This window comes from Phragmites australis, chromosome 10 (assembly GCF_958298935.1).
Source record: "Phragmites australis chromosome 10, lpPhrAust1.1, whole genome shotgun sequence".
Taxonomy (NCBI): Eukaryota; Viridiplantae; Streptophyta; class Magnoliopsida; order Poales; family Poaceae; genus Phragmites; species Phragmites australis.
Window position 1 is genome coordinate 5,772,302 of NC_084930.1, and position 115,205 is coordinate 5,887,506.

A 115,205-nucleotide genomic window follows, 5' to 3' on the forward strand; every position below is an offset into this window, starting at 1 on the left:
GATCCATCGAAGTGCATGGTCTATTGTTCGTCTACCTCTGGTCGCTGCATGTGCTCAGGCTGAAAGGACGACCACTCGACTACAAAATCAGCTAGCGTCTGGGACTTGATAGACGTTTGAGGGATGAACTGGAGATCGAATCCCCCAAGCTCTACTGCCCACTTTATTGTTCTTCACATCGCATCTCTATTATGGATAATTTCCCTAATTAGGAATGAGAAAATCACTTTGATTCTATGAGCCTGAAAGTAGTGTTTGAACTTGCGAGAGGCTATTAGGATGGCGTATCTAGTTTCTGAGCCTGTGGGTACCGAGGCTTCGCGTCGTGTAGGACCTCACTGATGTAATACACTGATCACTAGAGACCTTCTTGCTCGACAACTAGGACTGCACTCGCGACCTATGGTGTTGAGGCAACATAGAGAAAAAGCTCCTCATCGGGTTGAGGCGCAGTCAGTACAAGAGGGGAGGTACCTTTTGAGCTCTTGGAATGCCGCCTCTACCTTCTGTGTACACTGGAAGTGGTCATTTTTCTTCAGGAGTTTGAAGAGCAGCATTCTCTTCTCCCCTAGCCTTGAGATGAACTTGCTTAGAGCAGCAATGCTTCATATTAGTTTCTGAACCTCCTTTACCTGGTCAAGGATCTCATCTGATCGATGGCCCTGATCTTGTCAGGATTCGCCTCTATCCCTCTATGAGACACAAGAAATCCAAGCAACTTCCCTGATAAAACCCTAACGTACACTTCTCTGGGTTCAACTTCATGCGCTATTTCTGGAGATTGTCGAACATTTCTTGAAGGTCTGCGACTAGGTCGGTCTTGGTCCTGCTTTTGACGACCACATCGTCCACATATGCCTTGATGTTTCTTCTGAGCTGTGGTCGGAGAATGAGTTGAATACACTGTTGGTAAGTGGCATCGGCACTTTTTAAGCCAAAAGATATTTTTACATAGCAAAAGACCCCAGAGGGTGTAATAGAAGCCGTATATTCCGCATCTTCTCTAAACATACTAATCTGATGGTACCCCGATCAAGTATCTAAGAAACATAATAGATCGCTACTGGCCATCGAGTCAACTAGCTGGTCGAATCGGGGAAGAGGGGAAAGGTCCTTTGGGTATGCCTTGTTAAGATCGGGGAAGTCGACACACATTCTCCATTTGCCATTGTGCTTCTGGACCATGACTGGGTTAGCCAGCCATTTTGGGTACTGCACCTCCTAGATGAAGCCTACTTTCAGGAGCTTATCGATCTCGTGATGAAGCTCTTCCTTCTGGTTGGCTGCAAATCGACGTGCTTTTTGCTTTACTGGTCACGTGTCTGGTCGCACAGACAACTTGTGCTCAATCATATCCTTGGGGACTCTGGGCATATCAGACGGACTCCATAAAAAGACGTTTGCGTTCGCCCGAAGGAAGGTGATGGGCACGAGTCCATATTTGAGGTCCAGTGCGGCCCCTATCTAGACTGACTTGGTCGGGTCGGTGTCATCTAGGCACACTATCTTAAGTCGATCATCTGGGCTGGCGATGACATGGACCTTTACCGATCACCAGCTGGGTTCAACGGTCACAAGTTGCGATCTGGGAGTTAGCTCGACCATATCGAGGCTCCTCTTGTCGTAGTGCAGGGTCATTTTGGCATTGCCAACAATGGTTATGGCCCCTGTTGGCCTAGGGATTTTGATCGCTTGGTATGCGTAGTGGGAAATGACCATGATCTGGGCCATCGCTAGTCGTCCAAGGATCGCGTTATACGCGGTCTCAAAGTTGGCCACATCAAAAAAGACCCTTTTAGTTGTCCGGTGAGCCGAAGGTAACAGGTAGCTTGATTTGCCCTAAAGGCTTAGTCGAGGAGCCCAGGGTGATTTTGAAGAAGGGTGAAGATGACCTCAATGAGCTCCTTAGAATCTGTTGGGCATCCAGTGCGTCGGCAAAGAGGAGGTTGATCAAGCTCCCCCCGTCGACGAGTACTCAACCCAGTCGGATGTTCTGCACCATGGGTTCAGCCACGATGGGGTAGCGACCAGGGTGTCTGACACATGTGGGGTGGTCGGCCCGACTGAAAGTGATTAGGACCTCCTACCACTTTAGGTGTGGGATCGGGTCCGATGCGGTCGTCCACACCTCCCAGACCACCGACTTGCATTTCCTGTTAGAGGAATATGTCGTGATGCCTCGAAGATGTGGTGGACCATGTGATCGGCCTACTGGTATCCCAGTGCCAACTGGTCAAGGGTGGCCCCATCCTCATCGTCCTTGCCATGCTTGTCCTTGCGCTCCCCAAGATCTTGGTGAATGATGCCTCAAACGACCTTGCACTAAGTCAGGTCGTGGGCGTGTTTAGGGTGGATCGGGCAGTAGCCCTAACCCTTTTCCCATCTTTCTTCTTGAAGCGTTGGCATGTTAGGCTGGTTTGCTCGACCGCCAAGATCTTGGGAGGTCTGACCTTGCGCTTGCTCTTATTGTTCTTTCGGTCGACCCCTTTGGAAGAGGTGGGCTAGTCGGAAGCAGGTTGCAACCTGGCATCGATCTGCCACTCTCGGGTCTCGGTGGCCTACACGCACTTGTCCGCGAGCTCAAAGAGCTCGGTTGTGCTTCGGATTACCCGGGTGGCCAGCTTCTCGACAATTTTCTGGTCTTTGACCCCCCGCTTGAACGCTATGATCATAGATTCTCCCGTGATCCTTGGGATGGTGTTTCGGCATTCGGTGAAATACCGTATGAAGTCTCGCATCGACTCCCCTTATCGCTACCATACCTGATATAAGTCATCCTTGACCGTTGATCAGGCGTAGGTCTCTTGGAAGTTAACGACGAACTGATCGCACAAGTCCTCCCAGAAGTGAACCAACCCGCAGGGGAGATTCATCAGCCAGGACTAGGCGGAACTGGTCAAGATGGTAAGGAAGTAGGTTGTCATGACCTTCCCATGGCCTCCCGCAGCTTGCACTATGGTGGTGTAGATTTGCAGGAACTCCTTCGGGTTGGTCGAGCCGTCATACTTCTCAGCTAGGACCAGCCAGAACTTGTCCGGCCAGCGCACCTCCCTTAACCAGGAGGATAGAGAGTTGCACCTTGTTCTGTAACGGAGAGCCACTAGTTGTTGGGTGGCAACACACGCCCAGGAGGAGAGATGATGGTCTCAGGGTCTTGATGATAGGGTGGAGCCATCCAATGCCTCCCTACAGGGGGAACGCGTGTGGTAGGTCTTCTTGTCCTCTTCCTGCTCCCGCCTAGCTTGGTCCTATGTAACCCATCACAAAATCGTACTACAGGGCGCCTTAAACCTAATATGCAAACAAATTTTGTTACAGAACAAATGTTCAATCATATGCAACCTTACATTGCATTTCTAACTGTTCCAAACCATAAATCATCAACTAGAACAGAAAATTTCGCACCATAAATTACATCTAGGGTTTCCACTCAAACCCACTGAATATAGCATAATCGAAGGAGAAATAAGGCGAAATGGACAAGTTTACCTAGACAAGATAATTCTGATGACAAATAATGGTCAAAACCAAAATAAAAAACAATTTGAGAGGGGTGGTGAAGAGAGAGGGAAGTTATGTTCCCTCTCTGTGCGAACAGATAAGAAGAGAGGAGAAGAGAATGCGAACTGGCCCCACACAATTCTTAGTGTAGGGGTTCGTGCCAGAGCTCCTAACGCGAGACACGGAACATACGAGCCATAGTCATTGGAGCAGAATATATGCCACGTTGGATCTCCGTCTAAATTGCGGATCCGACGTCAGCATTGCTCCTCGGAGCTAGCCACGCCAACAGTAACATTCGCGCCAAGTATGATGACACGAATATGGTTAACATCCATGCTATAGCCTATGGCGTGAGGCTGAAGGTAAAAATTAGAAATAGTTTTACCGTTAGTCCATTATTAAAGGTAGTTTTTAGAATGGGTTAAAATATAAAAGAACACTGTAACATGAGGTCAGGACACAGCTGTGAGCCAACGAAAATGAATCGGCACTCCTACGACACGCCAGAGGGCTTTGGCTCGCTCTGACCATTGCCTAAAGGTCGGCCATCGATGTCTCTGCCTCTGCTGGTACATCAAAGCGTTTGTGTACAGGAGCACTTGGGGAGATCGATATCGTCGCTTGTCTTGAGTGCTGACCTGACCGCGTATGCAGGTACGCAGCTGGGCCAAAAATGCTGACACGATCGATGAAGTGACGCGTGGTTCCCCCTTGAACTTGTGGTTGGTGCAGGACTGCACGGCTTGATGAAGGTTTTGACTTGGGTACGAGGCGACCTCTTCTCTTGATCTGCTGTTTGATGCTTCTTTTGGATAACAGAAGACCAACTTTCGGTTTCGACATCAAGAGATGCACACAACAACGATTGTTTGATGCGACAGTTTACGTAAGCGGTAGTTCACACGGGACATTGAACGCATACGGTATGGTCTAAGGGTATGTTTTTTTTTTTATTTAAGGTTTTGTGGAGCTGTATATATAAGCAAAGTGAAAGAAAATAAGCTGAACTGTGTTATATTTGTTGAAAATAATTTTGTTTGATTGATCGTATCTGTTTGAACTGACTGAGTTGAGTTTCTGTTTAATTAATTGAATTTGAGATCATATAAGTAGACATAAGAGTTGATATTATAATTATTTATTCACATGAAAATATCTATGATACTAGAAAGTGAACATATCTATATGTGAATGTAAAGTCTCTGTTCACCGAATTAGATTGTGAAGTAAAACTCAAATTTTAAGTCAGAATAAAACTGTATATTCATATCTATTAGAGTAAACTACAACGATATAGAAAATCAAACGAGTTTCTTTTTAAATTCTACAAACCCTAAGATAAAGTGGCCATACGTGATGTCCGCAGTCCGGTACAATTGGTTCGCCCGTTCATGGCTTGGCAAGGGATCCATGTCAAACTCAGACCACCGAAAAAACCAAGGTGATCGATGATGCTAGAACTCGACCGTGACCTTAACGCACCTAGCTGGCTTGCTAGCTTTGAAGTGCTTTAGATAAAGTCATAAAGTCCTTGGATCGCCAAGTCTGTCATCAGTAATCGAAGCTGCAACATCTAATTAAATATTAATTAGATGTACAACTAAGAAAAAGATGATGTGACAATTAATTTAAAGATGTGAGAGAATAGACTTGTTTTTAGAAGAAACCAACTCTCTAAGTAACTCTAGATAATTGTAATATAATAATTTACCTTAGGAATCCTTAAGAAACTAAGGATACACGCATTGCAAGTTTGTTTTTAAGAGCAATTTTTTACTCTTCCTTCTCTTAGACATTATTAAAAAAACAAGATATTAGCAGTGGCCTAATGCTGTTTGGGATTTTGGGTTGTTTTCTTGTGGCGTTTTGGGTCTGTGGCGTTTCAGGGTGTTTTTGCGTTTTGGGTTCCGAATCTGGGCCCACGAATATAGCTTGCTTGGCGCCTGGGCCTTGGTGGGCTGATGCGCATACGGTAGTCAATTTAGTGTACCTATGCGGCCTGTGTTGGTCGTTCGGCTCTGGTTGGGGAGAATGTCAGATCGTGGGTTCCAATCTGCATTGAGTACGATCATGGAGCTGCTTCACAACCTGAACGAACGCAAAACAATAACAACTTTGACAAAATCCTTTGGCATACAGCTACCTGGCTAAGTAACAGCTAAAAGACCCAAGCATCATGTTCAATTCAGGAGAGCGTATACATAACTTGCATTATGACAGGCAAGTGGCAAAGCTCCCAATGCAGAATATAGGAGGTGCAGTCTGTAGTATAATATAAGCTCTAGGAAGGAGCCGTAAATCTGTAATGGATGGGCGGAAAAACCTTTGTATGACAGCACACAAGAATAGGAAGATCGGAAGAAGAATCCCTGCCAGAAAAATTGGAGCTTGTCAGGTCCATAAAATTCACCATTTTTTCTGTCCAAAACAACTGCGAAGCATGAACATAAAATGGTTAATGTTCAAATTACACAATGATCTGTACATATTATCTTCCCTAATGTAAATACAGCTACATTAATACAAAAGAACCTGCTCAATTTACAGGTGTCACAAAAGCCAACTGTTAGCTAATGTTTAAAAAGCCACACAAAACTGTTGAGACCTTAATCAGAAGCTACATATCATTGTAACTATTCCTTACAATCTTACAAAACTAAATGGCCAAATGTGAGATGCGCCCTTTGCTGCCAACCATTCAGAAACATCATTGTTCAGGTTCAGAGAAAAGTACATCTGCTCTCTAGTCTATTTGGTCGTTGCAAAAGCACCGATGATAGTAACAGGAGAAAAGTGATAATTGCTCCAGATTGACATATAGTGCTCCTATCCCCCCAAGGCCCCAAGAAGTGGATTGATCAAACCATTAAACCAATACCACCATGCAAAGTGAATAGATGAGCGAAGGCACAGCCAAGACCCTCATGTTCAGGAGGATGAAACCTTGGCATGCAATGTGCTGGAGCAGCAGTGAAGCCAGTGCCCTTCAAGCGGTTTGCAACCATATCAAAGAAAGAGTGTCCTTGTTCTAAAATAAAATAAAAGAAAGCGTGAGTATCTGAGTTAATGGTTGATTAAAAAAATAAGAATGCATCGGACGCTGCTGCCAAAACCATAGTAGGCACTTTCTTTGTGTGTCTAGCACACTAGATATAATTGGCATAGGATACCTCTCAATTGTACTGAGTATTGACTATGTCAGATACAAACAGTACGATGCTATACTTTAAGGTAATCTTCAAAAGCCATTGCAACTTGCCGTAGATTTCTAAGAAATGAATACCTAAAAAGCTTCATGGTACACCCTGCAAAGCAATGGAATATTGAAATCATACAGCTCATATGACCCACAAACAGGGAATCAATATGGCAAATAAGCAAAGCAAAATAATAACAATAGTAGAAAGAACATAAAATGCCTTTGGGGAGCACTAATATCATTTTTATGAAGGGACCACTCTTGGATCAAGATTACTTGAGCTTCTAACCAAAGGCTAAAAACATGAAATGGAGAGAGAGGCTACACATTAGATACAAAGATGGTATAAATGGCTACCAATTACAGCTCTGTTCCCAAAACCTTGGTCATCCCTGAATTTTTCTCCAGTTTAGCAAGGGAATTGCTCAAGGATGTGTAAGTAAGCGAAGATCATTGCTGACTGGACCCTAAATTAACAATTTATTTTCTAACATACAACATTCTGCGGCCGATATATGATACTACATCAAATTTCCATGAGAGATCTACTTCAATCCATATACATTGTTCTGTTATGAAGTCATCTATCATCCAAAAGGGAGTCAAAATTAGAAGAAAATTATACTCAAAAGGAACAATCGAAGAGAGTGCGGAGCAATTTGGAAGCAAGCAATCAGCAGCAGCAGCACCGAATTTAATTTGGAAGCAATTTGGATAGCTGATCTATTGTGCAATGGCTAAATTAAATAGCAGTATAATATCAAGGTCAAGAGAGAATTAAGCAAAAAAAAAAAAGACGAATCAGAGAAAGATGAAGGGGGAACATCTCACTGAGGCAGCCCATCTGCTGACCAGCGAGCGAGAGACACCGTGCTGTAACACCCTACTTTATAAGATTTTATAACTTTTAAATTTTTTTTAACTTTAATGAGTAGTTTCACCAGTAGAGCAGTTTAAAACCTATTTTTATAAACAACCAATCAGTATAGGTTATTATTTCTTGTGCATTGTATGCTGAATTTTGCTATGAGGCAGGTAAATTTATTAGAGTTGTTTTCTTTTTCTTTCTCTTTGGTGTTTTGAGTGAAAAAATTGAAAAGATTTTTGCAAAACTCAGTAGTAAATTAGTTAAGCATCTTAATGGTTAGAATTCAAAATTCTTGAATTCATCATCTATTCCATAGTTGATCATACATGATCATTCTCTAGTTCAATTCAAATGTTATCCAAAATCTTGTTTAAATCTAATCTCTCATCTTCCTCAAATTCTATCTAAATCCAAATTCAAATTCATTATCTACTCCCATTCTTGTTCAACCATATTTTTCGTTTATATTAAATTCACTTCAAGCTCAATTCAAATTCAAATTCTATTTAAATTTCTCTGTAAAAATTTCTTTTCTAGAACCTAGATATGCCTAAGGTGCCTTAGGACCTAATCCTACCCAAGCCCAAGCCATTGGTTGAAACTCATGTCATCTAACAGGCCCAACACAAAGGATCCACGAAATCTGTGGATATTCGTAGACTCTTGGACAGTCTTATCTTCCAATGTAGTTTTGGAGTTCAAGACAATCTTAAATGAAAATATTGATAATACCAAAGTTGTAGGTCTCGTCGAGAGCTTTGATTTGAATATATGAAAGTCTCCTTTTGGATAATGGAGCTAGAAGTTATGGCCTCTGAAATCAGTGCTGCGTAGATAAGTCTTAGTTTAAACAGTTTATCTTGTGACGCATGTTTTGAAATCAAAATGGTGTTTACAGAAATTCCAATGAATACCAAAGTTGTAGATCTTTTTGAGTGATATAATTTAGAGTCAAAAAATGTCCAATTTGGAGTCGTAACAGTGGATATATTGTCCTCGGAATAAAGAGCTGCGAAAAAAAAAATCCTAACCGACTCGAACTCGAACCTGATTCGTGTCCGGCTTGGACTCCACCTCAAACAACCGCCCCTAGCCCTATAAATAGGTGTTGAACGTCCTCCCCTACCCCCTTTAAATCCCTCTATGCCCTAGCCGCCAAAGTAGCCCTGCCCATGCGTCGCCGTTTGCCGGTGTCACCGCCATCGCCGTCCGTGATGCGCTACGTCGTCGTCTCCACGAATCCTCCTTCTCTGATCATTAAAGTAAGGTGAGAATCCCTCTTTTCTCCTTCCTTACCCCTGTTTTACCATCATACTAAGTTCCTAACTAAGCTCTAGCCCCAGCTAAAGCCCGATCTATGCCGCCACGGTCGTCGCTATCGCGGACAGTCGTGCCATCGCCGATTGACATCGACGTTAAATCGCCATGCCCTTTCACCACCGCATGACCCATGATGTTGTCCACATCCTCACCAACCAGGTCATCCAGTAGATCAGCCAAACCACTGGGATCAAGGTCGACATGCTTGTTGTCTGGTTTCTGGACACGTTCTGTGCGCACACCGAATTTTTTGTCACATTCTCCATCAATCCGGAAGCCGTATTGATGTGCCATCTGTATCTCGACATGTCCCATGGAGTCTTCTACATGTTCCTATATTCCCTTCACTAGTTGTGCAGCGACGCGACCAGAACACGGCTGCCAACTGCAGCATACCGTAGCCGTCACCCATCCCATCTCCGTTGTTCGTTCTTCCTCTCAGTGGATGATCTTCCCAAATCCGTGCTACAATATTGTGTTCCCGGGATAAATGAACGTCTCTATTCAAACTGTTTCTCAAATTTCATAGCCAATCTCCAGGAATGTGAGCATCTTCGTTGCTCCATCTGTTCGCAGTCAACACCAAACCTAACAGCAGTCGTCGTTGTTTTGCCGTTTCCTCGGATGACCCCTTCCAAAATCGACCATACCTTTGAGTTAGCTTTCCACGTTCTACGCTATGCTTCCCTCGCTTCACTGAAATGCCACCAAAGCCCAGTATCGATGTCAGTGGCCACGCGCCCGATCATCGTCTTCGACAAAACCCGAGCTGCCATCACTACGTAGAGTCACCGATAGTATCCTTAACCCAAAAGCGCAACCTCCAGCCATTTGATCCATCATGGACGGTTTAGTCTAGACCTCAGCTCACCTCTTCTTTTATCCAAGATGATGCTTATATAGCATGTTAAGTCAGCACCACACCATCCTCTTTAGTCTAGTCAGTGAAGTCTAGTCAGCCATATACCTTTTGAACCTTGCACAATGATGTTGTTAAGTCTGACACAATGATTGTGCATTAAACCATTTCCTATAGGAAGATAACTCTGGTAAACCAGCTTTTCCTTTTCAGCCTAATCCATCTTCTAAAAGCTGTTATCTTTCATCCTAACTCCGACTTAGGCGATTCTTGCATATGAAATTCTTCTTTAAAATCATACTCATCCAACCATAGTGTTTCTATAGTGTTTTGATTATATTTGGTATGTTGTTATTAGTATTTTCCTTTGTGTTGTTTGTCGGTAGTTTTCGCGATTAGTCAATGTTCCGAAAGAGCTAGAAGGACCTCAAAACCAAGACTTTTCTGAAGACCCAATTGAGTCGAGTGAAGGCAAGTTGGGCTCTTGAACATACTTATCCCGGTTTTTAAATGTTTTATTTTATAAACATGCATGCTAATAATTTGTTAGAAATCCTAAGTGTTAGGCTTTACTCTAGTTCTTTCTTTATCATCCTTGTCGCCTTAGTATGGTTTTGGGTTATGGAAGGGTAGATGATGCTTAGCCTTGCTTTGGGATGGTAATCATGATTAATGCTCTACGAACTTGATAATAGTCCTATGAAACAATAATAAAATATGATGGAATAACTTTTGTAGCAACATGGTATATGGATTTGAGCATGTGGTATGATGGGATGTATAGTTTGGAAAGTGGTAGTCTTACTCAAATCTAAGGACCGGTTCGTGGGGTGACCATTTTGTGTTTATAGTACAACCACAAGTCTGTTATGGGATAGGCCTAGCCAATTTATTTTCTACTCTTAGCATAGTGTAGACCAGAAAGAAGAGTGGTGAATGGACAATGTCTTGGGATCCGAAAGGCGCAAGAGGGGGCTTCCGTTGTTGAGGTGGAATCACGCTAAGGTTGCGGCGGTGAAACCTTAGCGGGTAGATATGTGCTGAGAGGAGCATTGTAAAGGCTTTGTAGTGATCTCCTGACCACACACCTTGGAAGTGTGCAAGTGTCTAGCTAACACGGGCAAAATGGAGACTTAGTCACTTGTTTGCGGGTGATGAAATCACGTCTTGTGGATAAAGTACAACCTCTGCAGAGTTAAAACTGAATATTCAGCCGTTCTCACAGTCACGAGCGGCACGGAAAACATACCATGATTATAACTTGATGGTTTGATCAGTGTGGTCAACTGTGGTGGTGGGGATCATAGTTGAGGTGTGGGTCAGTCACGATGGTGGGAGCCATGGTTGAGATGGTGGGAGTTCAACCTTGGTGGTTAAAATCTTGGTTGAGGTGGTCAGTTGGTTAAGTCTAAGATGGATGGAATCTTGAGGTGGTGGGTTGTTTACAGTCGTATATTTAATTACTACTATTTTCAAATTTTTTTACTTAAATGCTATGTTTTACAAAAGAGACAAACTAGCCTTACCTTATCAAAGTTGTCATATGCATAATATTTCCTTCACAACTTGCCGAGTACGACATGTGCTCACACTTGCTATAACCAAACACTCAGGTGGGAAAGAATTCGAAGACCTCGTGAAAGATGCATTCTAGTGAGGTGTTCTCCGTCTATTGCCTACGGAGTTATCAGTGAACATGTTGAAGACTATCAGGACAAGGTTGTGACGTTCTAGGCGCATGTCTCCCGGTTGGTTGCTTGCGGTGTTGTTGGGCACTAGTGCTTCTGTTCCGCTGCAGATATCTACATATAAGACAATATATGTCAATTGCTGTAAGAGTTCGACGTTTATTTCTTTAAAGTATTACTTTTGTTACTTCACCTGTGACGTCCTTATGTGTGATAAATATCCTGGGCACATATAAGCCGCATTTGGTTTTGTTCGTTAAAACCGGGTATGACATATGCGCTGCTGGTCTGCCGCTATTGCTCATGCTCCTCATGGCGTGCGCGCTAGTGGACCCATCCGCCCATTGCCTCGATGGTGTCAGGTTGGCCCGACGTAGGAGAGACAGGATCAACGGCAGCAACAATGTCGGGCGAATATAGAGGCCGCAACGACAAGCGAAGGAGACAAATCCCGATACGACGAGAGGAGCTAGAGGCAGAGACGAGGAAGGAGGCAGTCAGGGGAGGCAGACCCTCATCGACGCCAGCACTGCCTTGCTCTCCCCGTGCTCGAACCACCACTCCGGTAGGGCCGCGACACGCGGAGGGGGCTTGTGGCTGCTAGCCCACTATGCCATTTTGTCGAACATGCGGCACGGGGGGGGGGGGATGGGACGATGGCAGAGTGCGCACGCGCGGAGGACATCAAGCTTAACACGGAGGGCCGCTGTCCAGGGTTGAGCCCTGGGATTGACGACATGCCATTTTAGAAAGCACAATAATGGAAATAGGTCACAGAGCTACGATAGCGGCTGCTAAGAGCGGAGGAGTGTTAAGACAAAGCCATCCAACGGTCCAGATGAGCGGGTATCGGTTCTGTCAGGATCTATGGCGCGTGTCTCTATTCTTAATGTCAGACAGAGCACCGTTCATTGAGTTTTATCGTTATCAAGACCTGTGTAATTCGTGTTTACTTTAGCTAAACTCGAGATTATGCTATAATGGAGTTATGGTTGTAATCACACCAGGAAGTACTTAGCTGGCTAGTAGAGAAAGGAATAGAACATTCTGGAATATTATCAAAATCACTAAGCGATGAGCTATAGTACAACTCATCGTTCCTCCTAATTTCCTAATGTGTTCTTGTTTGATTTTTTATTTCCAGTCTGATTTCCCATCGAGTTGTGGCAAATTGGTATCAGATCTTTCAATTCTCGGATCCCCGACGAAGAAATCATCTTGGTGGAGGGTTGTGCAACGAGTTTGTGTGTAAAATCCTAGACGTTCGAGCCGATTTCAGAGCGGTGGCAATAGAGGAAGGTTGGATTCAGATGAAGATTTCGCGGCAAGTCCATGAGTAAAATCCACAAGTCGATCTCCAACCTTGGCGATGGTAGACCAACCGAGCTGACTGATCTGGGGAGGGTTTGCTAAACCGATTCGTTCTATTCTTGGCGTGATGACGCACAATACCAAGACTTTCATGGTGGCATCAGCAACAGCAGTTGCTGTTGCGACAACTTCGCTAATTGGAGTGGCGAACCTTGAAGATCTCAATGGCTCCAGCTTGGGCTTCATAGAGATGATGCAATACGAGGTAATATATCTGAAATCTCGTGTGGGTAGTGTTGAAGGGCATCTGACACTCATGCAAGAGCAATTGAGTTCTATCCATGCGGCCGTACTGGAGTTAGCTAGGAACTCAAAAGGAGGAATAGATCATATACCATCGGTCGGGAAAGTAGTATCTAGAATTGCAGATCCAATAGTAAGGAGGTAGGTGAGGAGAATATCAGAGAATTAGTGAAAACCTTCCTCGAGGAAAAAGAGGGGAAACACTCTAGTGACAATAATATGTGTGCTAATCACCATAAATCTGCACCACTTAGAGTTGTTTACACTGAATTATCTGCCAAGCATAACATCTTTGTACTTGAGATGGAGTTCACACATGGCAGGCCCATGTCCATGCATAACATGCCATGAACTAGATTCACCCACCCTTCTGTGTATGTGCCACCTCATGCTAGAGCGTCTAAAACACACAGGATGGGATCTGGTTCTACTCAGACTCAAGACAGATGGGGTCCCTAGAACCATGATAACTCATTCAGCCTCTCAATTTCTAGGCCTAAGCTCGAATTTCCTTCCTTCAATGATAACAATCCCAGTGGATGTACTAGACAATGTGAGGAGTATTTTGATTTGGCATTAGTACCACCAAAAATGTGACTCACTATAGCAACTTTACATTGCACAGGTGGAGCTGAGTACTGGTGGTCTGGAATCAGGGTGTCTTCTAGGCAGTTGAGATGGTCACAATTTTGCTCCATGATCTGCAATAGGTTTACTAAGCATATTGTTTATGATGTGGTGATCTTCCATTCTCTTGTTAAGGATAGTAGTGTGGCCTTATACATTAATAAATTTGAGGAGCTAATGGCTAGTATGCAAAGACAGCACCCAACCCTTCATGAAGACTATAATATAAGATGCTTTATTGAGGGTTTGAAGTAGCAGATCAAATACTATATGAGGCCACACAAGCCCATATGACTGGAAGAAGCTTATGGGATAGCAAAAGACTTAGAGAAGGCTACCATGTTCAAGAAGCACATTTCTACTTACCCAAATTTAGGGAACAAGGGCCACTTCTAGACTAGACCTTAGCAAAAGTCAGGCTGCACAATCAGTCTAGGACATAAGGCACCTTGAAAAGGTTATGTAGACCTTAGAAGACAACAAAGTTTCAGCAAAGAGGAGCAAATGCATATTTGTAGTACCACAAATTGAGTACCTAGGGCATATAATCAATGAGCATGGCTTATCTACTGACAGCTCTAAGATTGAAGTAGTCAATAATTGGCCCATTCTGATGAATATAACTTAGCTCAGAAGCTCCTTTAGGCTTACTGGATACTATAGGAGGTTTGTGAAGCATTTTGGCATAATCTGTAAGCCCTTACATGACATGTTAAAGAAGAATTTATTTAAATAGGGACAAAGCCAGATTGAAACCTTTGAAGAGATCAAACAAAGACTCATCACAACTCCAGTGCTCAAACTACCAGACTTCAAACAACCCTTTGTACTAGAAGCTGATGCATGTGGGGTTGGAATTGGAGTAGTCCTTATGCAAGAGGGTTAGCCCATTGCTTATTTCAGGAGATCCTTGAGTCAAAAGGCACAATCCCAATCCACCTATGATAAAGAGGCTTTAGCCATTCTAGAGGCTATGAAAAAATGGAGGCATTATTTTTTGGGGTCAAAGCTGATCATAAGGACTGGTCAACAAAGCATAGAGTTACTAGCTGATCACTAAGGGTATACAACACAAGCTAATGCTGATATTATTACTCTTAGATTATGTGATTGAGTAAAAGAAGGGAAGAGAAAACAAAGTAGCTGATGCCTTATCTAGGAGGAGCCATGAATGCCATGCTATCTCAACAGTACAACCTGTGTGGATACCTGAAGTTCTTAAGAGTTATTCTAGTGACAATTTCTGCCAACAATTGATTGCATAATTTTGTTTAACTCCTTACTCCCATCTAGATTACTCCTTGCACTCATAATTACTGAGATACAAGGGTAGGATACAACATCCAAGGACATATCATATATGCCTTACACTCCTCAGCCTTAGGGGGGATGTCGGTGTAATAGGTAAGGGGGATGCCCCACCAGGCAGGCCCCACGTTGCCAAATGTCAATCGACTATTGATATCCTCAAGATCACGGCTTCACCCCATGGCTAAAGCGGGGCTTAGTTGACTAGCCCCCTAGTCGAAGGAGAAGACCCTGCGACCAGCCTCTGCTAATAGCATGGCAGGAACTCACATAACCAGTCAAATCGCATTAAATGCTCACTCAAGTATTTTCCTTTTCCAGGCACATCTTTTCAGTGACCATGGTCATGGACAGGCGTAAAGTTGGAGTGACCCATCCTGTAGCATTTAGTGCTACAGGATGACCTCGCAAGTGAACATGACAACACTCGGCGGATGCGATAGGGCTTGCATGGGGACCAGGGCAGGTTGGGTGTGCATGCCCTCCGTAATGATGATCTAAGGGTAGTTGGCTTCGTCAGGAGTAGGTCTGTTATAGAGTTTGGCACGGTTCATTTATATGTACTCCTTTTCCCCTGTTATATAAAGGGGGATGACCCAGCTTGAAAAGAGAGAACATTCGGTAACAAGTTCATCCAATCCATAAGAAAATACATAGGATGTAGGGCTATTATCCCATGGGAGACTTGAACTTGGATAAATCCATGTGTTCTTGTGTCCATCCGATCCCACCACAAAGAAACGTTGATCAATACATCCGTCGTCCGATACACCCTGGATTCATTGTCAGGGATCATCCCCCGACAGTTGGAGCGCCAGGTAAGGGCGCATTTTTTTGTGTTTCTTCAGGTATTGAGACCATGGTTGGGTTATCCATGTTCAGATCTATGATAGTTGTGGAGTACTGTTTTGAGGACCTCGGCCGTCGCGATGTTTTTGTCATGGAGTGCGACCTAGACGAGCCCGATGTTCTCTGAGCATGGGACACCGAGACAAAGTCCATGGATTCGAACACCAAACATGAAGTCTGCATGACGGACCATGCAACATGAGGCAAGAGAGATGCGCATGCCTCGGGAAGCGAGGTGAGCCCCAGGCCATTGGCCAAGAGGAAAAGTAGCCTGGTACCAGGAATGGAGGCAGTCCTATACTGCCCCCAACGACTACAACGCCACCCGGAGGAGCGCCCACCGGGGGTTGAGCCCTTGGCATTGTTAGCTTCAAGGCTGTCACGCCACACCGTGGACTCATGTCGTACGTGGAACACGAGCGTCGGGGGCTTCCCCTCGCGATGTCTCGTCGATCCATGGTTAGTGGCTCGACTACGGGGCCATGACTCCCACGCATAACCTGGAGATTGCGCAAGTGCTTCTTAGCCATCTGTCGATGGTGGTACCAAAGAGTTCATCTCACACCTGGTTTTAATGGACAAAACCATGTGCGGTTTATGTATGCCCATGAAGTTTAACACACATAAGGGCATCACATGTGAAGTAGCAAAAGCAATACTTTTACTTACAATCGTTTAACTCTTAAAAAAAAAACTTCACCTAAACAACTCTATTAACCAAACGACTGAACTAAATGATGGCAACAGAACGAAAAGGCTACAAATACCCCTCCACTAAGTCATTTGAAGGTGTGGCATGTTGCTGGAGTCCAGAGGAAGCTCATACACACTTGAAAAGACATCCAAGCCACCAAAATGCTTAAAGTGATCATCCAAGATGATTAAGCACAAGATTAGTAAGTGATTAGTACTAGTAGGCCTAGAGATAGTGTTGCTAGGTGATTGCTACTTAGAGAGTGGATCAAGGAGTGATTCAAGCTAGTACCTCTTGTTACGCTGGCACCTTGGAGACCAACTGGATCTTGTTGCACCCGGTAACAAACATGCATAAACCATTTCTCGAAGTATGTGTCCGGATAGCCTCTTGGTGACTCGCAGGTAAACTTGTTGACCCTCCGACTTGGTGTGGAGCAGCAATGAGAAACGTGTACAAGGACGCGGAGAGTCTTGCCTTGGTGGCTCAAGCTCCGAAGTGATCACGGCGGTAAGGATCTGGAAGAGAGGCTAGTGGTAAGATCTTGCCTTGGTGACTTGGTGGCTTATCTGGATGGAGGCTTTGTCTTTGTGACTTGGTGGCTCAGGAGTCGTGACTGGGTGCAGATTGAGAGCATATCGTTTGTAAAGCTCTAACGTGAAGTAAGGGTGGCATTCATGCCATCGATATCACGGGATAAAAATCTCTTGTGCCGAGTTTGCTCTCTCTACCTTATTTACGTTTTCGTATTTACATTCTTGTAATTTTATCTTCTTAGATAGGTTGCAAGTGCTTTGATTGATAGAGTAGAATAGATAAACCTAGAGCACATCTTGATAGAAATTGATATAGGTTTATCTTATGTAGTTTTTGAAGCCGAATAGATTCTAAGTGTCCTAATTCACCCCCTTCCCCCCCTCTTATGACGTAACTGATCTCTTCAAAGACCCACCGAAGAGGCCTTGGCATGCTGTGTCATCATCACTGCCAAAGCTTTGCCGTCGACTTGATTCTCCATCGCTTCGATCCGTTGCCAGGCCCTTCTGTGAACACCATCGTGAAAGTGCATCTAGGCCCCCTAAGTGGGTTTTGGCTTATTGATGACAAAACGATTAAAGAACTAACATGCTTTGTGAGTATTGAACAGGTATGAGCATTAGTTGTGAAGGTAAATAACGTTTGACGCCCGTCGAAACAATTGAAGAATCAACGAAGGATATAAGATAGGGCTTAAATTCTTTTTACTTTTGCAATTGAGTCTAGGATAGATTTTTTCCTAGATGGATGAATTTATTTGCTTGATTAGTGTCTCAATGCTCAAGAGATCCTTTAGAATCACCCAATTGAGAGACACATTCACTCACGGACACGAAACTCTTTCTGAAAATCTTATGAGTCCGGAGTCTCCGGTGTTCACCGGATACTCCGGTACTCAGCGCTCAGCCGGAGTCTCCGTGCTAGCCTCCGGCAAAGAGTCTCGGCTTCGGGTTAATCGTTTCAAGAAAAAGACCGGAGTCTCCGGTGTTCACCGGATACTCCGGTAAAATGTTTTGTTTGCAGTCGGAGTCTCCGAGGTAGACTCCGGCAGAGGCTCTCGGTTAGCGTTTAATCTTTTTGATATTTAATAGGAAAGACCGGAGTCTCCGGTGTTCACCGGATACTCCGGTACCTGAAGATGCCGGAGGGTCCGGCTAGACTCCGGACTTAATCTTTTTGGAAAGACTGACAGGACCGGAGACTCCGGTGTTCACCGGAGACTCCGGTAATTAAACAGAACTGTAACGGCTAGTTCTGACACGTTCGGTGACCGTTCTGACGCCGTTTTTGGATTTAGGACCGGAGACTCCGGTGTACACCGGATACTCCGGTAAGCTCTGACAAAAACAGTAACGGCTAGTCTGTGAGAGAGTGCTATAAATGCCCCCTCTCTCCATAGCATTTAGTGCTTGCTGTGGCTGGTTTCCTTGAGACCTCTTGAGCACTTTAAGAGCATTCAAAGCCTCTCCAATCTTCTCTAGAGCCAAATTTGCAAAAATTTGAGAATGTGGGTTTGGAGAGAGTTCAAGCCACTTGAGCATTGAGTTCTTCATCGAGTATTTTCTGCGATCATTTCCTTTGAAGCTTTGGGTTTCTAAAAGGAAAGGAGTTGCCCGAAGAGCACCCAAAACTTGTGGTGTGCCTCGGGAAGTTTGTAAGCACCTTCATATTGAGTAAGAATTTCTAGCTTGATCTTTGTGGTCGCTAGAAGAGGATAGGGTTGCAGAAGACCCGGCTCTTTGTGAGCTCCTCAACGGAGACGTAGGCACTTCTTTGTGAGGTGGCCGAACTCCGGGATATATTCTCGTGTTCTATTTTGTGAAAATCACTTGATCGTGTGCATTTAATCATTTGTCATTTAAATTGCTATAGTATCAATCTTGCTAGTTTTATTTGTTGTGCTAGCTTAGTAACATCTACTTGACCTAGTGCATCTCATAGAATCTAGCTGTGATCCTCAGTGCAAATTTATTCTAAATTTTTCTGTCAGGCCGGAGACTCCGGACTAGACCGGATACTCCGGACCATACCGGAGTATCCGGACTTCACCGGAATATCCGGCAGTTTAATCCGCTGTTTTTAGTTTTAAATTTCAGAAAAGCCTATTCACCCCCCCTCTAGGCACTTTCACATCGTCATGGTCGACTCGTCGTCTTCTTCACAAGGCATCTTCAATGGTGGGTTTTTATTTGTGTTTGATCTTTACGTTCCTTTTGTTTCTCTTGTATAGCCAGCGTGCCACCCTATGTGGTGTTGGCACAGCAATTTGGTTGCCATCGGGCCACCAGCTTGTGTCACTATGCTAACATTCACCGCTCCCTAGTCGCTAGCCATGTGATCCTCTTTCTGATAATGGCCCAGATCTGTTCCGCTGTTGCTGGTCATGTTTTGTGGTTGCTCGGTGCAAAGGTTGCTACTATGCATCTTCTATTGTCTCATGGTGTTGATGTGCGCTAAAGTCTCTTCCCGCTGTTGCTGTTGATGATGACTTGGTTTCACCGTCGGTGCACATGTTGTCACCACCGTGCTGGCCGTTTGTTGTTGTGTATGCATTGTCTTTCTCTTCCCCTTTCTATTTTAGGTTAGCACAGCTGATGATAAATGTGAGGTCTGATCCTTGTTGATGGCAAGCTCAATTCACCGGCAGATTCAATTCACCTAGTTCTTGTGTCCCTCTTGTCGTGTCAATGTCTACAATTGATGATGAGGATATTCCTGAGACCCAACCACTCACTATGTCCTTGTTGAGCCCCTGTCGCCATGAAGTGCATCACTGCAACCTGACCTCTTGATGTTATGAGTAGCAAAGTCGGGGGGGGGGGGCTGCAATCCTTGACAGCCTTCCCCTATTGCATTTCCTCGTTGCATTCCTCTTCGACCGGTGATGATCAATCGAGGTCACCGAGCTATCATTCATGTCGCAGAGCTATTGAAGAGCCCGCTGTTGCACCACTGTTGAGATTTGGTTTGCCACTCAACATCAGTGCTTGCTGCTGTATGGATGCTGGTGCTCCCTGGCTAGTGCCATTAATCCTTGGCCAATGATGATATGAGGCTTTTCCTCCTTTGCCATCAATAAATCTCTGGTATGTATTGTTTTTTCTGTTGTGGGCCTTGATCTAGGTGATAGCAATGCTGGTTGAACTGATGCCCTAATGTCCATCACTATGCCACTCATGGTTGTCCTGATACTGTCATTGTGATGATTTGTGGGCTAATTTATTTCCATTGTCACTACTCTGATGGTAAAGTACCCCTGCCAAGGATTACCTGATGATGTTTCTCCTTGTTGCTGCTACTGTTGCATTGCCTTTGTGGTTCTCTGTTATTGGCTGATACTATTACATTACCTTTGTGGCTATCTTGTGCTGAGAACTATTGTTACCTTTGTGGCTATCTTGTGCCGAGCACTACTGTCACTTGTTGCTTTCAGGTATGATTGATGAAGTGCATACTAAGGTCCAGGTGGCTAGTGAGCTAAGCACGATTGCAGGCTCCCGATCGCAGCCCAGCTGCTATATCGGTTGAAGCTATGTGTCATGCCATGCTCCTAGTCCACCTCTGTTGCCTTTCACTTTGCTGAGGTCGATGATATGAGACCGATGATACCCCAAGTTGCCTACGGTCAGTGATGCAATGCTGAGACCAACCTTTAATCCCTAACACTATCACTCTACTTGTCTTGTGTTTCTTGTTTACAGCCTTGCAGCTTCAGAGATGACCTCAAGAAGACGACCACCCGTGTAGCCTAATCAAAGGTAGCCCTAGGAGCTAGGTGTAATTAACCGGAGAGCTTTGCGAAGCCCCAAAAACCAAGAAGATGCAGTTGCCAAATGATCATTTAGTCAGAGAGTTAGAGTGTGTGTGGAGTAACATGTTGTAATGAGAGAAACATGTACTTTATTCATTTGATAATGAATTAATAAAGATCAATGTTTACGTTACGTCATTCTCCTTTACTTGTATACTACATGCATATTAGCATGCCCCCATAGTTTATTCTTTTCAAGTTTTACGCTATTTGACACAAGTTTCTCGTGCGTGAAACACACACGGTGATTCTGTGGTCACTCAATGGCTTGTATAGTGGGAAGGATTGCCACCCGAAGAAACCTCTTGGGAAGACAAGTAATTCATCAAATCATCATTTCCAAGCTTTTACTAGAACATAATTAGGGAATGGTGGCTGGACAGCGCGCATCAGGCTGCTCTAGGTGATGGACAGCAAGCTAGAGATACTTGAGGGCAAGTGTTGTTTCAAGGGGAGGGAATTGTCAAGACGAAGCCATCCAACGATCCAGATGAGCAGGTACCGGTTCAAGCAGGATCTACGACTCTACATGGCGCGTGCCTCTGTTCTTAATGTCAAACATAGCACATTTAATTCAGTTTTACCGTTAATAGGACATGCGCAATTTGTGTTTACTTTAACTGAACTCTAGATTATGTTGTAATGGAGCTATGGTTGTAATCACTCTAGGAAGTACTTAGCTGGCTAGTAGGGAAAGGAATAGAACATTCTGGAATATTATCAAAATCACTATGCTATGAGCTACAATATAGTTCATTGTTCCTCCCAATTCCCCACTGTGTTCTTGCACAATTTCTTATTTCCATTCTGATTTCCTGTTGGGTTGTGACAAGGAGAAGCGGTGCTGGCTAGGAAGAAGAGGAACAGCACTAGGTTACTGTGGGAGGAGGTGACGGAGTGGCGCTAGGGTGTGTTGAGTCGAGGAGGCTGGCTCAGAGGAGGGGGAGGAGCGACAGTCACTACGGCGGCAAGAGGACGGTGACGATACCCTAGCCTGGCCTGGTGGTGACGATGGCCGCCCTTAGGCAAAGGAAGAGGGTGAAAAAAGGAGGAACGATAGGGAATGGTACGACGAGGCCATAGAGGGCACATGGCGGTGGCACATGCGAGGTTGCAGGGAGTCAGCGGTGGCAGGTGCGATAGGAGGCACCAGTGAGGTAGGGATCGAGAGGAGGAGCGAAGGAGGAGAGTAGCGCTCGCTTTTTTTTTGGGGGGGGGGGAGGGGGATACATCACGGGTGGAAGCGGTTCCTTTGACGTTAGGGATGAAAGCGGTATGGGAATATCCCGTCCCGTCCTGCCACCGTTTCTGTTTTTCCCCGATCATTTTCGTTTTTCTGGATCTTACGCAAAAACATGATGGTGATATATGGAAATAGAGTCGAAAACGGTTGATGCCTCATCCTACCCGTTTTCTCAGAGTCCCGTTTATAGCTTGTTTGCATCATGGATCGGCTCGACGCCAATGATGTTTGTGGCCGACTATGACATGGTGAAGAAGATCCTCTGTGACCATGCGGGTCTGTATTGCAAGACAGACCTGGCCGCGACACCATGGCGCAGCTCACCTGCAAGACAGACCGTTTATAGCCTGTTTCCATCGTAATAATAATTGTGCATGCTATTGTGAGATCTAAAACCATCTATAACATCTTGTAATTCACATCCAATCCATTCAGATCCACCGTTATTTTTATTTCAATGTTTAAAGTTATGGACTTATGGTTCTGAGGTTCGGTCTTCCTGATTTTAATTATCGGTTTCCATCTAATACCAATATTTTTCCGTTTTGATTGGATCGTTTTCGTATAACAGGCAATCATGTGTTCATTTCCATTTATGACTTTCCTGTTTTCATTTTCTTCCGATTAAAAAAATATGAAAGTAAAAACGATTAAAAGAGTTTTCCCGACCATTCCTATCTATTTTCATCCTTATCTGATGTAATATCACTCGCAAGACCCACTGAAGATCTCCTTCTGTCGATGGTGGCACGGGGCACGCGTCCACATGGCGCAGCAGCTGCCGTCTGAATCCATCTGCGCCAACCGGCGGGATCTGATGGTTCCGGGCTCTGGCTCACGGAGAGCGGGGTGAGGAACGCTAGGATAGAGATATACGACTTGACACTTAGGCTTGCTTTTTGTTTCAATTATGAGATAACGGTACATGCATGCACACCAATATACACACACCACACTCATACGTAGGCTAGTGCATCCCTATTATATATGTACATATAATACCTCTGAAAATACTATAAATCGTGAACACCAAAATTTAAACACTGCTGAGTAAAGTCTCCTACCCACATGCCTCTATCACCACATCAAAAGATGGTTCCCCACTCAGACTTACTTTGGCTTGTACAAATTCTACTCGAAATGCGTTAATGTTGTTATCTGCGTTTACCTTGGGTGGATTATGCTATATAATATTATTCGATTGGACCATTTGAGGTAGTTTTATGTTTGATAGTTGGGGTACCAACTTTCTTTCTGTTTTCTAAACGTCACTGCAAACGGCGATTTTCGCTCTTGAAAGAATTTCAAAAGGCAATTCATTTCTTTCAAAATAATGTAATAGATATATTGCTTCCTTGTGAAATATATGTCGCTTAGATTTTCACAATTGAATTTTAAGTCTGCACCGCATTGCATGGCAACTGCAAAGTGCAAATGAGGCCTTAACTAGCTAAGTGTCCGTGTGTTATAATAAAAATATAAACATTGGATATAGTAACATCAAGCACAAATTCAAAATATGATATATGAATACGTCATGGGAGCGTCACCGAATAATAAGTCGAGAGTGATGTCGTAGTTTGATTTTAAATAAAATCCAAAAAATGAGGACGAGATTATTCGTTAATTTTCTTTTTAATTTCTTGATTTATGTTCATTAGTAAAGCGAGTCTTATATCCGTAGTCGGTAATAAGGCAGAGAGACTGGAGGATGAGGTTGGATAGTAAAAGTGGGTAGTTATTCAAATTTTAAGGGTTTTATTAGATAAGATGAGAGTAGAAAAAGAAGTAATACGTGAACCTACTCATATTTTATATAGTAGAGACTAGAACACATATATTTGAAACTATCGTTAATCTATACTTCTATAAAATGGATGAGTTATGACAGATTTGAATGATCTTCACCGTACATTTTATATGATTAAATGGTCCACAATTAAGTCGGTCTCATCTCTTTCCTTCCTTTCTCGCTTATTTCCTTCTCTACTCGACAAATTAATTAGCAACTAATTTAGAAACCTCAATCAATATGCACGCTAATTTGAAAAGCCGTGTGAATTTGGCGTAATATTATTTTTTTCTTGTAAATTTTTTTATCTTGTTATGAATTATTTGGTTACCGGTGACTAAAAAATCACAATTCGTCACAGAAGTTGCTCCCCCACCCTACCATAGGTTCATGACAAAAACGCCATGATCGATCAGTTTTTGTCACGGAATTTGTCACTGTGTTCCACGTGGCCTACCATCCCCTGTTGCCCCCACCCTCGAACAAGAAATCTGTCACTAATGATTCACCATTCATGACGTTCTAGATTTTTTGTCACCCAAGTTTTTGTCACGGAATGACATATTTCTTGTAATCGATATTTGCTGCACCATTCATGTCAGAGAGTTTAGTTCTGACCATAGTGGGTTGCGGCACTCCTTCTAACTTGAAACTCCACATTGGGTTTTTTTTTTATTGTTGCTACTTTTGCACTAATCAAGTAGTAAGTTCAATATTCTTATTAGGATCTGAACCATAGGTTGGTTGTTTTTTGCTCAAGCTCCGCCACTCTTTCTCTACCAGAGGTATATAGAGCTACACAAATTTCCAATGGAGTGGCAGTACAAAGTGTAACCCTAAGGTGTTTTCTAAATTTTCTCTAACCGCCTCTTATAATTCATATGTAAAAAAGGACAAGGACAATATTTCTAACGCTAGTACTACTAGCAGTTGTTTGATGTATCAGTACTCCGTGGGACTCTCTTGTCCGGACAAATCCAAGCTCTCTTGGATTCTCCCAAGCCACGATCAATCAGTGACCACTTGCTCACTTAATTCCTTGCTGAAGTTTGAATACGTTTACACCACCCTTATTCAAACCATTAGCTTAGATAAAACGACTTCAACTGACCATGCATGCATGGACAACAGGTTGCTGTTTTGTATACACGCATGAAAGGAGCAATCACAACTTAAAACTTGATTAGCTAACACTAGTCTATCAACCGTGCAAGCGCACGGGCTAATTTTTTTTAATGTACATCGATAATAAAACTTTATGAAATACCTATGATTTATGAATTAGGATTTAGAGATGACTAATATGCATATATTGATCATATTTTCTTACTATATTACTCTACTGGGTCAGAGTATTGTGCAAAGTTATTTTTCTTCATTTTTTTCCTCATGCTCACAATGTTCATTAATATGTGTGTGGCCATCCATGATATAATATTTGTTAATATTTAGGTGATAAGCATATCAAACGCTTTAAGGCAGCGACATTTGGGTTGATTTTGCTATAATGGCATAGGTGTGTAATTTAGAGGTAGATATTGGAGTACTTTGGGCTAGTTTTCTCATAATGACAGAGGTGGATAATTTAGAAGTAGGTATTAGGGTACTTTGGGTTTTTTCAATATGGTAGATGTGGGTAATTTAGAAGTATGTATTGGGTTTTTAGGTTAATTTTTTTATAATGGTAAAATAGATAATTTAGAAACATGTTAGATCTAATAGCTGCTGCTGTCGGTGATGATGAGTCCATCAAATCGATGGTCGGATGTTTTACTTTTTTAGGATTTCTCTCATTTACTAGCGTGCCATTCTGTTGATCTAGTTTTGCCAAAGGGACTATTTAAACTGATTCTGAGGATTAACATAATAATAAGATTCAGATTTCTCTTGTTTTCTAGCGTGTCTCATAAAAAATAAACGTAAAAACTTTAAAAGGAGTACCTAATTAATAATAGAAAGATAAGATATGAATTATTTCATATCAATCATAGAACTATAGGTACAATCAACTAATTCATTGACGAAGCTACAAATCAACATAGACAAATTAAGTGACACCAAGGTGAGAGAGGGAGGGTGAAAAAGAAAAAGAACACCGCTATGCACCACAGCAAACCGGGAGTTGTCGCATGCAAACTAGCAATCCCTACCATCCCTCAAGCAGGACAGTAGGACGATCTGCTCTTGATGAACTCGAGACACTCGGCGATGGCCTCCGCATAAAATGAGCTCTGGTCCCTCTCGGGGCGCCGGCCGTGGCACTGCGCCGGCCCACGCGATCTCGGCTGCGGCGCCGACCACCTGGCTGCGCCGCCGGGGCGGCACCGGATCTCCTCCACGCTCCGGAGGAGCAGGCTGAGGACGCCGGACAGCCGCACTCGTAGCCGGAGCAGGAGGCCCAACCGGACGCCGCCGACGCGCGCTCGCAGCCGGCGGCGGCCCCGCCAGTTGCCGGCTGGCTTCACGTGGCAACTCGCCTGGCGGATCGTCATCGCTTCCCGCTTCTGCAGAGCTACAGCGTTGGAGATCAAATGGAGCATGGCGCGCTTGCTTGGAGGGGAGTTACGGTTTCTTTGCTTTATATATAGTGGCAACGTTTCAGAGCTCACCGCCATGGGGATAGCTGCAGCGCTAGGTCAGGTGAGTAGGTGACAATGTGCAGGTGGTAGGCCAGGATGTGAGCCCGGACGTACACACCAAGCGGACCCATGCAGTTAATCACCGTTTCAGAAAGTGTCGCCATGCATTTGGAGCTATACATTTTCTCCATTTAACAAACTCTGGTGAAGTGGTGATTTACTTCAATGATATAAGAGAAATGAAACACGACTTTAAATAGAACGATAGATCGATGCCATGTTTATATATGGATGTAATATTCATTCGGACCTAGTGTCGAGTTGACTTTTTTTTTCTTTTAATCAAGATGTAGAATTGATTTCCAGGGGAACTATACAGTCATGTTTACTTTCCTTTTTGTCAATGCTTGGGCGTCGATATCGTCATGAGATCTACACTGTATATATTCAACTTCAAAATCCCCAACCAGCAAGTGAACAAAATTGTCAATTTGTCATGCAGGCAAGTTGGCATGATATTTATTAAGGCGCACCTGCTCAATTAAGGCAGGAGATCTATGCATGGAGTGTATATCTAGTCATGTTTCATCTGTGATGAAAAATGCACGGCCCTCAGTCAGTCACGAGTCACGACAAAGCTCACAAGGCACCGATCGGGAGCAGAGGAGTTTGGCTGCTAGCTCGACAGGTAGGCCACGGTGGCGGCTCGCACGACGGCGACGCCGCATCGGCAGGTAGAGCCGCGCCGACCATGTTAGTTTCCACAGGATCTGACGCCCGGCAAGAGACACTGTGCCGGACAAGCTCCTGCTGCCGCGCAACATTTCTGCAGACAAAAACGCAGCCGAGATTGCACGGCACTTCCTCCGCACACAGAGCTGCGGGACAAGACTAGGACGAGCTGACGAGCCTCTCGTCGCCGTCGTGTCGGTACGTTGCCACTAGACGCGCGCACCGCATCCGGGCAAGGCATTTGACGGCCTCCCTGCGAACTCCCCCGTTGTCCCGGTTCCCTGACCCCCAATTGATCGTCGATCAGAGACGAGACGGCGCACAAGTTTCTTCTCGGGGGAAACTGAGCGTGCCCAAATTCGCACGAGCAAACATACAAAGGTCCCATGTAGATTCCTGACCTATGCTAGTGAAAAAAAATAGTGTGAATAGGTCTGGATGTATTTGGTGGCAAGTCATGTCAAATATATTCTGTACAGGAGGAAGAAAATGGTGATCGCTGTCATCTTGTTTCACTTGAGGGCCGGGCGCTGCGGCAGTGTACAGTGTGCGAAACCGAGCGGAGCGGAGCAGGCAGATTTAAGTTTCGGTCATGCTTTTTGTGTCATTTTGTGAGACCGAGCTGAAAACGCAGCTTGGTGATCCAACCCTGCCATAAGCTGAAAACTAAATGACGCCGGTTGATGAACGATCAGATGGGCTTACAGTTTACATTGACCTTGCCTTTTTTGGCGCAGAGGATACGAGCTTCAGAACAGAAGAGGCTGAGCTACCGTATGTCTGTGTCGATCGGTTGGAAGTACGAATCACTCTGCATCAGTGATGTGATCCTAAGCTCTGCATTTTGTCAACCAGTAGCCTTCAGGTAGCTCTCTAACGATTGTTGTTATCATCATCTCATGTACTATGCTGTGTAGTGTAGGATTGTAGGTAGGATCATAATTATATATAGAGTAGTAGCATGCATGACTAGTGAATACATTCTGCGGCGTAATGAGCGGCAATTAGTGGGACTCTATGAAACGTGACGAAATGCAGAGAGCGTAGCATTGCGACAGGCTCTCTACCGCCCAGTTAGTCACACAGTTAGGCTAGGTATCCTTGGGCTGGAGAACAATCTCTGCATATCGTCACGTTCCAATCACTTTTCAATCATCATCCAATCATCACACCTCGGGAGCATGAGCCAAGAAGAGAGACATGTGGCCTTGTTTAGTTGTGCGATTTTTCAAAACGAAGATCTATTTTTGCAAAAACAAATTACTACATCTGTTTTCGTTTACTTGTCACCAATTTTTTACTGTAGCAATTTTCACTTTACGTTTTTCCCTACGAAAAATTTATGAATACTTAAAAGTATCTAATACTAATAAAGTACATTTCATGTAGAATCTAATGATACAAAAGTTTTAGTTATTTATAAATTTTTTATAGAAAAAAACGTAAAGTCAAAATTACTACAGTAAAATGAAATTGCTACAGTACAAATGGGTATCAAGTAAATAAAACCGGAGGTAGTAAGAAATATAAAAAATCTTGAAAAATCTGCCGCCAGCCCATCGTGCATCTCTAAGCCCATGATGAGCTGAGTGGACGGCGGCCCACCACAGGCGTGATTGATTGATAACAGTTGAGAACTGCAGATCTTTCGGCCCAGTAAAATGGACTGGGCCGAGGCCGCTGTTACGGACCGGCCGCCCATGAGGAGGACGCTGTGTGCGAGAGGCCCGCTAATATGCCTGGTGCGAGGCCGAGGCGCGCGCCGCCGCCAAGGCAGAAAGACAGGTCTCGCGAGCAGCCCACAGAGGCGCGCGGTCCACCAGGCTTCGAGAGCCCCAGAAGAGATTGTTGGGTTGTGCAGACGCGGCCTGGCGGCATCGCTTGCGTCGCAGGAGCGCGCGGGGCCGAACCAAGCCCCGCCTCGTGGTCTCACGGCACGGCCCGGCCCGGCCCGAGCGGAAACCGCCCCGCCTCCCGGGCGCTGCGGCCGCGCGGACGTCCGAGCGAGCGGGGAAGCGAGTTGGTCACGGGCAGGGGCGCACGGGCACGGCTGCCCGGGGCCGGGGGACGGCGGCGGGCACATCACCCGAGCTACGGGTTGTGGCCGCTCCAGGCGGAAATTTTCGTGTCAAAACACGCAAAAGATAAGAAAAAACGGAGGCTTTTGCTCGTGCGGGCGGCACGGTGTGAGGACGGTTCACGGGACCGTTGGTTTTCACAGAACCAGCGTGCGTGATGGCCACAAGTAGGCATAAAGCAAGCCGTGGCGTGCACTCAATAAAGCCGCTAACGAGCTAAAATAATCCCTTGATACGTGTCACTGACCCATGATTAGCCGATTCGGATCGGATTGAGGAGCCTGGACTAGGACCGGGATTTATGGCGCTTTCTGCTGATGAGATCTGCAACCAAAAGGGGCTCGTCTCTCTCAGCCTCTCAGGCCAAACACCCATGAAATGCGGGGATGGGCGCCCCGTTTAGTTTGCCTCACGTAGGGCCATCTGCCATGTTTAGAGCAGGAGGTTTTAGTGGAGCAATGCCAACTTAGAGATGATCGAAGCAAGAGCTGCGTCGCCGTCATATTGAGAGGAATCTTTCTGCACTGAGTGTGGTAATCCTGCTGAATCTCTCTTCCACATTGCTACTGAATGCACTTATACTCAGAGGTTTTGGCAAACAATTAAAGAAATCACTGGGAAGAAATTTCCATCACTCCATCCACTATCATGGACAACTGACCGGCTGCCTGGGAAACTTGTTTGTCTCGGGCGTGTGGCACGTACCAATGCCCTGTGCAACCCGTGTGGCTGCATGGAGCCCCCAAAATTAGCAGGGCCTCCATTTGGATTTTCAATGTAACACTTTCCAGCAAATGCCCATATTGATTGCATGTTTGGGAGTCGGTAGAGGTGGTAGAGAAATCAATAGTGCCGGTGACTCCCTCCTGGCCTCCTCGATATTTCCGATTTCCCAAAGACGGCAAGGGCACAAGACTTCAGATTTTGGAAATTCGAGAAGCTTTACTCCAAATAGCTGATATTAATAGTTGATACTGGTGATGATCCAAAAACTGCTAGTGAAGCTAAATCTTTAGTAAATAATGAACCAGGTGAATTTGAGTTTTTAGTGACAATAATCATTTGATATGAAATATTGTATACAATAAATTTGGTCAGCAAGAACCTACAGTCAAATGATATTTTGGAGAATGTTGCATATGAAGATCTAATTGAAGATTTTATATCAAGAAATACTAGGAGGACAATGTGTTTTACGGAGAAGATAGATTATTTAGTTAAGAATATTAAGATATACATATTAGTAGTTAAGAATTCTAAGATGGGTTTATCTGACAAGATGCAATTCATAGAAAATAACTCATGATATGATAAATAAAAAACTTCTTATACACGGGAGCTAATTTTGAATTTCACATAGGGTCTCCAATTTCTCAGGTATAACCTTGTTTTTATGGAATGGCTGAAATGCGAAGGGTCATAGTAGAGAGACATGGAGTCCGCTACATGCAACCAGACATGTTTCAGAGATGATTCAAGATGTGCTTGCCATTGCTAAACCCAAAGGCAGCAGCAGCAACAACAATAGAAGGAGGTGAGTACATGGAAGCCACCAAGGGCAGGCTTTGTAAAAGTTAGTACCGATTGTGACTCATGAAGTCGACTAAAAGGGGGTTTGAATAGAAGTCTCACTAAATTCTTTGATGGGATATCCTAACATTTCATCCAATGCGCCTCAAATCAAAACGCAGAAGTTAGAAACCGAGAGAAACAAAAATAAATCACACCAAAAATCTTCATAAAAAACATAGCTCCAATGGATGAATCTGAACCCTAAGTTCCATAGAAAATCATTCTAAGTGCCATACCTCAAACAAACTTACAGCTGGAAGAAGAAAAACTTAGATCCAAAGAATAGGCACCATGTGAAGAAATTCTCTAAGGTGATGGATCTAGAGGAAAGAGATAGTTTAAGACAAACTTATAGATGATTATTATCCCTGTAGCAACAAGAAGAATAACTTTAACACGATGCAAAAATTCAACTCTCCAACATAAACGAAAATCGCAATAAAACCAAAAACTTGCAATCATGCGAGGGAAACTAGAAGGAGATGAACACAAGCGTAAGAGGAAACACAATATTCATTACTTACAGAGAAACACCCTATTTTTGGTGGATTGCAAAGTATTTTTGGATACATAGCTCTCACCTAAACCATAGGCTAAGCTCTCCTCTCTCTCTCTCTCTCTCTCTCTCTCTCACACACACACACACACACACACACACCACACACAAGTTTCCTAAATTCGTTGCCCCAAGTAATCTAAATTTCTTGCTCCCCAAGTAACCTAGCTTTCTTGCTTCCCAAGTAACATTCTTGATGATGACATATGTACTCTATCTTACGATCTCGACCGCCGGTAAGTCTCTCTCGAAGCCTCGGGACGCCTTATCACTTGCACCAGAATCCATTTCACTTGTCGTCTTCATGTATCTTCTCACGTTTTGCTCGCTCTTCACATGTACAGCTAGGATCGCCCTTGACTCTGTCTGACCCTCCTTGATCGTTTGGAACCAAGCACCCCGCTTAGCTCTGATCATCTCGCTGTCGACCGTCAAGTTACATCCATCACCTACACATCATAAGACAAGCACATAAGTTTCTCTAACTCCATTTCTATCCATCTCCAGTTAGTCATAATCAAAATTCTCTGTCAAAAGCTCATAAAAAAATCGTGAACACTGAATGTTCCGGCATTAGCAGTAGTACAAGCACCAGAATGATGTGTACAACTTCATTTCTTTCATTGAACCAATGGACACTTTTGGAAAATGCTCCAACGAAGCATCCAGCATCCATAACTTCAATCACCGAACCATCTGGCGTGTATAATTCCGTTTTCTATTGAACCGAAGGAATCTTTTGGAAATGCTCCGGCGCGCACAACCGCTAGCACTGGACCATCCGGCATGTAGAACACTTGAAACCCGACTTCTAGGATGTTCTGGCATGCACAATCTCTTCAACACCGGATGATTCAGTGTGTACAAACGTCTCTATGCCGGACCATCTGGTGTGTACATATTTCTTTGGACTTATCCAATTCAATCCAATCTTTATCCCGACTTTGGTGATTTCTTCATGTGTTACATCCATGAGATCTACTAAAGCATATCCTTGACAAACATGTTAGTCTCATTTAATATATTATCAATGACTCATCACATATAAACCAGTGTGCATATCCACTTAGTTTCTGAATCTACCCCTTAATGAGTCCATTGACAACATACATACAAACCAAAGAATGAATTGAAGCACAATAACCAATTGTCATATCTAAATGATCAAAAGACAAAGAAAAGTAAGAACAAGATCACTTAGCTTGGATTTGCAAAAGCCCAAACACTCTCCCCTTGTCGACAATGGATTCATCAACAATTAAAAAGACATTATTTTGATCTCTCTTTTGTTATTGTCATTTTCATTTTTTTTGTTATAACGAGCATAATAAATCATCCACATATGAAGCAACAACTTGGCCAAACCATACTATCAAAAATAATTGCACCAACCTGTCTACACGTGTAAAAATATAGTGTAAGCACAACTCATCAAGTATACTTAATAATTTATTTGTAAGACATAGTCTCCCAAACTTAACTACTTCAATCTTAGAAAATATTGAGACTCTAACACTTCATTATGATTGAAACAATTGATTCATTGATTGAAAATATATAAGATACAATTCATGTGTAAAAAATTATATGTACCATCAGCCTTACTTTTCAACCATGCTAAGCCTATGTCACAAAGATAATTGGAAGCTTAAGATCAATAGTTTTGGTCATACACAATTTCTTTCAATTTCATATCAAAGTGCATTGATAAGCAGTATTGAAAAGAAGAAGTGCGACAATGTATATTTTCTTTATCTTTTGCCTATCAACTATATTTCAACATTTAGCACATAACTTTGATGATTCACATTTAGCTCTTCTACAAAAGATCAAAATAGTCAAAAAAGTTTGAGCGTGATAAGATTTAATTCCGATTAAAAAGCTATAACTAAAACTACACAATGACATGTATAGGTATGAAAGTGTAACAACCTTGTAGCATAAACATGGCTTCACATATCATACATGAATAAAGTACAATGCTCGTTATATTTTTTTTTTTAGCATTCAAGAACTCCCATTCACACAAAACCATAGGGATGACATACTCCAGACTCTCCCCTTAGAAAGGCAAACCTAGTTGCATCTAGAGGTTTGTTAAAGATATCTATAAGCTGGTATTGGTTATCTATGTAACGAAAGTCAATGTCTCCCTTCTTATTGTGGTCTCGTAAAAAATGAAATATCACATCTATGTGTTTGGTTCTAGAGTGCTGAAGTGGGTTATTGTCTAAGCTTATGGCGCTGATGTTGTCGCACAAAAGTGGCATACTCTTAAAAATATAACCCACAATCTCTCAAAGTGGTAACCATCCACAAGATCTGAGAACAACAACTAGTGGCAACAACATAGTCAACTTCAGTAGTGGACTACTTATGAGAAGATTAACAAACAAGAGAGGTACCTAAGAAATGATAAGTGCCTAAGATATTCTTTCTATCAATCCTACAACCAGTAAAGTCTACATTTGAGAAGCCTTGAAGAGAGAGCAAAGGAGATCTAGATAATCAAAGACCATATTCAAGTGTGTGTTTGAGATACCTCGAGATGTGCTTCACCGTTTGGCGATGAAATGTCCTTGGTGATTCATGGAAACGAGCACACATGTAGACGGCAAAGTGAATATCAGGTCTTATCGTCGTTAGGTACAAAAGGGATCCAATCATGCTCCTATACTCCCGCTGATCTACTACCTCACAATCTTCAGCCAGATCAAGCGAGGTCGAGATAGTCATCGGTGTCGCCAAAGGCTTCGCATCACTCATGTCAAAATTCTTCAACATATCATTTGTGTACTTCATTTGGTGGACGAATGTACCTTACTTGCATTGTTTGATTTGAAGTCCAATGAAAAAGTTGAGCTCACCCATCATCGACATCTCGAATTCCCTGCTCATAGTTTCTGTAAATTTGACCACAAGAGCATGAGATGAGACAACAAAAATAATATCATCCACGTATATCTGAACAAGTAGGAAGTCATTGCCATGCTTCAAAATGAATAAAGTTTTATCTATCGACCCCATCACATATTCATGGTCTAACAAGAAAGACTTAAGCCTATCATACCACGACATAGGCGTCTGCTTAAGCCCATACAAAACCTTCTGAAGCTTATATATTCTATATGGGTATTTAGGGTGCTAAAAACAAGAGGGTTGCTTGACAATGATCTCTTCCTTTATAAATCCATTTGATATAACTTGAAACCCTTGGATGTCGAAAATGCAAGAAGAATTCTAATACCTTCTAATCTAACTACTGGTTCAAAGGTCTCTTCAAAATCTATCCCCTCTATCTATGTGGAACCCTGGACCACAAGTCGAGCTTTCTTTCTTACAATAGACCCATTCGCCCCCTGTTTGTTCTTGAAAACCTATTTGATGTCTATCGTATGGATATTTGGAGGTGGTTCTACAAGGACCCATACTTGGTTTCTCTCAAAGTTGTCAAGTTTTTCATGCATGACATTTACCCAATTTGAACCACAAAGTGCGTGTCCAACATCATAGAGCTCAAAGGAAGCAACAAATGCAGAATCTATGAAATAAACATGTTGAGTGGATTTAGACCTTGTTACCCTTTCATTGAGATCACCGATCATCTGTGGGGGATTTCTCCGTTGAATGTGTTTATAGGACTCATGTTGTGAGAAGATCTCCCTCTCAAACACTACTGGTGCAGGCTTGAAAGCCGCTGAAGTGAAAGTAGAGACTGCAGGACCCTCTGCGGGTGTCGAAGACGTAGGAACCAACTCAGAAGCAGGTATAATAGCTGAAAGTAGTGGATCATTCTCATCATTATTGAGAGCTGGAAGGTTGCCATCTACAAAAATAATTTCATTCTTCTTTTGATCACTGCACACTCAAGAATAGAGCTAGCACAAGTAGTTGATTCATCAAATGTCACATCACATGACTCCATTATAGTGTTAGTGTCAAGATTATAAACCATTTAGGTATGACCATGAACTAAATAACCCAAGAATATCCTATCGGAAGACCATGACTCAAACTTATCAAGATTGCCATACTTTAGGACGAAGCAACGATGGCCAAATACTCTTAAGTGTAAAACATTCAGCTTCCTCCCAAAGTGCAACTCATAAGAAGTCATATTCAAAATCGAGCGCAAGAAAATCCGATTTGATATATAACAATCTGTACTAATTGCCTCTGCCCAGAACCTCATATGAGTCCTATGCTCATCAAGCATTGTCTCATCCATCTCAACTAAGGTTTGGTTTTTTTTAACTACGCATTTTGCTGAGGAATACGTGAGGCAGAAAATTGATGCTTAAGGCTATGTTCAAGACAGAAAGCATCAAAAGAGAATTATTAAACTCAGTGCCATTACCGCTATAGATTGCTCTTAATACACCAGGGAGTTCCTTAAACAGTCTTAAAGCTAAGCTCTGAAAGTGTGAATACACCTCATCCTTGCTTGCAAGAAAGAACCCCCAAGAATAGTGAGAGTAATCATCAACAATCAAAAGTACATATCACTTCCCATCCGCCGAATAGACTCGGGATGGACCAACAATGTTCATATAAATAAGTTCTCCTAGTCATTCAGTCATCACAAGATTAACTAGTGGGTGAGAGGCGGCAACCGTCTTACCATGTTGATGAGGAGCACAAACAAGGTACATCTCAAACTTGAGCTTGGACAATCCTCAAACCAAGCCAAGCACACTCAACCGTGTGAGCAAATCGAAACTCATGTGCCCTAGCCTACTATACCACATCTAAAGCTTAGAAGAAGGTTGTGCAATCAAACATCGAGAAGAACAAAAAAAAACTCAGAAAAATCAGCTCAAAAAACTCCCCTAACTCGAGAAATCCGACAAACTAAAGCGCCAGAGGAATCAAGAACTCTAGAAGTATCGCGCTTAAAACACACTTCCAAATCCTCATCCAACAACTGAGATACAGAAAGCAAATTGTACTCCAGATGCTCCACCAAAACCACATCTTTAATAGTAGAACTCTCACTTATCTTTACTGTACCTTTGGCCTTTACTCTTCCTTTTCGATCATCCCCGAATATGATATACTCATGTTGCTTCGTTGGAGTGAGGCTGGAGAACCATGATGCATCCTCAATCATATGGTGCGAACAACTGGAGTAAATAAGCTACTTGTTCTCTAGGTATCCACCTGCCACCTATACAAAGTAAGAAGAGATCGAGTAGTCAGTGCTGGGGTAAGTAAGAAATTTCTTAGGAATCCAACACCGGGTCACTCGAGTTGAAAGAGTAAAAATAGTTGTATGTAAATCAGATCTAGTACGCTGGGGGCAGGTACGATGATGAAAAAAATATGGGCTGCCAAAACATTATGACTCAAAACCTCTGACACATGGACCAAAATCATATGAACCATGATATGGTCTACACCAGGCACCACCTTTAGAAGAAAACCGAGCATCGAAAACATGAGTGGGGGCGAGAAAAAGGCTCATGCACATCAAAAGAAAGATGGTACATGTCTCGAGTGCTCCACTCCCACTCACGTCGCTCATCTCTACTATGGTGAAAACAGAACTTAACTAGGTAGTCCTCTCTCTGGCGGTAAGTGTAAACATAGCGTCTCTCAGGAACTGCCATATTGATCACTCTAGAATCTCTCATGTGGGCTTTCTCAAGCTGAGGAGCTTTCTTAGGTTGTGTATGAAGATCTAATTGAATATTTAATATCAAGGAATACTAGAAGGATTATGTGTTTCATCGAGAAGATAGATTATTTAGCTAAGAATATTAAGATATGTATATTAGTAGTTAAGAATTCTAAGATGGGCTTCTCTGGCAAGCTGTAATTCCTAGAAAATAATTCATGATATGATAAATAAAAAAATTAATTTAGAAGTGTCTTTTCTTATACATGGGACCTAATTTTGAATTTCACACCGGACCTCCAATTTCTCATGTACGGCCTTATTTTTATGGAATGGTCAAAATGTGAAGGGTCATAGTTGAGAGACATGGAGTCGGCTATATGCAGCCAGACATGTTTCAGAGATGATTCAAGACGTACTTGCCATTGCTAAACCCAAAGGACAGCAACAGTAACACAAGGAGGTGAGTACATGGAAGCCACCAAGGCCAGGCTTTGTAAAAGTTAATCAGAGCCTTGCTGCCATGGTGGAAAGTTTGCATGGTCAGCAGCAGGACATCGTTTCACACAGAATGCTTAGTGCAAGCTCTTCACCAACCGATGAAGATCATCCAAATTTATTATCTTAGAGCATTCCTAGAAAATACATTTTGCGCTTGCACACTCACAATTTTTCTACAATCTTCCCCTAAGGACTGAGGAAGGCGACTAGAAGGGGCGTGAATAGGAGCTCACCAAATTCTTGGATGACCTATCCTAATATTTCACCCAACGCGTCTCAAATCAATACGTGAAAGCTAGAAACCGAGATAAACAAGAATAAATCACACCAAAAAATATTCGTAAAGAACATAGCTCCTATGGATGGATCTGAACTCTATGTTCCATAGAAAACTATTCCAAGTGTCATAGCTCAAAAAAACTTGCAACTAGAACAAGAAATACTTAGATCCAAAGAACTAGACACTGGGTAAAGAAATTCTCCAAGGTGATAGATCTAAAGGTAAGAGATGATTCAAGACCAACTTATAGATGATTCTTATACCTCTAGCAACAAGAAAAATAACTTCAACACGATACAAAAATTCAGCTCTCCAACAAAAAACAAAAATTACAACAAAACCAAAAACTTGCAATCGTGCGAGGGAGCCAAGAGGGAAACTAGAAGGAGATAAACACAAGCGTAAGAGGAAATACAATATTCATTACTTGCAGAGTAACGCCCTATTTTTAACAGATTACAAAGTGTTTTTGGATACACAGTTCTCACCCAAACCATAAGCTAAGCTCTCATCTCTCCCTCTTCTAGAACCCTAGCACACAACTCTCAAATGACTAGCTTAAGGAGGCTCTCACAACCCTCCTCTCATATTTATAAGTATTGGGAGCTTCCTTAGATGCCAACTTTTCTAGATTCCTTGTCCCCTAAGTAATCTAAATTTATTGCTCCCAAAGTAACCTAGCTTTCATGTTTCCCAAGTAACCTTTCTGATGATGACACATGTACTCCGTCTTGCGATTTCTACCGCCGGTAAGTCTCTTCCCTTCCCAATCCCTCGAGCCATCTTATCACTTGCACCATCATCCCTTTCACTTGACTTTGTCAGCACGCATCTCCATTCATCTTCTCACGCTTTGCTTGCTCTCCACGTGTACAGCTAGAATCACCCTTGACCCCATCCAGCCCTCCTTGATCGTTCGACATCAATCACCCTGCTTAGCCCGCATCATTCCACCATCAACCGGCAAATTACATCCATCACATACACATCATAAGACAAGTACACAAGTTTCTCCAACCTCATTTCTCTCCATCTCCAATTAGTCAAAATCAAAATTCTCTGTCGAAAGCTCATAAAAAAATCGTGAACACCGGATAATCCGATGTTAACAGTAGTACAAGCATCAAAATATCTGACATGTACAACTCCATTTCTCTCATCGAAACGACGGAACACTTCTAGAAAATGCTCCAGCGAAGCATGCATAGTCTATAACTTCAATCACCAGACCATCCAGTATGTATAATTCTATCTTCCATTGAACCAAATGAATCTTCTGGAAAATGCTCCGGTGAAACCTCTACCGTGCACAATTGCATGCACCGGATCATACAGCGTGTAGAACACTTGAACCCCGACTTCTAGGATGCTCCGGTGTGCACAATTTCTTCAACACCGGATCATTCAACGTGTACAAATGTGTCTACGTCAGACCATCCGGTGTGTACATATTTCTTAGCACTTGTCCAATTCAATCTAATCTGTGTCCCAGCTTTGGCGGTTTCTTTATGTGTTGCATTCATGAGATCTATAAAAATATATACTTGATAAATATGTTAGTCACATTGACTATGTTATTAATGACTCATTACATATAAATTAAGGTACATATCTACATGGTTTCTCACCTATGCATCCTTCAAGCTTGCTTATCGGGAAGGCACTTCGGGTTCAGTAATCAGAGATGAAAATGGAACCTTTCTGGTAGCTGAAGCTAAGTTCTATGCCAATTCACCGGGGAGGCGATAGCAGCTCATGATGGTATTCAGTTCGTTGTGAACAGAGAACACCGCAAGGTGGTACTAGAGTCGGATAATCTCATTCTAGTTAATATGCTGAAGTCCAAGAATGGAGAACGTTCGGTGCTTGTGGGAATTTGGTATGATATCCAGGAGCTATGTAGGTTTTGTTTTAATGTTTTTTTTGTACACAACCATCGAGATGCTAACTGTGCGGCGCATCACTATGCGAAGGAGGTCTCGACGGATTTTGCTTGTGTTTCATGTACTGGCTGTGTTCCAAATTTTCTTAGGGCAACAATACCCAAAGATTGTAATCCTGCTATGAATTAATAAAGCTTATGTGATTTTCCTAAAAAAAAACTTAGAGATGGTCGATGTACTCGTGTGTTAATTATTTTTAGCCTGCAATGAACCAAGGGTACATTTAGTTATCTGTATATCACTCAGCCTAGCTTGTAGTATGCAGGTAACCTTTGTTTGGTTGTTTGTATGCCACCATAAGTCTAGCTTCCGAGCAAAAGGGGTCTCTTGGCCTTGCTCTGCAGAAACATGGAATTTGGGTGTTTCTTCAGAGCTAGGCTTGCGGATGCAGGCAGTGCCTAGCTAATGATGTGATTAGTGTGTGATTAGCTTGTATTAAGTGATATTAATGTAAATATTATGGTAACACTTATTTGTCTATTTTTTTTATCTCATACAACATGTCTTCGTATGTATAATCAAATAATATCTCTTTTCAGCTAAACTGAACACATACGTACCACCAAAGTACAAAACAAAGTGGTATGCACTCAACCTGTTGCTGAGGTGAGCCTACCTTACATATACAGACCGGACTAGAGCATGCAGACTGCCAAACAAACCCATATGAAATAGACAAGGTAGCAGGATAGTAGCACATCTGAAAAAGAAGACCAAGCAACCAAGATCGATACGCGTGAAGATCAGTCAGTGTGAATGGTGTTGATTATGCTCCGTAACGAGTGACTAGACAAACGATTTGTGCAACGAGGCAAATGTGCATATGCCCTCTCGTTTCGCATAGAAGCACAACTCGTCTTCCTTGGGGAATAATTAGCTCAGTAGCTGACCCATGCTTTTACAATCTTAGAGCAACTCTAACTGAGTTGCTATTTACCTCCCTACCCTATTATTTAGTGAAGAAACATAAAAAATCACCTCCAACCAATTCTCTATTCCTATCGCTACTTCTGACACCTCACCATCTCGCCTCTGTCTTGTGCCACATCTAGTGAAGGTCTCCCTCTCGCCATTGACCAACGATCGCCAGGAAGTAGGCCCTTCTCGCCACCGCAGGTGCGTTTCATCCTCCTTTTCTCGAGTCGATTTGAGGTCGTAGGTGCTCGAGTTAGCCGGATCTGTGGGAGAGAGAGAGAGTTACTGGAGAGGGAGGCCGTCGTAACTCAGTGGCTCCATGGTCTGCCTTGAGCTCGTGCATGCTGCTCTGCTGCCGTTGCCCGCCCGTTAGATTTGTTTGATGCTGCCCTGCCATTGTCGCCTGCCTGCAATCGTGTGGCTGCTGTCGCCTGGCTGCCACCCTCGCCCGCCTGTTGTGTGCCCTTCCCCTGGCCCGCCCGCCTGTCACGCGCCCTCACCCGCCTGACCGCCCTCGCCAGATTTTTGCACGAGGAGCTAGCGCCACAGTAGGGGATGAGAGGCAGGGGCGGGAGCAGTGCGAGGTAACAGTCAGTTTGGGGTGAGGAGCCATGGATTTGGGGATGGATTTGGGGAGGTGGTTGCTACTACTTGTGAAGGGAAGGCCGATAGAGAGAGATTGCTCTGATACTATGCTTGGGCTTTGTCTCTGTGATGCTTTATGTGGTGCTCGTATGCTTCATGCGATGCTTGGGTACATAGGTAGGTGGTGCTACCACTTGTGCTTTGTCTCCATGATGTTGTGCTCTCATTTTTGTTTCTCGATTGCATGAGTATTGAGTAATGGTATATTTTGCAATACAGGAATGGATAGCTATATGCAGCTGTTGAGTGGCCAAAATATTAGTGACAGCCAATTTTAGGGTGATAGCCAATTGCAAGTCCATTTGAGGAACAAGGAGATGAGGAGGTACATGTTGTGGAAGCTACACCACCTATGAAACCAATCAAGAAGAGAACAAAAAATTTCAGTGAAAAGGAGGACGTTCTTTTGGTATCGGCATGGCTAGAAATCAGCATGGATACCGTTCACGGCAATGAACAATCTCACAGTACATATTGGAAAGGAATTTATGAGTACTTCCATGAGCATAAGGACTTTAAATCAGATCGTTCTTCCAACTCTATCATGCACCTTTGGTCCACCATACTAGAGAGTGTTAACATATTTTGTGAATGGTATGCTAAGATTCAAAATAGGAGGCAAAGCGAGGTGTCCGAGCAAGATAAGGTATACATGTTGCTTCTTTAGTTTGGTTCTAACCGTGTATGTTGCTAGTATGTTTGACAACACATATTTACTTGTGCAGGTACTTCAGGCATGTGAATTGTACAAGGCAAAAGATAAGTATGGCAGATCGTTCGGTATGTTGAATTGTTGGAATATTTTGCAGCATGAGCAAAAGTGGAAGGATAAATGCTCTCAAAAGAAAACAGAAGATATCCACCAATGCAAGTATAAGATCGTCTACTCCTGGAAGCAATGAAAATCATCATGATGAAGAAGGGAAGAAGGTCTTACTTCAGAGCCCGGCGATGAAAGGCCAGATGGTAAGAAGAAGGAGAAAGAATGACAACGTCGAGGTAAAAATTCAATTTCTCCAGGAGAGAACCTTTACATAGAAGCATTGAAACATATGTGATCCAAGAGGAAAGAGGCTGAAGCCTTGAAAGAGATTAAGAAAAAAGAACACAATGATGAGAGAATTGCATTGGAGAAGAAAAAGCTTGAACTAAAGGAAAGAGATCAATAGTTAAGACAGAGGGTCGAAGATGATAAAGTGGTGAATATGGACATTAGTGGTATGAGTGCGCAACAACAACAATACTATATAAGAATGCAAGATGAGATCATTGCTCGACGGTTTGGCATAGGGTCGGGTTGAGATGATTTAATATGTGTTGACTTTCTTTTGTGTTCTCTTGTATGAATATGTTCTTTTGTGTTATCTTGTATGAACATGTTGTTGAATGAACTATGCTTTATTAAGACAGTACATATTACATGTGTTATGCTTTATTTAAGACAATACATATTACATGCATACTCTTCTTTAATACTGCTCTTCACGACGTTGCCAGAGGTGCTCGATGAGATCTTTTTGAAGCTGGGAGTGAGTTTCCTTATCCCTAATATTATGATGAACTTGAATGAACTCATGTAATTTACGCGTACGAATTGTCGAAGGTCTCACTTCTCCAACACCATCATAATGGAAGTCTTCATCTTCATCTCGCTCATCTTCAATGATCATGTTATGCATGATGACACAAGCTGTCATGATTTCTCTAAGAGTGTGTTTATCCCAGAAACGGGTTGGTCCATGAACTGTGGCAAAACGAGATTATATAACACCAAAGGCTCATTCCACATCCTTCCTAACTGCTTCATGTACCTTGACAAAATATTTTTTGTTATTGCGTCTTGGTGATGATATGGTCTTCACAAATGTGGCCCATTGAGGATAGATTTCATCTGTAAGGTAATACCTCATTGTATAATTATGACCATTGATGGTATAATTAACCTCTGGAGCTTCCCCTTCGGCTAAGTTTGCAAATAAATGTGAATGGCGAAAAACATTGTTATCATTATGAGACTCTGGTAAACCAAAAAAAAGCATGACAAATCCAAAGATCTTTAGAAGTAACAGCTTCTAGAATGATTGAGGGCTCATTGCACATGGCCAGTATACTGACCTTGCCATGCTGCAGGACAGTTTTTTCACTTTCACTGCATACAATCTATACTATCAAGCATTCCGGGGAAACCTCTTTGCTCTCCAATTGCAAGTAATCTAGCTGTGTCATTCTCATTTGGAGATCTCAGGTACTCATCTCCGAAAACTTCAACAATAGCTCTAACAAACATTCTCAGACTCTCTATAGTAGTACTTTCACCTATATGAACATACTGATCCGTATGGTCAGCTGGTACTTCATAAGCTATCATGATGAATGCTGCAGTGATCTTCTGCAAAGTAGATAACCCAAGGCGTCCACTTCTATACCTTTTTTGCACAAAATAATCATCATGTTGCTCGTCAGCTTGAATAATGCGAAGAAATAGAGAATGATCAATTCTAAACCTGAGCGAAGAAAGAACAATGAATAAACATGCATGAAGAAAGAGTATGAATTAACAGAGGAGACAAACAAAAAAAATAGATTAACTGCAAACCTACGTCGAAAGAAAGTTAGGTCATAGGTAGGAGCATCCAAAAAATAGTCGTTGTACAACCTTCAATGCCCTGCTTCTCTGCCGCGGTGAATGTACTGACGTCCAAGTACAGAACCGGCCGGTCGTGGAGTGTTCATAAGATGATATTGTGTGTGCGCTTGGTGTAGTGTAGCAAGAATGAATTCGTCATCATCGACGGACGACGACGACAATGAATCTAAGGGAGGTCGATGACTCATTTTGGGGTGACAAGGAAGAAAGAACAAGATCAATAACTTGGTGTAGCAACCAGGTGAATAGACATGTATATATAAAGGTGAAAAACTAGCCGTTGGAATATAACCGTTGGAAAACTAGCTATTGAAATATAGCCATTGAAAAATTAACCATTGTCAAACTAGCCATTGAAATATAGCTATTTGAAAAATAGTCATCGGAAAAATAACCATTAAAAAACTAGCCGTTCGAAATAACACTATTTAAAATAAATAATTACTAGTTAGTTACAAGATAATAATAAAATAGAATCGATTGGCATATAGGTAGGCAAATTTAGGTATCAGTGTGAGTACACTGAGTAATAGAGGAGAATATAAGTAGAAAGCTCTCTACTTAGGGAAATAAGGAGGTAGAAATAGTAACTCTGTTGGAGTTGCTATTACGGTTGCTGCAAGTAAATAAAGATGCATCGTTAAACAATCCAAAGTGAAAGGTGCCATTACAGCAAAAGTAAGAGGTAAAAAAAAGGTATCTCCTTTCGTAACTGCACTTTGTACATGAGCGGTGGCACAAGTGCAATCCACGGCGAAGTGCGTGGGTACTCACTACCAAGTACGTGACTTTTATACGGATCACAACGGTCTGAATGGTGAATACACTATTCTCAGACGGATCAAGACGTCGTTTTGAACGGTGAGCCGATACTTTGTAAAATTGTATAGGTTCAAGATGCATATAAAATACCACAAGTTATGCTCTGTACTTTTGGTAAAAAGAGGAGAGAAAAAAAGATAAAAGTCTGACAACTAGATACTCCCTGCGTTCCTTTATCCGTATAGGCAAAGCAAATATTAGATCTGTACTATCATACTCCGACCTCCATAAGCATCCATGCTACATGGTATTCTATCTCCAAGATCGGACACTCTATTTGTCACGCTCTTACTAGCTGAGCTTTGCGTTGTTCCCATGCAGCATCATGACGCTTTGAACGTCTTTGTCTTCATATATGTTTGTTGCCATCTTTGGTTACGTTTGCGAGTGGGAGGGAGAAGGAAAAGTGCAGTTAACGGCCAGCCATTTCTCCAGGATTCCTGTTCAGCTTATTTCCCATACCGTGATCCCCAGTCACGGGCATTTGCAAAGTGTAGTACTGTAGATCGGGAGTTCCGGGAAGCTGGTTATTCCTCCCAACACTTGCAACGCGTCCCAAGCCCTACTTCCCTTCTATAGTTCTATCTGCTCGCGTGTCTCTGTCTGCTTGGGTGTTTGTGATGGCTTCTTCTCCGGGCAGTGCCATGTTCTTCCTCTTGTTCTCACTGGTGCTGCTAGGGGAGCTCTGCTGCTGTTCTTGCTCTCAGGTTCGGTTCAGCAGAATCAGTAGTACTCTTCCCATCATGCACATATCTGTTTGGTTGGATTCTATCCAAGCAAGTTAGCGCTTCTGCGCTTTCGTATTCTCGACGCTAGCTCTGCTTTCTTGAGGTCTTCCAATCGTGTAACTCTTTCTAAGTGGATGTCAACTTCAGGTGTTTGTGGTTTACATGGGCAAGGGATTGCAGGGAGACAGTGGTAGTCATCGTGACATTTTGAGGCTTCACCACCAGATGCTGACTGATGTTCATGATGGAAGGTCTGTGATAAATTCATCTTCATGCCTCGTTGTTGGTATCTATCCAGCCACCGGTGCGGTGTTGTTATATAGCTTGATTGGATGCTTCGTCTCCACAGCTTGGAGAAGGCACAGGCATCACATGTCTACACCTACAGCAGAGGTTTCCAAGGATTTGCTGCGAAACTGAGCAAAGAGCAAGCCATGAAACTAGCCGGTAAATTCCCTATACACGGCTTCTGAAATATGTAGCACTCCGCATGTGAGTTCAGTGGTGATGGCAGTGATGCCAAAACGCTAACTCTGCTGTGCATTTCCTCAGAGATGCCCGGTGTTGTCTCGGTGTTCCCAAACACAAAGAGGAACCTCCACACCACCCATTCGTGGGATTTCATGGGCTTGTCCACCAATGCAGAGGCTGGGGTCCCTGGATTGTACACCAAGAACCAGGAGAATGTTATTGTTGGATTTATTGACACAGGTGAGGGAAACTACACATACTCAATTCATGCCGCATTGAATCTTTTGGCCAGTGTGAAAATTTCTAGTGAAAATTTGCCCGTTGTAAGCATCATGTGACACCAGAAACCTTTTGTAGTGGACCATCTTCCATCAATTATTCCAGCTGTCTGCTCAGCCTGCAAACTGCCAAGGCATGTCAACGTTGCAAGATTAGATCAAGATGGGTTTAAGCTGTTAGAAATGTAGCACAGGCGTGTCCTACAGATGGTCTAATGAAATAGCATTTGTTTCTATACTCAACTTCCTTTTTTTTTTTTTGCTAGAAATGATAGAAATGCCATCATACTGACAGATACCTGTACATCATAATATCATGAGGTTTTTGCTAAACGTTTACTCATGTAAGTATCGTATCATTGCAGGAATTTGGCCAGAGTCCCCTAGTTTCAGTGACCATGGGATGCCTCCAGTTCCTAAAAGATGGAGAGGGCAATGCCAGAGAGGAGAAGCAAATTCACCATCAAATTTCACCTGTAACAGGTCCATACTTCGAAATTAACTCACATTATCCAGTATTGATTTCATAGACTCACCCATGCACCCTAATACGATAGGAAGATAATAGGAGGTAGGTATTACCTAAATGGATTCCAAACAGAAGAGGGTGGTTCAAGTACAAGCGCTGTCAAGTTCATATCTCCAAGAGACAGCTCGGGGCACGGCAGCCACACAGCCTCAATAGCAGCTGGAAGATTTGTCAGAAACATGAATTTCGGAGGTCTAGGCACTGGAGGAGGTCGAGGAGGAGCTCCCATGGCAAGGATTGCAGTCTACAAGGCCTGCTGGGATTCAGGCTGTTACGATGTTGACATTCTTGCAGCATTTGATGATGCCATCAGCGATGGCGTCAACATTATATCTGTGTCTCTAGGCCCAGACTATCCTCAGGGAGACTATTTCAGTGATGCCATATCCATTGGCTCGTTCCATGCCATGAGCAATGGAATACTGGTTGTTTCTTCTGCAGGGAATGCTGGGAGACAGGGCTCAGCAACTAACCTTGCACCATGGATGCTGACAGTTGCCGCAGGAACAACTGATAGATCCTTTGTCTCCTATATCAGGCTGGCAAATGGTACCTTCGTAATGGTAGTTTTCATTCTTAAATACCACTTTCAATCTTAATTCTGTATCCAACCTTAAGAACACTTGTCTGAACATGGCGCCTTTTACAAAGGGTGAGAGCTTGAGTACATACCACATGAACACTTCCATTAGAACTATTTCAGCTTCAACGGCAAATGCAGGCTATTTCACCCCCTATCAATCCAGGTAAAACAAGGAAGCATCTCAAATGAATACCTTGTTTTGAATTATCAATAAAATGAATTTTGTTCTGGCTCTTGCTGTTAGCTTTTGTCTGGACAGCTCTTTAAATAGGACAAAGGCCAGGGGAAAGATTCTTATTTGTCGCCATACTGAAAGCTCCTCCGCATCACATGTATCAACGAGTATGGTCGTAAAAAAAGCTGGTGCAGCTGGGATGATTCTCATCGATGAGATGGGGGATCATGTTGCTAATCACTTTGCTCTTCCTGCTACTGCTGTTGGGAAAGCAATGGGCGACAAAATTCTTTCTTACACCAAGAGTACAAGGTTGTCACACGAACAACAGAAAGGGCATTTTATTGGCATGTCAATCTTTTTTCTAAAATAAATTCTACAGGCATGCCAGTACAATGATCTTGCCAGCGAAGACGTTCTTAGGGTCCCGAGATGCCCCCCGTGTAGCCGCATTCTCTTCAAGAGGTCCAAGTTCATTGACACCAGAGATTCTGAAGGTAACCAGCATTAAACTAGGGAAAGACTGCTGGATCCTAAATTGATTTATATGTTTCTTACTTCCTTCTCCATATCTGCATTTTGTAGCCGGATGTCGCTGCTCCTGGGCTGAACATCTTGGCGGCATGGTCTCCTGCTAAGAATGACATGCACTTCAACATCCTATCTGGAACTTCCATGGCGTGTCCCCATGTTACTGGAATAGCAGCTCTCGTCAAAAGTGTATATCCATCATGGTCTCCTTCAGCAATCAAATCAGCAATCATGACAACAGGTATCAGTGGATAACTGGATCATGTTCTGAAGACAAACTAGGGTTGCAAAAAATCTCACGAATCTTATTTGCAGCAACTGTACTGGATAACAAAAGAAAACCCATGACCACGGACCCTGATGGGAGGACTGCAACCCCATTTGACTTCGGCTCGGGTTTTATGGATCCCGTCAAAGCTCTCAACCCAGGGATCATCTTTGACGCACAGCCTGAAGATTACAAGACATTTTTATGTGCTATAGGCTACGATGATCACTCCTTGCATCTAATTACTGGATACAACAGTACCTGTACCGACAGAGCTCCCTCTTCTGCTACTGCTTTGAACTACCCATCGATCACCATACCATACCTGAAGAAAAGCTATTCGGTCATTCGAACTATGACGAATGTGGGTAATCCGAGAGGCGCTTACCGTGCTGTGGTGTCTGCTCCTCGAGGCATCAACGTGACAGTAACACCAGAAGTTCTGGTCTTCGAGAAATACGGCGAAAAGAAGACTTTCACAGTTAGCTTCCATGTGGATGTGCCTCCTCCAGGTTACGTTTTCGGTAATTTCACATGGCATGGAAGACACGCTCGCCTGATGATGCAATTGGCAGTGAAAGTCCAAACTGATGACAAAGGCCTGATTTAATCTGATCACCTGGGCAGATTCTTGATAGAGGTTAGGCTACAAAGACACTGACAATGTAAAGAGGTAAAACTGATTAGATGAAAAGCTAGCTAGATTCAAGTCCTGTAAAATATGCCAGCTACAATATTTGATTGGAAAATGGCTTCGCTAAAATGGAACCACCCCTAGAACAGGCTTATTTTCTCATTGGAAAAAAAATTGGGCGATTCCCTCTGCGTGTACTTGATGACTAAATGCAAATGTGAAAGAGTGCAGAAGTTGATGTACCTAACAATCAATGAAGTCAGTCCAGTGAGCGGATACCCTTGAATTCATTCACCCCGATCGATTCTGATCCAATGAAGTCGGTCCAGTGAGCGGATTCCACCGTGTAGCTAGTGCAACGATCGTGTAACTTGGCAGGCGAAACGATCAACAGATCTGGAGATCGGGACTCAACTGTCGCTTGCCCAGCGAGGCGTCGCCCGTGGTGTCGCGCCGCCGTCGGCCTCCACCGAGCGGCAGCGGGGCGGGGCGGGGCGGCCGGCTGAGGGCTCGATGCTTACCGAAGTGCCGAGCAGCCAACGAAAGCCGGAAAGAGATATGGGCCACGGCCCATAATGGGAAGCGAAGGCCGAAAGCGGCCCATCGGCTCTACAAACTCTCTCGTCGTCATCAACCTCTGCAGGAGCCACCGCCCACCGAGCGTCTCCTTCGGCGCCGATACGTTACAGTAGAGTAGTAGAGGGCGGTCCACGGCCATGTCCGGGGAGCCGCCATGGCTGCTGCATTGGTGGAAAGAATGTGTTTGCAGGAGTGGGAAGGGAGTATGCTGCATGCGCCTTCAGTTACCGGGAGAGCGCGAAGAGCCGAGACCGAAGAGGAAAAGGGCGAGGAGGAAGAAGAATAGGCGCGCGGCGCGACGGGAGGCGCAGAAGGACGTGGGGGATACGGGTGAAGGTGGTGCCGATGGACGCGGAGAAGGAAGCGGAGGACGTTGCAGAGAGAGAAAATCTCGCGGGAGTGTTGGGCGATTTGGCCTCGGGAGGTGCGGATTCGCGAGCGCTGCGAATATGGAAGAAGCAATGGAAGGAGCGGTGGAGTTTTACCTGCGATGCTTGTGCGGCGGCGCGGGTTTCTCGGCGGAGGGGGTCTAATTTGGGGTTGGCGCGAAGAGTCGGGGAGCTTGGTTGGTTGGGCAGTGGACCGCGGCGTGGAGGCGGAGGTGGGCGCGCGCGTCGGACGGATGGACGCGGGAGGACTCGGGTTCCTCGTCGCGGGCTCCCGGCGCGAGTTCGTCGTCCTCAACGTCGACGATTTCGCCAAGGTGAACCGACGGCCGTCGCGCCACGAACTTTTTTTTTTCCCTGTTGGTTTGTTTTTCAGGGTATGGGGTTGTACCTGCCAGTTTTAATACGAATTTTCCATCGTTTTTACAAGAAAAATGCAGACTTAGCTGGTTTTGCAATGGGGTATTGTTTTGCAATGCGCCTGTTGAGCTAATTTATCTTTCGATGCTCTTTATCGATCTTGATACCTTTTCTTCTTGTTTTGATGTAACTTTGGCATTTTACTTCCTGTTTTTGCTCCAGAGTAAATTTCGCTGAAGTTTTGGTTTGGACGTCTTAGCTGTTTGTACTTGGGTATTGTTCGAAGAAATGTAAGGAGTGAAAGAAATGGAGCGGCAGCATTGTTTTACTGGCTTTCATATTGATTTTAAGACCTTTCTTATTATGTAACGTGTAGTGCGTAGGTGCTTGCGTAGTTGCATGTGGCCAGCAAATCATATTTTGTAATCAAGCTTTCCCTACTTTCTCACTTTTATTTCAATTTGTGCTTATGTCGCATTACAGCAAGAGTCGTCCCAAGGCTGTCCAGACTATATTTGCCAGATATGCGGAGATGATATTGATATACTACAAGATGAAAACGAGTTTTTTGTTGCATGCAACGAGTGTGCTTTCCCTGTTTGCCGCACTTGTTATGAGTATGAGCGTCAGGAGGGCTCTCAAGCATGCCCTCGATGCAAGACCCGGTACAAGCGCCATAAAGGTAGATCTTTTGCTCCTTAGTCCTGTGGAAATTTCTCAGCTCTGTTGTATCCAAATTGAGAAATTAAAGAATATCGACAATTGTTAGGTAGTCGTCGAGTCCACGGGGATGAGGAAGAAGAAGGTTCTGATGACATTGAGAGTGAGTTTGCTTCCAGTATAGTTGGACGATCAAACAGTGTGCACCCGTACCATGTCTTTGTTGCAGAAAGCGCCATGAATTCATGGGACATCGACAGTGTCAGTATTACAAATAGTGGAGCAAGTGTCCATTTCTATGACGAGGTAATGAACTTATGAAATCCAAAACTATCTGCCACTGATTCTAGTTAGACAGGTGATAAATGTCTTTGCTTTTGCAGCATGTAGGAACTCTAACAGATCATCATGCTCTTGTTGTGCATCCTAACACTGGAGAAATTATGCGATACAATCCTTGTATGCTTCCCTTTATGCTAGTCCTGCTTTCTTTTTTTCTTGTGCTTTTGTAATCGATAGCTTATCATTGCTTTGCTGTTGTTTTAGCACAAGCAAGACCAATAAATCCCAATAGAGACCTATCATTGTATGGCTATGGATCTGTTGCCTGGAAGAACAGAGTTGAGTGGAAAAGAAAGCAACAGCAGAAAATGCAAAAAGTTTCATCTGATGGTGAAGGATCTGACCAAAATGATTTTGACAGTGATCACGATATTCCCAGGTGAGTATATTATCCCGTATCAGTAATATCTGCAATTGATTGTGCAAAAAATGTTGTGCTAGTCATTTCAAGAATTTCTCTGCTTGGACTAGCTGAAGTAAGCCTAGTTATATAATGTCAGTATGGGTAGTCAGAATACATGCAATTAGATTAAAATAAAATAAAATTAAGTCATAAATTATTGTGGTGCCTTTTTCCAGACCTTCTAGAATCAATTATATTATTTTGTCTTGAGATATTTCCTTCTATCCTGCTAGTTCTATCTCTGCTATTTTTGGAGTTTTATCTGCTTCTTTTAATTAGTAAAGCAAGTACTTTTTTCTTTGACAAAAATGTATATTACATTTTAGGTGTGCTGAAAGCAAGCAACAACTATCAAGGAAGTTACCTATTCCTTCTAGCAAAATAAACCCTTACAGGATTGTAATCATTTTGCGGCTGGCCATTCTTGCCTTATTTTTCCACTATCGGATTCTGAATCCTGTTCGTGATGCTTATTGGTTATGGTTGACTTCAGTTATTTGTGAAATTTGGTTTGCTTTTTCATGGATTTTGGACCAATTTCCCAAGTGGTGCCCAATAAAGAGAGAAACATACTTGGACCGATTATCATTAAGGTAACTTATCTATCTAAACTTCATAAAGGCATAGAAGCAATTACATTTTGTCAACTTTGTAAAATATTCACCTTCACACCCTTAGGTATGAGAAGGAAGGAAAACCATCAGAGCTGGCTCCAATCGATATATTTGTCAGTACAGTTGATCCAATGAAGGAACCTCCATTAATTACTGCAAACACTGTTTTGTCCATACTGGCGGTGGATTATCCTGTTGATAAAGTTTCATGCTATGTATCGGATGATGGTGCTGCAATGCTTACTTTTGAAGCACTTACTGAAACATGTCTATTTGCACGAAAGTGGGTCCCCTTCTGTAAGAAGTACAAAATTGAGCCTCGGGCTCCTGAACGGTATTTTGCTCAGAAAATTGACTATCTGAGAGAAAAAGTTCATCCAGAGTTTGTTCGAGAACGTCGAGCAATGAAGGTTAGTTCATATGCAGGCTTATGAAGTAAGACTATTTTGCACTTTGTTTAATAGGCTTTTTGTTTGTTCGTGACTTGCTAGGCCTCTACTAAAATGAGACTCTACTTAACATCATGCACATAACTGGTACAGCCATAAGCATGCTTAGTCAGGGGAAAATTGAGTTGCAAGAGTGTGAGTGTCAAATGCTGAACTTTTACTTTCATGCTCTCTATTCTGCTATGGACAATCATACAATTTTGAACAAGCATGCTTGCGAGTTGTGACAATTACTTTAACAGTGTGCTTTGCCTATGAGTCCTTTTACAAGATTGTTTGGATTCTGATGTTAGCTTGGTTTAATAGATGTTGTACTTGTCGATGTATGTTTCAACTATTTTAGAGTATTCTTAACTTGCATTTTGATTTTTTCCTACAGAGAGAATATGAAGAATTTAAGGTTCGTATAAACGCGGTAGTTGCTAATTCACATAAAGTTCCCGAGGGAGGATGGTCCCTACCAGAAGGAGCTCCATGGCATGGAAATAATGTTCGAGACCATGCCGGAATGGTCCAGGTTGGGTGCTTTATTTGTCTTTAACAGACACCTTTTTGGAACTCCATCCCTTTCTTATTTGATTGTTTGATGTACTTTGTTATGCTACTTTTTTTGGTTCAAACTTTGTTGAGCCTTGAATTTCCATAGTAAAAACAATTTTCCCAATGTGATCCATGTTATTTTGTTTTGTAATATTAATTTAACCATCTTGATGTTGTCACCAGGTCATCACTGGCGATGATTGTGTTATCGATGATGCTGGGAATAAGTTGCCTTGGTTGATCTATGTTTCACGAGAGAAAAGGCCCGGATATGATCACCATAAAAAAGCCGGTGCCTTGAATGCATTGGTAATCTATAGTGTCCTATCTATGCCTTTTTTTTAGCAAGACCATTCATATGAAGTTGTTCTGTCAATTTCTTCCTCCAACTAACGATCTGATCTTCATTTTAGCTGCGGACATCAGCAATTCTCTCTAATGCACCTTTTATCCTTAATGTGGATTGTGACCACTATGTGAACAACAGCAAAGCACTACGGGAGGCAATGTGCTTTCTGATGGACCCAGTTTTGGGAGGAAAAATTTGTTATGTTCAGTTTCCTCAGAGATTTGATGGGATTGATCAACACGACAGATATTCAAACCACAATGTTGTGTTTTTTGATGTATGTATGGCATGAATTTATCCTAATTTTATCTGGAAGATATAGAAGCTGATATTCTGAGCATGTTTCTGCATTACCTGCTTTTCTATACAGATTAACATGAAAGGCCTTGATGGGATCCAAGGACCAATATATGTCGGGACTGGTTGTGTTTTCAGAAGACATGCTTTGTATGGATATGGTGCCCCAACTGCGACAAAACATCCTAGCAGGACATGCAACTGCTGGCCTAAGTCATGTTGCTTGTGTTGTGGATCCAAAAGAAAATGTTTGAATGCTAAGAAAAAGCAAGAAAAACAAAAGAAAGTGAAATGCATGGATGCATCTAAGCAAATACATGCTTTGGAAGTGGCTGGTGAGTTGGTTCCGTTGCCCTTTTCTTTTCTTCCCCAAAGTATTTACGGAGACTGATTTCCATATCTCAAAAGAAATAGGCAGAGAAACTGCACCTATGGTGCCCCAAGAAAAGTTTGAGAAGAGATTTGGCCAGTCACATGCATTTTTGGCTTCGACATTGCAAGAGAATGGTGAAGTTTGTCGCTTTGACATGCTCAAAAGTCTTGATGATTGCATCCATGTGCTAAGTTGTGGGTTCGAGAACAAGACACAATGGGGGAAAGAGGTAACTTTTCCCCGTTCTATCATTATCCTTTTCCCTGTAATTTTTGAATCACATGATTGTAGTTGTGTGTGTGTCCTAGAAATAAGAAGATTGCAACCTAACATCCAAGAATCCCTTTTAGCTAACTCAAAGCAAATGGTTAGGTTGGTTGGATTTATGGATCTGTCACTGAGGACATCCTCACGGGCTTCAAGATGCACTGCCATGGTTGGCGATCTGTTTACTGCATGCCCAAGAGACCAGCATTCAAGGGCTCTGCTCCTATCAATCTTAATGACCGTCTCCATCAAGTTCTAAGATGGGCACTCGGTTCTGTGGAGATCTTTCTTAGCAAGCACTGCCCTTTATGGTATGGGTATCGATGTGGTCTGAAGCCATTGGAAAGATTGTCATATATCAACTCCGTCATCTACCCATGGACATCAATTCCGCTGCTAGTTTATTGTGCCTTGCCAGCAATTTGCCTCTTATCAGGGAAGTTTATTGTGCCTGAGGTACTGAACGAAAAAAAAAAATGTTACTACTTTATACTACTTTTAACATAGACTTTGCTAGTACGTTTTTATTTCTAGATTATAAATGATTATATCTATGTATTTCCTTTCAGATGAATATCTATGCGAGCATATTGTTCATAGCTCTATTCGTCTCCATAGCGGTTACGAGCGTCCTTGAAATGCAGTGGGGAGGAGTTGGCATCGATGACTGGTGGAGAAATGAACAGTTTTGGGTTATCAGCGGTGTCTCGTCGCATCTTTTTGCACTGTTCCATGGGCTTCTTAAGGTTCTTGGTGGTGTGAACACCAAGTTCACCGTCACCCTGAAGGGAGGCGACGATAAAGGGTTCTCGGAGCTGTATGAGTTCAAGTGGACCAAACTATTCATCCCTCCATTGACGTTGCTTATGATCAATGTCGTTGGAGTCCTGGCTGGTGTATCCAATGCAATCACAGTCGGGTATGAATCATGGGGTCCTCTGCTCGGCAAGCTGTTCTTCTCTTTCTGGGTTATCCTCCATCTTTACCCGTTCCTCAAGGGTGTGATGGGCAAGCATGACAGAGTGCCGACCACTGTTGTTGTATTGTCAGTGCTACTTGCAGCCATACTCTCTCTTTTGTGGGTCCGTGTAAATCCGTTCACTGCCAAGTTTGATGGCCCAGTTCTAGAGGTTTGTGGCTTGGAATGTGAGTGAAAAATAGGAGATGACAGTTTAGTCTAGGGTTTCTTTGGCAGTGTTAGAGCAGTGGAAGCGTTTCATTCTTCCATTAGATGTGTGTTTATTCTTTTCCCCTATTCTTTTGAAGATTGCTGATTACAATAGGTGCTAGTGAAGTAGTGTTGTAGGAAGATATGTTCATAAAAAAAGGACAAGAAAAGAGAGAAGGTAGTAATGTTGTAGATATTGACACAGGCACAATAGACTGACATTTTGGTTTACTTTGTCTTGTGCATCTGTTACTAGAACTACGCATTTAAGTTGCATGCTGCAAACATGTCCGCGCTTCTTCAATTGATTTTTTTTCTGTTTGCAATTCGCATCAAAGACTTGTACTGTCCAGCTATTGTCGCTAGTTGTAAGTGAGAAATAGGAGAGAAGGTAATAAACCATGAATCAAGGAACAAGGTGATAGAAAAAGGAACGTTTTTTTATTTTTATATTTCGAAAATAAAAAATAGCAAAACTAGGTGTCTGTTTGAAAAATTTGCAAAAATAGGCTATTGTCGCTCGTTAGAAGGGCGACAACAATATAGCGCTCTTCCAATAGGCGATAGATTAAAAAAAAATAAAGATATCATTAAAAAACCAAAAAAAAAATTGTATTTTATTGATCCTGAAATTCAAAACATTATCAAAATAGTTATGAAAAATTCTTAAAAAACATACTGTAGATAATACTATGATCTAGCTCTAAGAAAATGTAAGTTTTTCAAAAAAATGTCTAGTTTTGTAATTTTTTATTTTCGAAATATAAACAGAACATCTGCACTATTGGACCTGTTTATAATTTTCTTCTGAGAGAAAATTGTTGTGCCTGAGATGATTCAGGCCCAAATATTGCTAGTGGGATGCACCTAGCCCATGCATGCAGCTGGACACGGCCCACGGCATCGTTGCGTGGATTGGACTCTTGCTATGCGTGGCCAGATGAGAGCCCACAATCGCAACCATGAATCTCAATCAGGAACCAGGCCTGCGTACGGCTCGGCTCTTCGTCTTGGTCGCCCCACGCTCTGTTTCCGATTGGACCTTGAAATGAACCCCATCCACCGCATTCCTCGCAAGATCCTGTCCGTAGCCATTGACATGGACCCATCACCTAACTAACCGATCCTTGCCGCGTGTACTGGCCGCACGCACTGTTTGCCACGGCCAACTTTAGGTGCTATCCTGGGTTCCGAACCCTAAGTATATGTGTCATTTTATAAGCGTGTGTTTAGTTGCCGAATAATATTGAATCGGATGTAGTCATTTATATTTTGTTGAATGAGCGAATTAAATTTTTGTTTGATAATATGGATAGCGTGAACTAATTTCTTGTTTAGTTGGACGAATAGAATTTAGACGAGGTTAGCTAAAATTTTGTAGCACTCACTTGTTATTATATTTAGTTTTTAATCGAAATATAATCATACGTGATCTTATTTTGTTAATTTAATTATAATGAATATAATGATACAATCGGATCGCAAATCAAATAAATAGTTTAGAAGGTAATATCAAAATAAATAGTTTAGAAGATAATATCATTTAAAGTGTGCTAAAAAATACATTTACTCTAACTAACCAGAATATAGCATATCAGTAGAAATAAAGCTCATTCAAAATATAAATAGCTATGCCCAATAATTTTTAGCGAATAGACTCATAAAAAAAATCCTTCTAGATAGCTATCGTATCCAACTTATTCTCTAACCAAATAATTTAAAAAATTAGATGATCATCTTTCATCTAAAGATATCCTTTCACTAAACACACTCTAAACCGCCTAATACACTAACACCTTAAGTCGTCTAATACACTGAGACACAATCTTAAGACGATGTACTACAACTAACAACCCCGTAACGAGTTATCTTTTTCAGCTAGCTCTATTTGAAATCCGTGTAAACACAGCGATTTTGGTTTACGTTGTTCTACGTATGTACCGTGCTCTTCTATCTTGAGTATTTCGTCTCTTCAACTCTATTTTCGTCTGTAATAACTCTTGCTTCGTGGTTTGTAATAACTCTTGCTTCGTGAAGCATATGCTTGTGATATTGATGCTTTTGGAGTAGTAGAACGTGTGGATAGAACCGTGCTTGTGATAGGCGATCAAGTTTCGTTAATGCCAAAGTAGAATGTACTAACGAGACATGACCTCTTTAGCTGTATCCAGGAGCACGGATGGGCTGTCTCATCAGCACGAACCAGCACATGGGACGCACGACAAATGTATCCATGTCTCGTCATGATACGGAGAAGGTTAGAGTGTGTTTCGTGGTTGATACGGGTTTTTTAAACTCCAGCTTATATTTTAGATAATTAGAAGTAGTCATATTTTAATTTTAAAAAAACATTTAGTTGCCTATATAAACGAATGTAATGATCGTGTATCTACGGATACAATAATTATATAAATATATTTAATTGTTTGTATTAGCAAATGTGGAATCTTGACATTTTGCTTAATCGAGCAAGAACAGCTCAGCCTAGATTTGGCGCATTTTGCTTCTTGATGCTCCATTTTCCAGTGGCATTCTTAACGGCTTTACTTCCGAAAGGAGTAAACTATACACGAGGGAAGACCAAAGGGAAAAAAAAAGAAGAGAAAACCACATCCATCAATTCACTTTCTTTCGCCGCCACAAGAAGTAAAAATCTTTAGTGTAAATAAGCAAACGAGTGTAAACATACCACCAGCGATACATAAACACTTCTAACTTGTAGAACGAAAACGGACGTAGCAAGGCAAAGCAAGAGTGACCATTCCAGAGAGCTATTTTTGGTCAATGCATGCCGCGCGATGAGACGAAGGGCTGCTTCTTTTGGCCACGAATTGCCAATCAAGCCCAACACTCTTCGGCACAAAAAGAAACAAGAGCAGCAGCGACGGGACGATCAGATGATTGATGCACACGCCGCGGAGTGGCCTCCGCGTCTGGCTCATGCCCCGTTCGTCAGCAGCACGTTGCGCCGGCCCTCGCGGACACGCGCTGGTTGGCGTCGGCCGTCGGCCGGGGCCGGGTGCCCATGCGCGCAACGCTCTGGCGCTCTGCTTCCATCTCGTGCAGCCGTCGTGCTTGGCTGACCCTGGCAGCGTACGGACCAGGGGGGCGTCTCTGTTGGCCACTTCCTCGGTTCTCGTTGCCTGCTGTTGGTGGCGTGTGCTCTTCTCCCAAACACAGTCGAGGGGGGTGGACGGAGAGTGTAGGCCGCGACGCGGTGCGGTGGTGCCCAGTGCGCCCTCCTTAATTGAGCCGCCGAAAGCAAGTTTGTCCGGCGGCAGCGGCACAGGACACGACGGTGTGCCACCGGAAAGTGTTCGTTAGGCCACATTACAAGTTCTGAAGCGCCGCATCCTTATGGTCAGTTGCTCGCTCCATTTCTACCGTAGTACTCCTTGAGTCCTACGCGTGGCACGAAAAAGTGCCAACACTTTACACTAACAATCGAGAGCCGACGCCAGGTAGCCATGTTTAACACAAACGCATTGGAGTACCAGTGAGCAGCAGCTATTATCCTCACTTGCCGTTCAGTATCAGTTGGGCGTTACGGGTAGGCGAGGATGCGTCTAGTAGCTTCCATTGATTAAAGAGAACGCCGGGAAACATTCCACGGACGAAACGGGCACAGGGACCCGACCCGAGAAGGCGCGCGCCGGGACTCGAGAGTCGAGAGCCGTGGCCCGAACCTTTTCGGCGAGAGGTCCAAGCAGCTAATTAATCCGCCACCCACCAATGGAAAGCAAAAGGTTTATTTTTGTCCCTTAACTTTTGCATTTGCCTAATTTAGACCCTCAACTTCAAAACTGTCCAAGTTTTCGCCCGAAGCGGTTTTGGCTCCACCTTTGCCACATGGGCTATGGCGTGGCCTGGCCTCCCTTCTCCCCTCTTCTTCACACCTCCACGTCTTGCGCGCTGACAAAGCTGACGACGGCGAGCTATGCTGTGAAGCCTGGACCTGGAGCATCCACCGTCACACCGCCAACGGTTAGCAAAACGGGCGATGGTTTCGATCGAATTGGAGCACCCCCGTCATCCATGCCTGCTCTGCCTGAGAGGATTTCAACTTCGCTCGTAGCCTGCTTCGATGAATTGCTCACGCAAAGAGGAGCCAAGGAGTCATTTGCATGCGATTCTTGGCAGGGCCTGCTACAGAGCGCGAGTGTCGCAGAGCAAACCTCCTCGCGGACGCGTCTAGGATTGTGGAGTGGTGCGGCAAGAGCCGCAAAGGCTGCACATGAAGTCACCACCCAGGAGCCACGCAGGCTTGAACTACGCGCGAGCCGGCTGGACTTGGACGCGCCCTGCTCCTGCATCAACTTCTGTGGTTGCGCCGCCGCTCCGTGTCGGAGGTGCCGCATCTTGCGCGCACGGCGGCCACGTTTATCACCGCGCTTTGTTTCGGGCGGTGACGGGAAGGAGACGACGCACAAAGAGAGCAAGAGAGAAGGGGATAGAATGCTGATGACTTGTGGGCCAACGTGATGATGTGACTGATGACACGGCTAAAGTGCCTCGCTTTTGATCCGAACCCGATGCTAGACCTGTCCAAATGAATCTATTGGGCTGACCGGTATAGGCTATATTAGGTATGGTTCAGCTAAGGTATAGTCTAATAGGTCTGGTTAAGTAAATGGGTCGTGCTATATCGGTTAATGTGTCGGAGGTATGATCCCTAACACGGCCTGTGGCCGATCGTGCCATGCCTAGTCAACTTGAGCACGTTTGTGGTATGGTGGGCCAACCGAGCGGAGAGCAGTATGGTTCAGCTAAGGTATAGTCTAATAGGTCTGGTTAAGTAAACGGGTCGTGCTATATCGGTTAATGTGTCGGAGGTATGATCCCCAACACGGCCTGTGGCCGATCGTGCCATGCCTAGTCAACTTGAGCACGTTTGTGGTATGGTGGGCCAACCGAGCGGAGAGCAGTAACCAGACGATTGGAGGTGGGGTAGGTTGTGACCAAGGGACCTGGACAAAGGGCGGGAGCGGCCAGTGGCGCGGCTTGCGAGGCGAGGGCAATCGGCTAGGCGACGAGCGGCTCGACGAGGCGAAGGTGACCAGGCCTAGACAATGATGACCACACCGTGCTATGTCGAGACACCGATCTAAGCACGATCCAACTAGCTATGTCATATTTAGACCGTGCCTACCGTATCATATATCAGATCAGCCCAGTAGACACATGTCATGATTTTAAATTTCAGGATCAAAATTAGACAGACAAAAGAGTTAAGGGCCAAAATAGACTTTTTCCCGGTGGAAAAGCTCGCGTCACGCGTAATCCCCACCGTAACACTCACATTCCCACTCCCACTCGCCATTCGCTACTCCCAGCCGCTAGCTAGCTCGGCCGCCGCGGCAGCAATGCGGAAGGACGCGGCCGGCCCAGCGCCCGCGCTGCTCTGCTTCGACCTCAAGCCCTTCCTCGCCGCGCTCATCGTGCTCACGCTGCTCGCCGCCGCATGGCAGCTCCGCCCCTACCATTCCCTCCTCAGCTCCCCATTCTCCGCCGCCTGCCCCCACCCGACCTCTATTCCCCGCCCGCTCGCCGTCCACGCCAAGAAGGCCTCAAGCCCGAACTCCACCGCTTCCTCTTCCTCCTCAGAGCCGCGGTCGCAGCTGCAGGAGCCGCACGCCGTCGCGCCCGGCCTCGAGCGGCGGGAGTTCCGCGCGGTGGGCAGCGCGGCGGCGCTGTTCGTGCAGATGGGGGCCTACCGCGGCGGGCCGTACACCTTCGCCGTCGTCGGCCTCGCCTCCAAGCCCATCCACGTGTACGGCAAACCTTCCTTCCGCTGCGAGTGGGAGCCCAACGCGCCCAAGAACGCCTCCTCCTCCACGCCGCCGATGCGCGCGGCCAAGACGTATCACATGCTCCCGGACTGGGGCTACGGCCGGGTCTACACCGTCGTCGTGGTGAATTGCACGTTCCCGCGGGTGCCCAATGCTGACAACGCGGGGGGACGGCTCGTCCTGTACGCGCACTACGGCCCGCCGTCCCCGTCGGACCGGCACGAGCGGATCGTGGCGCTGGAGGAGGCCCCGGGGGGCTACGACGAGGCCGCGTTCCGGACGCCACCGCACAGGTACGACTACCTCTACTGCGGCTCGTCGCTGTATGGCAACCTCAGCGCGCCGCGGGTGCGGGAGTGGATGGCGTACCACGCTCGCTTCTTCGGCCCGCGCTCCCACTTCGTGTTCAACGACGCCGGCGGGGTCAGCCCCGCCGTGCGCGCCGCGCTGGAGCCCTGGGTGCGCGCGGGCCGGGCCACGCTGCAGGACGTGCGCGCGCAGGCCGAGTACGACGGCTGGTACTACAACCAGTTCCTCGTCGTCAACGACTGCCTGCACCGGTACCGGCACGCCGCCAAGTGGACCTTCTTCTTCGATGTCGACGAGTACATCTTCTTGCCTGATGGGCGTAAGCTGGAGGATGTGCTTGCTGAGCTCGAGCCGTACACGCAGTTCACCATCGAGCAGAACCCCATGTCCAGCAGGTTGTGCGTCCGCGACCCTGAGAATCCACTGGAAGACTACTCCAAGTAGGTGACTGTTTTTCTCTTTCCCTAAGTGGCCAAGTATGATGATTTGGTAGAAACGTTTCTCCTTTTCCGCACCACGCAATTAGACAGACCCCATTGGAAATCGGTAGTAGTGATTGTGATCTTTGTGTTACCGATTAGAATATGGAGTCCCAATGTACCTTCTTGTGTCATTCTATATTGGCTTAAGGGCCAATTTGGTTGCGAGTTTGCTTCGTCGTGTTTTTGAAGTTGCTGCATTCTTGCAATGCCACTCTAATCTGAGCAATCCAGAGGCGGATTTATGCAATGCAGCTTCATTTTCACTTTCTTCTTTATGTTTTCAGTCGTCCAGAGAATAGACAAGTCGTAACTAAAGAAATCGAGTATCCAATTCAGTAATCTAGTCGCATGTTGCAATTCAATTGCTGCAGCCTACTCTGTCCTTCATGCAGTCTTTGTTGCATCAGTTCTGTTACATTTGGCTATAATTGTTTCCGAGAGACTGATTCTTCTTACTGGAAACTTCTGCAGCCAGTGGGGATTTGAGAAGCTGGTCTTTCGGAATTCGATCACCGGGGTGAGGAGAGACAGGAAGTATGCGATTCAGGCCAAGAACGCATACGCCACAGGTGTACATATGTCTGAGAATGTTATCGGCAACACCACTCACAAGACGGAGCACCTCATCCGGTACTACCACTACCACAACACCATCAACGTTCTCGGTGAGGTATGCCGTGAGTTCGTGCCCATACCACCAAAGGGTGGCCTAACATGGTCCGAGAAGACACCATGGTACTATGACGATAGCATGAAGCGCGTTGCAAATGCTGTGCGTGAATTCGAGAGGAAGACCGTTGGTGATGTGCGAGTATGACGATGACCACAGAGATAAAAAGAACTGATGTACAGTACATATTGGCATTAGCCATTCATGAAGCTTGGCAACGGCATACCTGATGTTATCAACCAAACGATAACTTATGATTTGGCGCTATATGAGCTGACAGAGATGCGATGAGAACGAAGCTCCAACCTCAAGGGAATGACAGATTGTATACTACTAATGGTGCTATGGTTTTGATTTATTTGGCAAAGGTAAGGTTTTTGTGAAGAAATATTGTCCGTGTAAATTCCATTGTTTTATTGTTCAAGCATATACAGTGTATTCTATTCTTGAAGGTCCAATCGGATGTGAACTATTTCATGAAAACTTAATCTACACCTTTGAAGAATTTCTACAATAGAAAGTGGAAGTTGCAGCTCTTCACATCATTCATTATTATGTTGCAACAATGTAGAAATGACATTGTTTCTACACCCTGATTGTAGGACTGAAAATGGCAATTAGAGTGGGTGAATAGTCACCTTAACAATTTTCTTATGAAATAGGTGGTCTTCTCTTATTTTTAATCACCCAACGCATCTCAAAATTTGAGCGGAAGCAAAATACTCATAGAGATAAAGCAAGATGGAAAGTCTCAAGGCAATATGACTCAACGGATGGAATATGAACCATAGTTTCCATTCAAAATCATCTCATATGTCTTTGTACCCAAAAACTCATGACTTTGAAGATGAACGAAACAAAGACGAGATCATCCGTCAAGTAAACTCTCCAAGATGATCTAAAGGCAAGAGAATTCAATACCCATCACATATGCATGTGATGTGAATTTTATATGTCTAGCATCAAGAAAAATAACTTCACAAGATGTTGAAATTTCAGCTAAAAACAAAACAAAAATCAACAATAAAACATCAAGAACTAAGAACTTGCAAAGAAACCAATAGAAGAAAACTAGAAGGGACAGAATTTAAGCATATGCAAAAACTTAAACTTCATTACTTAAAGAGATCATCCTTATTTTAAGCGGATTACAAACATTTATCTCTTAAACTGTCACATATTTCATAGGCTAAGCACCCCTCTCTATCTCCTCTAAAACCATAACACAAGGCTCTCATATGGATGGCTTCAAGGGGTGGCTTCACAAACCAGTCATACCTCTCTATTTATAGCCTAGGAAACCTGACCCTCAAGTTTCCTTAGCTATTCCCGAAATACTCTTCTCTTGTAGTACACTCCTACCTACCACCGGGGGCATTTTAGTCCATTTTCTCCTTCATCCATCGGACGACCATGGCGCTTTCACGAGCTTCGCCTTGACGCAAGCTTTGTGATGATACCACGTGGACCTCCAGTCCTCCCACGGTTTTTAGGCCAAACCGCGAAACCCTAGCACGCTTCTTAAAGCCTGATCAGTCGTCACTTGCTTCCATATGAAGCAAGCGATCCGATAATGACGCGTATCCTCTGTCTTGTGATCTTTACTACTGGTAAGTCTCTCCTGCTCCTAATCCATCGAGCCACCTTGTCACTTGCACCGGCATCCACTTCGCTTAACTTTGTCAACACGCCGTCTTCATCAATCTTCATCTCTTGCCTTGTTTGACCTCCACGTGTATCGCTAGGATCATCCTTGACTCCATTCGGTCTCTTTGATCGTCCGGCACTAAACACCCCGCTTAGCCCTGACCACCCGCGGTCGACCGCCAAGTTGCATCCATTACTTGCACACCATGAGACCAGCAAATATGCATCTCCAGAATCATATAACATCATCACATGTTAGTCCAAATCAAAATCAAGTTGAAAATATCAGACGTAATAAAAATATGAACACCGGATGGTCCGACGTTCACACTAGTGCAACACCAGACCATCCGATAAGTACAACTCCATTAGAACCCGATTTACTTTCCTCTCTGGAAAAATTAGTCCGGTGATCATAAATCTCAACACCAGATAATCCGGTGAACACCTCAACATTTGCCTCAAAACTGAAAGGCTCTGGTGATACTCTCTGGTGTTCACACGCCTATGTGAGGATCAGTGATGTCCTAAGAGAGGGGTGAATTAGGACGTTTAAAACTATTTCGACTCCAAAAATAACATAAGATAAATCTATATCAATTTCTATCTAAATATGTTTTAGGTTTATCTAGTGTGTCTACTCTATCGATCAAAGCGCTTGCAACATATCTAGAAAGGTAAATTGCAAGTAAGTAAATGCGGAAACGTAAATAAGGCAGATAGAGCAAACTCAGCACAAGAATTTTTTTCTCGTAATATCGATGGCATGAATGCCACGCCTAGTCCACATTGGAGCTCCACAAAGGATATGCTCCCGGTCGGCACACGATTACGGTCTTTGAGCTACCAAGTCACAAAGACAAGGCCTCCAACCAGATAAGCCACCAAGATAAGTTCTCACCACTAGCCTCTTTTCGGTTCCTCGCCACTGTGATCACTTCGGAGCTTGAGCCACAAAGGCAAGAGTCTCTGTATCCCTGCACAATCACCTTGTTGTCGCTCCACACCACATCAGAGGATCAACAAGCTTGCCGGCGAGTCATCAAGACTCTAAAGTGCCGGCGAACCAAGAGGTACACTGTTAAATCACTCCTTGATCCACTCTCTAGCCAGCAATCACCTAGCAACTCACTCTCTAGGCCTATAAACACTAATCACTCACTAATCTTGTGCTTAATCACCTTAGATGATCACTTTAAGCACTTTGATGGCTTGGATGTCTTCTCAGGTGTATATGAACTTCTCTGGACTGCAACACACTTAACTGACTGAGTGGAGGGGTATTTATAGCCTCAAAGTTGCGCACTAGCCGTTAACCCAACGACTCTAAAAAATTGTTAACGCCGGATGATCCGGTGAGAACAGTAGTACTAACACCGGACCATCCGGTGAGTACACTCTCATAAACTAGCCGTTGGAACCCCACTCAAACTTTCGTGAACACCGGATACTCCGTTGTATACTTCACCTTCATCACCGGACTTTCCGGTGAGTATACCTTAGCCATCCAAGCCAACATCTTCTCTGTGTAAATTGCTCCGGTGTACTCTCCGGTGCACATTACTTCATCACCGGACCATCCGATGCGTTATCTTCAGCCAGCGCATTGTCTCTTTTGTCAACAATGCTCCGGTGCATTCTTCCGATGTGTACAAATTAATCACCGGACTATCCAGTGGGGTCTTCTTCTTCGTCTTTGCACTGTTCATTATCCGGTGTATTATCCAGTGCACTCCTCTTCATAACCGAACATTCTGGCACGTTGACATTCGATTTTCAACAGCTGCAACCTTCTCTACTGGAAATGCTCTAGTGTGTATCCTCCTCTGAGCACCGGATCATACGGTGAGGTCAAATGCATCTGGACACAATGCTCCGGTGTGTTCAACTATGTGAACACCGGATTATCCGGTGAAGTCATTTCTCTTGAGACTTTTTCCAATTCAACCAAAACTTTGTCCCGATTTTGGTGGCTTCTTCATGTATTGTATCTATGAGATTTACTAACATATATTCTTGACAAACATGTTAGTTCTAATGACTATGTTATCATTAATCACAAAAATCACAATCGTGATCTAATAGAGCCATTTTCGCTATAGCCTATCACCGGACCATACGGTGAGTACATCATCACTAGAACTTAGTTTTTCAACATTCTAGATATCTTTGTCTAATGAAACATCTGATGATCACCTGTGCACACACCGGACCATCCGGTGAGGATACCGCACCAAACTTTCACATTTGCACCATTCTCTAGAAAAATTAGTCCGATACTCACTCTCAACCACACCAGACCTTCCAGTGAATGAATTTTTCTCTGTCTCTGTACTGAAAAGCTCCGACGCTCACATCTACTACACATCAGACTGTCCAGTGAGTGTAAGCTTCCTGCACCGAAACAACGATACAAACTCCAATTCTTTTCACCTTTGGTTAGACAAAATAAATATTGCAGTATATAATTATGCATATGCTAACCAACAAAAACCATATAAATATTAATCACTTATTACACAAGATAAATCAAGCCACCTCTTAAATTTAGTTTCTCACTGATTATATTGACCGTGGAGCCCATGAAATCAGCTGTTTTCGGTCATACTGGAATAATCTGTAGGGGTGAAGATGGTTTTGAAATTACCGCGGCCATAAAAGTTGTTGAGAACTGTTACGTAGTGTTGCAGCCAGAAGGCAGAGAGGTGTAGGGACCAGAAGATGGGCATGGGCTGTAGCGTTGCATGATTGGGGAAGGGCTTGGCCTATTGCATGGGGCTTGGTACGCTGGTGTCGTCTCCAGCTGCTGCCTTCTTTGTCACGGCATTTGATGTTTTCCCCGTTGTTTGGTGGGCCAAATTCTCATGGCAGATATGTTGGAATGTTAAGGGTGATTAAGGGCCTTCAAATCAACCGTCATGTCACTTTGCTTCAATGCCGCATCGACGTTTAAGGGTGGATTATTAGTTCGTGTCCAATCACTCATATAGATTTTTCTGCTCCTACTTGCTGAATATTTTCCCTTTTTTATGCAGTCCTAGCATCATTCGCTCTTCTGGAAAATGAAAATGGTATTATAACTGTTTTCATTATTTGAGGAAGCAGAAGTTTATATGATACATAACACAAATCTGTATGGCAACCTCCACATTAGTTGTCACTCCAGTTATCTTGCAGAACACCCTAATACGTCCAACAAGTCGGGACAGTTACATGCCTTTCCATTTTAGATTTTTGCACAGTCGTGTTTGGCAGATAAAGCAGCAGTGGTGATCTTTGTTTGATTTACACACTGCAACTGTCCGGCACGATCCTTCAAGTGTCATCAACCAAACATCCATGTGAAATTGCAAAGTAGTTATCCACCTTGGATTCAAATATATGCATTGTGACATCAATGCGATAGAATTAATTCTCTTTTTTCAGCTTCCTTTGTAGAACAAAGATAATTCTTCTGTGAAATATCAACTCTTGCATCCATATAAGCTCAATTTTGATCATGGGGATCATGTCTACTTTTCACTGTTCCATCAATGTTGTTTACCGTTTTACAATTCCAGACAGCTCTTCGTCCCTGAACATACCACCTTATCAGATGAACAATACGCCTCTGCAACCCCAGATCTGTGAGGTGTCCTGTCCTGAATCCTTTGGATAAATGCTCATTGTTTGTGATGATAAAATTTTATTGTCACCGTTGGTATCCAGAGAACTTGCAGCAGCAGACTACCTCTACCCGGGACCATGAGTACTCCCAGAAACCAGCTCGGCTCAACCATTCCCCATGCTGCAAAGGTCCAGATGCCGCTTTTGTTTTGTGTTCTGCATACTATTGGAGTACTATACACACTGGTCATTCCATAATCCATATCTATAGGCGTCGAAACCATAAAAAGCACTAAAGCATGATGCCCGGCGCGTTGGATTCTTTGGCTGGAGACCTTTTTGTTGTTCTGCTAGCGAAGGAGGCGCGAAAAGGAACGGGCATACGCACAGACCGCTTGTGATCCGTGGGCTCCAACGGGCGCCGGAAAAGCCGTTGTAATGCGTGGGAAACTTCCACAAGGCCGTGACGACCACTCCAGAGCGTCAGGAACTCTGAACATGCTCGATCAGCATCGCTTCGGCATTGTGAGATCTGAGCGTTGTGCCAATAATGTGTAGGCAAGAACATGTGAAAATCCGCAAACTTCGACGATTGGGACTCAATTGCATCCCTAGATCCTGATCCTACGATGAGGTATTTCGCTCCGAAAAAGTTCAAGTGCCTCCCCAGACGCATGATTGCAGTGAACGATCGATGCAGGAGCATCACTGGATCATGCTAACATTCCAACTAGATCAGGGCGATGATGCCACGGCACATACTGTTAGAATATAAGTTACTTTTATGTTTAATTTAATTCATAAATAATTCATGAGCAGATACTGATAAACTGATATGATCATATTGATAGAGCAAATTCTAGACATGTGTATGAAAGCACAACAAATGACTAGATCTATTATATTCGAAGTTAGAAATCGCAGAAAATAAAATACGAGTAACATGATTTTTACGTACTCGTCATCGCTGTGGAGGTTGCTGAAGATGCTGGTTGCACCGTGTTGATGGCACGATCGATCTTGCTGACGATACGTCGAAATTGTTGACGATGACAGCGGACAGCACCCAAGCAAGCAGGAAGATGAGCCGTGATGAAGAACTTGAGAAATCGCGCAGAGCGCTTCCAAAAAATCTTATTTGCTCTCTCCCAGTGCAAGATCTCAAAAGCGAGGGTTTCGGATACCTGCTCTCCTGGTTGCCGGTGCATGCTGACGCCGGGATGGAGTAGACTACAGCGGCAGCATAACAGAAAGAGAAAGAGGCAAAAACTCTAACTCTTATATATGAGAGTGTTCTCAATTTTAGAACTATTCTCAATTAGCAGTCTATATTTTCGTGTACCAAAGAGATGAGGTCCTTACATATATATAGGGGAAAACTCATCACCTTCACCTCCATTAGCAATATAGTAATAATAGAGAGTGGGCTTCAATATGGGCCACCTCACCACAATATGGGCCTTTGAGATTTATTAGAAATTATTACATAGGTCGGCCCTAATAATTCTAACAATCTCCCACCAGATCTCAAAGTCCTATAGAGAATTACCAGTTTCCCACTGTTATTTGATATACCAGTGTTTCAGTGAAGACTGTTAAGTTGAACATCCACCTAGAACATCAAGCTACACTCATTCACAACTTGAACAATGGACTATACCTTGAATTACAAGTTTTGTGCAAATAAGTTTCACTTAAAGCCATAACTGATACTTGGCTACCAGCAGACTACCCCGCGGGTGGAGTATACAAGTCATACTACATGGTCTTTTCATGAGTTTAATAAAGATCACCCAAATCTCATAGACTACGACCAACAGTCAGACTTATATAGGCGTGTTCTTTCAAAAATACCCTTTAGGTCAGCATCTTTGCTACTTAAAGCCAACAAAACACATTAAGGCATTAGCCAACCTGCCTTACAGATCTATGAGAGTATTACATCTTCACTCGAGTGGGTCAAACAACAAAGGTATTCTCCTTCAGTTAGACCAATAGCTTGTTCTTCCCAGATCCTAATTTAGGGGATCTCCGATCACATAGGTTGAGTTATCACTATGGTATAACTCACATGGATCTCATACCCATCTCCTTTGATGCATTATCTATCACACTCCATGATAGTTCTTTTGTAAAGGGATCTGCCAGGTTCTTAGCTATTTGGACATAATCCAAGGTTATCACTTCAGAGTTTCTCAATTTCCCGACAGACTTCAATCGTCTCTTTACGTGCCTTGAGGACTTATCATTATCTTTAGAACTGTTTACTTTGATAATAACCGGTACCGGTTTCTCAATCACAGGTAAGTATATCGACAACTCACGCAGCCATTCTGCTTCAATAGTGGCTGTGTCTAATGCAGTGAGTTCTGCTTTCATAGTTGACCTCGTCAAGATGGTCTATTTGCAAGACCTTCATGACACAGTAGCACCACCTAGAGTGAATACATATCCACTTGTGGTGTAAATCTCATCAGCATCAGATATCTAATTTGAATCACTATAACCCTCTAGTACCGATGGGTACCCTGAATAGTAAAGACCATAACTCATAGTACTAAGCAAATAGCGCATGACTTGTTCAAGCGCACACCAATATTCATCACCCAGGTTAGAAGTAAAGCGACTCAATTTGCTCGCAGCAAATGAGATATCAGGCCTTGTAGCACCAGCTAGATACATGAGTGATCCAATAATCTGAGATTATCTCAGTTGGTCCCTGCCACTTTTCTTATTCTTTTGAAGTATCACACTAGGATCATAAGGTGTTAGAGAAGGCTTGCTGTCCTGGTAACCAAAGCGACTCAAGACTTTCTCAACATAATGAGATTGTGTAAGACTAATCCCATTCTCTCCTTTGATTAATTTGATGTTTAAGATTACATCAACCTTACCCAGATCTTTCATATCAAAGCTTTGAGATAACAAAAACTTGACCTCATTAACCATGTCAAGGTTTGTTCTAAATATCAGTATGTCATCAACATACACGCACAATATAACTCCCTCACCCCCACCATGGCGATAGTATACACATTTATCTCCCTCATTGATCGAAAAACCTGCAGATGTTAAAATTCTGTCGAACTTCTTATGCCATTGTTTATGAGCTTGTTTAAGGACATAGAAGAATTTCAACAACTTACACACCATACCTTCTTGACCTTTTACTACAAACCCATCAGGTTGTTCCATATAAATTTCCTCGTCCAACTGTCCATTAAGGAAAGCTGTCTTAACGTCCATCTGATGAACGATGAGACCATGTGAGGCAGCCAAAGAAAGTAGCACTCGGATAGTAGTCAATCTCGCAACAGGTGAATAAGTATCAAAGAAGTCTTCACCATAACCCTTGACCACAAGCCGAGCCTTATACGTTTTAATAGTACCGTCAGGCCTAAGGTTCTTCTTGAACACTCACTTGCAACCCATAGGTTTGCATCCATAGGGTCGTTCTATGACCTCCCAAGTTTTGTTTGTAAGGATGGAATCATTTCACTCCGTACAACCTCCTTCCAGTAGTCTGCATCTGGAGATGCAAACGCTTCTGAGATAGATTTGGGAGTGTCATCCATAAAGTACATAGTGAAATCATCCAAAATTTTTTTGCAATCCTTTGTCTCTTACTCCTCTTAGGAGTTTCATTGTCATCCTCCTCAGGATCTTGCTCATGTATTTGTTCAATAATCTCAAGAGGTGGAGGAGGTTCAGAGATTATCTCAGAAGATAGTCTAGACATACTATGTAAATCTTTCATATGAAATGTGAGCTCAAAAAATGCTGCATCACGAGACTCCATCATTGTATCGACATGCACATCAGGTACCTCAGATTTAACCACTAAAAATCTATAAGCAATTCTCCGATGAGGATATCCTAGAAATACACAATCCACTATTTTAGGTCCAAGCTTGCGCTTTTTAGTTATTGGTACATTGACTTTTGCCAAGCATCCCTAAGTGCGCAATAAGAAATTGATGGTTTTCTCCCCCCATTCTTCATATGGGGTTTTCTCCTTATCCTTAAGAGGAACTCTATTCAGGACATGACATGAAGTCAACAGGACCTCCCCTACCATACCTTAGATAATCCCGTAGTGTCTAACATGACATTAACCAAGTTAGTAATTGTGCGGTTCTTTCTTTCGGCAATTCTGTTTGATTGAGGTGAATAGGGAGGTGTCCTCTCATGAATAATCCCATATTTCTCACAGAATAAATCGAAATCACTAGAGAAATACTCTCCACCATGATTCGACCTAATTCTTTTGATCTTTCTCTCTAGTTGATTCTCAACTTCTGCCTTATAGATTTTAAAGTGGTCTAGAGCCTCATCTTTCATTTTCAACAAATAAACGTAGCAATATCTAGTCGCATAATCAATTAAAGTCATGAAATATCTTTTTCCACCCTTTGTCAACACACCATTCATTTGACATAGATCTGAATGTATGAGTTCTAGAGGTGCCAAATTTCTCTTTTCGGTTGCCCTGTGGGGCTTACGAGGTTGTTTTGATTGCATACAACTATGACACTTATAACCTTTGACCAAGGAAAAAATTGGAATTAAACTCATGCTGGAAAGTCGAGTCATAGAACCAAAATTCAAATGAAATAACCATGAATGCCAAATACTAGCATCATCATTAGCATTGCCACAAATATGGTTCACAGACTTATTGCTGAAATCAGAAAGGGAAAAATAGAACAGGCTTCCGCACTCATAGCCTTTACCAATAAATTATCCATGCTTTGATACTACTACTTTATTGGACTCTAACACCACCTTAAACCTGTCTCTACAAAGAAGGGAGCTGCTAACTAGATTCTTATTCATTATAGAGACATGCTGCACGTTCCTTAGCTGCACGATCTTTTTCGAAGTAAACTTCAGATCTACCATGCCAACACCACGAATAGAAGCATGTGACCCATTCCTCATTAGGATGGAAGAATCAAAGACGATCGGATAAGAAGAGAACATTGAGATGTCAGCACACACATGAACATTGGCCCATGTATCAATCCACCAATTAGTAGACTGAAATATTGAAAACACTGAGGGTAAATTTTCATACCTTGCAGCTCCGTTTCCAGCTTCGCCAATGGTCACCACATTAGTAGTCTTTGAGTTTTTCTTTTGTGGAGCCTTTCTTCCCTTGCGGTCTGGACAGTCCTTGGCGAAATATCCAATCTCACCGCACACAAAGCAAGACAGTTTTGTTGTATTCATTTTCTTCTTCTTGAAGGTGGTAGTTTTGTTTGGCTTATGATCTTTCCCTTTGTTCTTGTTGTGGAAGGGCTTTTGCACCATATTGGCGCTAGTATGTCCCTCGACTCCTTTTAGACTCACATCCTTAGCCCAAGCTTTCTCCTCAACATCAAGAGACGTGATCAAACTCTCAACAGTAATCTCTTGTCTCTTGTGCTTTACAACAGTGGCAAAGTTTCTCCATGAAGGAGGTACCTTGGCAATGATGCCTCCAGCCACAAACTTGTCGGGTACATTAATCTTGAGGAGTTCGAGTTCCTTCACGATGCATTGAACCTCATGAGCCTGCTCGACTACAGAGCGATTTTCAATCATCTTGTAGTCATAATACTGCTCCATAATATACAGCTCACTTCCTGCATCTGATGCACCGAATTTAGCGTTCAGTGTGTCCCACAGCTCCTTTGTGCTTTGTATGTGCATATACACATCACAAAGACGGTCACCAAGAACGCTAAGAATGCATCCTACAAAGAGTGTATTGGTATCTATGAACGCCTTTTCCTGCTCAGCAGTAAGGGTTCCTTCCGCCTTGCCCTTAGCCATCCAGTAGACATTCATAGCTATGAGCCACAGAGTAACCTTGACTTGCTATCTCTTAAAGTGCACACTAGAAAACTTATCTGGCCTCAGTGCATCGACAAAACTAGCCATTGATAAACCTAAGTACCTACAATAAGGTTTTTGGATTGTTCGAATATAAGACACTTTTATGTTTAATTTAATCCATAAATAATTCATGAGCAGAAACTGATAAACTGATATGATCATATTACCAGAGCAAAATTTAGACATGTGTATAAAATTGCAACAAATGACTAGATCTACTATACTCAAAATTAGAAATCGTAGGAAATAAAATACGAGTAATATGATTTTTATGTACTCGTCCTGCGCTGTGGAGGTTGCTGAAGATGCTGGTTGCACCATATTAATGGCACGATCGATCCTGCTGAAAATACGAGTAAATTGTTGACGATGACAGCAGGCAGCGCCCAAGCGACCAGGAAGACGAGCCGTGGTGAAGAACTTGAGCAGTCACGCGGAGCGCTTCCAAAAAAACCTTATTCATCATCTCCTAGTGCAAGATCTTAAGAGTGAGGGTTTCAAAGACCTGCTTTCCCGATTGTCGGTGCACGCCGACGCTGGGATGGAGTAGACTACAACGGTAGAACAACAGAAAGAGAAAGATGTAAAAACTCTAACTCTTATATAGACTCACATAATAAGAGCGTTCCTAATTTTAGAGCTACTCTTAATTAGCAGTCTATATTTTCGTGTACTCAAAGATATTGGTGTCCTTGCATATATATGGGGGAAACTCCCCACCTCCACCTCTATTAGCAATATAGTACTAATAGAGGATGAACCTCAATATAAACATCTCTCCATAATATAGACCTTTGAGATTTATTAAAAATTATTACATGATCCACTTAATAGTTATAACACATGCTTCTTATACCTTTGTTGTCGTCCCGTTGCAGTGCTACAGTGCTCCGCGAAAGTACTGTAGCACTGGTAGCATCGCTGTTCACGGCAGCAGTACTGTTTATAGAGGCTGTTAGACAGACCGGAGGGAGGAAAAAAAGTAGTAGAAGGTAGAAAATAGAGTAGCGGTTGAAGATGAAAAAAATAAGGGATGCTGTAATAGTATTTTTAAGGATAAAAATTTAAGATAACAACTACAGACAAGACTATATATAGTGATGATGGGCACTGCGTTGCATGTAGGACAGACAGCCTTTAGCGTCCCTTTCTCTCCTTGGCACTGCCGCAGTGCCGCTGGTCGGTGAAAAAGCCATCCTTCCGGTTTCAGCAAAAACGGCTCAGGCGGCATGATAATGTGCCTGTGCCTATCATACAGCACGAAAAGAATTGATTTATTTGTTCCTTCACCAATGAGAAATGGAGATAGCCTTTTCGGACAGTTTGTTTATCAGTCGGTCACTATCCGGGACAGATGTATTGACATTATTTTTATAGCATGCTAATTCAACTCTGACACGATCTGTGCAATTCTGATAATAACTTGTGCGAAACCTATTGCTTTTTCTAGGTATTTTTAGGGGAAGCAAGACTCGTCATCAGTAGATTGATACACAGAGGCATAGACGACGTCGTTGTCTGTCAGACGAGGTGCCGGGTTGACGCTTCCTTCCGTGATTACGGCTGTGGCTTGGAGATTTGGATAACCAAAGCGTTTGAGTTGAATGGGATAGAGTTGTCGTTTGTTATACAGGACAATTTAATTTTTTATTTAGTTGTATAGATAGTACGATTCAATTTTTTTTTACTTAGATAAATGGAATTTAGATATGGTTAGTCAAAATTTTATGGAATTTATTCGTCATATATTTAGTTTTGCATAAAAATATAATTATGTAAGATTTTATTTTATTGATTTAATTATAATAAATATAATAGTACAATCGAATCGTAAATTAGATAAACTGTTTAAAAGATAATATTATTTAAAGTATACTAACAAAAAATACATTTACTCTAACCAATAAAATATGTCATATAAGTAAGAATAAAACTTATATAAAACCTTGATAACACCGTCCAGCAATTTTGGACAAATAAATTCATTTAACCTCTAAAAAAAATATTTCTTCTAGACTGTTATTTCATCCAACTGTATTTCAACCAAACAATTCAAAACATTGGATGACCACCTATATCTATATATATATCTTTTAGAAATTAGTCTATTTTCGATCCCTCAAACCGGCGTTTATTTCGACTGGCAGCGCAGAAGCTTGCTAGAAACGCTGGCGAGGTGGCAAGTTCAGAGTTATTGGGCGGTGTGAGTGAATCTTCCTCCTCAAGATTTGTTTTTGTCGCCTCCTTATCCTTTAAAATCGATTTTTTTTTCTTTTGTTAGGGAAAAGAAAAAGGTCGCGCTGATCCTCATTCCTCTCCGTGCTCCTTTTCCTTTCCAATCGACGTTACGGCCCAACAATAGCCCATCTACTTTACTGTTCATAAGCTGAAATTGAAACAAATAAATAAGGAACATGCTAATTTTCAGATGCCAAAAAACATAGCTCCCTTCAGGCGACGCATCATGTCTGTCCAATGGCAATCTAATGTGCAAAACTTCATCTTCATCTTCATCTTGTTGTTCGCTCCCACGCCACCGACCGCTCCCGCGCTAACTTGACCTCACTGTTGCCCCTGCCCTGATCCTCCCTATCTGGTTGTCCCCTACAGCTCGCGGCCAACGATATTCCCGTCGTTCCACCCTCACGCCGCCACCATCGCGGGTCTAACCTGTCTCCCATGACCTCCCTCTAAACCCGCCGATGGATAAATCCCAATTGAAATCTTACCCCGCCGCTTAACCTTTCCGGCTTCCTTCAATTCAACGTCGCCTCAAAACTTCTTCGTTTTTAGGCGACTGAAATATATGAAGCAGGAATATACAATCTATATGAACGAGATTGATGACTAGAAGGGGTGAATAGGTGCCTCAATAAATTTCTTACCAAATCAATGATCTTCTCCTATTTGGATCACCCAACGCACTTCAAAACTCAAGCGGAAGCAAAAATTGAGAGAAGTTTTAACAATAGAAAATCGATGCAACACTACTCCATAGATGATATATGAAAAGAGCAAGAAAAGCTCAAAAACTCAAAAAAAAAAAAAGACTCCCCCTTGATGAATGCACATTTTTTTATTTTTCTTTGAGATTGTTGTAATTTTTTCTCATTTCTCCTCCTTTATAGCATATCCTCTTCTTTGTGCATATGCTCTCTCCCTTTGGCAATGCAAACATCAAAAACAAAACATTATGCAATGCATGAACATGCAAACCTAATGAGTTTTCATAAGAATACCACAAAGCATTTGTAAAAGCTAGAAACGTCAAAGGGCTCCAGCAAGTAGAAAGTGGAGCTCACGATCGTATAGAGGCTTAAAAAGAGACAATGACACAAAAACAAGAAGCTTCACAAGCTAAATCCGAAGAATTGGTTGGCATATTAAAGTTCACATAGGCAAATCATGTTAAAAGTGACCACTACATAAGTATTCACTCGTGTCGAGGGAATACAAACATTAAGAACTAGCCAACTTCAATATCAAACTGGGCAAACAAGCATTCATGACAGTAGGCTTTGCAAACGCTCACATATAAAATCAAGACTTAGTTAGATCAAGTGATTAAGAAATTAGCAATTAGGAACATATCTTTCATTTCATCCTCAAGTTCTCTCTTATCCAAGCAAAGTGTCGCATGACTTGGTACGACAAACACCTTGAGGCTTCAAGACAACTGCATAGAATCACATTTGAGCACAAAAAATTTGAATTTTCAAGATTATTCAATTTTCCACAAATTATCAAATTTTCACAAGATCAAGTCAAGTAGTGTATTTGCGACACAAGAAACATATGTTCCATTAAGGTTTTATCATGAGCTAAACATTTGACAAAGATAGAAAATATAATACAATGTTTCCCAATCCACTATCTTAAATCAAGAAGTTCTAGAACAAGATATCCATCAAACTAGTCTTATCACATGCATTGACTAAGCTAAAGCAACTACGAACATGGTGATCAGGAATGTAGCATTTCATAATCTACATGATTAATAAAATTGCCAAATTTTATCTTAAGGAAAGCTAGCTAGCTTGAGATGTTTCATGTCAAAGATCAAGAAGAGCCTAAGATTAAAAGATTGCTCTGCACAACTACCCAACTTATTCTAAATTCAAGTATGGGACAAGAAAATGCTAAAGACATACAAGTCAAATCTCAATTACTATGATTATCTTATATAATTAAATGCAATGTAAATACAGCAAAAATAAGATAGAGTATGTACAAGAATAGCTCCCCCTCACACAAGGCCATAGGGATAGCACACACCAAGCTCTTCCTCAAATAGGCAAATCTGGTAGCATCTAGAGGCTTAATGAATATGTCGGCCACCATCCACAAAATCTATGAGCAACAGTTAGCATCAGCTACATATTCAGCTTCAGTAGTAGACTGCGCAACGCTAGACTATTTGCGAGAAGATCAACACACAAGAGAAGTACCCAAGAAGTGATAAGTACGAGTGGTACTTTTTCTGTCAATTCTACAACCAGCAAAATCCACATCCAAAAAAACCTCAAAGAAAAAGTGAAGAGGAAGCAGAAAACCAAAGCTCATACTCGAAAGTGTGATTGAGGTACCTCAGAATGCGTTTCACCGCTTGGCGGTGAGACATCCTCAGTGAAGCCTAGAAGTGAGCACACAAGAAAACGGTAAAGTGGATGTCGGGTCTTGTCGCCGTCAAGTATAGGAGAGAGCTGATGATGTTTCTGTACTCCTGTTGGTCCACCTCCTCGCCATCTTCATCTGGATCAAGCACGGTCGAAATAGCCATCGGTGTTGCTAAGGGCTTCGCATCACTCATATCGAACTTCTTCAACAAATCCTTAGTGTACTTTATCTGGTGAATGAATATACCTTGCTTGCATTGCTTGATTTACAGCCCAAGGAAGAAGTTGAGCTCGCCCATCATCGATATCTTGAACTCTCTGCTCATAATTTCTGCAAACTTGGCCATAAGTGCATGAGAAGAGCCACAATAAATGATATCATTCACATGTATTTAAACATGTAAGAAATCATTATGATGTCTAAGAATGAATAAAGTTTTATCAGCTGACCCCATCACATACTCATGCTCTAGCAAGATAGACCTAAGCCTATCATATCAAGCTCTAGGTGCCTGCTTAAGTCTATACAAAATATTTCTAAGATTGTAAACTCTATGTGGGTATTTGGGGTGCTCAAAGCCTAAGTGTTGCCTAACATAGACCTCTTCCTGAATGAAACCATTTAGAAAAGCATTCTTGACATCTGTTTAATACAACTTGAAACCTTTAGATGCCGCGAATGCAAGAAGGATCCTGATGGCTTGTAGCCTAGCTACGAGTGCAAAAGTCTCTCTAAAGTCTATCCCCTCAACCTGAGTGAAACTCCGAGCCACTATTCTAGCCATGTTTCTCACTATAGACCCATCCTCCTTCTGTTTGTTTTTGAAAACCTATTTTGTACCTATGGTGTGAACATTATGGGGTGGCTCTACAAGGACCGAAACTTGGTTTCTCTCAAAAAATTTAAGCTCTTTATGCATGGTATTGACTCAACTTGAATCAGATAAAGCATGACAACATCATAGGGCTCAAAAGAAGCAACAAATGTAGAATCAGTAAAATGAGCATGAGAAGCGGTTTTGGATCTCGTTACCCTCTCATCAAGATATCCGATCATCATGTGTGGAGGGTGTCACCGCTGAATGTGTTGAGGGGCCTCACGCGTAGAGGCGAACTCCCTCTCAACCTGTGCTGATGCAGTCTCGAGAGCAGCTGAAGTGGAAGTAGACGCTGCAGGACCCTCTGCTAGAGTAGAAGAAGCAGGTGTCAGCTCTGAAGCAGGTGTGGTCAAGGGAAGTAGTGAATCATCCTCATCCTCACCAAGAGCTAAAAGGTTGTCATCTACAAAGATGCTCTCGCTCATCTTCTGATCATCTGCACACTCAAAGATAGAACTAGCACAGGGGGTCGATTAATCAAATATCACATCACAGTACTCCATGATGGTATTAGTATCAAGATTAAAGACCCTGTAAGAATGACCATAAAAAGAATACCACAAAAAAATACCATCGAAAAAATATGACTCAAACTTATCAAGGTTGCCACGCTTTAGGATTAAGCAACGGCAACCAAAAATTCTCAAATGTGAAATCTTCAGCTTCCTCCTAAAGCGCAACTCATAAGAAGTCAAATTCAAGATCGAGCATAAGAAAATCCGATTAGAGATGTAGCATGTTGTGCTAATGGTCTCAGTCCAAAATCTCCTAGGAGTCCTATGCTTATCGAGCATCGTCCTAGCCATCTCTACCAAAGTATGATTCTTCCTCTCAACCACGCCATTCTACTAAGTAACGCCTGAGGCAGAAAATTGATGCTCAATGCCATGATCAAGACATAAAGCATCAAAGAGATTGTTCTTGAACTCGGTGCTATTATCACTGCAAATTGTTTTCAATGCACCAGAGAGTTCCTTAAACAATCTCAAATCTAAGCTCCGAAAGTGTGAGAACACTTCATCCTTGCTCACAAGAAAGAAGACCCAAATGTAACAAGAGAAGTCATCAACAATGACAAGAACATACCACTTTTCGACCGCCGAACGAACCTGAGAAGGACCAACAGTGTCAATATTAGAGAAGTTCTCCCGATCATTCAATCATCACCAAATTGACAAGTGGGTAGGAGGCATCAACCATCTTATCTTGTTGACAAGGATCACAAATAAGATTCTTCTCCAACTTGAGTTTGGACAATCCTCGGATCAGTCCTAGAGACACATTCAAACGAGAAAGAAAATCAAAGCTCATGTGCCCTAGTCTCCTATACCACATCCAAAGCTCAGAAGAAAATTAAGCAATCAAGCAATGAGAAGAATCAAGAGACTCAGAAAAATCAGCTCTAATAACTCCCTCGACTCGAGAAATCTTGCAAATCAAAGAGTAAGAAGAATCGAGGACTCAAGAAGTATCGCATTTGAAATGCACTTCCAAGTCCTTATCCAACAACTAAGATACAGAGAGAATGTTGTATCCCAGATGCTACATCAAAGCTACATCTTTGATAGTGAAACTCTCATTCGTCCTTACCATACCTTTTACTTTTGTCCTTCCTTTTCAATCATCCCTGAATGTGATGTACTCATGTCACTTCACGGAGGTGAGGCTGGAGAACTATAATGAATCTCCAGTCATATGGCGCGAAGAACCAAAGTCAATGAGGCACTTGTTCTCCAACCCTCCGTCTGCCACCTACATATGAGAAGAATAATAGGTGGATAGCTCAGTACTAGGGTTAGTCAAAAACCTCTTGAGAATTCAGTACTGAGTCATCTGCCTTGAAGTGGTAAAAGCAGGTGCAGGTAAAATAGTTCTAGTACGCTGAGGACGAGTACTACGATGAGGAAAACGTGATCCGACAAAGTGCTAAGACTCAAAGCCTCTTACACGTGGATCAAAACCACATGCATCATAGCAAAATCCTCACCAGACAACACCTCTAGGAAGAGACTGAAAAGCGCTAGGGACTCATAAGTGGAAGTGAGGAAAAGGCTCATGTACACTAACAGAGGGGCGGTACATGTCCTGGGTGCTCCACTCCCACTCACGCCGCTCATCTCTCCTACGGGGAAAGCAAAATCCAACAAAGTGACCCTCTCTCTGGCAGTAGGTGTAGTGGTAGCGTCTCTTAGGAACTCGTCTGCCAGTCACTCAGGGTTCTCTCACAGGCTCTCTCATTTTAGGCTGTGGAGATCTTTTGGGTTGTGGTGCGGATTTTTTCTTTGTGCATTGAGAAATGTGTTTCTTAATGGGTTGTGGTGTTGTATTGGTTTTGGACTTCTCAGCTTCTAGGGTAGTAGGTATGGTGAACAGAGTCTTAATCTCTCTACTGTAAGTCACCCTCTCAAAACCTAACCTAAGAGTCAAACCCGCATTGTCAACAAAATTCATTTTCCCTTTGCCCTTTGAGCACTTCTTCACTGGAGAAAGGAGATACTCATTCTCAGTCAAAAGCATTTGAACTTGCCCTCTAACCTAGCTAAATTTGTCCTGAAAGTTGGTGCAGATGAAACAATTTGGTTGCACATCCTTAGAACTCCCAACACTCTCCAATCTAGACTCTAGCTCCTCATGCGCTTGTCTTTCAGTTCAACATCATTTGTAAGCAAAGGGTAATTCTTAAAAGCACCTAAGAGAGTAGACTTAGACTCCTCCTCAAGGAGCTTCTTCTCGGCACTCTCAAGCCGACTGGCGACTTAAGCATATACATTATGAAGCTCGACAAGTTCAGCCATGACAATTAGGTAATTCTCACACTCCTCAACATCGGGTCTAGACCTAAGCAATGCAAGTTCAGTAGAGACAACAGCCTAAGATCATTCAACTCATGCACATCTTTCTTAAGTAACCTATCCTGGCTAACGAGAGCATCATTCAAGGTATCGACTTGGATGAAAAACTGGTCATAGAAAGCCAATACCTCAGAAGGATCTAGCTCGGGGTCGCCGTCATCGTTGTTGTCGTTCGCCATGAAGCAGAGACCAGTAAAGTCCTTGGCCTTCTTCTTGTTCTTTGCTTGTGGTTCATCCTCCTCTGAGCTCTCCTCATCGCTGGAAGAAGTGTTGATGTTGCTGAGAGTCACCAAAAATGTCCTAGAAACCGTCTTCTAGGTCATCTTGTCGTGTATCTTCTTGAAGAAAGGTTTCTTTTTCTTCTTCTTCTGCTTGTTATAGTCGTGGTCACTGACATTCCTCTTCTTGAGCTTAGAGCAGTCCATCTTAAAGTGGGTAGTGTCACCACACTCAAAGCAGGAATGAGAACCACCCCTCCTCCAGTCTCGGCGATTGTTGTAGAATCGGATGAACTTCTTCACAATCACCTACTCCTCGATGAAGTGTTAGCACAAGAAAAGCCAGTTGCAGACTGATTACCACCATCAGGTCCAAAGACTAATGCCATGTTCTGAGACAGGAGATTCCCGAGACCAATCTGAACCGCCTTTGCTATCTCGGTGGATTTGAGCTTACTGAAGAGCTCATCACAAATCAACATGTTGTAACTTAGAGACTCTTCAATACTCGAGATCTTCACTTCTCATATGCTACGGTCAAGACTATAGAGAAGCTTGATTGCTCTCTCGTGGTCATAACAGGGTAAAACACCAGCTGATCGAAGATTGCTAATAATTCTATCAAAACGAGCAAACATCACATCCAAAGACTCTTCGGGGCCTTACACAAACATTTGATATTCCTAGTTGTATGTGCTTTGACGTATGGACTTAATCTGATTAGTGCCTTCATGAAAGACACTCAGAGTATTCCAGATCTCCCGGACAGTACGGAGATGCTGGACCCTGTCAAACTCACTCCGATTTAGATTGGTGAACAAAATATTTCTGGCCTTATTGCTGGCCTCATACTGTTCGATTTGAACTTAACTCATGCGAGCAGTGGGGATCTCATAGTTAGAATCAACTATTTCCCATATTATACTGTCCTGACTTAGAAGTTAAGCCTCCATGCGCACCTTCCAGTAAAAAAAAAATCATGGCCATCAAATAGCGGAATCTTCCCACTTCTCTTCATATCACCTACAGATCACAAAGCCGGTTAAGGTGAATAAGTGATCAATCTAGCTCTGATACTAATTGTAGGAACGAGATTGACGATTAGAAAGGAGTGGATAGTCTCAACAAATTTCTTGCAAAATCGAGTGTCTTCTCCTATTTGGATCACCCAACGCACCTTAAAACTCAAGCAGAAGCAAAAATCAGGAGAAGTTTTAACCAGAGAAAATTGAGATAACACAACTCAATGGATGATATATAAACTGTAGATTCCATTTAAGATCAATCTATATATTTTAGCACTCGAAAGATCATAACTAATAAAGAAACAAGAAAAGATAAATACCAAGTAACGAAACTCTCCAAATTGATTATCTAAAGGCAAGAGAATTTAAGACCCTATCATATAAGTATGTGTATATGAATTTTATGTCTTTAGCAACAAGAAGAATGATCTCACATGGTGATGAAATTTCAGCCAAAAACCAAAACAAAAATCAAAACCAGAAAGAAAAAATTTGTCCACAAGGCAAGAGAACCAAGAGAGGGAAACTAGAAAGAGGAAAATTCAAGCATATGAAACAAAAGAAACTTCATTACTCAAAGAGACCAGCCCTATTTTAGGCGGATTACAAAATTTTCCTCTCAAAACTCTCACATATTACATAGGCTAAATACTCATTCTTGTATATATTAAAACCCTAGCAAAATACTCTCATATGGGTGGCACAGGGAGCTCAAATAGCTAGTTCAACCTCTCCCATAGCCCTACCCTTTTATTTATAGGCCTAGAAAACTTGACTCTCAAGTTTCATAGTTTTTTTTTCCCAAAATACCACTATCTTGTTGTACACTTCTACCTAATACTAAGGGTATTTTAGTTTATTTTCTTCTTCGTTCATCGGACGGCCGTGACGCCTTTACGACTTAGCTTTGTCTCAATGCAAGCTTCACGGTGTTGCCACGTACTCCTCCAGTTCTCCTACAGTTTTTAGACCAAACCGTAAAACCCTAGCATGCTTCTCAAAGCGTGACTGGCCACTACTTGTTTCCATATGAAGCAAGCGCTCCGACGATGACGTGTGCCCTCCTTCTTGCAATTTTGATCGTCGGAAAGTCTCTCCCACTCCCGATCCCTCAAGCCGTCTTGTCATTTACACCGGCATCCCCTTCGCTTGACTTTATCAACACACCATCTTCATCATCTGTTTCATACTTTGCTTGACCTTTATATGTACAGCTAGTGTCACCCTTAACTTCGCCGGCCCTTCTTGATCGTCCGGCACCAATCACCCGCTTAGCCTCGATCACTCGTCGTCGACTGCCAAGTTTCATTCGTCACCTGCACACCTTGAAACAAGCAAACATATTTCCCCACACTCTAAACATCTCCAAGTTAGCATTAAATCAAAAACTTCAACTCACGGCACATCCTGCAAAAAACCTGAAGACCAGATGTTCCGGTGTGTTCTGCTACTGAACACCGGACTATCCAAGGAATGTAACACTATTTGTTTCGGAAAATTTTGCTCTCTGCAAGAAAAGGTTTGGTCATAGCTTCGGTGATCTCATGTCCATCACTGGATAATCCGGTGTACCAATCCATAGAACCACCCTTCTACAACATCTCTGTAACAAAAGTTCTAGTGCATTCTTCGGTGTTTACAATCTTAATACTGGACTATCCGACGTACATAATCAAACTTAGCGCAAAAAATCTCCTCTCTGCAGATACTCCGGTACTACCCTTTGGTGTAGCCACCACACTCACCGGACCTTCTAGTGCATTGATCTCTAATTTCGCTTAAAAAATTGCTATCAGCAAGAAATAGTCTGACAAATGTACACTGTTCACATCGGAACTTCCGTGAACACCAGAACATCCAATGTTCACACTGAAACTTCCGGTGTTGTATTTTTTCTACGCACAGAGAAGAATTCGACAATTTCAAACACCGTCAAGTCAAATTAGATATAAATAAAAACAATCATCCATAAACATATGCTAATCAAATTCAAGACGTATTAACTATTATCAATATCTCATCGTATATAAAACCAGATACTTCCCTACTTAATTTCTCACAATCATCACGAAAAAGGTTTTGTGGGAGAAAAATAAATTGAAGCGGTCGTTTTCCAACTCCGCGAAGGTGTGCCCGCTGATGGGATGGAAACTGGGCAGGTGTAGCTGCTTCGTCCGTCAGTGGAAAGCAGAAATTAACTTGACGGTCACGACTAATCCGAGAGGTGAGGCCGGCCGTGGAAAAGCGTCACTTCCTCCGAGTTAAACGATCACCCACGCGATGCGTATCCTGATGGCACATCTCCGAGCTGACGGCTCAGGGCTCACCGCTTCTCCTCTCTCTCTCCCAGTCCCAGCTGAACACATGCACGCTTGTCGATGGGCAGTGTTCGAGGAGACAACAAGTGTGGCCTCCTGCTACTTCTCAGGTTCACTATCTTCTTCTTTTTTTAATAATGAAAAAGATTATTTCAGCCCATGCATCAGAAGATGCACATAGCTGCTCTTCTTCTTTTTCTTTGTACGGAAAACAAATTGGAGGTGCATTATCTTCTCCTCTGTTTATTTGGCGAATGATTCGTTCTGTTTGCGTGGGAAATTTGGGCAATAATCTGAAATTATCAAGAAGAAAACTGCATTATTCTTCAGTGTTGGTATTTTCTGCTGAGCTAATTATGTACATCTCAGATCGGTTTTTGCATTGCAAAGTAGGAGTACAGCCATACAAGCCACAAGAACCAGCGAATTTGATCACTTAACCAGTCTAACAGCACAAGTTGTATATTGTTCGAGACCCTTTAATTCGAAGGAAGAAACAATGTAGAACTTGATCGTCGATTATTCTATGTGCCCAAGGCAGAGGAATCGAGACTGGTCCAGCTAGAAACAAAGCAAGGAACAGAACAAACGACGCAGATGATCGCTGTCTATCCTGATGACGTCCAAGATAGAGCCAGCATAGGTCAGATAGAGATGGGAAAATCATACAAAAAGAAAATAGGAAAAGCGAGACATAACTTGAGCAAAAAGATTAGGAAAAAAAGATCGAGAAGAAAAGACAGAGGAGAGAGAAACGGAGCATCAGGAATTCAGATAGATGGATGTGTGAGACCATGGAAGGAGGGTCAGATTACAACTAGACTTTTCCAGTTTTGGCCTCATCTGCTTGATACGGTGGAGATTCTAGGCCTTTCCAGCTAGAAACCTCCTTTCTTGTTTCGCTTACAGTGGAAAAAAAGAGGAGGCTTCGGAGGGATTTTTCCATTTTTTCACAGTGTGCGCCTGGAAAAATCTTGCTTTCTTCTCTGCTACTGCTACTCGGTACACACCCAAGCTGACAAAGCTTTTCTGATCAACTTGCAAAGTGGCCATCTGTTCAGTTCACTTTTGCCAAAACTTTAGAATCTTCTATATCTAAACTTCATCAAGTTCGCAGCAAAAGAGCTACTCCACATCAAATTAAAGTGTGAGCTGTCCAATCTCATCACGGAGGAATACAATCCATTAACATTTGCATCCGGTTCGTTCTAGAAGTGTCAAATCGCAGACACCACAATCGAAGCTGCTCAACCACGTGGACCTTCCATTTCTACCCACGACGGTCACTGCCACCGCTGTGTCTGCCCCTCTCGCCACTGCTGCCACTTTTTTTTCCTACACACGACAAGCGTCTCGACCTCTACCTCCTCCTGCGCGTCTCCCACCGCCGCCTCCTGTGCTCACCGCCTCCCTCTGCCTTCCCGCTGCCACCTCGCCGACGCTCTTCCTCCCCTCGCGCAAGAGTTTTTCTTTTGTTCACTGCACAAGAACTCTTACACAACATGCATAGTGTGTACGTAGGATATGAAAAACACTTGTCACGCTTCAAGTAGGATTGCTATGTCTTTGGAAGTTGCCTAATATTTCTCCTTTCCTAAAATCAGCAGGACGACCGTATGCGGTGTACAGTTTAGATGTATACCCTTCCTTGATTATATGAGACCAAAAACAAGAAATCATGCACAACTATATGACCGCTAATATCTATATAATATGGATATATCAGTGATATTAATGTCGCAATGAAGCTATGACAACCTTGTCCTTGTCTGTTTTCTTAGCATTGACGCCAAACAGATCTGTTATTGCCATCTCAACCTCAACAAAGATACCTCATCTTGTGTCGAAAACTAGCTTCCAGAGAAAGCTATAGACACAAGTATGACTATATTTATTTCCAGGCTCATAGATCAAACAATCGTTTTTTTAATGGTGAATTAGTCTGTAGAAACGAGAATGATGACTAGAGGGGATGAATAGATGTCTCACAAATTTCTTTCGAAATAGATGATATTTTCTTATTTTTCAGTCAATGCACCTCAAAATGCTCGAGCGGAAGCAAAAGAATTAGAGAGACAAAGCAAGAAGACTAGTTCCATGGCAAAATAACTCCACGGATGGAATATAAACTATAGGTTCCATTCAAGACCATTCCATATGTCTTTGTTCATAAAACTCGCAACTTTCAAAAAATTTAGAGAAGATAGACACCGGATAAGGTTATCCTCTAAGATGATAGTCTAGTGACAAGGGGACTCAAGATCCTCTTAAATACATGAGTATGTGAGTGTTTAAGCTACTAGCATCAAGAAAAATAACCCTGGAAAGGTGAAAAACTACAGCTCAAAGAAAAGATCTCCGGGCAAGGAACCTCTCCAAGTTGATGATCTAGAGGCAATGGTACTCAAGACCCATGAGCATACACTCATATGTGAGTTTTTATGCCTCTAGCAACTAAAAGAATGATCTCACAAGGTGCTAAAATTTCAGCCTAAAAACCAAAACGAAAATCAAAACCGAAAACTGAAAAACTTGCAAACTTGCAAGGGAACCAATAGAGAGAAACTAGAAGGGGGAAGGAATTCAAATATATGCAAAAAAACATAAACTTAATTACTCAAAGAGATCAGTCCTATTTTAGGTGGATCACAAAGATTTATCTCTCAAAATTCTCACCTATTATATAGGCTAAGCATTTATCCTTCTCTCCTCTAAAATCCTAACTCTAAGGCTCTCAAATAGGTGACATAAGAGGTCTCAAGTGGCTGGTTCAAAGCTCTCTCTAGCCCTACCCCTCTATTTATAAGTCTAAGAAATTTGGCCCTTAAGTTTTCTAGCTTTTTCCAAAATATCCCTCTCTTGTAGTATACTTCTACCTACAACCGAGGGTATTTTGGTCCATTTTCTTCTCCATTCATCGGACGACTGCGGCGCCTTTATGACTTAGCTTCGCATCGACGCAAGCTTCGCGATAGTGCCACATACTCCTTCAGTCCTCCCACGGTTTTAAGGCCAAACCGCGAAACCGTCTGCACGCTTCTCAAAGCGTGACTCACCGCCTTGCTTACACCTTAAATAAACGCTTCGATGTCGACGCGTGTACTCCGTCATGCGATCCTGACCGCCGGTAAGTCTCTTCCGCTCCCGATCCGTCGGGCCGCCTTGTCACTTGCACCAGCATCCCCTTCGCTTTACTTTGTCAACACTCCGTCTCCATTCGCCTTCAATGTTTTGCTTGACCTCCACGTGTTCAACTAGGATCACCCTTAACTCCGCCCGGCCTCCTTGTTCGTCTGGCACCAAGCACTCCGCTTGGCCCCGATCATCCCGCCGTCGACCGCCAAGTTGCATCCATCACCTGCACACATCATAAGACAAGCAAACATATATCTCTAACTCCAATTCCAATTAGTCCATAATCAATATGCTCAAATGAAATCTCAAATCAATTCAAATCACATCAAATCTCATGTAAAACCGAAGATCATCAAACCAAATAAATGACAATACCAATCACTCATCACAAGAAAACCAATGCATATTACAACTTGGTTTCTCATAGTCTAACTTCCATATATAAGTTTCTACAATTCATACTAAAAAAGAAACATAGAGTAACCAGAATATATCTTGTTTTAATCAAACATTTCTATATTTAACCAATGATAGTTAGAAAGCATCCTCCCTATACGAATTAATTGTGGGAAAGTAGTACCAATGTGGGAAAGACAATAAGGTGTGCCTTTATTTTCCTCGATTAAGTATAATAATCTTTTGAAATAAATTCCACCATTATGCTGATAAATACAAATCTAAACCAGTACCGCAATATCTTATATAAATACCTAGCTTTCATTTGTGTTGACACAGAAAATAAGTAAACCATGAAAAATGATATCTGCAACACAGAAGCCCTAAGGCAAGTCACAAATTCTTGGAATCGCCTGCAAACAAAAAAACCATGCATGTTTTTTTTTTATAAAAAAAATCAAGTTTTCAAATACATGACCTACCATCAACGAACCGCAACACGAGTAATGCAACATCTTTTCTAAAATGATTGTTTCAAATAATGTGTTCTAATAAAACAGGTATCTCAATAGGTGAAAGTTTAGAACCATAAGCATTATTATGTCTGAGCTATTATCAGCTAACACATGCTTCTTTCTAGAATAACAATGGCGATATAGTCTTATCAACTAGTACTATTTATGATGGTATACTTTGTTGAGTACATGCTAGAAAATAGCCATGGTTACCACACATCCACTTGGCCATGGCTTGGGGCCCAAGATGCCACTGTACAAATGCTATCATTATCATGGTGACTAAAAAATTGGAAGAGATTATCCAACGGAGTTCATGCCCAAGGCAAGAAAAAAGAGAAGAGGAAACGAACAAACTCACACTAATTTTGGAGAAATTAAGTGGTTAGATTAAACTAGCACCATCGTCATCAAGCACTAAGGTCCTCATCAACCCCTGTGGCCATCTTCCACAAGCCACCGTCCCTATCGGACGGTCTATATTGCTCGACGTGGAAATCACTTTGCCTCTTCTTTTTTCTCCACCTTTCTGTTCCATTTCTTTCTTCTTCTATCCCGTACCTCTACAAATTCTCAGGTTACGAAATTGAAAGAATCGGTTGGAGAATTCAGCAATTACGTCAAAGGATGGGCGTGCAGCCCTGAAAAGGGATTTCTTATGGGGAGCTTTAGCTATCGCAGGAAAGAGCCGTCGACACGTCTCCTATGCAAACCAAACCGCCTTATACATCGGCCTCCACCGTTCCATCGCTCGCGTTTTTCTTCCTTCCCATCTCCCTCCCCCTGTCAATAAAAAAGAAAGGAAAAAAGAAGAAATTAATTATATATATATATATATATATATATATATATATATGTATGTATGTATTTCACTTTCCTTGATGCGATATATACTTCACACGATGCCACCGAGAATTCTTGAATTTCCAGAAGCCCCGAATCGATCCCCTCCTCACCACTCTCCGTCTAGCTAGCCGTCGTCCTCTCTTCCCTTATCGATCCGGCCACTGAACTCTTCTACCCTCTGAAGCAGGTAAGGACGATTAATCTGTTGATACCGTTGTTATCCGGCCGGGCCGGGGCCCCTTCCATCACATCACGTATGCTTTATCGTCTTTGTCTCCTGCATTCATCCTCCTCTTGGAACTCTGCAGACTGATTCTTTGTCCTTACTGCTTATTGCTGCAATCTGCAGGTGTTGAGTTGCACCGACCTATAGCTAGAGTATAAACATCAGCTAGCTCTGGAGGACCTTATACCAATGGTAAAATTCTTCTTTTTGCAGTTGATGTGTGCTTAATTTCCATGCATGCATGTATATGTGCAGGTGTATCTAGATCGATGCGTATGGTGAGTTGAGCTGATCAGTAAGTAGGTCTAGCTGTGTGTGCATAGACTTCATTTGATTTGGAGGAGACGATGATGATGGTGTAATTGGCGTGTGCGTGGAGATGCGTTGCAGGTGATGGTTAGCGTGGTGAGCCCGAGCCCGATGGTGAGGTCGGAGGAGGACCTGGGCCCGCCGTGGCTGCGGCCGCTGCTGGGCACGAGCTTCTTCGTGCCGTGCCGGTTGCACCCGGAGCTGAGCAAGAACGAGTGCAACCTCTTCTGCCTCGGCTGCACCGGCGACGCCCTCTGCGCCTACTGCCTCCCCGCCCACCGTGACCACCACGTCGTCCAGGTCAGTGAGCCTCCTCCTCGGTTAATCAGCCAATTCATCAGTTCCCCTTCCTCCTTCTTTGCTAGCTGCTGCTGAATTCCCATCGGTCGATCGGCTGCGCGCGCATGCATGCAGATACGGCGGTCGTCGTACCACAACGTGATCCGGGTGTCGGAGGTGGGGAAGCTGATCGACATCTCGCACGTGCAGACGTACGTGATCAACAGCGCCAAGATCGTGTTCCTCAACGGCCGGCCGCAGGCGAGGCCCGGCAAGGGCGTCACCAACACCTGTGAGATCTGCTGCCGGAGCCTCCCGGACTCCTTCCGATTCTGCTCCCTCGGATGCAAGGTACGGAGTAGTTCCTTCCTTCTTCCTCCTCCCTTTTTCTCTCTCTTCTCTACCAGGTTCCCTTCGTTCTTTCTTTTTTGTTCCTCTCTCTCTCTCTCTCTCTCTCTCTCTCTCTCTCTAAAAGACTGTGTGGTGCAAGTAGCGGTGTTTTTGTCTTGAGGCTTGGTGTGGGGGCCATGGCCACCAGGGGGACGCAATGTGTGCGGCCAGCAGGTTCCATTCGCGCACGGGCACGGCAAGTCGGCAACGGCGGCTCGTGAGCGCGCGCGCGCGCGTACACCTTAGGGGAAAAGCGCGCAGCCGTATCCTCTTGCCGTTCGCGCACGGAGTGGGAGAGGAATTCGCGCACGCAAACACAAATCGGCGGCGGCGATCGGTGGCTTGGTATTCTAATGTTTCCGGGCAGTGAATGGGTTGCCTGGCCTGGGGCTTGCCCTATGCTTTCTGTCTCGGATAACCACCTGCATTGGCCGACCTCTAGAAAAAAAAAAGGACCTGGAACTCCCGCACCGGTCATGAAAGAACTGACCGCGAAAAGGCTTGTTTAGTACCCTGACGGATTTAGAATCATCGAGTAGGGTCTCTCTTTTTTTCTCATCTTTTTCTCTCTCTTCCATACCCAAAAATTGAGGAGAAGGGGCTTAAGAGGCTCTCTTGTGCGCCGGTGGATCTGCGCCTGTTTAGGACACATGAATTTTGATGGGACAATGTAGCTCCTACAAGCCTTTTTTTTTGTGAAATCACTGCCTGCCCTCCTAAGTGGGACTTAAAAAGGTTTCACTCATCAAGATGTAGTATGAAAAACATCCTCAAGCTTGTCCTGCTAGATAGCTTTCTTTGATACTAGTATATATTAATCTGTGCTGGGAAAGTTCAACCAAATGTATATCTTACTCCGGGAGACTAATAAAGGCCCTCCAGAGGTAGCAGTTGTGGTCCTAAAAAAAGGTAGCAGTTGTGATCACATTGCGCCTCCGTTTGGAAACTCTGGAGATTTTCCTGACTCATGCGAGAATTGAATCGAATTGATTCATGTAAAACTCCGACTATTTTCGAAACGGGATCTTCACGGTTCCATGTTCGTTGATACATGGGGCAAACTTGCTTGGTAAGTTTTGGTCCTTTTTCGGCTGACGTTGTATGGGTCGTAGGTCCGGATTAACTTTGGCGCACCCGTTAAATGGGGCCAAAATGGGTCCACATATCTCCTATTCTAGCCCATTTCCATCAAGAATGGTGTTGCAGATAGAAGCCATGGATCATTTGCCAGAATAGAGAGAACACTGAAGCTCAAATCTCACAATCTGTTGGTACCTTTTAACCATGGTATCTTACCCAAATGTAGCAAGTAACAGATCAAATTTGTCTCAATAAATTAAGCTATCCATCTGATTGTTGCAATGGGCACTGCATAGAAAGTTTCCCCAGGAGTTGAAGCTGTAACAGTATCCTAGTTTAGGATAAAGCTGCTTTCAGGGAGTAGGTAGACTTGAGACATCAGCTTAGGATATATATCTTTCATCAAGAAAACACCACCTTCTTTTCCAAAATGAATTATCCAGTTAAGCCGCTATCACTTCAAAAATAAAGAAAGAGTGTGCGTTATCCAGATAAAGTTGACTTCTCTGGAGGTAATGTTCTACCGAATCACCTTGTTTGTTTGTCGGGCCTGGGTATATACAGCTATCAGTAACAATGTTTTGTTGGTTTTTGCAAGTTTTAGTACTTCCAGCCAGTTTACCAAAGAGAATGACGAGGGGCTGACATCGTTTCGGATCAAAATCTTTTAGAAGAAGAATATCCTGATTGAAACTGTTGATTTGGCTCATTTAGGAATGTCTGAGTTCCCCGCATTCTCGTAATGGCTACATTGTTATCTGCAAAAGATATATGATTTTTTTTTTACGAAATTCTTGAATCCTAATTCGTAAGCAGACTCTTCCAAGCTTCATAGAGAGGATTGGTAGGTAATATTCTGTTCATTTGGTAGTGCTGACTAGATATTTGTCTTGTCAGAATTAAAGGAAGTCATTTGGTAGTTTATTTTGCAAGCTCCGAAAAAAGTAGGACAGCTAATCGACGTCAGTTAGACAACGAGCTGATGTGCTCCGTGTTCTCACTTAGTGCAATGACGACAGATGGATGATAATACGCTCCATCGTGGCATTGTTTTTTTTTTTTCACACGTCCTCATCAGCTCACTTCATCGATTCCTTTGACAGCTACTCTTGTGGTTGTGGCCATGAAAATGCAGAACCAATCACCCTCCAAAACAATCTCATTTGGAGGGTATTTGCACCCTGATTTCACTTGAAATCATTCATTTGTTCACTGATGGATGTGCCTTGTGATGTGCAATCTTCAGCTGGGAGGGATGCAGTGGGACCCGAGCCTGACCTTCGCCATCCGGCCGAAGCGCGGGCAGGGCTCCGGTGACGACGGGTCCGGCTCCGACGACTCGTTCAGCCCCAAGAAGCCCCGGAGGGCGGCCGGGTTCGAGCTCGGCCGCTTCGACCGGCCGGGCATCCGGTGGTCCGACGACGAGGGCAGCAGGTCCAACATCACGCCGGGGACGCCGCCGATCAGCCGGTGCCGGCCGTCCAGGAGGAAGGGCATCCCACACCGCTCCCCGTTCTACGGTTAGCCAAACACCGGTGCAATGCAACACACTCAGCCTTCTCTTTTTGAGCAAAATGTGTCAGCTGGTCACTTGCTTGATAGTATTAGCTAGCTTGATACATACGTATAGTTGTACCATATATCTCAATGTATTGACAAAGTTTGTCAAGCATATGTAGACATAATATGAAAGAAGATAGAAACATAGCTAGGTACGTAGGGTTTAGTTTGGGTAGGTCGAGATTGATATGTGAAAATGTGAAGGAATAAGCTAGCAGCATCATGTATTTATCTCGGTTTGTAGAATTTGGCTATTTGCCCCCACCACCCAAAGCGTTTATTAGCGTTGTGGTGTGTAAGCTTGTTGTTGTTTTACTGGGAGAAAAGAAAGGAAAAAGGAATAATTACTGTCTTGTGTTATGTAACTTATGTTTACTTGTCACGCTATGACTCTGTAAATTTTGTACATACGGCTGGAATGCTCTTGCCTTGAGCTATCTAATCGGTCGTATCTGCTGGTTAATGTACTAGTAATACAAGTTCACGCCGACAGGTACCAGTACCTACCATTGCGCATCATCGCCATCGAGTATTTCAATCACATCGATCCAATCAAGCCAGAACAGAGAAGAACATGATCGATGCTTGAACATCAACAGCGCGACTAGAGTACTAGACAGCGTTACCGGTATCTGCCCGGCAACAACAAAAAATAGATAGATAACATACTTAATCGTTCCTCGCAAAAAAAAAAACATACTCACTGGTATTTAAAAAATAAATAATATAATGTTATATTTATAAATATAGCAAGAGTATTTAGTATGTGGTGTGTCAAAATTAAGTTTTTGACACACATGTACCGAAAATATATATGACAAATAGTATTTGGCCTCATGTATTTGGCATAACGTGCACCAAATATGCCTAGATACCTGTATGCAGTACATGAAGTGCTGAATACGGCATATGTCGAAAACGGCATCCTCTCCATCTCATGATCCAATTACATCGCGTTGTGATCGTGCATTTGCCCAAGGTTGATGTCAAAGGAGAAAAAGATCACAAGAGATTTCTTGAGCCACAAACAATACCATCATATGCATAGTATATAGTTGTTGAATACCTGGATCATCTCAAGATGACAGTGAAAAGTGGCGACACAAATTAGCGGAAGAATGCGAGTTGTGTCAGTCAATGCTATCAGGATAAGATGGTTGTCGTCTCCGATGTGATGATGGAAAGTTGTAAGGATGGGTATAAGCAAATTCACTATCATCTTTAGAGTCACCAGTGTCATCCGGAGATGGAGGCCTCAGAGGGAGGGTTCGTTGTGGCATGAAATTGTCGTTGTCATCATCTTGAGCTATAACGATAGGAGCACATCCTATTTCCTTATTGGTTGTACGCTATTCCGATGTGGTGTGTGAATGTCCTCTTGCAGTGTTCCTTTAACCTTCTCCTGTATTGCTACTAGAACGCCGAGACATTGGTAGTATGAAATTATCATCCTTATCGTCCTCGTCATTTTCTGGTTGAATAGTAAAAGGTGCCCATGTACCCCTTAGATTCATTAATCTTCGTTGTCTTCTACGCGAACCAGCCATCACGCCCCTGCTGAATAGCATATATATTACCAAGAAGTTTAGGATGCCTTTGTTGATCAACTCTGCGTCTTCTGATAATTCCTAACGCAAAAGAGGAGCATTCAAATCAATAGATAAAAGGTAAGTAGGGTGATCAAATAGAAAATGACAAACCTGAATGTGGGATGCATACTAGTCGGGTAACATCACTATCCTTCTTTGCCTCCTAGAGAAACTTAGCACAAAAGGATGGTCAGCTAGTTCGCACATCCTAACATACCTTTGATGTCACTCGTGCAAAAGGGTTCTAAGTTTGTTGGTGGTTACATGTTGGAGCGGAGCAGTTAACGCAGAATAGAAGGATCTTGCATGCAATTTGGACATGGCTTGGATTAGTTTGTTCTCCTTTAAGGGATCATCCTTTCCTTCATGCATAACTTGCAAGGAGACATTAAGTGCTATACCGTTTGCTGTAGGTGTTCATAAAAAGTTTGTACTAGAAGATTCTGCTATAGATTTATTGATCGTTGACTGCAACGTTCTGGCTCTGCACCAAAGCATGAATCCCTGATTATTTAAGAAAATTAAACAAGTATTAAATATAATAATTAATATGTAACAATACTTAATAAATAACTAATAAATAAAATTATATACCATAATTATTTGAAAAATATTATATAAATTAAAATTAATTACATTAATAATAAAGTAAATAAGATATAATAAAGATGACTACGACAATAAAGCGAATAATACATGTGTCATGAACAAGTACAAATGCACCGAACAAATGCACTGCCTACTCAATGACGCCGCCGCCACTCGCAATCCCTAGGAGTGTAAGCGTTTGGCAGGTGTGTGACCCTCATCCCAGCGGCTTGAGCTGGCTCCCGCCACGTGTGCCGTTGCTCGTTATCATCATCATCATGCCCTGTGGGACCCCCACTGAACGTATATCCATACCCGCTAACTCGGTCCTGCATGTACCATGATGAAGAATCCTTATGCGGAAGTGTGGACGCCTCTAGTACATGCTCGAGTTCGGTGTGCCGAAAGCTCACCATGCTGGTACCACTATGAACCCCAGGTGCATCATGATATTGGGGTACTGTCCGCTGAGAAGTGCGGTGAAGTTGGTAGTCTGCATTGCAACAGCCCAATTAAAATCATGTGTGCCGCTCCAGTCAGGCATCTGTTGCGTGTAGTCAATGATGTCATCGTGATGAGTCGATGTTGTAGACAGAGGTATAATCATAGTTTGAGGAGGTTATGTCCACTGCGAGTGCTGTAAACCCAGTGTACATTGCTCAGCTCAGGAGCCTGTGTGCGCTCCTTGGCTTCAGCACGGGAACGTGACATATGATGCTTCATAACCGAAGGTGCCTCTTGTGACTATGTCTGAATGGGTTCCTCACAGGCACTGGATGAGCGTCTACTATGGGAGACACAGGACAGGTCCATAGCTGGTAGGTTGTATCCCCTCCAACGCGAGGCATAACCACCTAGACCACGTATAGTGGATTGTAAACGGGACCCTCTTATCCTCATATAGTCCCGGAGAGGGTTCCGATCCCTTCACATCGTTGACCCACTTACTTCCCCACAAGCTTTCTCCACCTGCGTATGCATCTCATACGCATCTTCAGTCTGTATAGATGAGGACTATGTCAGTAATATGAAGGTTTAACCAATAAAACTCGTTAGAAGTACCGCATCACTTACCACAACATGAAAAATGTGGGCACGATCCTCGGGAAAGGGTTAAGGGGTCGGGTCTACAAGTCCACTAAGTAAGGTAGCACACATGCGTGGATGTTACCATGAAATATATTCCTAGTATGTGGTGTCGTCGTATTTTCTAGCAGGAATGACGACATCTATCGTGGCTGATTATGTCCACCTCTGTATGTGCTCGGCATTCAGGATGCCTAGTCCTGCATGCCTCCGCTCCTCTGTGTGCTCCTCCTATACGTGACATAAAAAGTTAGAACTTTTTAACATGGATCACCTAAGGTACTAATACTACCTACAATAACACACTTACTCGTGCACCCATCCGATGTCTCATGAGGGAGGTACTAGCACCACCTGTAGGTACCCGAACTACCTCTATACATGCTCAGAAGAATATATTTCCATGTTGTTTATGTACAACAAGAAGTATTTGGTCATCCATAAGTCTGATTCATGCAAATAAGAGGATGTGATGAGCCCTCAAATCACAATTTCGGCCACTCATGTCATACACCATGGATCTCACTCCACGAGATGGGTGCTAAGGACGTCTAGATCACTGATCACCTGGTAGTAGCTACTTTGATCTTGATGCTGACTCCATCTTAGCCTAGCATGAATCCACCGATATTCCATTGTAGGCATCATGTCTTTTGCAACGCCATCGGAGATGGAGACTAGATAGTAGCTCTTGCTCACCCAAGGTCGACAAATCGGGAGGTACTTCTAGCTCCGTAGCTGTAAGAGGTGTAGGCAGCATGTAACATATCCCTTCTTCTTTGACCGTTGGGTTGCATCACATAATCATCTATAGATTACAGTCAGTACAACAGATCTCTAACTATAAGATGTCAGCTCATAAGGATGTGACGCAGGCTGACCCGCTAACCATACAATATGGAGGAGGATATAATCGTCTACCATATTGCAAAACATGATGCCTTCTAGCAGGATGTAAATGTACACCTCATAGTGCTACATAACTGTAGCCTTGTCCACATTTTGTGGATATGGACCGAACTGTGGTAGCCCATGAATCTAGGACATGGAGAGGCCAACATCCTTCATGTCATATTACACACCAAACCTACGAGATGTAGAGGGTCAAGGAAGCTTGAATAGCACTAGAATATTTGAAGTGCATTGCATACCAAATAATTACCTACCCTTAACGTAACCCTTCTACTAGTCCTTTGTTGGTTGCGAAACTACTAACGGGGCACACCTGATCAGCAGCTCGATCAGCATGTGTAGAAACATGCCCTTAGTGAGATTGTAATGATCATATTTAGGGCATGTATGTGATTTTAGTGATTAATGACAACATAGTAAATGAGACTAACATATTTATCAAGTACATGCTTTAGTATGTCTCATGGATATAATACATGAAGAAGCCACCGAAGCTAGGATAAAGATTAGTTGAATTTGAGAAGTTCTAGGAAAAATGACTACACTAGATGGTCCGGCGATAGAGGTGCTGTACATGCCGGAGTGTTTTGGCTCATGGCACTTATACACGCTAGAAGGTCCTGCGTATGAAGAAGGTGCACGCTGAGGTATTTCTTGTAGAGAAGACATCAACAACAGTTTGACGTGGTTGTACACGCCGGATGGTCCGACGCTGAAGATTGGCTATGTCGGAGCATTTTGTGCAGAGAAGAAGTGGCTCGGTGGACTCAAATGTACACGTTATATGGTACGGCGATGGAGCTGGTGAACACGCCAGAATGTCTGATGTTCACAGTAGGTTTGAGTAGAGATCCAACAGATAGTTTTTTAAGGATGTACACGCTGGATGGTCCGGTGAGTACAATGTTGTTCATACCGGATCATCTGGCGTATACAATAAAGTTGAGCCGTTGGAGCAACGGCTAGTCCGTGGAGTTAAGGTTATAAATACCCCTCAACTCGGTCATTTAAAGGTGATAGAGTCCAAAGAATCTCATATACACTTGTGAAGACATCCAAGCCACCAAAGTACTTAAAGTGATCATCCAAGGTAATTAAGCATAAAATTAGAGAGTGATTAGTGCTAATAGGACTAGAGAGAGTTATTGCTAGGTGTTGTTGCCGATCAAGGAGTGATCCTAGAGTGTACCAAGTGGTTCACCGGTACCTTAGAGTTTTGGTGACTCACTGGCAACTTAGGTCTTAGAGGCTCAAGTTTGTTGACCCTTTAACTTGGTGTGGAGCGGCAGGAATAAGCTTATACGAGAATGCAGAGACTCTTGTCTTGGTGACTCAAGCTCTGAAGTGAAGACGATGGCAAGTGACCAGAAGAGAGGCTTCGTGTGAGCCTTGTCTTTATGGATTTGTGGCTCAAGAGCCGTGACCCGAAGAGTCTTGGCGACCGGGAGCATATCCTTAGTGGAGCTACAACGTGGACTAAGGGTAATGTTCATGCCATCGATATCACGGGATAAAATCCCTTGTGTCGAGTTTGCTCTCTCTAACTTATTTATGTTTTCGTATTTACATACTACAATTTACCTTCCTAGAGTATGTTCCAAACCTTTTGAACGGTAAAGTAGACGTATAAGATAAAACTAGAATATATTTAGATAGAAATTGATATAGGTTTATTTTATAAAGTTTTTGGATCTGAATAGTTTTTAATCCTAATTCTCCCTCCCTCTTAGGACGCCATCGATCCCTACAAGTGGTATTAGAGCCTCATACTCTTGATAGGTTTAACCGCATAGAGTTGTGATGTCTGTGGTTAGGATGGATACCCATACTGCTCAATATTTTGATGATACTTACTTTTCTCGTTGGAAAATTCTAATGTCTTTTTATTTGAAATCCTGAGGTTTAGATGTTTAGAGAGTCACCGAGAAGGGGATGAGATAACGCATAACCAACAAGAAGAGACAATTCGATGCATTGACAAGGAGTATCCGTTTATCATCTTTAAATGTTGTTGTATTTAATCGTGTTTATTCTCTCACTAATACACATGATATTTGGATTAGTCTCATTGAAATACATGAAGACACAAAGGGTGTGCGCAATAAAAAATATCATATGCTAGTTACTAAACTCAATTACATCAAATAACTTTCCCATGAAAGTGCTAATGACATGTACTCATGTTTAATATTCTTGTCAATGAGATTAATGGGATAAGTTTGACTCCAATTGAAGATGATCATGTGGTGAGAAGAATACTTCAAACTCTTCTTCCAAAGTATAAGTTGATAGTATCCATCATTTATGATAATAATGACATTAAGAAGATGACTCCAAGTCAAGTGCTCGACAAGATCACCACCCATGAGATGATCATGAACATGGGGGTTGAAGCTTCTCCCTCATCCAACATCAAGAAACTTTTCTTTTACAATCAAGCAATCTCCATACCCACATATGAAGGCAAAGATGAGGAAGCAAGAGCAAAAGTCAAGCTCAAGCGAAGATGATGGTGATCAAGATGAAGAGAGCAATGAAGAAGATGAGCAAAATACCTCATGTGATGAATATATTGATCCCAAAGTCATCAAACTCATCTCACAAATGGAGAAGAACATCAAGAGAATTAATGTCAAGATTGATCATTAAATCTCTATGAAAGACTTGGTCAACACAATTGATCATATAAAAAACAATAGGGAGACAAGGGAAAGAGGCAAAGCTTTCACAAGCATAAGAAGATGGGTGCGTGAAGATGATTCAAGCTCAAATGATGAGACTTTCACCATTCGCTCATCCAAGAGAAGCTCATCCTCAAAGTCATCATCATGAAAGTCATCATGCAAGTCATCTCACAAGTGCCTTATGGTCAAAGATATGAAAAGCGACATAAGTAATGAAAAATCCAATGAGGATTCACCCTCTCAAGAAGAACTCCTTGATTTGATCAATGAGAAACAAAGGGCCTTAAAGAAACGAGCTAAAGAACTCAACAAATTTAATGCCCTTAATGAAGTTCATGCTACCTTTGTGTCTAATTATAAATAATTATTGAGCAAATTTGAATTGCTAAATATGGAGCATGAAGAGCTTATGGAAAATTTTGAGGGCATTCAATCTCAATCTAAGATCCCTTTGAAGCAATGTACCTCTATCTTCAATTTCAATTCTAAGGTAGATGATTCCACCTCTTGTGATGATTTAATTGATTTATCTAACTCACCCCTTTGTGATGAGACATGTATTGAGGATGTTATTGTAAAACCATCTAACAAAGTCATTGCACAAGAAAATAATGAGCTTAAGCAAGAAGTGAAAAGGAACATGAAGGACTTGGTAAGATTAAAAGGCAAAGAATATGTCAAACCACCTCAAGATAATCGTACCAAGATGGTGAAGAAGCTTGTAGAGGGGTCCATCGTGACATACTTCAAGTGCCATCAAGAAAGCCACAAATATTTTTAATGTAAACTAGTCAAAAAGGAGACCAAGGAGAAGAAAAGATGATGAATCTATCTAACAAGACATTCAACCTCTACACCAAGCCCAACTATAAGATCAAGATCAAGAGCACCCACTACAAGCTCAAGAAAAATGACAATGGTAAAATGGTTGCACACATGGTTGGGAGAAAGGACTGGAGGTGGAATCAACTCATTTGGGTGCCCAAGAAAGTCATCTTCAACATGAAGGGACCCCAATCGGTTTGGGTTTCAAAGAAGACTTGAAGATCATGAGTCAGAATTGAGGATTTTGAGACTTGACTCATAAGATGAAAAAAAGTTTCAAGCAAAGAAGACAAGTGTATAACATTGGGCGCATTGATGAAGACCTTGACCGTCATATACCCAAATCCTCATCCAAAGGTAACGAGGTAATGGTAGTAAATGCAAAATCTTTTCAATTGATGTATACCTTTATCTTGTCTAGGATTGCATATGTTTAGTTTAATTTATTGCAATGTCTAGTGTAGGTTATCATATGGTAGGTCGGTTGTGTTTCTCTTTAACCCATAAGTAACCTACATGGTTTACTAGTGGTAGATTCTTTTCATGTCATATTTTTTTTCCAAGTAATATCTTTTATGTGTCATGAGTCCAATCTATAGAATAAATCCCCATTATTATCAATAATAATTACATGTCTCTCACAAGTATTCAACACTCGTATGCACATATTTAGGGGGATCATATCCTATGGGTTGTGATTTTGAGACTAACATATGTTTCAAGTGATATCTTTTGTAGTCTCATGGAGAAATCTACCTGTCCTTGGAGTTATGCAATGCTTAAAGACTACAATTGATATCATTGACAAATCATTTGTACATTTAATTTACCTCCATACATAATATGGCATAAAATTACTATATCTTCATATTGTCTAGTTGTGCATATGTTTCACTCTCATCATATGTATGCATACATATAGTGGGAGTTGAGACTATATTATGTGAGTTTCATGTATTGTGATCCATGTGTTTTTTTTCAATTGGTACCATATCTTTGAATTTAATCCCTATAAACGGTATCATTTCAATTATCATAGTTCATGAAGCTCTCTCCCATGTACTCTAACGTTTTCCCTTGAGTTCAACATGTGTTTATCGCCTTTTTAATATTATTGACAAGGGGTGAGAAGTTTGACGACCAAAGCAAGTGCAAGAAGCATGATATAGCATGCCTAGTGGAGAACAAGCAAGGAAGCAAGATGCCTAGGGATGCCAAGGTTGATAAAGGGGGAGGAGCTCTTGCATAGGTCGATCAAGGGAGATAGTGGTGATGGTGAATAGGGGAGCCAAAAAAAAGTGGGATAAAGTGGTAAGAACATTCATCTAAGCAAAGTGGTAAGGCATTGTTCAAGTGTTGCTATTCATTATTTGTGCCATTTATAATTGGTATTATTTATTTGCCACTTGCTTTAGTTGTATTGTCATCAATCACAAAAGGGGGAGATTATAGCAAACATGCCTTGGAAAGATTGTAGCGATCATATTTAGGACATATATGTGATTTTGATTATTAATGACAACATAGTCAATGTGACTAACATGTTTATGAAGTATATGTTTTAGTAGGTCTCATAGATGCAATACATGAAGAAGTCACCAAGTTGGGACAAATATTGGTTGAATTGGAGAAGTCCCAAGAAAAATGACTACGTCAGATGGTTCGATGACAGAGGTGTTGTACACACCAGAGTGTTTCAGCTCATGGCACTTGTACACGCCGAAAGGTCTGGCATATGAAGAAGGTGTATGTTAGAGTATTTCCTGAGGAAGGATTTGAAAATGTTACATGACAGATGGTTCGACGGTTTGAATTTCTACATGTCGGAGTATTTCTTGCAGAGAATACTTCAACGACAGTTTGGTGTGGTTTTACACACTGAATGGTCCGACGCTAAAGATTGGCTACGCTGGAGCATTTTGTGCATAGAAGAAGTGGTTTGGTCAGCTCAAGTGTACATGTCGTATGGTACGACGATGGAATTGGTTAACACGCCAGAACATCCAATGTTCACAGTGGGTTTGAGTGGAGATCCAACGGCTAGTTTTTGAAGGATATACAAGCCGGATGGTCTAGTGAGTACAATGCTATTTACACCTAATCATCCGACATATACAACAAAGTTGACTCGTTGGGGCAACGGCTAGTCCGTGGGGTTGAGGTTATAAATACCCCTCTACTCGGTTATTTGAAGGTGTTGGAGTCCAAAGAATCTCATTTACACTTGTGAAGACATCCAAGCCACCAAAGTGCTTAAAGTGATCATCCAAGATAATTAAGCACAAGATTAGAGAGTGATTAGTGCTAATAGTCCTAGAGAGAGTTGTTGTTAGGTGTTGCTGCCTAAAGAGTGGATCGAGAAATGATCCTAGAGTGTACCAAGTGATATGCTAACACCTTAGATTCTTAGTGACTCGCCTACAACTTGGGCCTGGGAGGCTCAAGCTTGTTGATGCTCTGACTTGGTGTGGAGTGGCGGCAAGAGGGTTGTGCGGGGACGCGGAGACTCTTGTCTTGGTGACTCAAGCTTCGAAGTGAAGATGACGGCAAGTAACCTGAAGAGAGGCTTGGTTTGAACCTTGCCTTTGTGGCTTGGTGGATCAAGAGCCGTGACCTAAAGAGTCTTGACGATGAGGAGCATATCCTTGGTAGAGCTCCAACATAGACTATAGGTGGTATTCATGTCATCGATACCACGGGATAAAAATCTCTTGTGCCGAGTTTGCTCTTTCTACCTTTTTTACGTTTTCGCATTTACATGCTTGCAATTTGCATTCTTAGAGTCGGTTGCAAACCTTTTAAATGGTAGAGTAGACACACAAGATAAACCTAGAGTGCATTTAGATAGAAATTGATGTAGGTTTATCTGGTGAAGTTTTTGGAACTGAATAGTTTTAAATGTCCTAATTCTCTTAGGACGTCACCGATCCCTACGTCCATGTCCCTTGTGAGGAACCGTCCAAATAATATTCTAATTAATCATCAGGATGATCATTATTCATAATCACAACCTCGATGATTAACTAGAATATCATTCTAGTAGTCTCAGCACGTATTTTGTGTCCAAGATCGGAACACATACCTTTGCAACATTTAGCATCACAACATGGCTTAAGAAAGAGCAAGTAATTAACATTTATATTACAACTCTTTAACATGAAACCATTTCCAACAATTAACATCAAAAGGTAACAACATCTACGAAGCGGAAACATAAACCTATACAACAAAAGAGAGTGGAGCCACATGCCCTTAGGCTCCACCCCAAAAGCACAAGCTCCGAGAGTAGGATGAACTCCGAGAGTAGGGGGAACTACTCTTGCCCGCCACCCTGATCGGCAGGCACGAAGTAGCCAAACACCAGCTCTTCCTCACCAGCAGCACCTGAAAATGCAAACATGAGTGCGAAAGGTACTCGCAAGACTTAAACCATATAGAGCACATATACATAGCTCGACTCTAAGGATTATGCATTGAGCCATTAGGAAGGAAAAGCCACATGGTTAAGTTAAACATAAGCGGTAAGCAACCTAGACACATTGATGTGTGAAATTAACTTAACCAACAACAATATAATTCTACCCAGCCAAAAACCAACTGAACATAAGTAATTGGAACCATTATGAACATACATGTAACAAAGACCAACTCAACCATCTCCCACATGTCCAACCATCAACCACGATCGAAAACTCTACGACCGATGCGGATGAAACAATAGCATGCTCATGATCGAGAGCGCGGCATTTCGAAATATTTTTACACCCTGCAGGAAGATACTCCTGGACCCACACAACTTGAGGACCGTACGGCTGACGCGACCACATAGGTCCACACAAGGGGTACTCGAGTCAACCTTTCCCAATAAGCCCCAACCATTTGGATCGTGCATTGCTCGGCGCGGAGGTACTAGAACTACTCCCGGAGCAAACTAGCACCTTTTACAAGCCCGCTCGCTCACACCGTCGATGTGATGAGTAAGGTAAGTGCTAAAGTCAACGACACCGATGGACGGCCTTAAATAATGCAAGCGTTCTACGGTGTCCAGTTTCCTCTCCCAGACTGCCCCCAAGACTTTCCTCCAGAGCAGAAAACACCCCTAACACCGCCCATATCTCACCTCCTACTCACCACTCATCCAACTATCTCAACATCATTAATCATTTGTATCCATAAGTGAGCCCTATGCTCGTGAACAACAGATGCGCCGTTGTTCGACTTCTACCGTTGACCTATGCACTGCTAAGCATGTCAAAGGACTCTCAAACATCGACCAAGCTACCAAGGCTACAAGGATATGGATATGGATATGCAATTTAACATACGTTCTACCCCACCAACCCGATACTGACTTACCAACCATGCAAACATACATAAGGCATAACTTATCAATTTTAGACTTTATTCAATTGAACAAAAAGGTGCAATATGCTTAGTTATTTGCCTTGCTGCTCAGGTGGCTGCCTATAATTACCCAAGCAACACTCGCAAAAATCCAGAAGATTAGAGTCATCTTCAACCACAGTCGTATCACGCTCTGGCTCCTTGTTCACTACAGAAAAGCGTATGCAATGATGAGCATGAGTGAAATACAATAATGCATGCTACAATATGCATATGATGAATTTCCATAAAATATTCCATCTAAAGCATGAAAATATTTTTCCTAGATATAACAAGTCATAAGGAGACTAGAAAAATTGGTTTCACTCATTTTGAGCTTGCGATGAATTAACGGTGAATTAATGAAGCTTTAACCTAATTAATAAATCTTAGAATTTAATTAACTATTTAATGGATAGGGACATTTTTAATAGGTATAGTAGGTTATTATGAAACTAAAAAAATTTGTTTCATAATTTTTGGAGCTACAGAGAATTTATTATGAATTTTACAAGTTTCAGTCAACAGTAAATTGTGCTGAAAACGGTTATGTCTGGGTGACTGCGATCAGACCGCCAACAGAGGCGGTCAGATCGCCCGGGGTTGTGGTCAGATTGCCGAAAATCACGGTCAGACCACCAGCAAAAAGAGAGGTTTGGGTTCTGACGGTCAGACCGGCCCAAGGGGCGGTCGGACTCCTAGAACGGCGGTCAGACTGCCAAGAAACGCGGTCAGACTGCTGTACGTGGCCGGGGGAACTTGGTGAGCTTGCCGATGACCATTCCGGCGACCTAGAGCATTATCTTGACCTCCTCTACCGCTATAGGACCACACGCATAAGCCGAAATCGATAAAAACTTGGCTATTGCTACCAAAACATCAAGAACTCATGAAATTCAATCCTAGCTCCAAATTCTTAGATTTCGACAAACCAAATCATGCATTCATGCTATGGGAGCCTAGGAGACTCACCCAAGACACTTTGCCGAGCTTGAGGACCTTCGGCTGAAGGAGGAAACGGAGGGAAAAGCTCGGGAGACGAAGAAACCCGGTGTTCCTCATGTTTCGACCCTAAACACCAAAAGACATCAAATCCGGCCCAAATCTTTCGGGAAAGAGCAAACAAATTGGAGGGATAGGAAGCTTATGTGCTAAGGATCACATGGGTACCACATGCATACCTCAAATCCTTCTCTTGAGGTCGGATTTTGGGAGAAAGGGAGAGAGAGCTTGAGAGGGGGCTGCTCCCTTGCTTGGCCGGTTGAGCACGGGAGAGGCACGAGTGAGGGAGCAGGAGGGTGGGGCTGCTGCCCAGGAGGGAGAGAGAGAGGTGGTTGGCCCACCGAGTGGGGTCAACATGCTAGAGAAAGGAGTCCACTTTAACTGAGAATTCTATTATTTTTTCTTTCAAATTTCTTTCTTTTATCCAATTGACTCAGAACGAAGTACTCTAGTGTGTCAAAATATTTTACCTAAAATTTAATTATGATGTTAATGATGCATGATTAAGTTTACTTATGTGATTATGGAATTTGGGACGTGACATCCCTCAATGTTACGCTATCTCACCAAAAGAAAAGTGGAACATGTGCATATCAAAATGCCACCGGTTGACAAGACCTGTGAGCAGTGCCATCTCAATTGGCGGGAGAGGTGTCCTGCTACTGTCTGCCGTGGGAGCTCTAGCTATCATGAGAGAGAAAGGTAGTAGTCCTACCCATGCGAGTGCCTCATGGAATCGAGGGTCTTAACTCCTTGATTGTGTGGACACTCTGGGCATGCAACAGAAGCAATTGCAAAGGTATCCAATACATGTACTGAGTAAGTACTAAATTATCTTGGTAATTAAAAAGCACATATAATCAATGTACCTGCTACCCTGTGAAAATCATCCTTCCCCTATGGTTCTCATCGTCTGGCTACTAAAGAAGCTCAGGAAGACCACTATGAGCCATGACAATGATTTCAAACTTCATGGTTCAATAGAAAAACATCGTCTATGATGCCAGTACCATACGATATATTACAAAATAGGTAGTACAACTAATAAGTGAATAATAATTTAGAATATAAAGTATGTCTGCAAATAACATCATACAATAAACTAAAATTACAATAATTCTAATACAATACAGTACTATAATGGCCTGGTAGTTTACTGCTGGGTCGGGCAAGTCCTCCTGTCATAGCCAAGTTGTTGGCAAATATTTCACTGTGTAGGCTATCAACAACATCTGCTACATCCATATTACCTTACAGCCTCATGGCCTAGGCCTTCCAGGATCCGTGCATTGTGATCAGGGATAAGGTACCCACTTAGGCCCGTCGATCACTTTGTAGCTACTTCAAATGTTGAAGGAACACATCTTTGGAAGACATGTGCTCCTTAATGCATTGAGCATGAAGTACGGTAATACATACTGTGATCCATCATTAGCTACTTCAGATGTTGAAGGAACACATCTTTGGAAAACATGTGACCACGTGATATGTTGCAGTTTTGGCATATTGCATGTTCACTTCACCTTATGAGGTCCAAGTTGATATTACTACACAGTATCCCTTGCGTTATACCCTAAAGCATACCTGCGATGGCACATAACCTTGAATTTATTGTTGGCCAGGTCGTAGATCCTGGTCCGATGAAAGTTGGCCTTGTTCCTCCTTCTGGATATGATTTCTTCCACCTTAGGTGTGAACCGCGTGCTGCACTCCATAGCAACATTACCACGGTCTCGAAAGTGGTCGACCATTCTATAGAATGTGAGCTCAATAATGACACACAATGGGAGGCCCTGTACACCCTTTAGGATATTGTTGAACGACTCCGCTATATTCGTTGTCATAATGGTGTACGTAACATGTGATAAATTATTTTAGTAGGCCTATTTGCATATGATAGGGTAAAATATGATCATTAAATGCTATGTGCTAACCTGGCACTGTCAGTGTCATGGATTTGGTCTCAACGCTCCATCGGTTTCCCCACTATCCAGTTGCTAAACGTAGCACATGAACGACTAACGATAGTTTGACCCTCCACCATTATCGTCCGTAGATGGTCCGCATGTGCTTGCTACTCTGCCATCATCTTGCGAGTAGTCTTATTTAACTCTCTCCATATCTCGTTGAACTTCGCATGCTGGTTCTCAAGATACAACCATTTGAATATCTTTACAAGAGACTTGTTGCGGTACCTTTTGTATAGGTTCGCATATGCACCACCTTCTCTCCACATCAGGCCATGTAACAAAATAGTTTGTACTATCATCCATCACATCCAACGCATGCAGAAGGCCCTTGTTGCGGTTTAAGATGATACAAATTCGTTCCCTATTGCCCACAACATGTGTACTAACCAAGGTGAGAAACCACAACCGGCTATCAATGTTCTCACTCTCAACCATCGAAAGGCGAGAGGAATGATCTTATTATTTGCATTCTCCATAATCGCTATCATAAGGGTACCATAGTACTTGCCGCTCAGAAATATGGCATCGACGCATACAACATGCCTGCAATATCTAAAAGCTTCTATGCATTATCCAATGGACTAGAATAATCTATGAGGTATCGGTCAGTGGTGTTGTATGACTCATCCTCTAGCTTGATCAACTCATCCGCCATTGTCGGAGAGTGAACTCCTCAAGCGGGGATCCGGAGGGACCCCCTTTGAGATTCAGCCGGGGGGATGATTCTGAATCCGCTTCGCAGGTGAAATAAATGGGAGTAATGAGATGCAGGTGGGATGGAACGATCGGATGCAGGAAGTACTAAATGCTCAGGGGATTTTTAGACAGGTTCGGGCCGCACTTAGCGGAACACCCTACTCCTATGTGTATGCTATAAATGCTTTGAGAACGTTTCTCTAAGTATCTGCTAGGTTACAAGAATATTTGTCTAGTCTAGAGCTACGTGTTCCTTGTTCTTCGGCTGATCTATGTTTCTATTTTGTGCTCTTTGAGACTTGTCCTCAACTCAACCTTTTTTCAGTTGTGTTTCTCCGGGGAGTCCGCCCGGCTTAAATACCCGCCGGGGCGATAGCGTGCCCGGAAAGGATGGTGCGAGTTTTGAGGAGCCATAAATGGAAAGCAACCGTCATAGGCTGCTGCGCGAGGTGACCGGGGGGGTTGAAAATGCACCCCCGTCCGGTCTTGTTCGCCATCATGCCGTTTTTCAACAGGCGCCGCGGGGAGGGCCCACCGGGCAGCCACCGAGCAGCCCGTCGTGCCCGCCCGGTCAGAGCAGGTCTGACATAGCAGGGTGGCAGGCAGGGCACCTCGAGCTCTGCGACGTTATCCCGAGGCGCGCCAGATGACGCGGGATGGGACCCGTGCATTAAATGTCCCCACGCCTCCCTGCCAGGCCGTGGTAGGGACTAACAGCAAGCGTGGGGGAGCAGTTGGAAGTGACAGGCCACGCGCTGTCGGAGGGTTAACTCCTATCGCAGGGATCCTGAGGGACCCCTTTTTAGAGATTTGGCCGGGGGGATGATCCTGAATATGTTCGCCGGAGAAATAAATGGGTATAAATGCGATGGCCGGTGGGGTGGAATGATCTAGTGCGGAACGTAGTAAATGCACTGGTGTTTAGACAGATTTGGGCCGCACGAAGACGTAACACCCTACTCCTGTATGGATACTATAAATGCCTTGAGAATGTCCCTCAAGGATGTTGCTGGTTATAAGAATGTTTATCTATCTTAGAGCCTGGGGCTCCTTATTTTTTGGTCTGCGTGTATCTGCTGGCTTTGGGTGCTCTCGATCTTCTCTTCCCTTCGCTACCTCAAAAAACTTCTCCAAAGCCTTCAAACTTGTCTTTGTCCGTGCTACCGGCTGCATTAAATACCCGTCGGTAGTAGCGTGCCCCCGAACGGGAGGGGGGGCACGAGTTCCGAGACACCATAAATGGAAAGGGCGTCATCATAGCCTCTGTGAGAAGTGACCGGGGGTGGAAAATGCGTCCCACGCCCGGTCATCCGTCACCATAAATGCACTGGCAACGGGCGCCGTGGAGAGGGCCCACCGGGCAGCCGCAGAGCGACCCGGCGCACCCGCCGTGTCTTGTTCTCCTGCCACAGCAGCGCGGCAGACGGAACGCCTCGGCCCTTAAGACGTTATCCCAAGACGGGCCGGATGGCAAGGGATGGGACCCATGCTTTTAATGACCCCACGCCCTTCTGCCAGAAAGTGGCAGAACTGATACTGAGCGTAGCGGGAGCAGTTGGAGGTGACAGGCCACGCGCGCTCTTTAAATGCGGCCTTGGGCCTTTGACTGGCTGACACCTCATCAGTGGGCCCTTCAGGGGCCACTGTCAGGGGGCTCTCTGAGTCGTCGGGGAACCGAGTGCTCGGGGGTCACTGTTCACCTCCCCGAGCACTCTCTCCCGAGAATACCCTTTCTTGATCCTCGGGGAACCGAGTGCTCGGGGGTACTGTTCACCTCCCCGAACACTCTCTCCCGAGCACGCTTGTACGGATCCTCGGGGGACCGAGTGCTCGGTGGCTGCTGCACGCAGCCCCGAGCACTCTCTCCCGGAACTTCCTTCAGTGGGTCCTCGGGATGCTTGGGTGCCCAGGGGGCCACCGCTCGCGGTCCCGGGCACATTTCTCCCGGTACTTAGCTTTCCTGATCGTCGGAGAACTCGGGTGCTTGGGGGTCACCGTATACTTTCTTCCCGGTACTTATACTTCGCAGATCATCGGGGAACTTGGGTACTCGGGGACCATTGACTGTGGCCCCAAGCGCCCTCTCCCGGGACTTAATCTTTTTTACCTTGCGGAGGAGACTCCACGAGATGGCGCCACGTGGCGGATTGCTGTCCTGGCCTCGAGATTCGGGGACCCCCGGTTCCTGATTCATCGACACACGCCCTCTTAAATGCAGCATCGAGCCTCTCACCAGATGACACCTCACCGCTAGGCCTCTGTGGGGGCCACCGGTGAAGGACTTCTCAGCCCTCGGGGAATCGAGTGCTCGGGGGCCACTGTTCGCAGCCCCGAGCACTCTCTCCTGGACATGCCCTTTCTTGGTCCTCGGGGAACCGAGTGCTCAGGGGCCACTATTCATGGCCCCGAGTACTCTCTCCTGGAACTAACTGATCGGGTCCTCGAGGAACCGAGTGCTCGGGGGCCACTGTTCATGGCCCCGAGCACTCTCTCCCGGAACTGACTTCCCTTGGGTCCTCGGGGAACTTGGGTGCTCGGGGGCCACTATTCGCAGCCCCGAGTACCCTCTTCCTAGTACTTGGCTTTCCTTGTCGTCGGGGGACTTGAGTGCTCAGGGGCCACTGTTCGCAGCCCCGAGCACTCTCTTTCCGGTACTTGGTCTTCTCGGGTCATCGGGGAACTCGGCCACTCGGGGACCACTATTCACGGCCCCGAGCACCCTCTCCCGGGACTTGGTCTTCTCGTACCTCAGGGAGATAACCCCCGCGGGAGGGCGCCATGTGGTACTCTGTTGTTCTGGCCTCAGGACTCGGGGACCTCTGGTTCCTGTGTCACCGATAGCAGCCCTCGAGCCCATTGGTAGGCGATGGCCCAGAGACTGCGAATGGGGCCCTCGTCTTCATCGAGGCCGGTCCTAGCACCGATGCCACGTGGCCTGTTTTTACTCGCTGGTCTCTCTGGCTCAGGCTTCTGGTATGGCCCAGCGGGGAAACAAACGGACGCGTGTTCATCCGACTCCTGAGGCGCGTAATAACGAGGTGGGCGACGCGCGTGGTAAAAGCGCAGATCGAGGATAGTGCTCCTGGCAACCGCACGGATCGAGGGAGATTCGCCTGGCGCCCGCGCCGAACGAGGAAATGCACCTCGCCGAATGCACCGCGGAAAGCGCCGTTTGAAATCCCCAGGATATAAAAAGGAGAGGGGAGCGAACCGTTCGAGAGCTTTCTTGCGATCAACAGTCATGCTTGCGATCTACAGTCTTGCTTTCTTCTTCCTTGCGCTCGAGAGCACTTGCCCTTCCTTCGGCCCGCAGCGCACTCTTTCCCCACCCTTTCCAGCACACTCCCCACCCCCGAAAAAATACCAAGGGCAGGAAGCAGCCGTCGTGACAAGGGGCCCGACAGCGTGCTGTCGGAGTCGAGGATCGTCAATGAGGATGGGGCGGAGAAGGTCCGCAAACTTATGGTGCCCGAAGGCTAGCGGGAGGTGTCGGTGGTTTCGCCCGTGAGCTTCCCGCCCATCACGGACCGGCCGGAGCGCATCATCATCTTCGTATCCTTCGTCGCCGCCGGGCTGGTGCCGCCGTTCTCCACATTCTTCCTCCAAGTGCTGGACACCTTCGGCAGCTAGCTGGTCCACTTGAGTCCGAACTCAGTGGTCATCTTGGCCATCTTCACGCACTTCTGCGAAATGTTCGTGGGAGTGCCGCCATAGGTGGCCTTGTTCCACAACTTCTTCGTCCTGTGGCCGGCCGGGAAGAAGAGAGGATCCTCCGGCGTGGACGTCGCCGACTGCTGCAACTTTCGGCTGCGGGACGAGCTCGCCGAGCTGTACATCCCGCAAATACTGCAGAGCAAGTGGGAGGATTGGAGCCGCGACTGCGTTTACATCGATGTCAGCCCTCACGACTGCCTCACGTTGCCAGAGATGGCGGCGGAGCCCCACAGGCCGACCTGGGAGGTGGCCCCGGCGGAGGATGAGCGGATGCGGCCGGTATTGAACTGCATCAACGATCTATGCCGGGCGGGGCTAACATCAATGATAGTGGTGGCCGATTACTTGCGCCGCCACCTGGCGCCCCTGTGGGAACGGGCCTGCCCCTCCTGGATGTACACAAGTCTGAACGACATCACGAGGACCCTCATCGGCGAGGAGGGGAATTTGGATGAGGGAGCGCTGGCGGCCCTACTAACGGTGGTGAACGGCGTTGAAGACCTCACCCAGGCGGTCCTGCCTCGGGAGCAGCTGGCGCTCTGCGCGGACCCGGGCTGGGTGGCGCTGCAAGCGACACTTCAAGAATTCGACGCCCAGAACCCCGGGACTATCCAAATTCCCGGGGTGGACGAAGAGGCGGGCAGTGCGCAGTGGATCGGCGGTGGGGACGCCGCAGGCGGCAGGCCGCAGACCAGCGGCAGGGGCGCAGCGGGCGGCAGGACACAGGCCGGCCATGGAGCTGCTGCAGGCAGCAGCCATCAGGCCGACGGCAGAGGCACCGCCTGTAGCGGAACGGCGGCCCTGGGGGACAAAGGAAAGCACCCCCGGTCGTTCGTGCCCCAAGTGTTGTCCTCATCGTCGCCGTCGCCTCCACGGCAACGGCCGACGGCGGGCGGCGTGGAGGAGGGAGGCCGGGGCGGCCAGTCATCGGGCGTGGAGTCCGGAA

At 43.6% G+C, this 115,205-nt stretch overlaps 5 protein-coding genes and 2 long non-coding RNA genes across 14 annotated transcripts; 4 read left to right on the forward strand and 3 right to left on the reverse strand.

Annotated features, from left to right (window-relative positions):
• Window positions 1-25,858: 25,858 nt before the first annotated feature.
• LOC133930349 (uncharacterized) lies at window positions 25,859-26,477 on the reverse strand. The gene has a single exon (XM_062376988.1). The coding sequence runs from the start codon at window positions 26,451-26,453 to the stop codon at window positions 26,070-26,072; it is 384 nt and encodes a 127-aa protein (XP_062232972.1). The 5' UTR covers window positions 26,454-26,477; the 3' UTR covers window positions 25,859-26,069.
• An 18,906-nt stretch (window positions 26,478-45,383) lies between these two features.
• LOC133883592 (subtilisin-like serine-protease S) lies at window positions 45,384-48,973 on the forward strand. 2 transcript variants are annotated; one of them, XM_062322965.1, is made up of 11 exons: window positions 45,384-45,507; window positions 45,676-45,779; window positions 45,878-45,975; window positions 46,081-46,239; window positions 46,643-46,760; window positions 46,835-47,369; window positions 47,458-47,552; window positions 47,634-47,876; window positions 47,947-48,061; window positions 48,150-48,336; window positions 48,411-48,973. In XM_062322965.1, the coding sequence occupies exons 1-11, from the start codon at window positions 45,421-45,423 to the stop codon at window positions 48,971-48,973; spliced, it is 2,304 nt and encodes a 767-aa protein (XP_062178949.1). In that variant the 5' UTR covers window positions 45,384-45,420. The 2 variants fall into 2 exon arrangements, with proteins under 2 accessions (XP_062178949.1, XP_062178950.1); XM_062322966.1 differs by lacking the exons at window positions 45,384-45,507; window positions 45,676-45,779; window positions 45,878-45,975 and having other exon boundaries at window positions 46,102-46,239; window positions 46,357-46,760.
• LOC133883594 (uncharacterized) lies at window positions 45,745-46,998 on the reverse strand. Its single transcript, XR_009902920.1, has 3 exons — window positions 46,860-46,998; window positions 46,577-46,751; window positions 45,745-46,403 (listed from the first exon to the last, which is right to left on the reverse strand). It is a non-coding gene; the product is annotated as an uncharacterized LOC133883594 (long non-coding RNA).
• LOC133883593 (uncharacterized) lies at window positions 47,774-49,403 on the reverse strand. The gene is made up of 4 exons (XR_009902919.1): window positions 49,241-49,403; window positions 48,752-48,982; window positions 48,625-48,688; window positions 47,774-48,545 (listed from the first exon to the last, which is right to left on the reverse strand). It is a non-coding gene; the product is annotated as an uncharacterized LOC133883593 (long non-coding RNA).
• A 244-nt stretch (window positions 49,404-49,647) lies between these two features.
• LOC133883451 (cellulose synthase A catalytic subunit 5 [UDP-forming]-like) lies at window positions 49,648-55,985 on the forward strand. The gene is made up of 14 exons (XM_062322781.1): window positions 49,648-50,279; window positions 50,806-51,004; window positions 51,092-51,288; window positions 51,366-51,441; window positions 51,529-51,703; window positions 52,054-52,320; window positions 52,406-52,751; window positions 53,170-53,307; window positions 53,514-53,639; window positions 53,744-53,956; window positions 54,050-54,311; window positions 54,385-54,578; window positions 54,722-55,072; window positions 55,186-55,985. The coding sequence occupies exons 1-14, from the start codon at window positions 50,067-50,069 to the stop codon at window positions 55,768-55,770; spliced, it is 3,342 nt and encodes a 1,113-aa protein (XP_062178765.1). The 5' UTR covers window positions 49,648-50,066; the 3' UTR covers window positions 55,771-55,985.
• A 5,018-nt stretch (window positions 55,986-61,003) lies between these two features.
• Window positions 61,004-63,583, forward strand: LOC133930040 (galactan beta-1,4-galactosyltransferase GALS1-like). Its single transcript, XM_062376734.1, has 2 exons — window positions 61,004-62,322; window positions 62,836-63,583. Exons 1-2 carry the CDS (start codon window positions 61,148-61,150, stop codon window positions 63,179-63,181), a joined length of 1,521 nt encoding a protein of 506 aa, XP_062232718.1. The 5' UTR covers window positions 61,004-61,147; the 3' UTR covers window positions 63,182-63,583.
• Window positions 63,584-90,990: 27,407 nt separating this feature from the next.
• On the forward strand, window positions 90,991-95,179 carry LOC133883310 (protein RGF1 INDUCIBLE TRANSCRIPTION FACTOR 1-like). 7 transcript variants are annotated; one of them, XM_062322595.1, is made up of 5 exons: window positions 90,991-91,153; window positions 91,316-91,384; window positions 91,572-91,801; window positions 91,916-92,131; window positions 94,497-95,179. In XM_062322595.1, exons 3-5 carry the CDS (start codon window positions 91,586-91,588, stop codon window positions 94,773-94,775), a joined length of 711 nt encoding a protein of 236 aa, XP_062178579.1. In that variant the 5' UTR covers window positions 90,991-91,153; window positions 91,316-91,384; window positions 91,572-91,585; the 3' UTR covers window positions 94,776-95,179. The 7 variants fall into 7 exon arrangements, with proteins under 7 accessions (XP_062178579.1, XP_062178577.1, XP_062178580.1 ...); XM_062322593.1 differs by having other exon boundaries at window positions 91,583-91,801; XM_062322596.1 differs by having other exon boundaries at window positions 90,994-91,220.
• Window positions 95,180-115,205: the final 20,026 nt, after the last annotated feature.

Excerpts from the sequence above, each read along its gene's own strand:
- LOC133883310 (XM_062322592.1), top strand. Across the intron at positions 91,802-91,915 it reads GTGACCACCACGTCGTCCAG|ATACGGCGGTCGTCGTACCA; the intron begins GTCAGTGAGCCT and ends GCATGCATGCAG. Across the intron at positions 92,132-94,496 it reads TCTGCTCCCTCGGATGCAAG|CTGGGAGGGATGCAGTGGGA; the intron begins GTACGGAGTAGT and ends TGCAATCTTCAG.
- LOC133930349 (XM_062376988.1), bottom strand. The coding sequence starts at position 26,453 with ATGCTCCATTTGATCTCCAACGCTGTAGCTCTGCAGAAGCGGGAAGCG.
- LOC133883592 (XM_062322965.1), top strand. The coding sequence starts at position 45,421 with ATGGCTTCTTCTCCGGGCAGTGCCATGTTCTTCCTCTTGTTCTCACTG. Across the intron at positions 47,370-47,457 it reads CAAATGGTACCTTCGTAATG|GGTGAGAGCTTGAGTACATA; the intron begins GTAGTTTTCATT and ends CCTTTTACAAAG. Across the intron at positions 47,877-47,946 it reads TCTTACACCAAGAGTACAAG|GCATGCCAGTACAATGATCT; the intron begins GTTGTCACACGA and ends TAAATTCTACAG.
- LOC133883451 (XM_062322781.1), top strand. The coding sequence starts at position 50,067 with ATGCTTGTGCGGCGGCGCGGGTTTCTCGGCGGAGGGGGTCTAATTTGG. Across the intron at positions 51,289-51,365 it reads GTGTCCATTTCTATGACGAG|CATGTAGGAACTCTAACAGA; the intron begins GTAATGAACTTA and ends TTGCTTTTGCAG. Across the intron at positions 55,073-55,185 it reads GGAAGTTTATTGTGCCTGAG|ATGAATATCTATGCGAGCAT; the intron begins GTACTGAACGAA and ends ATTTCCTTTCAG.
- LOC133930040 (XM_062376734.1), top strand. The coding sequence starts at position 61,148 with ATGCGGAAGGACGCGGCCGGCCCAGCGCCCGCGCTGCTCTGCTTCGAC. Across the intron at positions 62,323-62,835 it reads CCACTGGAAGACTACTCCAA|CCAGTGGGGATTTGAGAAGC; the intron begins GTAGGTGACTGT and ends AAACTTCTGCAG.